A 144,179-nucleotide genomic window follows, 5' to 3' on the forward strand; every position below is an offset into this window, starting at 1 on the left:
GAGTATCTATCACACGCACATGTTTGCCATTTATCTCTGTTTCTGCTATCTCACAATCTCTGGTGACTGACTTTGAACTGGGTCTAGAGAAGAAGACTGGCTTTCCAAGGATGGTGTTTCCACTCGCACTCTTTCCAGTCCCAGACATTCCCAGAAGAACAAGGTTCACTTTGTTGCTGGTACGCTTTCCTGATTGATGTATAACAGCAGTTAAATGCATATAAGTTCAGAAAAGTCAACATACTTATGAACAATGAATTTGAACTCAATTGATATAAGTCTGAACAAGTCTGAAAGACACTGGTTTACCTGCCATTGCAATCTCAGTGCGTGGTGCTGGCAAAGGTGGAACAGGTTTATCTGTCATCCTAATGTTCAAACAAAGCCTTAATACCTTTGTTGTAGGAACATACCAACCCTTCCCTCACAAATACAATAAAAAAAAAAATACTACACTGTTATGTTATTTTTCATCCTTACTTTGTTTTGGCTGGCATCAGATTTCTGTTTTCAGCCAGTCTGTCGAGCTCACTGAAAACCTGTTCCATGGTGCAGGATCTGAACGGGTAATCTGTGCGTTTACAGTTCAGTGGGAGCAAAACGATAAACTCTTCTGTAGGTTTTTCAGTCTTATTGCTCAGATGTTCTATCTGCTTCTGAACATCGTCTGATGAAAAGCCATGTTCTACCACCAGCAAACACATGTCAGGATATCGATTAATACACAACAAGTCTTCTATGTCCTTAAATTCTGCATACAAGTCTGGCGTAAACATGACTTCATATATATCATTTACATAAATCTCAGTGTTTTTCAAAGCTTGTCTTTTATTTAGTTTGGATAAATCTTTTCCCAGGATGTTGGTTATTAGAGCTTTCTTCAAGATTTCATCTCTTCCCAGGATAACAATTACAATCTTCCTTTCTGTGAAAACAATAAGTCACATGGTTAATTTTCCCATTTGCTATGCATTTCTTTTCATTTCAGCAAAACAACTAAAAATACTATTAACAGAATATTTTCACCCACTAGAAGACATAGTCCTTCAGTCCTTCAGTCCAGTTTAGCAAAGTGAAGAAGACGAGCTGTGTGGCGTCTGCAAGCTGTGCCGATCTTTGTCTGTTTTAATAACCAGTTATGCAAATGCTGGAGGTGTGTCATGTGTGGAGCTATATATAATGTTTTTAACATTCAGTTGTGTCATCTTTGTGGTGGAGAATTCGCCAGAAAAATTTAACTTTCATCCACTAACACCCAAACCAGACAAACTGAAGAGGTCACGAGCAAAAATAAATTGTGAGATGTGCTTAAGTCTCATGTCCTGCTGATTATTCTAGTTGAATCCAAACCCTGCAGAGAATTTGGGAATAAAATGTAAAAGACTGAAGTGAATAAGGAATATAGGAAAGTTTATGAAATTATTAGAACAAAGAACCTTTTCATGAAATTGTACTGTTATGAAATGCACTAGTACAGTTATGAAAAGACTCAGTTTGCTTTGCTGTCTTCATTCCATCACACTACCTGTGTGACAATTGATGAAAAAAAAATGATGTTATCTCAAATATTTTAGTATATGACAGAATATTGTTTTTTTATTGTTTGAGGTTTAATGTTATGTTCTTTGTTTTATCCTGAGCCCATGCCTCCGTTGTGGTTTGCTATTCTTTCTCTTTCTTTTGCGTCTCTTACACTTGGCTTTGCGCGTGTGTGAGTGCTAGACTCACCTTTCCTGTAAGGCAGCATAATTAAGCACTCATGCGCTCATGCACCTCCTCTGTCTTCAGATTACTTAGGTACCTGGCCACTCTTTCATTCACCGTGTCACCTACCTTCTCCCTTTCCTCCAGGGAACACCACTCCACGATATATAAACCTAGCACTAAATGCATGGACATTTATCTTGTTGTGGTATAATAAATTGTTAGACCGCCACGACCAACTTCTATCATCCAATCCAATAAATGACACATAATAACATTCAGCAGCAGAATAAGCTGTTTAGCATTAGCAGAGAAAATTTAACAAGTTTTTCATAGGCACAACCCATATACTTAAACTGTTGTAATGTAATCTAAGGAGCTTGGAAAGAAAAGCGTCTGGACTTCTTTAAGTTGCTTGAAGACATTTCACCTCTCATTTGAGAAGCTTCTTCAGTTCTAAGGGTCAAATGGTGGAGAGTCCCAAATTTAGGCCCTGTGGGAGTATCGCACTGAGAGGGACAATGGACCCCCTAATGATCCTCTACCTAATCACATGAGCCAAGGTGTGAAAATAGGTCCTGAGGTCAGATGGCCAAGGGGGTGAGTGCCATTAAGGCATCTGGGAAGGGATCTCAGAACTGGATTATAGATGGCCGACAGTTGGTGTCGTAAACCACCGCCTCTGTTCAAAGATGGTCGCTCACAGTGGACGTAAATGGCTTCTTTCACTCCTCTTTCAAACCATCTGTCCTCTCTGTCCAAAATGTGAACGTTGGCATCCTCGAAAGAGTGACCTTTGTCCTTTAGATGCAGATGAACTGCTGAGTCTTGTCCCGTGGAGGTGGCTCTTCTATGTTGTGCCATGCGCTTGTGAAGTGGCTGTTTGGTTTCTCCGATGTAGAGGTCTGGGCATTCCTCGCTACACTGTACAGCATACACCACATTGTTAAGTTTGTGTTTTGGAGTTTCTCCATAATGTAACGTCTGCAAGCAACTTAAAGAAGTCCAGACGCTTTTCTGTCCAAGCTCCTTAGACTAAGATGACCTGGATGACTGAGAACCTTCACTGACAACCCACAAATGTATTTTCTTTACAAATGTGGCACCATTTGAAAGGAAATAAACCGGTGTTCCAACTTTATAACATTTCTTACAAAGAAGCAATAAAATTTTGTAAATAATACATGTTTGATGACAACATGGAAAAAACAGCTCTGTTAGGGTGCAGACCAACTTCTGGTAAAGCCCTCTATACTCGCAAAATAACTTAAGTCTCCTCATAGTAGCTACAGACTCACAGCCTGGCTACAGTGCTGAAGAGAAACCTGGGGTTGTTCTTATTTTCTTCAATCAGTGACGAATAGTAAGATGTTCTGGCTTTGCAGAGGGCTTTCTTATAAAGCAGCAAACTATTTCTCCAGGCTAAATGATGATCCTCTAAATTTGTGACACGCCATTTCCTCTCCAGCTTACGAGTTATCTGCTTTAGGCTACGTGTTTGAGAATTATACCATGGAGTCAGGTACTTCTGATTTGAGACCTTAGTTTTCTCAGGAGCTACAGTATCCAGAGTCGTACGTAGTGAGGAGGTAAAATTTTTAACAAGATAATGGACCTCTGTTGGAGTAATGTTCAGATAGCTGCTCTGCTCTGTGTTGGTACAGGGCATTGAAGATGATAACAGTGGGTGGATTATATTCTTAAACCTAGTTAAAGCGCTTTCAGAAAGACATCTACTTTGATAAAGTCTACTCCCCACTGCTGTGTAATCAATTATTGTAAATGTAAATGTAATTAAGAAATGATCAGAAAAAAAAGAGTGGTTTCAGAGAATACTGTCAGAACAAGATCTAGAGTGTGATTAAATGGTGGGTGGGTTCTTTTACAATTTAAAATAAGCAAATTGTGTCTTATAAACAATCAAATCCCCTCTTGAGGTTGTCATGTTTAGTATCCACATGAATGTTGAAATAATAATAATTATTTTATCCGAGCTGGGAACTAAATCTGATGAAGAGTCTGAGAAATCAGAGGGAAACTGAGTAAGGACTACTTGGATGACAAATAACAAATAAAACTACTTTCTGAGTTTTACAGCTGGGGTGGACAAGGTTAAGCATCAGGCTTTCAAATGAATTAAAACTCCATCTGGGTCTTTGGTTGATTAGTAAACTGGTAATACTGACAATTAGAATGGCTTAATTAATTTAAACTAACTAATCATCCTGCTGTAACCAGGTTTCTGTAAGACACAGTAAATTCATTTGTTGATCAATTATTAATCCATGCACAAACAGGGACTTAGAAGAGACAGACCTCGCAGTGGGAAGAAAAATAATTTTCACAACTGAGCTTGTTGCACAGGTGACATCCTATCCTGGTACCACACTGAGAACGACCCATTCCTTCACAATTGTCTGTAGAAGCAGTCTGCATGCGTAGGTTGTTGATTTTATACATCTGTGGCTAAAGAAGAGATTGGAACACCTGAATCCAACAATTTGGATGGCCGAGTAAACACCGTCAGCAATATAATGTACCTCCAGTTTACTGCCTTAGTGTACTCTTCATTGTTGTACTGTCTAATAAAGGTGAAGAAAATGGCCCCTCCCCCAAAAAATCTTTAAAAAAATCAAATTAATCGAATGCAGCAACTTAACCTTCTTTAATAAAGGATTTGATTGTTTTAGTCATTAATAAGATTGACAGAAACTCTGCTTTAAGATTCCCTAATTTCTAATCTGATCTAAGATCAGTTTTCACTGATAAGTAATTGGCTTCCTACATGTTTTACTTACTGTCAGAGTTCATTAATAGTTTAACCTTTAACTTAAAAAATGCAGGAGAGTTTCCAAGTTTTTTATAAATTCATAAAGTTTTATCAGTAAAAGCAAACATGCTATAAGAAATGCAACTAAATTGTGCCAGTAAGAATTAAATTGTTATGAATGATCGGAATAAGATGACCTGGGAAACAACGAAAGATGAATTGACCCTGATCTGGTCTGAATCCATGATCCGTGTTGTATCCATTCCATCAGACATGGTTTCCTGATTCATTACAGAGCCTGTGATTCCTTTGGACAGATTCAACTCTGGCTGATCCACCGAGACCAATTTTGATCATTTAAGTAGAAAATATGATTGATATTTTCATACCTATGAATTTGTCAGACACATGCTGTCTGTCTGAGCTACAGCGTTTAAGATATATAAATAAATGTATCCGTCCTGCTGCACTGACATCTGAACAGAATATCTTCTTGGTGCCTCCTGGGTGAGGTGTTCTGGGCTTGTCCTGCGCACCTCCAGCACAGGTGACCTTTGATGGTATTTATATTTATTCATGGTTCAGAACTACAACTTACTAAGTAGTACTAATGTAGTCTTTGTCTTGGTAGTAATGCAAGGGGTTTATTATTCAAAGTGTGAAACTTCTTGTAACTGTGTGTTTTTTTTAAGAGTTACACAAACTTGTTATTAATTATTATTATATTTTATACAGTTACAGGTCATTTGAATGAGGTAGTTTTTAAATGTCTTCTTCAGAAAATGCAAGTTGCCAAGGACAATTTAAATATAGTTTTCTGTGAAAAACAGTTGTTCTCATACTTTAAGCAACTATAAATCTTCTTCTTACCGTTTCCTTACTTATGCTGTGCTGCTCTGTCAATATTTCATAAACCTGTTGTGCAAGTACTGGAGGCGTGTCAGCTATGGAGCTATAAATATTGAGTTCAACACAAGCTTTTACATTCATATTTCTCACCTCCGCAGAGACAGTACTTCAATAAAATATGGCTGTATTTCCACAAGGTAAGCTCTACCTGTGTATAGTTAATATCCCAAACTGAGATTCTGAGATGTTGAGCTATTGATTTCTAACATCGTAAATAGTTCTGGGGAAATCTGTGTTGCAGGTCCTGACTTGAGGATTGTGCTGATTGGAAAAACTGGTGTGGGAAAAAGTGCTGTTGGAAACACCATCCTGGGAGAAAAACGTTTTGTTTCTTCTCCCAGTTCAGAGTCAGTGACTGAATCTTGTAAACAACATGTGAAGAAGTTTGGTAACAGAGTAGTTAGTGTGGTAGACACACCAGGCATTCTGGACACGGGAAAACCTGAAGAAACCATCAAAAAAGAAATTGTGAGATGTGTTGAAATCTCCTGTCCAGGTCCTCACGTGTTTCTTCTGGTCATTCAAGTCGGTCGATTCACCAAAGAAGAAAAAAACTCTGTGGAAGCCCTGCAGGAGCTGTTTGGTCCAAAGGCTAACAATCACATGATTGTGTTGTTCACCCGCGGTGGCGATCTTGGAGACATGACGATAGAGCAGTATGTACATAAAGGCAGTAAAGAGCTTAAAGAAATTACCAAAGGATGTGAAAATAGGTTCCACGTCTTTGAAAACACAAACAGGGGCAGAAAGCAAGTGCATGAGCTAATCGGCAAGATTGATCGCATGGTGGCAGAGAACACGCGCATGTACTACACAGATGAGATGTTTCAAGAGGTGGAGGCTGCACGGAAAATGGGAATGCGAGTCATTAAGTACAAGTTTATTGCTCCACTACAAAAGCGCATTTCAAATTTTCATTCCATTCTTGCAAGAGATTAAATCAATGTGATAAACTGTCTAAACACAATCAGCATAATGGAAACAAGACAGCCTGTGTACCCATATGTGAACATATGAAAATGTCTGACACACACTTTGTGTAGATAATTGTGTCCTTGGATGCTAATAGGGGTATAATAAAGTTTAATAATAACCATAATGCAAGTTTTGCATCTGATTCTAATTATTAGAGAAAGGTACTTGTATCTATTCTAAATGCAGCAGTCCTAAATCATTGTAGTTTATATGTGTAAACACAACTCTATTATTTATTGTAAAAATATGTATTTAAATCCATTTTTTCATCACAATGTTTCTTTAAAAAGTTTAGTGTTCTTTTTGTCTAGAAAATGAAAGTCAAATTAAATAAACATCTATACCTAACAGTCTAATTTGTTGTGTTTTTGTTATTATTAAAAAAGTAGATTCTGCACAGGGCAATATTATGTGTTCTCTTTAAAAAAGAATGATCTTTTCCATTGTTTATGCATTTAAATAATAAGTTACTCATGTTGAATTAAAACAAACCTGATCTATTATAAATCTCATAAACGTACATGTAATGTTACTGGTTTGTACAAAAACCCGTAGAATAAATCTTATTCTCTTGATGAGTGTAACAATAAGACGTTACTCTTTGGATTGCTGACTAAAGTATAAAATTATTTTTCTGTCTGACCTTATGCAACACATGATCAAAAAAGGAATGGTAGGGATGGGACACTCGACACTGACATTTCAACACAGTGTTACGCTTCTGAAGTGCAGATTTTTCTAAACACTGCTCTGAAGTGTGGTTAGAAACACCAAGGATGTGTGATCATAATTTAATTTAAGGTTTTAGTGCACTTGACCTGATTTATTCAACATTGTGCCCTCACTCAATCTACTCGATGGTCAGGGATTTTTTTCCTGCAATCAGAGTTCTGATCAGTGCAGGATGGCGAGCTGCCTGACCTCCGTTGCATTGCTGTAGGACCAATAAAATCCTTATGAATCAATAAATGAACTTAAACTCTGTACCTGTTTGGAACATGGCCTATCATAGGTCAAATGAACTGGACTGGAATTTGTCCAACTTCCTTCTTGACCAAATTGTTTGTTTATTATTATTATTATTATTATTATTATTATTATTATTATTATTATTAGTAGTAGTAGTAGTAGTAGTAGTTGTAGCAGTAGTAGTATTGTTGTTGTTATTATTGTGTTTTTAGCCCTAGCCCTTTACTGTGTTACATGTGGTGAGCCAGCCAGGTTTCTTTATGTGTGGGTAGTTTTGGGTCATACACGTAAATTCTTCTTTTTCTTTTGAAAAATCCAAAATATATTCTGTTCACATTCCGGCATAAATATATCACATGCCTATCACATGCCGATGAGGAAAAATTCCTGACTGCTTGTGTAGCTGGAGGAATGACGATCGTCTTCACCTCCTGCCAGTCAGTTTTTCACTGACCAGCAGGGGGCACGACCCTGTCAAAGTCAGACTGCACCGACTCTGAACTCAATCGCAATTCACAACAAATACAAAGTTTTGTTGTTGAACATGTGTCCTCCTCCAAGGATTGAGGCAGTTTCATCTTGACAGCCTAGGGATTGATGACTCTATTTACTTCGTAAAGTCCAATAAAGCTTGTGGCTAACTTTCAAGAGAGGGACCTGAGGGGAATATCTTTTGCAGTAAGCCATACCTTCTGACCTGGGGTATACACGGGAGCAGGTGTCCTTTGCTGGTCTGCATAGTGATGTTGCTGGTCCATCTCCTGTGATAATGCTTGTGTTTGGGTCCAGACATTCGGGCAGCGCCGGAGCTGATGCTGTACTGAGTACTGCAAGCTCTGTTTCATTCTCAGGGAACAGTGGTGGTTAGTAACCTGGGGATGCTTGGAAAGGGGAAAGACCAGTGGCAGATGAGGTAAGAAAAATATGTACGTACTCAACCCATGGAAGGCAAGTAGATCAGTTTGCTGGATTGTGAGTGGTGACACAGTGGAGGGTGGCTTCCAGCTCCTGATTGAGTATCTCCGTCTGACCTTTGGATTGAGAATGATAACCTGAACTGAGACAGGGTTTGGCTCCAAGAACTGAAAAGAATGCTTTCCATACGTTGGAGGTGAACTGTGGACCTCTGTCTGATACAATCACAATCAGAATGCTGTGCAGCCTGAAAACCTGTTCCACCAGAATCTTTGCAGTCTCAGAAGGAGTTTATCTAGGTCAATAAAGTGTGCTGCCTTAGATAACCTATCAACAACAGTCAGGACAGTGGATTTCTAGAAAGAAACAATTAACCAGTAACAAAGTCTACAGCAATATGGGACCATGTTCGGTGTGAGGTAATCGGAGGCTGAAGCAGGTCTGAAGGTCGCTGCATTTTAGTCTTTTTCCTGACAAAGATTGTACATGTGGCCACATTATCCCAAACATCCCTTTCTTAAGTCTCCCGCCAAAATAGTCTCTTAACTAAAGACATGGTCCTAACTCTCCCCAAGTGACAGGAAAACCTGGCAGTATGTCCAGTGCAGAACTGCTGAATGGGCAGCTGACGAACCGATGATTGGCTGGTCATGTGCCTGGATCTGAATCTGAAACAAAGACTTGACGATTGGCTTCCTCCTTATCCCAGGTAATATAACCGACCTTACCTTGGGCAGGAGTGTAGCGGTTTAAGTTGAATCCATGTTTCTGGTGAGCTGGTGTGACAAGGCATCTGGTTTGTTTAACTTCTATTTCCTATGTTCCAGGTTCCCACAATGCCAAAGATCAATGGTCTTGATGGACGTTAAGTTCTTATGTTGGGTCCAAATGATAAAAGGTTGCTCTGCCGATCCTAACAGAGGACACCATTCTTCAAGGAGGATAATTTCCTAGCCGTCCGGCCCTCAGAGACGGGATGAGCAAAAGTTTTCTTGAGCGCCTCAAAAAACGCATCATACAAACAAGACTGAAATGAACGAGAGAACAAAAACGCTTTTGCCCACTTCAACGCCCTGCATCTCAGCTCACCCATTAGGTAGGAAATCTTGGTGGCATTGTTGGAGAACAAGCATGAAGAATAGCTACGCATTGAAACAACCCCCCCACAGTGACTCTGGAGAAATGCCATTATAAAACATTACAGTCAAAATGAAAGCAGCCAATTTTACTATGAATCAGACATGTCTGACAAACAAAACCAATGTTGTCAAGATCTTGTTGTGTGGTCGAGGGGATGAGGACAAAAGTGCATGTAAGAAAAAACTGAGACATGAGACCCGGACTATCGAAATAAAACAGGAAACACACTGAGATGCAGACTAAGACACACAACTTGATGCAGGCAGACATGGCAGACAGGCATGACCAGTGTTGGTCAAGTTACTTGAAAAAAGTAGTCAGTAACTAATTACTGATTACTTCCCCAAAAAGTAATCCCATTACTTTACTGATTACTTATTTTTCAAAAGTAATTAGTTACTTTTAATAGATCTTTCAGCCCAACTCTACTTTCTGTCTAATCCATCATATAAAATGTAATCAAATCGAAAAAGTCTCTTTTTAAAATTTGTTTTATTAGTTTTAATCTTTGAACTTTATGCATCAAGCAAAAATTAAATTATATGTAACATTCTCTGACTGGAAGAAATTTGTTTAACATTTAAACCTATTTTATACACATTCCAGCACATAAAAAATAGGTTTTTGTGTTTACACTCACTCTTTCAAATAGATGCAAGTAAAACACAGCAGAAAAGAAATAAAATCAAAGACTCAGTGGTCCTGTTGCTCTATTTTCACCTGTATGGCAGGAGTGGGGCAGGTGGATGTTTGCCCTGGTGCAGGTGTGCCGCAGCGGTCAGTGGAAGAATCCGCGAGTTTGTCTGGGAATTTCCCATTACGTGGCAGCGTACTCGGTGCTTGCTCGGAAGTTACGGGGTTTTTTTGCTGTAAAAAGTTTTCTTCCCACGCAGTGAACAGCGGACGCTAATGTTTTGTCACTTTTTACGGATTCAAACTCAAAGTAAGGTCAGTACTTCCACGCTTTAAACGCTGCACGCTCATACTCTCTGCCAGACTCAATATATTATTCATTGTTGATCTGCACAAAGCTGTTGCCATGAACGTCGCACTCGCTTACATCATTGTCATGCGACACTCACAAAAAAAAATCATGGTTTTGAATAACGAAGAGGCCGCTAATAAAGCTACAACCACCAAATACCTTCAAGGCAAGTCCTGAGGAGTCAACTGAATGGCAAGAACAAGATCTGGGCTATCAATACCTATTACCCTGTACTGTAGCACTGTAAGCTAAGTGAACGGAAGTAGGCTGAATACTAGTGAGCGCTTAGTGAATACCTCAGCAACAGAAACCCAAGAAAGAAAGGAGCAAGAGGAGGAAGCATCATGGAAGGACATGCCCCTGCATGGTATATACCACTGGCAGATAGAGTGGCTGACATCCAGAAATCCTACCAGTGGATGAATAAAGCTGGATGGAAAGACAGCACAGAGGAAATAACCATGGCACCATAGGATTAAGCTCTAAGTACAAGATCCATAGAGGCAGGGGTCTACCACACCAGGCAAGATGCCAGGTGCAGGCTGTGTAAAGATAGCCTTGAGATAATCTGACACATAACAGCAGGGTGCAAGATACTAGCACGCAAGGCATACTTGTAATGCCATAAACAAGTTGCTGGCATAGTACACAAAAACATCTGGCCTGGAAGTCCCATGTTAAAAATGGGAAGGGTGGCCAAGAATGACTGAGGTAAGATCCTGTGGGACTTCCAGATACAGACAGACAAACTGGTGATGGCTAACCAACCAGACATAGTAGTGGTAGACAAGCAGAGGAAGATGGCAGTAGTACTAGATGAAGTTACACCAAACGACAGCAACGTCGGGAAGTACCAAGGGCTCAGAAAAGAACTGAGAGAAGAACTCGAGAAGACGTGGAGGTTGAAGGTAATAGTGGCTACAGAGGTAATCGGAGCACTCAGTGTAGTGACCCCGAAGCTGGGCAAGTGGCTCCAGTAGATCCCAGGAACAACATCTCTGTTCAGAAGAGTGCGGTCCTAGGAACAGCAAAGTTACTGTGCAAGACAAGGTCTCTGGAAGAGGACCCAAGCTGTATATATGCTACCAGTCAAAAGTTTAGACACATCTTCTCAATTGATGTCTTTTCTTCATTTTCACGACTATTTACATTGTAGATTCCTACTGAGGACATCAAAACTATGGGTGAAAATATATGGAATTATGTAGTAAACAGTGTGAAATTATTTAAATATATATTTTAGATTCTTCAAAATAGCCACCCTTTGCTTTGTTTACTGTTTTGCACTCTCTTGGTGTTCTCTCAATGAGCGTAATGAGGCAGTCACCTGAAATGCTTTTTAAACAAGGAGTTCCCAAACATGCTCAGCACTTGTTGGTCCTTTTGCCTTCACTATGCGGTCGATCTCATCCCAAATCCTCTTGATTGGGTTTAGGTCAGGTGACTGTGGAGGCCAGGCCATTTGGTCCGAGAACTCCATCTCCTCCTTTCTGGTGTTTCTTGGCCCAAACAAATCTCTTCTGCTTGTTGTTCCTTAGTAGCTATTTGACCATAAACGCCTGATTTATCCAGTCTCCTCTGAACAGTTGTTGTTGGCGTGGTTCTCATGTGAGCCAATTTCGTTTTAGTGCTGATGGTTTTTGTGACTGCGCTTGGGGATGCATTTAAAATTATAGCAATTTTCCAGACGTATTGACCTTCAGTTCTTAAAGTAATAATGGACTGTCGTTTCTATTTATTTAGGTGATTTAGGTTCTTGCCATAATATGATTCTAACAGTTATCAGATAGGGCTGCCAGCTGACTAGGGAACTGAGTGCTCAATATGCTCATTCATGTTTTGCAATTTTCAGTAGGGTCATGGTTTAAACACTGCTAACAAATCCACAGAACAGAAAAAGGACAGAACTCAAAAACAGTATGTCCTCAGTGCAGGTTGACATTCAGAAAAATCAAATGCCTCAGATTGGCTGGTTTGATTTGTTTTCTCTTTTTAGTTAGTGTCTGCTTCTTTAAACTGCAGCCAGGCGCTGCATCGTTTATGGGTGTCAGTCACATTTATGTGTTTTTGCAATGCACTTGCACTCTCCTCTTCACCGTTGTCTACCGTCTCAATCAGTGACTGAGGGGTAGTGATGTGAGGAGCAATCCTGAAATATCGATACTTCCAATACCAGTATTTCATGTTGCAGGATCAATTCCTGCTCAATTCCATTTTGTTTTTAATCATAAATATGACATACAGACAAAAGTAATAAAAAGTACTAAATAATTAAATATTAGCTATTAATTCTGTTGTCTTTCAAAAGGGAAACATCAAACTAAAATGTTTGTAAAGTCCATTTATTGAGTTTCTCCTCACAAGTGGGTGTGAAATATATTCAAAGTAAAACAAGCAAGCAAGCAAATAACTTCCACAACCAACTCTGAAGTGAAACAGAGGCATTAACACTAAATTTTGGAGCAAAGGAAAACATGAACATTCCTCAGTACTTGTTAGCCCATTAACACGGGTGAATTAAAACATTTTAGGTGTAACCCACAGGTGTTACATCACTGCCCAACTTTCTGCTATAATTGTTTGAGGCTCATGCCAGCATGTTTGTTCTTCTATAAGAAGCTGAAGACTCTCACGAGATATCTTATCAAGTGGTGATAGGAGATTAGGGTTGGGTCAACAGCTGAATTATCAGAGCAGATCTGACTAAGCAGGGTTTCTGTTTAGTAACAGGCTCATTACATTGAACAAAAATATATATATTCTTCTCAAATCAAAAGTGAAAGCTGTTGTGCAGTTTACTTCCTGCATAGTGATCTAGACACATTGGAGGTTTTCTGAATCTCTACAACATTAACTCACAATATCTGAATCAAATGATGAGTAAATCACAGTATAAAACAATAATTCCATGAAATATACGATGCACATAACAACATTTACAACATCTTTTGCCCTATTTTGCTTTCGTATTTGAATGGAGAAGGAGAACATGGACAATCTCAGCAGTCTCTCTATAATCTTTTATCTTTAGTATCTTTACTTCAGAACATTGAAAACAGCAAAGGGCTAGAGGTGGGGTATCCATTTCTATTTTTATAGAAAAAAGTCCTGTTAAGGTCCCTGAGTTTGTTCCCAATGTTTTGTGTTTTTTGGGATTTTTGAATCTTTGTTGTATTGTGTTCTGAGAAGTGAGTTATTTTTCTTGTTGACTAAGGAGCTTGGAAAGAAAAGCGTCTGGACTTCTTGAGTTGCTTGAAGACGTTTCACCTCTCATCCGAGAAGCTTTTTCAGTTCTAAGGGTCAAATGGTGGAGAGTCCCAGATTTAAACTTAGTGTAGTTTCCCCCCCAAAGGGGGACAAAGGACCCCCTGGTGATCCTCTAATCACATGAGCCAAGGTGTGAAAGCGGGTGTGGGTCCCAATCAACCAGAGTTTCGGGTGAGCTCATTGTGAAACCTGGCCCCACCCTATCATGTGATTTCCTGAGGTCAGATGGCCCAGGATGTGAGTGGGAGTTTGGGAAGGGATCTCAAAACTGGATTATAGATGGCAGACAGTTGGTGTCGTAAACCACCGCCTCTGTTCAAAGATGGTCGCTCACAGTGGACGTAAACGGCTTCTTTCACTTCTCTTTCAAACCATCTGTCCTCTCTGTCCAAAATGTGAACATTGGCATCCTCGAAAGAGTGACCTTTGACCTCAAGATGCAGATGAACTGCTGAGTCTTGTCCTGTGGAGGTGGCTCTTCTATGTTGTGCCATGCGCTTGTGAAGTGGCTGTTTGGTCTCTCCAATGTAGAGGTCTGGGCATTCCTCGCTGCACTGTACAGCATACACCACGTTGTTAAGTTTGTGTTTAGGAGTTTTGTCTTTCGGGTGAACCAGTTTCTGTCTGAGTGTGTTGCTGGGTCTGAAGTACACTGGGATGTCGTGTTTGGAGAAAACTTTCCTGAGTTTCTCTGATACACCGGCTACATAGGGGATGACAACGTTGTTGCGTCTGTCTTTCTTATCCTCCCTCGCTGGTGTCTGATCTTCTTTTCTGTGCCTCTTTGCTGACTTTATAAACGCCCAATTAGGATAACCGCATGTTTTAAGTGCTTCCTTTACGTGTGTGTGTTCCTTCTTTTTTCCCTCAGGCTTAGAGGGAACATGTTCTGCCCGGTGGTGTAGGGTCCTAATTACTCCAAGTTTGTGTTCCAGAGGGTGATGGGAGTCAAAGAGGAGGTACTGGTCCGTGTGTGTGGGCTTCCGGTAAACTTGAATGTTGAGGTTGCCATTCTCTTCAATGTGCACAGCGCAGTCCAGGAAAGGCAAGCAGTTGTCCTTTGTGTCTTCCCTGGTGAACTTGATGTTTTTATCCACAGCTTTAATGTGCGCAGTGAAGGATTCCACTTCTTGTGTTTTGATTTTGACCCAGGTGTTGTCTACATATCTGTACCAGTGGCTGGGTACTCTCCCTTTAAAAGAGCCAGTTCTTAGCCTTAGTTCTTCTTTGGATCTGCCTCCAAACTGTCAAAGGTAAATGTACTCACGTGAGCAGGATTTCTGAGATACTTATGCGAGCTGGAGGCCATCATTCGATGAAGCAACAGAATCACATTTTAGGCCTCATCTTCTCTTGAACATATCATAGTACTGTATCACCTAAATAGAGGATTGGTAAATTGTAAATGGACTGGCTCTTACATACTGCTTCTCTACTCCCATTGCACACTTCTAGTGCTTTATACAATTTACCTAATTCACCCAGTCATACAAGCACATTTTTCTGTGCTTTCTATCTAACATTCACAGATATTCATACTGTGATAGATGCACTGGAGAGAAACTTGGGGTAAGTAGAAGACGGGACTCGACCCACCACCCTCTACCTCCTGAGCTTACTCACTCAGCCCCATTGCTTACCTGTTGTTAATAGGATATTTAAGTAGTACTTAAAATACCTTACAATAGAAAGCACCTTAAGGCCACTGTTGTTGTGATGTGGTGCCATATAAATAAAATTGAATTGAATTGACTCTTAGACCATAGAACAATTAGACACTTTGTACTGAAAATCTTAGTTTTATTGAATTAGTTCCAGTTTACAAAGGTTAACAAGCTTTCATTGCCTCATTTGACAGAAGTCCAAGAAAAAATATCAAATCATTCTTCTCATCTGTATGTTAATTCAAATGAAATTTATTAAAGAAAACACCAAAGATTCACATTTGTAGCTGTAATAGATCATCTACCTCTTCAAGATACTGATTCGCTCAATGCTCAATTTTTTACATATATGTAAAAAAAAAATCATTTCCAAACACTTTAAGTTAAAAATTATTCTGGTCTTTGAGTATTGTGTTTAACACCGTCATTAGTTTTTCAACCTGATCAGAACCTGATTTGTTGTTCTCAAAGAGAACACACCTGTTTCCACACTTTTCAACCATTTTCTTCAGATCAGGTTGGCAAGAATGAAGAAAATCCTCCAAGCCCATTCCTGCCTGCTGCAAGTCGTTTCCTCGGGTGAACAGGATGATTGTTCGTCCTCTAACTTCCCTCCCAAAAACTTTTTCTAACTTTTCCATTATGTCTCTCTCACCATCTGTAAATCTGCTCACATGCATCACAAGTACAAACACACACGGTCCTGACTCACAGAGTTGTTTGCACCTTTGCACATGTTTGCCTCTAACTGATGGTGCAATGTCATCATCAAACATATCTGGGGTATCAATCACATTTACGTCTACACCATTAATCTCAGTTTGTGTAGCCTGGCACTTTGTGGTGACCGGCGTTGAACTGGGTCTAGAAACAAAGTGTTTCTGTCCAAGGATGGTGTTCCCACTGGCACTCTTTCCAGTCCCAGCCATTCCCAAAAGAACAAGGTTCACTGTGGTGCCAGTGTGTCGTCCTGCATAGATGTATACCAATAATAATGTAAGTGAAAAAACTAATTATGCTACATTAAAAAAAAGAATCAATTGAAAGTGAATGAATTAATTTAAGATTGAGTCTTGTCCAGTACTATTAAAACGAATGTGGTTACCATTAGTGAATCTTTATTGCATTATTTTTCATTTTTCAAGTACTCTTTGCTTCAGAAATCATATGAACAATGATGCTTGACTGAAAAACCCACTAGTATGTGCTTTATATAGCAGTTCAAAGAGATAGTGGTTTACCTGTCTTTGCCTCATCAGTGTGTCGTCCTGTTAAACATTGTAATACCACGCACTTCATCAGGAAGCTGGTTGTTGTGTCAGAAAAAGTTATAATTATATTAATATGCAAACATTTCAGAGTATCTCTATGAGGTACATTTACAAAATATTTCATAGCATATATGTACCCCATGAAAAGAGACTAGGCTACAAACTTGATTTACATGCTAAAGCTAAATCAAAAGTGCTCGACTTTTAGCTTTACCTGGTATTGTCTGCCGCCGGTTGTCTGTCTTTAGTATCGTTGCTTCTGTCTTGCCATTTGCTGAAAAAGCTTCCCATGATGCAGGATTTGAACGAATAACCTGCGGGTTCAAATGTCAATGCCAGCACAACTCTTCACTTTTGTTTAAGTATACTCATTTAACAAATTAGTATATCTCAGTTAAATAAATACATTTTTCTGATACTCTTAGACACTCTTGATTAGAAATTATTTTTTATTGCTACAAAGCAAATAAATGTACAAGCACAACTTACAGTGAGTGGAAGTTGTTCGGTCTGTTGAAGCATAACTCTGTGTGACACTGTCTAAAACCTGCAGATTGCTGACTGTATAATACTGGAGGAGGCGTGTCATCTGTTGAGCTATAAAAAGCAACATGTTTGTTGCAGTTTTAACATTCATCTCTCACCTGTGCAGTGACAACAGTGAAGAGGAAACATGGCTTCATTTCCAGCAGGTAAGACTTATTATTAATAATTGTTTTTTTTTAGCTTATTTTCCTAAAGTGCGAAAATTTCTCAGTTTCACTTTGGTTCTTGTTAAATTCTTGTGTATATGGGTTAAATCAAATGACTGAATTGTGTTTCAGGTCCCGATTTGAGGATTGTGATGATTGGAAAAACTGGTGTGGGTAAGAGTGCTGTTGGGAACACCATCCTGGGATGTGAGCGTTTCAGATCTTGTCCTTTGTCTGTATCAGTGACTGAGTTTTGTGAAAAAGGTGTGACACAGTGGGGTAACAGAGTAGTTAGTGTTGTAGACACACCAGGGATCCTGGACACCTCAAAATCAGATGAGTTCATCAAAAGTGAAATCGTTAAATGTGTTGAAGTCTCCTGTCCCGGTCCTCATGTGTTCCTGTTGGTCATCCAAATCGGCCGATTCACGAGAGAAGAGAAAAACTCAGTGGAAGCCCTGCAGGAGCTGTTTGGCCCCGAGGCAAACAAGTACATGATTGTGCTCTTCACCCGAGGTGGTGATCTTGGAGGCATATCCATAGAGCAGTATGTACGTGATGCTGAGCCAGGGCTAAAGCGCATCATCCAAAGCTGTGGAAAAAGGTACCACGTCTTTGACAACACCAGCAGCGACAGAAGGCAGGTGGTGGAGCTCATCAAGAAGATCGACAAAATGATGGTATTAAATAAGGGCACGCACTACACAGACGCCATGTATAAAGAGGTGGAGGAAGCACGCAAAAAGGGAGTAACACTGCAGCAGTACAAGTTCACTGAGCCATTGTGTAAACGTATCAAACTTTTTCGCATCATTCTTGGGAAAGATTAAACTATTGTAACTGTAATTAATCTATTCTAAACAAGACAGGTTTTTTTTACCTACATGAAATATACAGTTTGTTCATGATCACACACACAGTGTAGGATCAATATATGTTGATTTCCCATAAAGAAATAATAAAGTAAAATATTATTATGTGACTTTATCTTTTGACTTTGAAGAAGAAAGTATTTGAATGTGAAATAGTGAGCATATAATCATCGTTTTATAATAATCATAACATAAGCTGTGCTATTAAAGTATTTATTGTCTCTGTTGCATCTATTCTGATTTGTATATGGGCATCAAATCATGGTGGTTATGTATATATCATACATTTGGGAGATACAAGATAAATTTAGTCAATTAAATATTTTGTGTAAATTGGAGCTGTGAATTGTTTTCTGTTTTAAACAATGATGACTTCAGTTTCTATAACAGCGGCACTCTGCCTCTGTTTCACTCTTTTGTACCACCTTTAAAAGTCAGTCCAGCAACAGGCATTTGAAAGGCAAGCAAGACCAGGTACTTTTCTTTTAAGAAAGCTGATTAATGAAACTTTGAATTAACATGGCAAGACTCGGTCGAAAGACTGTGTTGCCTCCAGCTTATCCAACTCCCGAACTACGTAATTACAGTGTGGCAGAAGCCCAAAATACCAAAACGCGCACTAGAATTTCGCACTTCTATATTCTACCCTTTTAACATAACAGTATTTGGAAATTAACTGGAAATTACACACTTATCAACAAAAATCTATATTTCCTTTTTTAAACCAATTAAACTAGCCTTTAATTGGCTCTTACAGTTTCTAATGAGAAGTTTTACTTTGGGTCTATTCTATGGCTGTTTGTATTAAGAACATTATGAAAATTTACCTTAATCTGAATCTGATTTGACAATTATTCATTTAAAGCTTCAAGCTTAATAAAAACTAATAACCACTCCACTTTCATCAGTTATTTCTGATTCTAAGATGACAATGTCGGAATCAAATGTTCAGCTGCTTCATTCATTATTATGTTTTGCCTGTATGAATGACAGAATATTAGATGACTGGTATTGACAGGTTTCTAGGTTTCACCATCATGAATCATTTCTCCAAGACAATTCACTTTATAACCCTGCCCAAGTGCCCATACGCCTTGTAGATGGCTCAGCTAATGATGGACCATATCTTCTCACTGAGAAAAAGAATAAGAATAACTTTATTGATCCCAAAGCAAAATTCATGTCTGACATGGCACATCTGCTATTTGTATGAGAACTGAAAAACCTGACGACTGTGGCTGCAAATTATTTTTTGTATCTGTATTTTACAACTGATTTTAGTACTGATGTTTTTGTGTTCCATAATGATGTTATAAAGTTGGTGATGCAAGTTGTTCAGGACAGCTTCTAAGTCTTTAACATGCATCTTTCCACTACCTGCCCCAGCGTGTCCAGGTTGGCTCCAATTACAGAGAAAGCTTTCGTCACCACTTTGGCAATTCTCTTTGCATATTACTTTTACAAGGTCCCTATATTCAGATTCCTCTCCATTGATGATACACGCCACAATGGCATTGCCATTCAAGTATTTCTGGATGTGACAGGATAGTTACAGAATTGTATTTTATGTCTGCTGTATACAATGTGAAAAGGAATGGAGCCAGGACTGTCCCTTATGGAGCCCCCATGCTACTCTTTAATGTCCCAGAAACACATTTACCCAGCCTGACAAACTGTGACAACTTTCTGTCAAGTAATCTGTAATCCAGGAAACAATTTCTATTGCTGTGAGCTTGTTTTGAGTATATTTTGTTGAATGATATTGAAAGCGCTTGAAAAAAATCAAAGGACATAACTTTTTAGTTATGTAGAGCTGTCCTCTACATAATGTTTTTCAGTGTCACTCTGAGACAGAATATTTCTAATTTTTGAGATATTGCACAAATGGAAGACAGCAGTCTTACATATTTGTTTAATATGTGCGTTGATGGACATGTCCTGGTCAAAAATGACTCCAAGGTTCCTCACAGTGTTACTGGAGGCCAAGGTAATGCCATCCAGAGTAAGAATCTGGTTAGATACCATATTTCTAAGATTTTCAGGGCCGAGTACAATAACCTCAGTTTTATCTGAGTTAAGAAGCAGAAAGTTAGCGGCCATCCAGGTCTTTATGTCTTTAAGACATTCCTGCAGTTTAACTAATTGGTGTGTGTTACCTGGCTTCATGGACAGATAGAGCTGCGTGTCATCTGCATAGCAGTGAAAATGTATGCTATGTCTTCTAATGATACTGCCTAGGGGAAGCATGTATAATGTAAACAGAATTGGTCCTAGCACTGAACCCTGTGGAACACCATAATTGACCTTAGTGGGTGAAGAGGACTCTCCATTTACATGTACAAACTGGAGTCTATTAGATAGATATGATACAAACCACTGCAGTACAGTACCTATAATACCTACAGCATGTTCTAATCGCTCTAATAGGATATTATGATCAACAGTATCGAACGCAGCACTAAGTTCTAGCAGGACAAGCACAGAGATGAGTCCACTGTCAGAGGCCATAAGAAGATCATTTGTAACCTTCATTAAAGCTTTTTCTGTGCTGTGATGAGCTCTGAAACCTGACTGAAACTCTTCAAATAAGCCATTCCTCTGCAGATGATCTGTTAGCTGTTTGACAACTACTCTTTCAAGGATTTTTGATATGAAAGGAAGGTTGGAGATTGGCCTATAATTAGCTAAGACAGCTGTGTCTGGAGATGGCTTTTTAAGTTATAACCACTGCTAGCTTGAAAGCCTGTGATGCATAGACAAATAATAAAGATAGAGTGATCATATTTAAGATTGAAGCATTAATTAATAGTAGGACGTTTTAAAGCAGTCTTGTAGGAATGGGGTCTGAAACACATGTTGATTGGTTGGAGAACAATTACTGAAGTTAACTCAAAAAGATCAATTGGAGAAAAAGACTTAAAAAATATCAATGTTATTGAAAGTAGCTGTACATAATGTTATATCTGTGAGAAGTTCATGAGTAATTTCTTTTCTAATGGTTACAATTTTATTTGTAAAGAAATTCATTATTAGTTAACTTAAAGGAATGTTTGGCTCAACAGAGCTCTGAACTTTTGTCACTTAGGCTGCAGTTCTGAGGTACAACCTAGGGTTTTTCTGATATTGACATAATGCCAGTGGAGTCTCTTTGTGTTCAGACACATAAATAAAATTTATGATTTATGATTTTTGTTTTTGCTTCTTTCTTTCTCTCCAGCCTTCATTCAGTATTGCCCCTCACACCCACTGCCAGCCTTTCACCTTGGGGATGTAGCAAACATATAAAATATAAAACTTTTTATCTCCTCACCTTATGTGACTGGAGAAAGTCAAATAATTAAACCTTAGCAGATGATGTATTGAATGTTGTCTGGCCCCGGGCACCCTAAAGACGATGGATGTTATGGATGCCATAGAACAGAAGAACACAAACATTTGTAAGGGCACAAAAAATTCCAAGATTTGAATCAGTGACGTTCAGTAGAGATTTGAGTAACTTGCAGGGCATTTGTTTTCACGCACATTGTCTTCCACTGACAGAAAAGATAAGATAATGGCGATGAAATGGATTCCTTTCAGTCAGCAACAAAAATCAACATACGTGTTCAAAAAACCCATAAAAAGCCATCTGATAATAACAAACAAAACCAAAATCCTGTCTAACTTGTGCAAATGTTTTACTAAATTCAGACTATTGAATTCCTGAAATATTCATGTTTCTAATGTTGTCCATAGTTACTGTCACATGGCTACCTTCAGTTTGTTCAGTTTGGATGTACTGATAGAGAAGTAAAAAGTGAAATAAAGATTAAAAGACGAAGACTATTCGAAAGAGAGCAAGCCCAATCAACTATGACACACCACATTTTGGTACATAAAAAAGTATGAAAAGGCATGGAAGAAGGAGAGAAGGAAACTCCTGACATGACTTATATGCAGTCTAAGGGAAAATAAGACGGCCCAACATAAGAAAGCTGGCGTCCACATGTGGACATCACGTTTTGGGTTGTCTAGACCAAAATACTAAATTTTGCTCTACAAGGGCCTGATATCAGCTTATGAGGACATTATACTGTTCAAATAGCAAAAGAGAATTAGCAAAGAGAAACGGAAAATGCATGCCATGAAAGAGTTTGGGTTATTGGACCCAGTTCTTTTTATTCTTTTATTAGACAGAGAAGACGCAGAGTCAGAGTGGTCAATGTATTTATAATCATTTTATTCAATCATCTTCTGGAAGAGAGATGTGCACAGCACTAAGTCACCTGCAGATCTGAAGCATTAGAAGCCTATGACCTATATGATAGTCAGGTCCCTCCCGTGTTATTTTGGTACTCACGTCATACACAGTTTCGATCAAAACAACTTCTGTGCTACACTCTGCCCTTACCTGATATGTGTATGTTTGTGTTGCTGGTGGAGTGATTACGTGTGCTACCCTCTGCCTAGTTCCGCTTTTTCTGTCTATATTTATGTGTATATATATATATATATATATATATATATACACAAACATTTGTAAGGGCACAGAAAATTCCAAGACTTGAAACAGTGATGTTCAGTAAAGATTTGAATATCTCCAAGGCCATTGGCTTTCATGTGCATTGTCTTCCACTGACAGAAAAGATAAGATAATGCCAATGAAATGGATTCTTTTCAGTCACCAAAAATCGATATGTGCGTTCAGAAGAAAAAACAAATCTGATAACAACAAATGGAAACCAAAATCCAGTCTAACTTATCTAAATGTTTTTACTGAAGTCACGCTATTGAATTCCTGAAATATTCCTGTTTCTAATGTTGTCCATAGTAACTGTCACATGGCTACCTTCAGTTTGGATGTACAGAGAAGTAGAAACTGAAATAAAGATTAAAAGAAGAAGACTATCTGAAAAAGAGCAAGCAATCATGAAGTGTCATCTTTCACACTTTTTCATAAGTTAATGAGCCTTTGTATACATACTAAACAAGAAGCTTTGCTTTTCTATGTCCTCATCTTATGTGACTCGTAGAAGTCAAACAATTTAATTTTAGGAGATGTTGTGTTGAATCTTTTCTGTGCTTTGATGTTTCAGTAAATGACCTGCAAATGTAACTCGGAGTCTAATAGAAGTCACTTGGATGAGTGATGAAACCTTCCTGCCACTGAAAATGCTACACACAGATGAACAGAATCAACCTTTTGGGGTAACTCAATCTGGTGAAGCGAGTGGCAGTCAAGAAATGATATCGGTTTTTACCTTAGATTAATTTTAAATTGTAAAACAACCATGTCAAGCTGGAAAGACTTAAATGATATGCATTGTAAAGAAAAATAAGGTCCCTCAACATAACAAAGTTTAGCAAGAAATATCCCTAAGATTTAACTTGTTAAAAATAGACTTTTCAAAGAAAGAACTTCTCTTTGGGATCTACTTGACACAAAATGGACATATTTATGTATTTATTTTATTTCTTTATACCGTGCCAAATCACAACAGCAGTTGCCTCAGGATGCTTTATTTTGAAAGCTGAAGATCCTACAGTCATACAAAGCCAATTAAAGAGTAACGTATGTAATGATGACGGTGTTTATACTTTGAATGTTATTGCCAGCTCAACTTTTGTACTTTTCCCAGGTCATGTTGTCCCACCTTTCCTCCAAGTTATTTACATTTATCTGTTATCCTATGTGTGTGTGTGTGTAAGATAATGTGTATATGTTCAAATGAGATGAATTATTATGTATACTGTAGAACACAAGGAGACAAACATTTGTAAGTACACAGAGAATTCCACGATTTGAATCAGTGATGTTCAGTAGAGATTTGAGTGGCTTCACTCTGTTTTCATGCACGTTGTCTTTCATGACAGAAAATGTAGATAATACCAATGAAATATGTTCCTTTCAGTCACCGACAAAAATCGATATGTGTGTTCAGAAGAAAAACAAACGTGATAATAACAAACAAAACCAACATCCAGTCTGACTTGTCTAAATGTTTTACTGACGTCAGGCCATTGAATTCCTGAAATATTCCTGTTTCTAACGTTGTCCATAGTTGCGGTCACATGGCTACCTTCAGTTTGGATGCACTGATAAAGAAATAGAAAGTGAAATAAAGGTTAAAAGACGAAGGCTATTCAAAAGAGAACAAGCCTGATCAACTGTGACACACCACATTTTGGTGCATAAAAAAACAAAGTTTGAAAAGGCATGGGAGAAAGAGAGAAGGAAACTCCTGTGTCATGTTATGATTTATTGTTGAAGATGATTTTAATTTAATGAAGCATCATCTTTCACATTTTTTCATAATTATGTGACATGAGAAAAATGTGAAGCTGCGCAGTTTGATCAGTAAATAATAATAACATAGACATAGAGATCTTCATTTTGAAATGTAAAAGGACATAGGCAGGTATGAGAGACGTGACATAATTGGATTGTAAAGAAGGCAGCCCAAGGATTAGGCTGTGAGCAGCTGACATGTGCTTCTCCAATATTCACTGCTATTGTAGGTTTGTTCAGCTGAATTCAAAAATATATGTGCAGATTTTACACGAGGCCTTCTCATGGCAAACATTATACTCAATTACCAAAGTAAAAATCAGTAAATATCCAAGCAATATCATGGTAGCAAAAGTGGTTACAGTTTTATTTTATATATTACACAGAAATTTATGTAATTGCATATTAAGTGCCCACAAACAGGTGGGTAATAATGTGGAAATACACCTGGGTGATCAGAATCAGAACACAACACATACAGGAAATTTGGAATTGGGAAGTTTGTAATGAACTAGAAGCACTTATAGAAAATGCTTTAAAGAAGAATACATATGACTACATTAGATTCACAGCACAGTTTATATCTGGATTACAATTTATGACATGGTGAAAATATTTCAGGTAGTAAAGAAAGTGGTCATAAAACACATATTTAAAATGTCCGGTACATAAAAATAAGCTGCCATGCTCTCCTGCTTGTACACCACTCTCTTGTACTGCCTTCGTCACTGATTGACCTCTAACCATCCAAAGATCCAGCCTCTCTTGCAGCAAGTTATCACCAAGCACAGTCAAAGATTGGACAGCTTCTTAGTTAATGGTTTTTCTTTATTTTCATGAGTATTTAACCTAAGCTTTAATATTTTGGTGCTTTAATATTGTGTTCTGTTCTGACAAGATGGTTCATTGAAGTCTAATCACCAGATACACTGATTAATTTCTTTACATCAATAAATCATGTTCAATTCTTCCAAAGAGCTCTCTGTATTGAGCTGAAGCTTATGTGTACGTTTAGATAGAAAGATCTATAATCACACATTTTTGTGCTTTATTGGGTTGTTTTTTTTTTCCATCACTGCTAGTTTCATTACTTTAGTCATGTCATCTTCTTTGAGCCAGTCAGCGTAAACTCTGTGGTTGAAATGTGTGCTCTCCATTCATGCAGGCTCATTAGAGTCTAACGGACAAATACATTGTTCAGTTCTTCCAAATGATCTCTACTTGTTGAAAAATATTTTTTAATCACTGAATGTGCTCTCAGTGTTGTTGCTGATTTTCAAGGTGATTTTCAAACTGGATTCATTTAAAAAACGAAAGATTACTGCCCCTAATAAAGGAGACAATCAAAATCACTTCAGTTTTGATGCACATCAAACTTTGTTTGTCTGTGTTTGTCTGAAGAAGTATTATTGGCTTGATTTCTACATGAGTAAAAGCCACTCAGCAGCAGAGGTAGAATTGAATAAAGTATCATTGAAAATTTGATTTTTCAAGCTAATTGAAACTGAAATTCAGAACATTGTGAACAGTCTGACATTATGAATTTGTCAGATTGGATTCTCTTAGCTGCAAACTCGGTGCTTCATAGATGTTGATAATTCTGGTATCATAGTGTATCTAGATCTTATGCATAGACTGATCAAGGCATCTCACAGGAGTTGGTGAACAGACACATACGCTACAATCATCATAGTTAGACGAAAATACATTTCTGATGTGACATCTTAAGATTTGTGGGAGTGTGTCAAATGTAGCTCACTAAATAATAACTTTTATATATAAATGAAATCCCATTTGTCAGGTTAGACTGTGGAAACAGAACCCCAATGCAGACAGGCAGGTATTATTTTATTGAAGGAAAACCAAATTCCATAAAAATACAATGAAACACCATAGAAACGAAGGGACTAGAAAACATAAGGAACAGGGGACAAGAAGCAGGAGGCTACAAGGCTTCTTGGTTGGATGTAGGCTACGTTGGAATTGTAAAACAAGACAGAGAAAACTATTTATGAATCCAATATATGTCACTAAGAACCAGACTAATGCCCTAACCTATTTATTACCTGAGACAGGAAATGGCACACATTTTAGTGCTCTGATCTGATAGATGAAGTCATCATGTTTGCTTTTCTTCTGTCACCCTGATCACTTTGTCCATTAGCGTTTCCACTTGAGCTGAATCTGATCTGTGGTTCTCAAAGAGAACACACCTGTTGCCACACTTTTCAAGTATTTTCTTCAGATCAGGTTGACAGGTATGTAAAAAATCCTCCAACCCCAGTCCTGCCTGTTGTAGGTCGTCTCCTCGGGTGAACAGGATAATTGTTTGTTCTCCAGCTTCCCTCCCAAAAACTTTTTCTAACTTTTCCATAATGTCTCTCTCACCATCTGTAAATCTGCTCACATGCATCACAAGTACAAACACAAAGGGTTCTGACTCATAGAGCTGTTCGCACCTTTTCACATGTTTGTCCCTAACTGATGATTTCATGTCATCATCAAAGATGTCAGGAGTATCAATCACATGTAAGTGTACACCTTCTCTCTCAGTTTCTTCCATCTGGCACTTTTTGGTGACCGGCTTTGAACTGGGTCTAGAAACAAAGAGTTTCTGTCCAAGGATGGTGTTCCCACTGGCACTCTTTCCAGTCCCAGACATTCCCAGTAGAACAAGGTTCACTGTGGTGACAGCATGTCTCTCTGAATTGATTTAGAAAAACGATAATTTGAGAGAAACAGATTAAAGTTACATTAAAACAAACACTTACTTTCTTTAATTTTAGGCACATTATAAGCACAGTTCATACTTTTTGAGCTCTTCTTAGGGTCACTGTAGGGCTTTTCTTTATGTTTGCCACCTGAATAAAATAGACAAATGAGAGTTTTTGTATCAGTTTCTATGAAGCATAGTGGTTTGTTCAAATAAGCCACCACACAAATCATTTTAAAGCGAAAGTGCTGAGTGAGATTATGGTTTACCTCTCTTTGCTGTGTCAGTGTGAGTGTGTAGCCTAGCTGTGATTTGTGATTTATGGCCAAATCTGCAGTTTTGTAACAGTGAACATATTAACTTAGCAAGAAACTGTTTGCCATAGCATCTTCTATTAAAAGCAGATTTACATGAAGTTAACTGTAATTATAAATCAGCCACTCTCTACTGTCCACTTTCACCTTTACCTCTTGCCAGTTGCCTCTGATGGTCTGGATTTTGTCTGTTTAACACTTTTTTTCAGTTTGAAGGGCAGGCAGCTCATGGTGCAGGATTAGGAGTAATCTGTAGGTTCATATGTCAGTGGCAGCAGAATTCTGAACTCTTCACCTGCATTTATTTATATTTCATAATTTTCTTTGGGGTGAAAGAAACAGATAACTATTTGCACAAGATGCTATATCAGTTTTCAAGGCTTTGTCAAACACTTTAGCAGTGTAAACTGTAAAGTTACTAGTTCCCCTAGTGTTGTGCAGTAAAAATCTTGTATGTTGTCTGTGAAAACAAACATGAACTCGTCTGAGAAGGTTCTAACGGTGTGTTCACACCGAACGCGATAGAGGCGGCCAGAGCGTCAGGTTTACATGTAAAGTCAATGGAAAGAGCGCGATGACACGCGATTGCGCGTCCGGCGAAAATTCGGAGGCAGATTTGCGTCGCGAAAATGCCAAAACGCCTGAAACGCGCGTCAGTGTAGCGCGTGGGGCGCGTTTGACTCGCGAAAAAAACCACGCGCGTGAATTTTTGTGTTGCATTTTCTGCATACGCGTGTTTCGCCTCTACCGCTCGAGTTGGAAAATCTGAACTCCAGCGTCAAATCGCGCCGCGACAACCAATCAGGAGCCTGGTGACGTGGCTGTGACCTAGGTCAAAGGGGCAGATCCAGCCAAAGCCCTTCATTCTTCAATGGAGGGAAGGCTAATCAACGCCGTAGCAAACAACCCGGAGCTGTACGACACCAGCTGCTTTGTGTACCGAGACAGGAATATAAAGGACCGAGCTTGGAGGAAGAAATGTGAAGAGATCGGGCAACCTGGTAAGTTCATTCATTTCTCTTTTTACATTTTGCACTGACCCGAGGAAGCCGCACAAAAGCTAGCAAGCCACCGCTATTTTCCCACTGATGTACAAATACCGTTCTGCTTTTATGCATGTTGTCATATAGGAATATATTTTGTTTATTAATAAACAGCACACAGTGGTCCCGCTCAGGTGAAACATCTTTAAGAAACTTAGAGAAGTCCAGATGCTTTTCTATCCAAGCTCATTAGACACACATGAAATCATTTGTCTGTAATACTGTATCTCATGTTTAGGTAATCATTAAACATCTTTCATTATATCTAAATTGTATTCATTAACAATGGTTTTTTAACTAATACAAATAAAAGAAAAGTCTGCAAGTGAACTTACCGTGAGACATTCCCTTAGACAAGCAGCAAAACTGTGTGTGGTGTCTGAAGCTGAGCTGCACTGTGTTTCTATTATGTGGGGGTGTTATCCAACCAATGCAGGCATGTCAGAGGTGTATCTATAAATAACCAATGCAGTTAACAGAAGCTTTAACATTTATCTCTCTCATCTGTTCAGTGACAGCAGTCAAGATAAAAACAAAAAAAATTGCTACATTTCAATCAGGTAAGAATGATTTTTAATCTTCTCTTTCTGCATGATGTCTAATTATCTCGAGTATGAAAAATGTTGAAATACTTTCAGATTCATTGAGGTTTACATGCACAGATTACACACTGAAGTTGTGAATTGTGTTTCAGGTCCTGATTTGTGAATTGCGACAACTGGAAAAACTGGTGTGGGCAAGAGTGCTGTGGAAACACCTTCCTGGGAAAAGATGTAGATCTTGTCCGTCTTCATTATCAGTGACTGAGATATTGTAAAAACAAAAACAAAACTGTGACACAGTTTACTAAGTGTGGAAGACACCAAGGATTCTGGATACTGGAAAATGACAGTAATTAATCAACAAAGAAATTATTAAATGCATTTAAGTCTCCTGTATAGTTCCTCAGGTGTTCCTGTCGGTCATCCAAGTCGATCAAATCACCAGAGAAGACAAAAACTATGAAAGAGCTGTTTGGCCCAGAAGCAAATAAGCACATGATTGTTTCTGTTCACTTGTGGTGGTGAGCTTGGAGACCTGACCATACAGCTGTATGCCAGTGAAACTGAGTCAGGGCTTCAACATATCATTCAGAGTTCTGGCAACAGGTTCCACATCTGTGAAAAGATTGATTTAGCTCCACCAAGTGGAGGAGCTTGTTAAGAGATCGACTACATGCTGGCAGCAAACGGGAGCACACACTACACAGATGCCATGTTTAGAGAAGTGAAGGCAACATGCAGAACAGAATGGAAAGTATTAGTATAAATATATCAATATGAAGATCCATATTTTGTGACAGATTAAAATGACAGAAATAATAATAAGATATAATTCTCCTGAAACTTAAAATTAGTCAATTTGCTTTTTATACTTTGAAAGATAATATTAGTTAGACATAACAAAAGGAAAAAAAAATACTTCATCAACTTAAAACTAAGATTTAAAAGTACATCGCGAATTCCAAGAATGTTCAAAATGAAAACTAAAAGACTTTTAAATCACATGAGCCAAAATGTTGTTCACAACAGAACATAAATGTTTAAACTGTCCATAATGAGCTCACTTCAAATTTTATGCTTGCTACTGATCTCAAAATAGTTGGGACAGGGACATGTTTACCATGGTGTAGCATCTCTTCTTCTTTTGAAAACAGTTTGAAGACATCTGGGCATTGAGGTTATGAGTTTCTGGAGTTTTGGTGTTTGAATTCAGTCCCATTCTTGCCTGTTATAGGTTTCCATCTGCGCAAGAGTTTGTGGTCGTCTTTGATGTATTTTTCGTTTAATAATGCTTCAAATGTTCTCTATAGGTGAAAGATCTGGACGGCTGGCAGGTCATTTCAGAACTTGGACTCTTCTCTGACAAAACCATGCTGTTGCAACAGCTACGGTATGTGGTTTTGCACTGGGCTGTAAATACATTTAAAAAAATCTGCCTCATTCAGCTTCAACTTCAAGATCACACCATGAAATTCTGTCTGCTGCTGTCTCTTCAGATGGAACCAAAATCTCAGTTTCTTCTTTTTCTTTATTAGAAATATCAGGACATATTATATTTCATTGAATTATATTTACTTAATTTTATTCATAATGCAGGGACAAATAAAACACAGTTTGAGGACAAATATTTTGCATAAACACAAGGTATGTGGTGTGTTTGTATACATTAATGACATGCCAAAAATTCTCTTTCATTATTGGGTTCCTGCACTGAAATGGAAAAATCCATCTGTGACCTGTAATGTAATTGTTTACTAATGCCTTTATGTGCCGCTGTCGTGAGCACATGCAACTCAATGATTCAAGCATAATGCATATTTTATTTTGAGGGCCAGGTCTGGCAATGTTGGCACTATTTATGTTCCTATTTTCCCATTTTAGTTAGAAGACACAAATGCCATGTTGCAATACTATACTGCTGTGGTAGCCAATGTTTCAAACGCAGGTTTCAAAGGTTTGTGAGTGTACACTTTATCCAAAACCTAGTAACGGTTTACTCATCCTTGCCACTGGGTGGCTTTAGCTCAGGAGGTAGTGCAGGTCACCTGCTGATCGGAAGGTTAATGGTTTGATGCCTGGCTCCTCCAGTCTGCATGTCAAGTGTGTGAATGTAGGAAGCACTCAGTTAAAAGAAAATGTACGATTGGGTGAATGTGGCTTTGACTAATCTGGGAGAGTAGAAAAGCACTATATACAAATCAGTCTATTCACTGTCTGAACAGAGTTTTCGTCATGTTGCACTACTATGTTCTGGCACATGATGTTATTACATGGCTTGATTACGGTACACATTGTTCTGGGCCAGCAGTGTGTCTACAAATGGCCCGTGGCTGCACACCACTTACACATGGCCCACATACCCCAAAGAATGACTGCCCTCTGGTGGCCCAGGCCTGGTTTGCCAGAGGTGGCACACATGGGCCAACACAGGACCACTAGTGTGTATGCAACTGGCCTTGTGCTGGCCCATGTATGGGCCACCTCTGGCAAACCAGGTCCTGGACACCAGAGGGCAGTCATTCTTTGGGGTATGTGGGCCATGTGTACGCACATTGTGTGGGCCAGATCGGGGCCATACCATACCATTTTGCTATGTGGGACAGATGTGCTTGCAGTGTGTCACTCCCTCTATCAACACTTACGCTAAACATTTTCTGTAAAACGTTTTTCTATTTTAAAAAATCTTCAATCCATTTCCATGTCCTGTCATCGTTTTTTAGCCATGGGTAGCAATCAACCGTCCACCCCTGAGCATAAAATAATAAGCTCATGGTTGAAAATATAGAGATATTTATTGCAAAATAAAATCATATTGAATTATATTTTTCTGTCTTTTTTAGTGTGATTTCTGTTTCTGAACATCAATGTAGAGCTTATCCATCTCTGTTCCAGGCCTACCTTCACTATACGTTTAGGTGCGCCAAGTCTATCCATCATCCACTACCTGATCCAACTCAACACCAGGGGCTGATCAGTTGACAGCTCAGCCTGTCTTTTTACCCGAGTTTCGAGAACATGTGGCTGCAGATCTGATGATAAGATTACAAAATGGAACATTGATGTGAGGCCTAGAGTGCCACATGGGCTTATGGAGTCCATTAACCGTTCCTCCTAATCATGCCCCTCCAGGTCTCACTGTTGTTGCCCACATGAAAGTTGAAGCCTCCCAGGAGGATGGCAGCATCCCCAGGTGGAGGACCCACAAGCACGTGACCCAAAATACCTTCAGGAAGGTGTGGGGTCATCTCCCTTCCAGAGTGGTAAAGGGACAATGCTGGGAGTGATGATAGTGCCAGCGAGGAACCAGCCTGAGTTAGCAGTTGGTCCAACTGGCAGCGAAACACTGCTCCCTGCTCCATAGCTGCCAGCTTGGCCATTATTCTGCCCAGCACTTCAACTGGCCGGGCTGGTCATGGTTCTGCTATACCACAGATTGGGTTTCCGCACCACTGTGACAGACGAACGACCCACATACACTGCACTGCAAGCTGATAGGTGTTTATTGAAAGCATTTTTTTGGACTCAACTTACTCACTTACGTTCCAGCTGCCTTCCTCCAGTCCTGCAGTCCTGGCAATATCTTCTTTTTTTCTTTCTAAAGTCTTTTTATTAGACAGTGGTTTCAGTGCAATGTTTAATACGAAGTACTTCAGAATTTTCACATTCTGGTTCTCTCCTCAGGGCTGCTCAGAAACAATAGTCATGGGCCTTTCAAAGAAATCCAGAAAAAAGGAGACCACAGTTTATAAAATTGTTTTTTGACCCACAAACTAATTTTCTTTAAATCCATACAAGACATTATATTTTTTATCAATTACGCATGTGAGGGGGGAGAAGATTCTTTCCACTTAAGTGAAATAGCTCATCTGGCCAGCAGTAATGGAAAGCTTAGTGCTCTGAGTCTGGACTTGGGCAGCTTCAGATTCTGGGCCGCACCAAACATAGCACAGAGTGGCTCTGGTTTAATTTGATGCCGCAGGACTTCAGACTTGTATGGAAAACAGAGTTCCAAAAGTCGGTCAGTCAAGGACAGGACCAGTACACAGGTAATAATGTACCACCTTCTACAGATTAGGTCCACCTCTGGGTATATAGAATAGAATAGAATAGAAAAGAATAGAATAGAATAGAATAGAATAAATCTTTATTATCCCACAGATGAGAAATTTGGGTGTTAAGTGGAATATATATTATGAAAGGAAGACACAAAGTGGTCCTATATACATAGGCAACTGAAGTTCATATACACAGGTAACAATGCACAGAAATATGTATAGAAAAATTGTACGGAGATATGTATAAAATGTACAGTGAACAAATGAGCTGATGAGTAAGATGACGAAAAGAATGTTGAGCTGCATTATAGAGCTGCTGGTAAGAATGACTCGTGATAGCGCTCCTTCCTACACTGTGGGTGTAAAAGTCTACTCCTGAATGAGCTTCTCGGTGCTCGTACAGTCTCATGCAGGTGGTGGGAGGTGTTGTCCATGATGGATGCTGGGTTAGACAACATCCTCTGCTCCACAACCTGCTCGATGGACTTCAGCGGACAGTTCAGGACAGAGCTAGCCCTCTTGACCAGTTTGTTGAGTTTCACCCTGTCCCTCTCTGCCATTCCACCACTCCAGCAGACCACAGCATAAAAAATAGCAGACGCCACCACAGTTTGTCTCAAACTGAGTGTCAGTAAACAGTCACAGGCCTCAGTTTTTAATGTCCGTGATAGTGCCGGAGTCATTTCTTCACCAAGTATTTGTGATGATTTTTTTTTAGCATTTTTTAACGTTAAGGTTCTGTCCATTAGGGCCCTTGTCTCATCGACTGCTGCCTCAGATCCTAGTCTTTCTGTTATGTGCTCAGCTGTCTTGGAGCAGTTTAATCCTGTCTCCCTTAATGACTTGACTGTGGTAGTTTGTAACCTAACATCATCACACTGCCCCTCTGATTTTCTCCCCCCAAGCTTGCTTAAAAACACTTTTAATCCTGTTGGGCCTTTTATCCTGAGATTAATTAATACGTCCCTTGCTACAGGCTGCGTCCCATCATGCTTTAAACAAGCAATAGTTCAGCCTCTTCTAACAAAACCCAACCTCAACCCAACTGTTCTGCCTAATTACAGGCCAATCTCAAAGCTTCCTTTTCTGTCTAATGTTTTGGAGAAAGTCGTCTACTTACAGTTGTACAGCCCACCTTTATTTTAACAAGATCTCTGAAAAATTTCAATCTGGTTTTAAATCTTACCTAGCACTGAGACGGCACTTTTAAGGATTTTTAACAATATTCTTTTAACTCTGGACTCTGGCAGCCCTGCTGCCCTTTTATTGTTTGGCCTCTCAGCAGATTGTGACACTGTCGACCATGACATCCTGTTATCACGGCTAGAATTTCATGCTGGCCTAAAAGGATCTGCCCTCCAGTGGTTTTGGTCCTACTTGTCAGTAAGGGGTTTTTAAGTTAATATGGGCTCCCATACCTATATAATTGCACCTCTTAAATACGTTGTAGCGTCAGGTTCTATTTTGGGTCCTGCCCTGTTCGCACTCTATTTGTTGCCATTGCGTTCCATCTTTTCGCGTTACATTTCATTCCGCTGGTTTGCTGATGATTTGCAGATTTATCTGCCTTTAAAATCAGGGTCAGACCGTCCCCAGCTCTTATTACGCTGCCTTGATGACATCAAACAGTGGATGTCGTTAAAGTTTCCAAAGCTAAATGAAAACAAACCTGAAGTTGTCATTTTTGGCAACTTTGTCAATAATCACGTCAATAGCACTCTCTGCCCCCTTTCCTCCTATTGTAACTGTGAGAATCGTGTTCTTTGATTTCTCCAGTGCCTTCAACACTATTCTTCCCACGGTCCTGAAGGACAAGCTGGAGAACTCAGGAGTGGACCATCACCTCACTACCTGGATTTTGGACTACCTCACTGACCAACCACAGTATGTGAGGACTCAGGGCTGTGTGTCGGACAGGGTCGTCTGCAGTACGGGGGCCCCACAGGGAACGGTTCTGGCTCCGTTCCTCTTCACCATCTGCACTGCAGACTTCTCCCACAACTCCACCCAGTGCTTCCTGCAGAAGTTCTCTGATGACTCTGCCTCTGACTCGGCCTCATCACTGATGGGACCGACAGGGAGTACAGAGGACTGACACAAGGCTTTGTGGACTGGTGCCAGCTGAACTACCTCCAGATCAACACTAGTAAAACCAAGGAGCTGGTGGTAGACTTCCGCAAGCACAAACATCCTCCACTGCAACCACTGAACATCCAAGGTATGGACATTGAGACTGTGGACAGCTACAGGTACCTTGGTGTTCATCTCAACAATAAACTGGACTGGTCTCATAACTCAGACGCCCTCTACAGGAAAGGGCAGAGCAGGCTGTACCTGCTGCGGAGACTCAGGTCGTTTGGAGTGGAGGGAACCACACCTGAAGACCTTCTATGACTCTGTGGTGGCCTCAGCCATCTTTTATGGTGTGGTCTGCTGGGGCGGCAGCATCTCTGCTGGGGACAGGAAGAGACTGAACAGGCTGATTCGAAGGGCCAGCTCTGTTCTAGGATGCCCTCTGGACCCAGTGGAGGTGGTGAGTGACAGGAGAATGGTGGCTAAGCTGTCATCCCTGTTGGACAACATCTCCCACCCCATGCATGAGACTGTGACAGCACTGAGCAGCTCCTTCAGTGGGAGACTGCGGCACCCACGGTGTGGGACGGAGAGATTTCGCAGGTCTTTCCTCCCCACTGCTGTCAAACTCCACAACAAAGACTTTTGCAGCTGATCAAACACACACAAACCCACACATGTGCAACAAGACTGCTATAAGTGCAATTCTTTTTTCTGACAAAGTTGTACTTTTGGATTTTCTTACTCAGTTGTATATAGCATTTGTATTCTATTTTATTCTATTGTATATATTCTATTATATTTTATTCCATTCCAGTGTCTTCTAAGTTTTGCTACATAACTTTGCACTTTTGCTGTATTGCTGCAAATTTCCCACCTGTGGGACTAATAAAGGTCATCTTATCTTATCTTTTCTTATCTTATCTTAAAACACATGTAAAAAACCTCAGTGTCTACCGTGATAGTTCTTTTAAAATGAATAAGCAGGTGAGTGCAGTAGTCCAGTCCTGCTTCTTTCAGTTAAGACAGCCAGCTAAGGTAAAGCCATACCTCCCGGCTAACGTCTTTGAACGTGTTATTCACCTTTTCCTTACTTGCAGATTGGACTACAGCAATTCATTGTATTTTGGTCTCAACCAGGCCTCCATTCATTGTCTTCAGATGGTCCAAAATGCAGGTACTTGCCTGCTAACTGGTGCTAAACGGACATATAACCCCACTTTTAGCTTACCTACACTGGCTTCCTGTCTTCTACAGGATCCAATTTAAACTTTTACTTTGTGTCACTCAAGTCACTCAACACCCAAGTCCCCTCTTACCTGTCTGAGCTCCTTTCTGTTTATGCTCCAGGAAAAAACCATGTGGTCTAGCTCAAAGTTAATGCTGTCCATCCCACAGACTTTTCTCACATCTCTGCCTTCTCTGTGGCAGGTCCCAGACTTTGGAATAGTCTTCTCCTAAATATTAGATCTGCACAAACACTTGATGAATTTAAATCACTACTAAAGATACGTTTTTATGCCCTGGCTTTTGACACACTATGACCCAAGCATTCTGGTCTTATAGTTTTAGCTATTAATCTCATTCTTTTATTGTCCTGTCATTGTTTTGTATTGTTATTATTGTTTTACATTGATTCTTTTTAATGGCATTCTTATATTGTTAAGCACTTTGTGCAGCATCGTCTGTCTGGAAATGTGCTATATAAATAAATTTGACCTTGACCTTACACTGACGCTTGTGTAGATAAGTTTATAACACCTATAGATAATACAAATGGCTTGTAGTGATAAAGGTGTTTTCTTTCAGAAATGTTTGTTATGTCCTCCACTTGTTGTAGAACAAGAAAGCGAGAAGTTGCATTGAGATTTGACATAATTGTCATTGTTTTGGTCATAGTTTCACTTCATAAGATTAATTAAAAAAGATGTTTTATCCACTCTTGTGAGGACAGTCTTTAATGAATTAAAAGTCTCTGTTAACTGCTGAATGTGTTGGACCAGCGGTCCCCAACCTTTTTTGCAGCACAGAGGGGCCGCTGTGTTAGACAACCTCATTTAAAAGGGCACAGGAATAAAACTAAGTGCTGGTTTACACATTTGCCTAACAATTAAAAAAAAGATTGGTTCAGTCCTTTGAGTTGACACATATCCCTTTGGGTTTGTGTCAGGTACAACATGGTATCTGCCAAAATAAGCACGTGGAGCTACCTGCTGCAGTGACCCCCTGTAAATAGGAATCAGATGAAAGTAACTTTTACTGTATTAAAAGATTTAGAATGTGATTCAGAGGGAGAAAGGATTAGTTCATTAAGAGAGTGTGAGTTATGTGCATTCATAGTCATTGGGGCTGCTGGGGAACAGGAAGTAGGACCACTGCAGCTGTGTACTAAACTAGAGATCAAACTATAAACCACTAATTAGAAACAAATTGATGTAATGTATTTAATGCAGCAGCAGCCTGTGGAGTAATTACATTTGAATGGCAATGACAAAAACACTGAAGTGAGATTATTACATAATGATATTTCACCTTCATTTTCCAGAATAAAAGAAAACTTTAGTTTTTAATCTGAACATGTTACATGAACAGATACAAATAAACAATACAATTCAGTTCAAGCAGATTAGGGGCCTACTACAACTATAATAACACATCAAAACTTGTATTGCTGTTATTATTGGATTTAGGCTGACACCCAGACAACTGAACATCATCCACGTTAAAAAACGGAAGTTACATTGTCAGTACAGTGAAAATACATTTCACATAAATAATTTAGTGCTGAACGAGAATTAAAATGTTTAAAAACGAGTTCATTTCATGATGTTTGTAAATGTAGTTAAAATGAAGTACAGAGTACACGATTGTGTTTTGTTTATCTTTGTAAAACAAATGTGTTTATTGTGATACATTGAGAATGTGATATAGTCATTGGATTTAAGCAACATTTTGTTTATGTTTCGTCAAAGCTGTATTGAGAGATTAACACAGTCTCGAGCTCAGGAAGCTGTGGCCATGTATGGTAAATTGGACTGAAGTATAAGGCCATTTCTAAGCTGTTGTGAAGAATAAACCTTCCTGTTGTGAAACTGACATCAGCTCAACGTGTGTCCCTTTTTCTATTCTTTATCACAGCACCACAAGTTGTTGAACAGGAAACCAGTTGCCCCTCTGGTCATCGTCTTAGGGAGGCAACATTTTCATACATTGCGTCTCTATAATATAAGCCAACATTTTCTGCCACCATGCAATCGATTGAAATTGGAAGGCGGAGCATTCAGCTTTCAGGCCCTTCTTCTGTGCAACCAGTTTCCAGTTTGGGTTCCAAGACACACAATCTACTTTTTAGATTAGACTTAAAAATGTCCTTTTTGATTAAGTAAATTGTATCATTTAGTACAGTTTATTCAATGGCTCCCCACACCGTCTAGCACAGTGGTTCCCAAACTTTTTTGGGAACTCACACCCATATTTTGTTTGCAAACTCCATTGCAGTTTATTGCACACCTCAAACATTTAGTAAACAATTAATCAAATACAAGTAATCTGAAATAAATTACAGGTAGTAATAAAATGCACTACTAACTCTTTTACGCTACGTCCGCACCTACACTGGTATTTTTGAAAACGCAGGTGTTTCTATGCTTTTGGGCCTTTCATCTTTGCGTTTCGTAACAACTGAAAATAAAATAAAATAAAATAAAATAAAATGAAATAAATGTTGATCAAATGGATCAACTTGATGATCCACTTGGTAAAGTAAATCTGTTGGATATCTTTATTGGCCTTCAGAGAACAATTCTGATGGCTAAAGAACCAAACAGGACAGGCAAAAAAATAATAATGATAATTAAAAAAAAAATAGTGCTGCAACAACAAAAGTTTTTTATCCTGGCTTATTCATGATATGTCCAATAGATGGCGACACATCAACAATAATAGTGATGCTTGTTGAAACTGCACCTGGATACAGGTTTGGTTCCAGAAAAATATAACATAACAACATAAAATGAAATAAAATAAAATAAAATAAAATAATTAAATAAATTAACAAATAAATAAATGGATGAGAAATAAAACGACTAAAAGATATAACTGAGGGTTCATGACATCAAAGGATTCATTGAATAAGGCAGTTGGAGTATAAATCATGTTTAGAATGATTTTAAAATGCGTTTGGGTGCATTTTCTCATGCTGGAATAGATTGTTATTAATAATTACTTAATTACTTATTTGTTTGTGAAATATGCAGTACTTACATTGGGAAATTAAGTTAATTTTATATTTTCATTGTCTAATATAAGTTACCCATTCTATACACATTCTTTAAATTTAAATTTTTAACAGGTTTTCACCACATTACATTTTAAAATCCAGCATATGGATATTTATGTATTTATGGGACATAACAGGAGTCTTTTCGGAAGTTGGTTTCTTGGAAAATCTGCAGCTCAATCACTTCTACTTAATAACATAAATACCTGAGATGTTTTTACAGTGGACCAAACAAAAAACTAAGGATCTAACAATGATCTGTTTATCCAAAGAGACACCAGGTGCACATTAAGTTCGTTTTATTGAATTCAGCAATAATTTGTTGCTGTTACACTTTACAAAATGAGCTTGATTAATCTGACCAAGATTCAGAAACAACAATTACAAAAAACCCAACATAATTTTTAAATCCATCACTCTTTCATTTCACTCTTTCATTTGCTGATTTGTAGGAAAAAAGTAAAATAAAGCCTAAAAATGAAAATTATAAGATTTATGAGATTTATAAGATGGTCTACTGGTTTAATACATCAAATAATGTCATGGACAAACCTTTTTCAATTTGATTTAGTTCAACTCAGTTTTATATATACAGCTCCAAATCACAGCATCAGTTGCCTCAAGGCACTTTATATTTTCAGGTAGACCCTTGCATAATACATATAGAGGAAAACCCAGTTTTTTATAATTTTTTATATCTTTACACTGAAAATGATCTAAAACATGACATTATAATTTCTGCTGTTTTTCTAACACCATGATCACCGTGTCCAGCAGCTTTTCCACCTGAGCTGAACCCGATCTGTTATTCTCAAAGAGAACACACCTGTTGCCAAACTGTTGAATCATTTCCTTCAGATCAGGTTGGCAACTATGCAGAAAATCAGCCAGTGTTTTTCCAGCACGTTGCAAATCATCTCCTTTAGTGAACAGGATGACACTTTGTTCTTTAACATTCCTCCCAAAAGCTTTTTCCAGTTTTTTCAGTATGTTTCTTTCACCATCTGTAAATCTGCTTATATGCATCACAAGTACAAACACACAAGGGTGTGACTCACAGAGCTCTTTGCACCGCTTTAGATATTTGTTCTTAACTGATTCTTCAATGTCATCATCAAACATGTCTGGAGTATCTATCACACGCACATGTTTGCCATTTATCTCTGTTTCTGCTATCTCACAATCTCTGGTGACTGGCTGTGAACTGGGTCTAGAGAAGAAGACTGGCTTTCCAAGGATGGTGTTCCCACTGGCACTCTTTCCAGTCCCAGACATTCCCAGAAGAACAAGGTTCACTTTGTTGCTGATACGCTTTCCTGTATTGAATTGTTGTATTGTATTGATTCCTGTAATGAATTTCAGAAACATCAACATAGTTTTTGAACAATGAACTTTCAACTGATATCAGTCTGAACAAGTCTGAAAGACACTGTATAGATTGTGGTTTACCTGGCATTCCTGTCACAGTGCGTGGTGCTGACAAACGTGGAAGAGGTACAAATGGCTGTGACCTGACACTCTGTTCCTGTGGTTGTTTAATGGTTTTGATTGATTTTTCACTTATAGACTGTTTTCCTGGTTCAGTACACACATCCGCTGGCTTTCCAGCTGTCTGCGCACTCTCCCGTCTCTGGTCTCTGACCTCACTATAAAAAGGGAGAAACGTCATTACTTCACTCATGTCCACCTGATCCTCCAACCTTCCTGACACTGTCCCTTGAGTTCACTGCACCATCCTCCCCTGCAGCTGAGCCAGGGAACACACCTTCACCACAACAGGATTACATGTGCACCTAATGTTCAAATAATACCTGTGTTTTAGTAGCATATCAACCTTCCCCTACAAATACATGAAAAATACCATAAAGCATTATGTGATTTTTCATCCTTACTTTGTTTTGGTTAGCATCAGATTTCTGCCTTCAGCCAGTCTGTCAAGTTCACAGAAAACCTGTTCCATGGTGCAGGATATGAATGAGTAATCTGTGGGTTTATAACTCAGTGGAAGCAAAACCATAAACTCTTCTGTAGGTTTTTCAGTCTTATTGCTCAGATGTTCTATCTGCTTCCGAACATCGTCTGATGAAAAGCCATGTTCTACCACCAGCAAACACATGTCAGGATATCGATTAATACACAACAAGTCTTGTATGTCCTTAAATTCTGCATACAAGTCTGGCGTAAACATGACTTCATATATATCATTTACATAGATCTCAATTTTTTTCAAAGCGTGTCTTTTATTTAGTTTAGATAAATCTTTTCCCAGGATGTTGGTTATTAGAGCTTTCTTCAAGACTTCATCTCTTCCCAGGATAACAACTACAATCTTCCTTTCTGTGAAAACAATAAGTTACATGTTTAATTTTCCATTTGCTATGCATTTCTTTTCATTTCAGCAAAATAACTAAAAATACTATTAACAGAATATTTTCACCCACTAGAAGACATAGTCCTTCAGTCCTTCAGTCCAGTTTAGCAAAGTGAAGAAGACGAGCTGTGTGGCGTCTGCAAGCTGTGCCGATCTTTGTCTGTTTTAATAACCAGTTATGCAAATGATGGAGGTGTGTCATGTGTGGAGCTATATATAATGTTTTTAACATTCAGTTGTGTCATCTTTGTGGTGAAGAATTCGCCAGAAAAAAATTATTTTCATCCACTAACACCCAAACCAGACAAACTGAAGAGGTCATGAGCAAAAATCAATTGTGAGATGTGCTTAGGTCTCATGTCCTGCTGATTATTTAGACTAGTTGAATCCAAACCCTGCAGAGAATTTGGGAATAAAACTTAAAATGTAAAAGACTGAAGTGAATAAGGAATATAGGAAAGTTTACGAAATTATTAGAACAAAGAACCTTTTCATGATATTGTACTGTTATGAAATGCACTAGTACAGTTATGAAAGGACTCAGTTTGCTTTGCTCTCTTCATTTCATCACATTCACTGTGTGACAATTGATGAAAAAAAAAAATTCTATCCCAGATATTTTAGTATATACTAGAATATTCTTCTTTTAATTTGTTTGAGGTTTAATCTAATGTTCCTTGGTATAACCTGATCCCGCGCCTCCATTGCTGTCCTTTATCTTTCTCTTGCATCTCTTACGCTTGGGTTTGTGTGTGTGTTAATGTTAGGCTCACCTTTCCTGTAAGGCAGCATACTTAAGGACTCATGCGCTCATGCACTCCTCTGTCTTCAGATTACTTAGGTACCAGGCCACACTCTTTCGTTTGCTGTGTCACCTTCCTTGTCCCTCTCCTCCAGGGAACACCACTCCACGATACATCAACTTTGCACTAAATGCATAGACATTTATCCTCATCCTCTTGTGAGGAGGAGGAGGTGCCAGGCTGTTGTGGTGATGGTTAGTCAAATTTTTACAAAGTTTCCTGTTTGTTAAATGAATAAATTGTTAAACTGCCAACACAGACTTCAATCATCCAATCCAATAAATGACATATAACAAGATTCAATAGCAGAATAAGCTGTTCACATTGGCACAGACGATTTGACAAGTTTTTCTTAGGCATAACCCACATACTGTTCAACCCACAAATGTACTTTCTTTAACAATGCATGAACACATCAACATCATTCTAAGAAGGAAGTGTCAAATTTGAAAGATATTTCACAAATGGAAGACAGCAGTCCTAAATATTTGTTTAAAATGCGCACTGAAGGACATGTTTGGGTCAAAAATGTCTCCAAGGTTCCTCACAGTGTCACTAGAGGTCAAGGTAATGCCATCCAGAGTAAGAATCTGGTTAGATACCATATTTCTAGGATTTTAAGGGCCGAGTACAATAACCTCAGTTTGATCTGAATTCAAAGCAGAAAATTCGTCATCCAGGTCTTCATGTCTTAAAGACATTCCTGCAGTTTAACTAATTGGTGTGTGTTATCTGGCTTCATGGACAGATAAAGGTGGGTGTATGCTATGCCTTCTGATGATTCTGCCAACGGGAAGCATGTATAATGTAAACAGAATTGGTCCTAGCACTGAACCCTGTGGAACACCATAATTGTGTCACGGCTGCGAGGGCAGACGTGTGGAGGTAAGGACCCAAACACAGGCACTGACTTTAATGAAATGAGTGAGCTTTATTGTGGAGAACAACAAACGATGAAAGGCGAGGGTGGCGAGAACATAACTAAGAATTAACCAACAAACCTGAACACAAGGAGACAGAGAGCGGAGGTACATAAAGCACAGAGGAACACAGAGAGACTCGGGGAGAAAACACAGGGCTTATATACTCACAGGACAATCAAGGAATGGAAAACAGGAGGGAGACACAGCTGGGAGAAATTAGGCTGACGAGACAAGGGAGGAGTAAAACTGAACACACTGACATCACACAAGACCATGATCCTTCAAAGTAAAACAGGAAACAAAACACACTTTACTAAGACACGGACTAGACAAAGAGAGACAGACTTGACACTGACCAAAACCTACTAAAATAATAATAATAATCATAAACAAAACAGTATCACTGACTAATCAGAACATACATCATAATCTAGAAAAACACCAAAACATGAGAAACAGAAAAAGCTGGGTCAAATGACCCAGAACCATGACAAATTGACGTGAAAATGGAGTCTATTAGACAGATATGATACAAACCACTGCAGTGCAGTACCTGTAATACCTACAGCATGTTCTAATTGTGCTAATAGGATATTATGATCAACAGTATTGAACACTGCACTAAGGTCTAGCAGGACAAGCACAGAGATGAGTCCACTGTCAGAGGCCATAAGAAGATCATTTGTAACCTTCACTAAAGCTGTTTCTGTGCTGTGATGAGCTCTGAAACCTGACTGAAACTCTTCAAATAAGCCATTCCTCTGCAGATGATCTGTTAGCTGTTTGACAACTACTCTTTCAAGGATGTTTGAGAGATATGTTGAGAGATAGGTTGATCATAACTAAGATTGAAGCATTAACTAATGGTAGCACTCCTTTGAGCAGTCTTGTAATGGGATCTAAAAGACACGTTGATGATTAATCCATGCACAAACAGGGACTTAGAAGAGACGCACCTCGCAGTGGGAAGAAAAATAATTAGACAAATGAACAGGTTTATGTAGCCACCAAGTTCATGGTTTAGTTCCTGTCATTCCCTATTGTTTCCACTTTGTTATAATACCACTGCCAACAGTTGACAGTGGAATAGGAACGTGGAAATTTCAAGACTGGACTTGCACAGGTGGCATCCTATCCTGGTACCACTGTGAGAACGACCCATTCCTTCACAGTTGTTTGTAGAAGCAGTCTGCATGCATAAGTTGTTGATTTTATACATCTGTGGCTAAAGAAGAGATTGGAACACCTGAATCCAACAATTTGGATGGCCGAGTAAACACCGTCAGCAATATAATGTACCTCCAGTTCACTGCCTTTGTCTACTCTTCATTGTTGTACTGTCGAAAGAACAATCTTAAAAAAATCTAATTAATAGAATGTAGCAACCTAAGCTTCTTTAACAAAGAATTTTATTGTTTTTGCTATTAATTCGATTGACAGAAACTCTGCTTTAAGGTTCCCTAACTTAACCATTTCTAATCTGATCCAACATCAGTTTTCACTGATAAGTAACTGGTTTCCTACATGATTTACTTAGTTACTGTTAATAGTCAGAGTTCAGTAATAGTTTCACCTTTAGCTTAAAAAATGCAGGAGAGCTTCCAATTCTTTTTTAACGTAAAGTTTTTATCAGTAAAAGTGGACATGTTATAAGAAATACAACTAAATTGTGCCAGTAAGAATTAAATTGGGAAATTACAAAAGATGAATTGGATCTTGCCCTGTTCTGGTCTGAATCCATGATCCGTGTTGTATCTGTCCCATCAGACATGGTTTCCTGATTCATTACAGAGCCTGTGATTCCTTTGGACAGATTCAACTCTGGCTGACCCACCGAGACCAATTTTGATCATTTAAGTGTTAAATATGATTAATATTTTTATACCTATAAATTTGTCAGACACATGTTGTCTGTCTGAGCTACAGCGTTTAAGATATATAAATAAATGTATCCGTCCTGCTGCACTGACATCTGAACAGAATATCTTCTTGGTGCCTCCTGGGTGAGGTGTTCTGGGCTTGTCCTGCGCACCTCCAGCACAGGTGGCCTTTGATGGTATTTATATGTATTTATGGTTCAGAACTTCAACTTACTAAGTATTATTAATGTAGTCTTTGTCTTGGTAGTAATGAAAGGGGTTTATTATTCAAAGTGTGAAACACAATTTTTAAAAACTTTTACACAAACACACAAACATCTATAAAGTGTTTATATAGTTTTATACAAAAAAGTCATTAATAATTATTACTATTAATAAATATTATTATTATTATTTTAATTTTCCTCTTTAGAAAATGCAAGTTGCCAAGGACAACTGAAATATAGTTTTCTGTGAAAAACAGTTGTTCTCATACTTTAAGCAACTACAAATCTTTCTTCTCCTTACTGTTTCCTCACATATGCTGTGCTGCTCTGTCAATATTTCATAAACCTGTTGTGCAAGTACTGGAGGCGTGTCAGCTATGGAGCTATAAATATTGAGTTCAACAGAAACATTCACATTCATTGCTCTCACCTCTGCCGGGACAATACTTCAAATAAAATATGGCTTTATTTCCACAAGGTAAGCTCTACCTGTGTATAGTTAATATCCCAAACTGAGATTCTGAGATGCTGAGTTATTGATTTCTGACATGGTAAATAGTTTTGGTGCAATCTGTGTTTCAGGTCCTGACTTGAGGATTGTGCTGATTGGAAAAACTGGTGTGGGAAAAAGTGCTGTTGGAAACACCATCCTGGGAGAAAAATGTTTCTTTTCTTCTTCCAGTTCAGAGTCAGTGACTGTATTTTGTGAACAACATAAGATGAAGCTCGGTAACAGAGTAGTTAGTGTGGTAGACACACCAGGCATTTTGGACACGGGAAAATCCGCAGAAATCATCAAAAAAGAAATTGTGAGATGTGTTGAAATCTCCTGTCCAGGTCCTCACGTGTTTCTTCTGGTCATTCAAGTCGGTCGATTCACCAAAGAAGAAAAAAACTCTGTGGAAGCCCTGCAGGAGCTGTTTGGTCCACAGGCTAACCATTACATGATTGTGTTGTTCACCCGCGGTGGTGATCTTGGAGACATGACCATAGAAGAGTACGTAAATAAAGGCCACCAAGGTCTTAAAGACATTATCCTCAGATGTGGAAAAAGGTTCCATGTCTTTGATAACCTAAGCAGTGACAGAAAGCAAGTGGATGAGCTAATCGGCAAGATTGATCGCATGGTGGCAGAGAACAGGTGCACGTACTACACAGATGAGATGTTTCAAGAGGTGGAGGCTGCACGGAAAATGGGAATGCGAGTCGCTCAGTACAGGTTCCTTGCTCCATTGCACCAGAGCATTTTACGTTTTCATTCCATTCTTGCAAGAGATTAAATCAATGTGATAAACTGTCTAAACACAAGCAGCATACTGTTAACATGACAGCCTGTGTACCCATATGTGAACATATGAAATACATTAAAAATCTCTGATGCACACTTAGCCTAGATAATTGTTTAGCATTAATTTGCTTTAATTTATCAGAATAAATATAAAAAAACCCACATCTTTTAGTGCGTCCTTGGATGTCAATAGGGGTATATTCAAGTTTAATAATACAAGTTTTGGACCTGAGACTAATTGTTAGATAAAAGTACTTCTTGTATCCATTCTAAATGTAGTTTATATGTCCAAACTCAACTCTATTGTGTATTATATGTATATATATACATATATATATATATATATATACATATGTATTTAAAAAGTTGTTCAGTGTTCTTTTTGTCTAGAAAATGAAAGTCAAATTAAATAAACATCTATACCTAACAGTCTAATTTGTTGTGTTTTTGTTATTATTATAAAAGTAGATTCTGCACAGGTCAATTTTATGTGTTCTCTTTAAAAAAAAGTGATTTTTTCCATTGTTTATTTATTTCAATTATTAAGTTACTCATGTTGAGTTAAAACAAACCTGAGCTATTATATGTTTTCTACAAAAACTCGTAGAATAAATGTTATTCTCTTGATGAGTGTTAAGAAGTTACTCTTTGGATTGCTGACCAAAGTACAAAATTATTTTTCTGCCTGACCTTATGCAACACAAGATTGAAAAACAAATGGTATGGATGGGACACTCGATACTGACATTTCGACGCTGTGTCGCGCTTCTGTAGTGTAGATTTTTCTAAACACTGCTCTGAAGTGTGGTTAGAAACACCAGGGACAATGATCATGACGTTCTAAAGGTTTTAGTGCACTTAACCTCAGTTTTAACAGGTGGTGTATCTGCTGCCATTAGCCACTGGGAGGCACCAGGATTCCCATTTTTTTGACACTACTGCTTCTATTAATTACACATGCACTTGTAAAAGAAAATACCCCAACTCTAACTATTTTTTTTGTGGGTTTGGGAGACCAACATAGACAGTCCTATCACATAAGATAAGGTAAACCTTTATTAGTCCCATAGAGACTGGAATCCAAAGGGTAATTAAATAAATATGGTGTGACGGCCCACTCCACCCTGCCTTCCTTTTGTCCTGTTTGTGTGTTTTGTCTGCAGTCATTAGAGAGGTGGAGTTCCCATTTACAATAAATGAAACTGGCATCACCTGGGCCAGTGTGCCAGTGTTTTTTAAAAGCCTTCAGAGCTCAGTCGCTGGTGGGTGCTGTGTTGGACTTTGGTTGCCTTTGGCAATATAATGCATACACCATTCTTACGAACAAGCACTCCCCTAAACCACTGACTGTACTGACTACACACACCATGCTTGGTGTAAGGTTTCTTTTGTTTTTGTTTTTGTTTTATTTACATAAAATGAAATAGTTTTTGAACACCATTCCTATGCATCTCTGAGGTTTTGTCATGGCCGTGCGGACAGCTTTGTGATAATGGTCATATTTGAATGATTACTGTCATACAGATGAGAGAAAGCGTGAGACAGAGACTGCTGGAATTAACTCTATCAGCAGAGAGAGAGAGAGCGGTACACTCACTGTAAATTCATTAAAATATCTCATAAAAGCTGCCTCTGCATTCAATGACAAAGCAAAACAGAACAAGTTTTCAGGTCTGCCTCTGCCTCTACTCTACTTTTTTTTGACTTTCAACAGAAAATCAAGTGACTTTATCCTCACTCTAACCCTGAGTCACACACTGTCCTGCCATAAGGAATATATTCACACTGCCAAATGCATGTTTTTCTAGCTTTTATTAATTACAGGTGATGACAGAGGAATTTTTTCTTTCCCTTTTTTATTACCACTGATGTTTCTGGTGACAATATCTCAAAACAGCTGTGTAGTTAATACAGTAAACACAGCAGTCTTGTTAAAAGAGGGATAATTTTGCTGAATAACACTGTTATTCTTTACCAACACAGTTTTTCTGTGACAATCCCAATTTTTGTTTTCCCATGTAGTGGCTTCTTGAAGAGGTTATCAGGAACAGGTGGGCGATCAGCCCAGGTGTGTTCACCCAGAGGCAGGAACCTGTGATAAGTCATATCCATGAATATAAACACAAACAAATGAGTAAAAGAGACAAGAGAGGAGAGAGGAAAACGGAAAAAATCAAAACCTGGAGCAGACAGCCAAGAAGTACTGAGGGACTATAGGTTTGTCAGTTAGTCAGAGTAGTTTTTGGTAATAACATCAATAAATAAAAATAAATGTGGATTGTAGTGTTTCTTAGAGAACAGAATTCAGGTTTGCTTGCTTTTATTTCTTTTTGTTCCCTGTCTGTTCTCTCTCTCTCTGGGCTGATAGTCAGTTATTCAGAGAATTTTATTTCATTACATATAATGTATTTACATCAGTGTCATTCCAATCCAGAACCCCAATTTCTAAGTTTCTCATTGGCTTGACAGCATAGCTCTGTTGGATGAGGCCATCTACATTTCACCAAGGTTTAATTTAAAGGTCCGGCAGATGTTACTCAGGAGAAATTGCTATTCAGTCAAAGTCTTATTGTCTTGGAAAGAAAACTGTTCAGCCTTAGAGTGACAACCACTGGGCTAGAGAACCGAATAACAGCACCTGCCACACTGAAATAAATCACTGAGGTGCTTTTTAAACGGTTAACCTCTTAGCGTTTCATTTTATATTAGCTAATATGCTGGTAGGTAATGTGCTCTAAGCTAACTTTGCTCAATGCAATCTCATGTTTCTAAATAAAAATGCAAAAAAAGCAGTTACTCACATCATTTCATATAAGTATAATTTTTGCTGAAATTGTAACTCCATGAATGAAGCAAATTTGGAAAGAAAGTTTACAGTACCTACAAAGCAAAAAACACGTTCTCGTTGTTCCTGTTGTTTGATGATGCCTTCTCCATAAGCGGATGGATCCTGTTTGGATGGCCAGAAAGTGGGGCGGATCTGCTGACCTGAGGACGGATCTGTCCTGGAGTGTGTTGCTTTTTGGATAGTATCTAAGAGTTACTGGGGCTCAAACTCAAGACAAAATTGGAATTTGAGCCCAAGTCTTGTCAGGCAGTTATCAATATCATTTTAATTTCTATAGCACATTTAAAAGCAACAAAGTTGACCTGCTTGATAATTAGTTAAGAACTAGAGAAAACAATTACAAAAAACACAAATACAGATAAATAAGACATGAGATGAGGCAATGACAATATACTAACATAAAAACAAAACAAAATAAACAAAACAAACATAAAACAAGTCTGATGGCAATCAAACTGAACTTGAATTAAAAGCCAACATAAAAAAGTGAGTTTTAAGACTCAATTTGAAAGACTGAATGGACTCTGAAGTACAAATATCAACTGGCAAGTTATTCCAGAGTCTAGGCGCTGCATCTGTGAAAGCCCCATCTCCTCTATGCTTCAATCAAGACCTTCAATTTAGACCTAAAAGCATCTGTCTAGAGGATCTCAGTGCTCTTTTGCAGTTGTATGTGTTGAGGAGTTTGCTTAAATAACTGTGTGCTATACCATTTAAAACTTTGAAAGTAAGTAAAAGAATCTTAAAATTAATACAATAATAGACAGGGAGCTAGTGTAAATTTGCTTAAAGTGGACTGATCTGTTCATACATTCTAACACTTGTTAAAACCTTGCACCAAACGATGGTTTGGTGGAGAGATGAGTGTTGAAGACCGAAATAAAGTGAACTGCAGTAGTCCGGTCTAGAGGTGATGAAGGGATGAATAAGTTTTTCTAGGTCTTTAGGAGAAAGATAAGGTAATTTCACATTACTGATAAAAACCGTTTTTCACAACTGTGGACTTGCTTCTCCAAAAACATGAACTGAACTGAACGTTTAGGGAAAGAAAGTTCTGTATTAACCAGTCTTCAACATCATGTAAACAGTTAAGTAGAGGCTGCAGTGGAACAGAGACATCCAATTTCAAGGGAAAGTAAATTTATTGTCATCAGCATACCAGTGAAAGGGAATGGTGTATTTCCTCAAAATAGATCCCAAAGGCAGCATGTATAAAAGAACAGAGTGGGACCCAAAAATCAGACCCTTGTGGCACACCACAACAAATATGGGCAGAGGTAGAGGAGTATTTCCCAATAACAACAGAAAAGGACCTCTCTGACAGGTATGATTCAAACCATGATAAAACTATGTCTTTAATATCAACAAATTGTCTTGATAAAAGAATGTTATTGTCATGGCTCAGAGGCCCGTGAAGTGGAATGGACTCATGCGCAGAACCAAAAGACCGGAGGCTTGAAGTGAGTTGCAAAAACAAAACTTTTATTTACAAGAATTCCTAACTTAGATAATCAAGACAAAAACAAGATTTAATTTTGTCCACAAGCGTGGTGTCTGTGAAGTGCTGGGCAGGTGGAAACTATGGCAGACCAGGGGCACTGAAACAAAGGAGAGGATAATCAGAACAGTCCAAGGAGTTGTGAGAGTTTCCCAGTTTTATAAGCTGAGATGGCTTACTTGTTCACAGGTGGGGATAAGCTGGAGGTGGAGGTGAGGTGAGTATTGAGTCCTTTACGGGTGCACAGGGAGGCAGGCAGGTGTGAATGGCAGTTTGCATGAAAAGGATTAAGCAGCAGCTGACCAGAATCCAGAAGCGTGGCTATGGCAGGGTTTGGATGATGAGTCCAGGTGCGGACTAGGAGACAGGAAGAGAGAGGTAAGTAATGCACACTGAGAGATACACAGAAACATGAGGCTGTGAACTAACAGAGGTTAGCAGACAATCTGGCGAAGACTTATTGTGTGCACTGCTCCTAAATACTGCCAGAATAATTTCCCGCAGCTGAGGAACGGGGAGGGGCAAGGAGGGCAGAACAGAGGACCATGAAGCTGGATTAGAGGCAGTGATGCAGCGGAGGGTGGCTTCCAGTTCCTGGTTGAGCCTCTCAGTTTGTCCATTCGTTTGCGGGTGATAATCTGAGCTTGGGCAAGGTTTTGCTCTGAGAGCTGTACAAAACGTTTTCCACACCTGCGACGTGAACTGGAGATTGGTCACACACAATCTCGGTAGGTATTCCATGAAGTCTAAAAACACGGTCCGTTAAGACCCTGGCTGTCTCAGTGGCAGTGTGAAGTTTGTCCAATGCAATGAAGTGAGCCGCTTTGGAGAATCTGTCTGTACTCACTCACTTACAAACTGTACTCACTGTGAGTATAGTGGTTTTACCTGACGACACGGGGAGACCAGTGACAAAATCCAAGGAGATGTGAGACCAGGGGCGACGAGGAATCGAGAGGGGCTGTAAGTATCCGGCCGGGCGGCGTGGGTTTGATTTATTACGGGCGCAGATTGAGCATGCGGCCACATACTCCTTGACGACTTTATCTATTGAGTCCCAACAGAAATACCTTTTAATGAGAGAGCTGGTCCTCCCACCTCCTGGATGACAAGCAAATCTGCCTTTGTGAATCCAATCAATCACCTTAGATCGCGCCGCTGCTGGAACGAAACGCTGGTTCGGAGGACCTGTGCCAGGGTGCGGTTCCATCCCCAGTGCACGGCGGATGTCCTCCTCCACCTCCCAGGAGATGGCGCCGATTCTGATGCCTGCCGGTAAGATGGTGGGAGCGTCAGGTGGATTATTTGCCAGGTCAAACTGGCGGGACAGAGCATCCGGTTTGATGTTGCGGGATCCTGGTCGATAGGAAATAGAAAAGTCAAACCGATTGAAAAACAATGACCAGCGGGCTTGGCGTGAGTTAAGTCTTTTAGCAGTGCAAAGGTATATCAAGTTCTTGTGACCAGTCCAAACAATAAAGGGATGCTCAGCGCCCTCAAGAAAATGCCGCCGCTCCTCTAGCGCCAGTTTGACCGCGAGCAACTCCCAATCCCCAACGTCATAATTTCTCTCCGCTGGGGAGAAGCGGCGCGAAAAAAAAGGCGCAGGGTTGAAGCTTTCTGGCCGGGTCAGAGCGCTGGGACAACACCACCCCCACCCCAACATCTGATGCATCCACCTCAACTATGAACTGTTTACTGAGATCGGGATGGATTAACACTGGCAGACGTGAATAGTTCTCTCAGCTTAGAAAAGGGAGCATCAGCCTCCTGACTCCAGATTAAGGGAAGTTTAGAAGATGTAAGGCAGGTAAGGGGAGAGGCTTTTTGACTGTAATTTCTTATAAAGCTGTCACGGCTGGGGCAGCAGTCGTGTGGTGGAGTTAAATGAGGACCCAAGATGCAAGAAACGGCCAGATGCAGGTGAGCGTTTTATTTACAAAGGGTGAAATATATACAGAAATGAGGGTGGCGAGGACTGCACAAAGACACAAACCTAAACTGGGAAAAACTAGTAAACCTCGAACACGGGATGGAACAGAGAGAGACACGGAGAAATACCAACTGACGCAGAGAAACACAGACGACGCGACGAGGAGCACAAGCAGACACACACTATAAATACACACACCAGGCAATCAGGAATTGGCACACAGGAGGGGACGCAGCTGGAACTAATGGGCATAACGAGACACAGACCTACAAAGTAAAACAGGAAACACACAGATTGTTTTATAACACAAACTCGAAGACCCAAACAGAGCACAGAGGACATACACAGGTAGGGCTGATACAACACTCAAGCACTAAACACCAGAACCAAATCCTAAGAACTAATACCAAAATCAGAATAAACACAAAACACAAGGTAAAACCAAAAGGAAACGCAAAACGCTGGGTCAAACTGACCCAGGATCATGACAAAAGCGGCGATAGAAATTGGCAAAGCCCAGAAAACATAAGAGTTTTCGCGATGTTGGAACGGGCCACTTGACGACTGCTTTAACCTTAGCTAGGTCAGTCCTGGGTCACCTGTCCCCCTGCGAGGATGTAACCCAGGAACGACACGGAAGGAGAGTGGAATTCACATTTCTCAGCTTTGATTAATAATTTGTTTTCCAGCAGCCGCTGGAGCACAGCCTGGACATGTACTCTGTGTTCCTCAATATTCTTAGAGAAAATCAGGATGTCATCGAGATATACAAAGACAAAACCGTCCAAAAAATCCCTAACCACATCATTAACCAAGTTTTGAAAAAACTGCAGGTGCATTTGTGAGGCCGAATGGCATAACCAAATACTCAAAATGACCTAAGTGAGTGTTAAATGCCATTTTCCACTCATCTCCCTCTCGGATTCGGACAAGGTGATAAACATTTCGGAGGTCCAGTTTGGTGAAAATGGTGGCACTGTGAAGAGGCTCGAATGCAGAACTAATAAATGGTAATGGATATTTATTTTTAATGGTAATGTCATTGGGGGGTCGAAAGTCAATGCAAGGGTGGAGTGAACCGTCTTTCTTACCGACAAAAAAGGTGAAGTAGATGGTCTAATGAGCCCTGCTGCTAGAGATTCCTTGATATATTTCTCCATAGAAGCCCGTTCCGGACGTGACAGGTTGTAGAGCCGACTGGAAGGTAAGGTGGAACCAGGAGGTAAGTCTATGGCACAGTCGTAAGGGCGATGGGGTGGCACAGAACGTGCTTTATCTTTATTAAAGGCTTCCAGTAAATCTTGATATTCGGGAGGAATGGATGACAAATCTGTGGCCGAGTTCTCCTAATGTGAGGTTTCAGCGACCTCTGGTGGTGGTGCCGAACCGAGGCAGTTGGCATGGCAAAAGGGGCTATGCAGAGGAGAACCCCAGGCCCAGAGGCCGAGGGCCTCTGGGCCTGGGGCTCGATCACTCTGGCACAGCTGGCTGCCGGCGGAGCTCACGGGCACGTCACTGCAACCCCCTCTGGCTTCTGCTCCGCGGCTGCTGAGTGACCCCTTATCTGGGGCTTTCCTCAGCTCTTTCCGGGAGAGTGGCACAGTTGCCCCTCCGTTGGTCTTCCTTGGTCTTTGTGCTCTGAGGGCCTCTGGATGTCTGGAGTTTTGATCTCCTCCATACCTGCTTCATGCCCTGGGGGACGGGGCTATGGCTCTCCACACCCTCTAGCAGATCATTACATGAAGGAACCCTTTAAATACAAGCACGCTCATGCTCACAGGTGTACACACGGGTGCTCACAGACACAAACTACACCCTTTTTGGCTCCTACCTCAAAGCACACTCTGTGCTGTCGATCTTACGTGCTCCACAATAATATTCAATATTTAGTATTTACTGTTATATTCATTCAGATTACATAGGAACTGGGTATAGAAATATGTGGGACAAGTGCTTATCAGAAATTCATTCCTGCTCTGTTAACATCAATGGCTACATTACTCCAAGGCTCGACTACACAGAATTTATCCATCGACTTCCCCCATATGTGACAGATGTAAAATATCAGATAGCACACTGGCTTATGCTTTTTGGCATTGTCCCTGATTGACTAATTTCTCATCTTATCTAGAATATTTGATTAGTACTCTAAAGCTTATAGAATCTTCATCCCACCCAATCCAGAAATGTACGTTCCAGACTAATTCCTGCAACTACACAGGTGCCAGTTGATCTCAGAATGATGGTTGTGAAAAGACTTATTCTAAAGGAATGGAAGTCCGCTGTTCCTCCCTCCTTCAATGTCTGGCTCAACGACATGCTATCAGTCATACAAACTGAAAATATTCGATACCTAGAAACTTCTGAAGCAAATGTCTTGATGCATTCTCAATCATCCAGGAAAGTAAATCTCCAAAAGCTGATTCTGTTCATCTGGACGTAGCGTTTTGTGGGAGAAACGTTTCGTCACTCATCCAAGTGACTTCTTCAGACTGAAGAACGCTACGTCCACGTATGAACCACGTATGAAAGCCACAACCACCTGCAAGGCAAGTTCTGAAGAGTCAGCTGAATGGCAAGAACACAATCCAGGCTATCAATGGCTATCACCCCGCCAGTGATCAGGTACCCTGCTGGGATAATGAGCTGGCCAAATGAGAAAAAAAAGCCACTGACATTAAGCTCCTGACCATGCATAGAGGTCTTCACTCAAAATCCAGCACCCTGAGATTGTAAGCTGTGAATGTATGAAGTATGCTGAATACTAATGAGTGCTTGGTGAATACATCAGGCAACAGAAATCCAAGAAAGAACAAGAACAAGAGGAGGAAGCGTAATGGAAGGATATGCTCCTGCATGGTATATACCACCCGCAGACAGAGGAAGTGGCTTGCATCCAGAAATACTACCAGTGGATGGATAAAGCTGGATGGAAAGATAGCACATCAACAAGCTCTAAGTACAAGATACATAGATGCAGGGGTCTACCACACCAGGCAAGACCCCAGGTGCAGGCTGTGATGCCCCTGAGATAATCCAACACATAATAGCAGGGTGCAAGATGCTAGCAGGCAGGGAATACTTGGGACCCCATAACCAAGTTGCTGGGATACCATACAGGAACATCTGTTCCAGGAGCATCTGGCATGGAAGTCCTGAAGCGAAATTAGGACACGTCCCCCACGTGGTCGAGAATAATCAAGCCAAAATTCTGTGAGATACAGACAGACAAAGTAGTGATGGCTTACCAACCGGACATAGTAGTGGCAGACAAGCAGAGGAAGATGGTAGTAGTGATAGATGTAGCTATACCAAATGACAGCAACATCAGGAAGTACCAAGGGCTGAAAGAAGAGCTGAAAGAAGAACTCAAGAAGATGTGGAAGTTGAAGGTAACTGGTAACTGTGTTACTTGCATTCTATATTATGTGTGTTACTGCTGTGTATTTTTCTACATTTTTTCTTTCCCCCTGTAGAAAAAGTCACTCAGCTGCTGTTACAATAATCAGTGTGACTACGACTGTCTGGCTTCCTGGGAGCTGGAGAGCTGTGGTTGCTGTTTTGGAGTGTCTGCATGTCTGCCTCTTAGTGGCAGTGGGAGATTAGGATGGGTGCCTCCTAACAGCCTTTGGATGTGGGGCCTGGGGTGCTTGTGCTGGTGGGAGTGGTGGGGGTGGGTGAAGAGGGGGTGTCCTCCTACACCCTTTTCACGTGGCGAGACATTTGTATTTGTGCTCCATCCTTTTATTATATTTTCTCTATTTTTCCCTCCCTTCTCTTTTTTCTATTACATATAATGAAATAACTGAAATAACACAAATAACAATAAATAAATAAACAGAAAAATGAAACAAATAAACAAAAACAACCTATAGTGGATTCATAGAGCTCATCTTAAAAAAGCAGAATGAGTTTGGCACAACAGTGCTTTCACATCATAATTCTGCAAAAGCTGCCAAAGAGGAAAGTTGGAAGTCATTTCATAACAACCATATTAGTGAGTTAAATCTGTGTCTTATTAGGTGGAGGAGCACAATGAGTTTGTAGCACCAATTCCTTAGTTTGAGTTGTATTTCTGTCCTCATGGAGGTGGGTAAAAACACATAAACACAGCAATGTAGAACAAACATAACAAACCTGAAAAGAAATAACACAACAAAGGACAACGTGAACATCAACTGAACAGAACTTTTCGCTTTTCTCCATCAAAGCATTTCATTAACAAAAGTGTTTCTTTACAGACTGTCCTGAATATTTGTGGTTCATTGTTAGCCTCTCAACACAAGAGTGAAGGAAAACTTTTTGGGTGGATACCCACAGGTGTTCCAGGTATTTTCACAACACTATCCAACCTTTTGTTATATTTCTTTCAGTCTCATGGCAGCATGAGACGAGATGTTGGTGATAGGAGATCAGGGTTGAGTCAGCTGTAGAAAGATAGGAGCCGACCTGACTGAGATCAAATGCACACAATGAGTTGGTTGTTTGGTAACGTCTTCTGTCCAAACATTAAAATTATTTTCTAATGAAAAGTGAAAGCTGTGCCCCCCACGTTACTTCCTTTGGGACAGCTATGTTAAGCTCGAAAGACCTAAATTGTCCCTTGCAAACTGTGTTTTGAGTATTCTGATGCAGAGTGTAATAACAGTAATTTAGATTAGAAAAAAAAAACAGCAAAGATTCTTGTATATATGTTTTGAAGGAAGTTTTGAACTGAATTGAATTTGTTGCTTTCAAATATAACAGAAAAAACATGACTTTGATCATATGCGGTTCAAAAAAGGTGCGATATTGTCACCTGTTCTGCTTTAATTTATTCATGAATGATCTTTCTAAGTCATTAAACAAGTAGATTACTGGCTATATGATGGACGAGTTGATAATTTGATGTATGCTGACATTTTAGTTATTCAGTCCCGTTATAGTGCTGCCTCACAGCAGCTGTTCAGGGTCTCAAGCTACAGTTTGCAGTAAGATATTGAATTAAAAATAGTGTGACTGCTTTAGCTGAGGATGACTAGAACTTGTTTTTCTTTGTTTTATTTGGTGTTGATTATTTATTGTGTTAATTCATTACTGCAAGTGTTATTGTCCTTGTGCTTCGATTAATTTCACTTTTATATTCGAATATTTATAATATCTATTAAATTCTAATTACTTAGAATTTAAAAACAACTGTCTTGAGCAACCCATTGTGTACTTGGATTAAAGTAATAATTACATAATTGGTTATAAATGTGTTATTATTTTGGAAACATCACATTAAGATGAAGTCCCTTCATTGACTGAGAGATTCTCCTCACAAGAGTGGGTGAGATTTAAAGATCAGACCAGTGGTGGTCATGTCATCCATCAACTACAGAGGTTTCATGGATGGTTCCCCTAAGGTTCTCATGGCTGTGTGCAGGCAGGCAGGGAAAAGGAGCCAATATGCAGACTCGTGGAGGCAGAACTTTAACTTCAAGATCAAAACTAGGAGGGCTGGAAACTGAACTGGAAACAAAACACATCGGCCAGAATGAGAGTACGCTTAACAGAAGAAAACAAAGACAATAGGGACCGCGACAGAGGTAGTCTGATTAAAGTACTAAATAATTAAATATTAGCTATAGTTTTGTTATCTTTCAAAATAGGGGAAACATCAAACTGATATGTTAGTAAAGTCCCTTCACTGAATCAGAGATTCTGCGCACAAGAGTGGGTGAAACATATTCTAAGTTAAAAAAAACAAACAAACAAAACTTCCACAGCCAACTCTGAAGTGAAACAGTGGCAGTAACACATGTGCATCGGCTGAAATCAAACAATTAGTTTTGCTGATTAAAACATTCACACAGAACTTTGTGCTTTTCTCCCACATCTACTCTGGTTAACATATTAAATAATTAAATATTAGTTTTAGTTTTTATAAGTAAATATTAGTTATTTATTTAGTAATTACTAATATTAGTGTTTTTATTATTAGTTTTTTTTTATTAGTTATCTTTCAAAATACGGTGATTTTGATATGTTATTAATGTCTCTTTTTTTAAATCAGAGACTATCCTCACAAGATTTGGTGAAACATTTAAAGTAAAAACAACAAACAAAACCACCACCAACTCTGAATCAAAACAGTGGATTCTGGAACAAAGAACAACATGAGCATCGTCCGAATTCAAAAAGTTAGATTAAAACATTGACACAGAACTTTGTGCTTTTCTCCATCACAAGATTTGATTGACAAAATATTTCTTGACAGCAGACCTTCCTCAGTAGTTGTGGTTCATTGTTAGCTCATTAACACGAGTGAATGAAAACATTTAGGGTGTAACCCACAGGTGTTACAGGTATTTTCACATCACCTTCCAACTTTCTGTTATATTTGTTTCAGTCCCATGAGAACATGTTTTTTCTCTCTAAAAGCTAAAGACTCTGACAAGTTATTTTTATGATGTGGTGATAGGATAGCAGGGTTGGGTCAAATGTTAAACTATCAGAGCAGATCTGAATAAACAGAGATCACTGTCTAGTAACAGGGTCATTATGTCCAACAAAAACAAAGAAATTCTTCTCCAATGAAAAGCGAAAGCTGCTGTCCCAGATTCTTTTCTGCATAGTGATCTAACCAGGTCAGAGGTTTTCTGAATCTCTACAAGATTAACTCACATAATCTGAACTAAATGCTGAGTAAATTAAAATACAAAACAATAATTCACATGAAACATACAATGCGCATAAAATATTTACTAGATCTTTTGTAATATTAAACTTTCTTATTTGATTGTAGAAGGAGAACATGGCCAGTTTCAGCAGTGTCTCTGTAATCTTTTCATTTTTATATTTACCTCAATACGTCACTTTAAAAAGAGAAAAGGGCTAGAGGTATTAAACTCTGTGTTTTGGGTATTCTGATGCTGTTAAGGTCGCTGAGTCTGTTCCCAGTGTTTTGTGTGTGTGCGTGTGTTTTTTAAAAATATATGTTGTAATTTGTTTTGAGAAGTGAGTTATGTTTCTAGTTCTTAGTCTTTTGGTAATTTAGTCAGTTCCTTTTTGTGTGCAGGTTGTTGTCGTCTCACCCATGTGTATCCTTCCCAGTGTCACCAGTGTGTAGTCTATCATGTCTCCCTATGAATGTCAAGTTCAGTGTTGCTGTCTCTCTCTGACTGTCTCTGCAATTGTCACTGTTTCCATTCCTCAGTGTTTGTGATTTACTGTGTTTTGTGATAGTCATTGTTTTATGTGATTTGTGTTCAGTGTTGCTGTCTCTGTCTCGTTATGTCTACTTTACTCCAGCTGTGTTCCCATGTGTCTACACCCTCGTGTGTATATCTTGTTTCTGTCTCCCCTTGTGCTTTTTCAGAGTGTATTGTTCTTTTCCACAGTCTTTGTTTATCTGATTGATGAGTCATTAAAGGGCTCGCCTTCAATTAAACCTCCTGCTGCCGATGTGTCTGCAGTTGTGGGTCCTCCTTCACCACACCCTGACAGATGCAGTGTATACTGAAAGCTCAGTAGTGCTGTCATTTTCAGTTTTTGTGTGTGACCTGACAGCACTGATGTTGTTTTGAAGTTTGTTGAACTTCATTTGAAAATTTAGTTTGGTTTGGAAATTTGAGAATATGAAGATGTGATTCCAGAAATGTTTTTTCTTGAAAAGAGAAAACTACAGGCCAAGTTCTCTGGCTTGCATCAAAAATATTAGAACAAATTCTTCTGGATAGGCAGGACATGAAAACTACTGACAAAAATAAACAACAAAGATTTCTGCACATATATTCTGAATGACCTTGTTTCCATATCTGACAACGAAAATGTGACTTTGTTCATGCGAGTTTCAAAAAGGTGAGATATTGTCACCTTTTCTGTTTCAGTTTGTACATGGATGATTTTTCTAAGTCACAAGTAGAGTACTGGTTATATGATAGACGAGAGTCTTATTGATAATTTGATAGATGCTGACATTTCAGTTATTCGATTGCGTCATAGTGCTGGCTCATAACAGCTTCAGTTGAGGATTTTCTCTTCTTCTGTGTGGGAGATGAAGTGTTAAATTTTGTGAATGCAGGTGGATATTGAGGACATGTGATCTCTGTGGTGATGATGTTGAGAATGTGCAGAGCTTGTGTTGTAAGTACAGATATCCTTGCCTGTAATTTTACATCTGCTCAGATTATGTTAAAATAGCTGTTTTTAGAGACTACTGCACTCCATTATTTACTGCACACCTGTGGTGTATATTCAGTAAAGCAAAAAAATAAAACTTCAGGTTGCATGTCATGATGCATTCAAGATCTTGATCAAGCCGCCAAGGTGGAAAAGGACACGCCAAATGTTTGTGATTTGGCGTTCCTACCGTTCACTGTCTGCTGATAAGATTTTATCAGTGAATGGATTCAGATGGAGTCATAATGGCCTTGATTGGACCAACTTTAAGTGACACAAGACATTTCACCTGCTTCTGGAAATAGTGGAATAAAAGCTCATTTAATTGTTGTGTTTTGATTTATTTTGTGTTATTACAGAGGTGATGATGTTGTGGGTGTTATTGTCCTTATGTTTTTAGAATTTAGATTAAAATAAAAGCAGGTCTCTTAACATTTATAAATAACTGCATTAAACTTTCCCACATCTACTCTGATTAGCATACTAAATAATCAAATATTAGTTTTAGTTTTTATTAGTTATTAGTTATTTATTTAGTAAAATAAATAACTAACCACACACACACACACACACACACACACACACACACACACACACACACACACACACTCACACACACACACACACACACACACACACACACACACACACACACACACACACACACACACAACTCTGAATCAAAACAGTGGATTCTGGAACAAAGAACAACATGAGCATCATCTGAAATCAAAAAGTTAGTTTTGCTGAAAAAAAACATTCACATAGAACTTTGTGCTTTTCTCCATCACAACATTTGACTGACATAATATTTCTTGACAGCAGACTTCCTCAGTACTTGTGGTTCATTGTTAGCTCATTAACACGAGTGAATGAAAACATTTAGGGTGTAACCCACAGGTGTTACAGGTATTTTCACATCACTGTCCAACTTTCTGTTATATTTGTTTCAGTCTCGTGGCAGCATGTTTGTTTCTCTATAAGAAGCTAAAGACTCTCACGAGATTGTTTTATGATGTGGTGACAGGAGAGCAGGGCTGGGTCAACTGTTAAAATAGCAGAGCAGACCTGACTGAGGTCAATTGCACACAATAAGTTGGTTGTTTTTTAGCCTCTTGTGTCTAACAAAAACATTTAAATTCTTCTGTAATGAAAAGTGAATGAAATGAAAAGTGAAAGCTGTCTCAGTTTTCTTCCAGTGATCTAACCACTATCGAACTTTGTTATTATTTATTAATATTTATATTTATTCATATCTTAAAATGCTCAATTGAACAAAACCACAAAACTGGATAAACAAGAACATCGGCACTCACAGGTGCATATAAAAGACTTTAACTCTTACTGGAAAAGCAAATGGATGCTGACACATTTCAGCATGTGGCTTCCCTCCATGTTTCTGATACACATGTGAGAGTAACTCCTGAGAAAGCACCACCTTCACCTAGTTTATGGTGAACACAGGTGATGGCAATCATCAGTCTATCAACAATAATCAAAGTACATGATGCCTAGTTTTGTGCACTTAAATACATGCATCCAACAACAGCTGCACATAAATATATCTAAATGAAGAGAAAAGAAGGACAGAAAACAGGTAGACATGAAATAAAAAAAGTCAACAGCCAACACATATGGGAGACACCAGTGGCAAACAGTGTATCTTGGAGTATTAAATTATGAATTATTGACTTGTTTTTTGTTTTGTTTTAAATGATTATCCTTATGTGCTGCAGGGAACCAATAACTCTTGTTGCTATGTGTCTCCAACTACTGAACATTTAGATTTTTACTGTTTTGGAATACATGTTTAGCTTTTTGGAAATATGACATGCTGTATTTCATGTTTGGTATAATTCATATTCCTCTCTTTGAATGAGTTCCAGCAGTCAGTAACCACCTGCCTTCTATAGTGTTATTTTTGTGCCTCTATTCTGAGCGCATATAAAAAAATAAATAAATTGCAAGTGCAAATATACACACACTATAACAGCCCAGAATGTGGCTAAATCCAGTGGAGTGGTTTAGTTTAAACTATATAAAAACCAACAATGGTCTTAAAAAACTATATATTTAAAATAAAAAAATTAAACATGCTAAGCCAAAGTAGATATAGTTATATTCTGGACCGTGTTTCCAGAATGCAGTAGCTAGCAAGCTGATTGAAGACTGTAACAGCCAATCAGAGTTTTTGCATCCAGGTCTGTGATTGTGTGTGGCACTTATAACGGTACAAGAGTTGAGCATGCGTGGTGCAGAGATGTTGAGAGCGAGAGCGACACACTGAGAGCAGGTCCACAGATGTCTGTCAGCACACAGAGCAGAGATCTGGGCAAGAGCAAATGCCAACAACTGAGCATATATGTCATGGTCTGTGGAGACAGACCGTGCGGAGGTGTGTGTTGTGGACCCAGGTGTGAACACAGGTGAGGAGACGGGAGTGAACTTAAACTGAAAGCGAGCCTTTATTTGGGCCGATACAGAGGAAAGTAGACAAAACATAACAGGGGCCGAGACCGCAACTAACTAAAAACCTGAACTGGAAAAACACTTAACTTGGCCAGAAGGAAGGTACACAGACGACGCGACACAGACTGAATGAAACACAGAGACTAAATACCCACAGGGATGATCAGGGGAAGAGGAAACACAAGAGGAAGAACAGCTGACACACATGAACCTAATGACAGGACAGGGGCAGTGAAGCTAAATACAATGAACAAAGAACACCAGACTCTTTCAAAATAAAACAGGAAACATGGAGACATAGACATGACACGACCTTGACAACAAGAACCACACAGACATGAAACATGACAGGTAGACAGTACAGGGGGAGATGACAGAAACAACTACGAAACAAAGGACTAAACTGCAACCTAGAAATCAACTAGATGAGCTAAACTAGAACACAAATGAATACAAAGGATACATAAAAACTCAAACACTGGGTCACATGACCCAGTACCATGACAGTATATGGATAATAGCAAACACTCAAATACATTTCTTGCATGCAGCAATGAATTTTGTTCGCTCAAAATAATTTTCTTCTCAACATGCAACATTTGCACTTGCAGCATTTTTTGGCGTGCGCTTAGAATACAGGCACAAAAATAATGCCATAGTCTTCAATGCTCAATAAATGTCTTGTACACCTGATAAAAAATGTCTGACTATAGGGGACAGCTTGTAATAACTTCTAATGCTACTCTTGTGATCAGAAAGCCTAGTTCCTGCTCACTGTGTATGATGATTGCTCTTCGGTCTCCTTTAGTAATAATGACACTTAAAATAATAGTATTGTTTTAATAAATGAACTTGATACATTAATAAATATAGCATATTCTATAACTCTGGAGGCCAGGATCACTGAACTGGAGATCCAGCACTGTACCCTTGAAAAACTCATAGCTAGCTAGGTTCCTGTAATCAGTGTATCAAAGGTAGCGTAGTCCCCTGGGAGGTTGTGCCGAGAAGCTAGAAAAGCAGGATTGCTGGGTGACAGTAGGAGGGGGCGTTTTTTTCCCACTCTGCGACACACCGAGTGGGGAATTTGAGGTCACAAAAATGAATATTGAATAGGTGTGTAACTTTGCCAAAACAATGTTGGAGTTTTCTCTGGTTCCCTCCCCAATCAGACCAGGAGTGACATGTTTAGCTACATGTTCTCACCGCTCTTCTTCTTAAATATCTGGCTGTCAGAGTGGTGTCCTAAAAAGACTTTAAAGACAGTTGGGACACTTTCTGTTAGGAGAGAATGCATCCATTACACTTTAGATGGACCAGCTGTCATTACAAGAAATGCGTCCAATTTTATTACAACTCTCCAAACATGACTATCCAGACATGAGAACTGTTTGGACTGAATGTACACATGTACTTTTGTTTTACTGTAATTGCTTTGGAAAACACGATTAAGAAGGTGGTTAAGGTTAGGCATACGGTTATGGTTGATTGGGATTAAGGTTATGATTAGGGCTGTAATACACGGCTGGAACGTGTGTTACCACCGGGAGCGTCAATCTATTGTATTCCATCCACAACCTGCCATGTCTCATACTGAAAGCGGGAACGCAGAAGGTTACCTTTTGCGTTACTGAGGAAGACCTCGGGACGTAACAAATCATCAGTATATTACACGGTCAGAATGAGACCAAAGAACAACGAGACACTTTGTTTCTTAGTTTATTGAAGTAGTTTGTTCCAGTTTACAAAGGTTAATAAGCGTTCAGTACCTCATTTAGCAGAAATTCATAATAAACCATAAAAGATCATTTATCTTGTCTCGTTTGTCTGTTAATTCTTATCTAGTCTATTAAAGAAAAAAACAAAAAATCTGTCTTGCATCATCTACCTCTTCATGATACTCACTCACTCAACGGTCTATCTTTCCGTAAAAGAAAAAAACTATTTCCGAGCACTTTAAGTTATACATTATTCTGGTCTTTGAGTATTGTGTTTACCACCGTCATTAGTTTTTCAACCTGATCAGAACCTGATTTGTTGTTCTCAAAGAGAACACACCTGTTTCCACACTTTTCAACCATTTTCTTCAGATCAGGTTGGCAAGAATGAAGAAAATCCTCCAAGCCCATTCCTGCCTGCTGCAAGTCGTTTCCTCGGGTGAACAGGATGATTGTTCGTCCTCTAACTTCTCTCCCAAAAGCTTTTTCTAACTTTTCCATTATGTCTCTCTCACCATCTGTAAATCTGCTCACATGCATCACAAGTACAAACACACACGGTCCTGACTCACAGAGTTGTTTGCACCTTTTCACATGTTTGCCTCTAACTGATGGAGCAATGTCATCATCAAAGATATCTGGAGTATCAATCACATTTACGTCTACACCATTGATCTCAGTTTGTACATTCTGGCAATTTGTGGTGACCGGCGTTGAACTGGGTCTAGAAACAAAGTGTTTCTGTCCAAGGATGGTGTTCCCACTGGCACTCTTTCCAGTCCCAGCCATTCCCAAAAGAACAAGGTTCACTGTGGTGCCAGTGTGTCTTCCTGCATAGATGTATACCAATAACAATGTAAGGGAAAGTGAAAAAAGAATGTGGTTAAAATGAGTGAATATTTGTTGCAGTGTTTTTCATTAAGTGCTTTTTGCTTCAACCATCATGTGAAAAACGCTGCTTGACCCAATAACCCGTTAGTATGTTCTTTATATAGTACTTAAAAGTGATTGTGGTTTACCTGTCTTTGTCTCATCAGTGTGTGGTCTTGATATACATTGTAATCCACGGTCCCAACTACAAGTTAGTAATAGAAGAAATACAAATTAATCAATAAGCTGCTTGTTGTTTCATAAATAATTATTACTATAAAAGTTTGCAAACATTTCAGAGTTTTTTCTGTTAACTACATTTATAAAATATTTCATAGCATATATGTATGCCATGTAAAGACACTATGTTCATAATGTAATTTACATGCTAAAGCTAAATCAAAAGTGCTCGACTTTAGCTTTACCTCAGTGCCGCCGGTTGTCTGTCTTTAGTCTCGTTGCTTCTGAATATGCTGAAAAAGCTTCCCATGATGCAGGATTTGAACGAATAACCTGTGGGTCCAAATGTCAATGCCAGCACAACTCTGAACTCTTCCTTTTTTGTTTAAGTAACTCATTTAACAATTTAGTATATCTCAGTTGTTTTCAGATGATTCACATAAATCTTAAATCTAAAGTTAACAAAGGTCTCTTAAGAGATTTATTGTGACAAACGTAAGAATAACCTTTCTTTGATACTCTTTGAGAAATCAGAGACCTTTTTTCTAATTATTTAGATTTTTTTTTATTGCTACAAAGCAAATAAATGTACAAGCACAACTTACAGTGAGTGGAAGTTGTTCAGTCTGTTGAAGCTTAACTCTGTGTGACACTGTCTAAAGTCTGCAGATTGCTGTTCTCTGGCTGTATAATACTGGAGGAGGCGTGTCATCTGTTGAGCTATAAAAAGCAACTTGTTGCAGAGCAGTTTTAACATTCATCTTTCACCTGTGCAGTGACAACAGTGAAAAAAATGGCTTTAATTCCAGCAGGTAAGACTTATTATTAATAATTGTTTTTTTTTTAACTTATTTTCCTAAAGTGTAAAAACTTCTCAGTTTCACTTCGGTTCTTGTTACCCCCTTGTGTACATGTGTTAAATCAAATGACTGAAATGTGTTTCAGGTCCTGATTTGAGGATTGTGATGATTGGAAAAACTGGTGTGGGCAAGAGTGCTGTTGGGAACACCATCCTGGGATGTGAGCATTTCAGATCTTGTCCTTTATCTGCATCAGTGACTGAGTTCTGTCAAAAAGCTTGGACACAGTGGGGGAAGAGATTAGTTAGTGTTGTAGACACACCAGGGATCCTGGACACTTCAAAATCAGATGAGTTCATCAAAAGAGAAATTGTGAAATGTGTTGAAATCTCCTCTCCTGGTCCTCATGTGTTCCTGTTGGTCATTCAAATCGGCCGATTCACGAGAGAAGAGAAAAACTCAGTGGAAGCCCTGCAGGAGCTGTTTGGCCCCGAGGCAAACAAGTACATGATTGTGCTCTTCACCCGAGGTGGTGATCTTGGAGGCATATCCATAGAGCAGTATGTACGTGACGCTGAGCCAGGGCTTAAACGCATCATCCAAAGCTGTGGAAACAGGTACCACGTCTTTGACAACATCAGCAGCGACAGAAAGCAGGTGGTGGAGTTGGTCAAGAAGATCGACAAAATGATGGAAGTAAATAGAAACACGCACTACACAGACGCCATGTATAAAGAGGTAGAGGAAGCACGCAAAAAGGGAGTAACACTGCAGCAGTATAGGTTCACTGAGTCTTTATGTAAACGTATCAAACTTTTTCGCATCATTCTTGGGAAAGATTAAACTGTTGTAACTTTTGTTTACCCACATGAAATATACAATCTTGTCATGATGGCAGACAGAGTGTAGATAGCTGTGTAAGATCAATATACGTTGATTTCCCATAAAGAAATAACACAATAAAATATTGTTCATTATGTGAGTTTATCTTTTGATGTTAAAGAAGAAAGTATTTATAAGTGAAATAATGATCATGTAAGCTGTCTATTAAAGCATTTATTTCCTCTGTTGCATCTATTCTGATTTGTATATGTGCACGAAATTATGGTGGTTATGTCTGCGTTTAATTGTACATTGTTTTAATCTTTTGAACAATTTAGGGGACAATAGTTAAATTTAGTCAAGTAAATATTTTATATAAATGGGAATTGTGGATTGTTTTGTCTTTTAAAGAATGTGGACTTCAGTTTATAAGGAGTTTTTATGTTGGGTCTGTTCTGCTCTGGCTGTTTGTATTAAAACACATTATGAAAATTTCCCTTTAGGCTCATTATTGTTTGACAATTATTCGTGTAAAGCTTCTAGCCTAAAAAAAGCTAATAATCACACCACTTTCATCAGTTATTTGTCATTCTAAGATGACAACATCAGAGCCAAATGTTCCACCACTTCATTTATTACTATTTTTTGCCTGTGTGAATGAGAGAAAATTAGATGACATGTATCAACAGGTTTCTAGGTGTACATCTATTTACATAAAGATTATTGGTTCTCACTTATTATGATTTAACTGGTTTGATATTAATCATAGTGACTTACAATTATATATATTACCTTTTTCTTTTACTGTTCTACTGACATATTTAGTTAATTTCCTTTAAATTATTTTGACTATTTAGTTGATTTGCTTTATTACTTCAGGTTTGACTTCAGATTTCCAAGTCTATCCTTACAAGATTGGGAAAACATGTTTAAAGACATATTAAAAGAACATGTAAATAATATTTAAACACTTCTGTTGTGAAACAGCAGACTCAAACACTTAAATACTGAGCCATGTTTTGCAGAAAGACAGACGCATCAGCTGAACAACAACAGCTTTAATACCTTTAATACATTCAACCATCTTTAATATTTCTGGTTATCAGCATAAGCAGGTGAAAATATTCTCTATAGGAACAGGTATTACCGGTATTTCAACATCACTATGCAACTTCCTGTCATGACAGCAGAGGTGTTTCCTCTGAGAATCCTGGCTCTGCCAGAGTTTAAGAGTTGGACGGACAAGGTTACATTTATTTAGGATTATTTCTAATCTGCACAGGATTCAAAGTGTGAGGGTTCCCCAGTCCGCCCTGTGCTCTGTCAGCGCCTCTCTCCCTCTCTCTGTCGTTCTTTGTTTGTTTTGGTGTCTACTTCATAGGCAGGGCTAATTCCAGCTCCCTACAAATCACTCCCTTGAGTGATCGCTACCACTTCTTCGCGGTCACTCCTCACTGGATCGTTGACCTACCTCGTTAGTTAAGCCCCAGCCCCTCGGGTATTTACTGCTTACCATGTTTCCCTGTGTGATGGTGTTCTCCGGTGTTCCATCCTAGGTGTTTGGTGAAAGTGTGTCCACAGGTTTATATTGTGATGTGGATGTGTGGACCAGGAGGGGGCCTGATTTCCTAATCAGGCCCCCTCCTGTTAGGTGTACATTCCCCTAAGTCTTGTGTTTGGTGTTAGGAAATTTAAATAAACCTGTTGAACTTTTGGAAATGTCCCGCTTCCGAATCTTGCTAGCTTGCATTGGATGTGACAGAACAACCCAGCCACACATCAAGGACTCAGGCTCTGACCCTGTATGCCTCTCCACCCAGGAGGCGCAGCTCAGCAGGCACGAACAATTATTCTGCCTCTTCTCTGGCAAACAGGACTCCATGGTTCTAAAAATTGCAGGTATGCTCAAGCAATCTCTAACTTCATCTAATGCCAACATTTCACCTCAACAGCTACCAGCAGAACCCTGACCATCCTGCACTGAGAGAGGCCCGTGCCAACTCCTGAAGTGGGTCGATGCTTTTTTGAGATCAAACTTTGAGGTCAATGAACAGGTTCGATGGTGCTGCTCAGTCGTCAATGTTCGATGACTGAGCAGGTGAAAAACAGTCTTTAAAATCTGGAGAGCTGGAAATAATAGGCTCAGAAATGATAACAGTCTGGGATTGAGACTCCACAGAAACCTTAACAGTCTCTGTGCACAAAGTCTCATGAGTCTTTGGGAGCAGCTTACTAAACTCAGCATTCATTAGGACCGGAAATCCAGCAAACTCAGGAGGTGCCAAAACATAATATTCTCTCCCGGAGTTAGCTGACTGGACAGCATGAGCAACAGTCTCAGCATTTGAACAGGAAAAGTGCTCTCGTGATTCACCACTGTGTGCTGCTCTGTAATCTTGGGAACGGGCTGTGAAGAAGAGTGGTGGCGGCGAGGGTGCCGTTTCCTCCTGGATGAAGGAATTGGAAATGGTGGAAAAATGGAGACCTGCTTCTCATCCTCTGATCACATAGCCGTCAGGAAGGAGGCCGGCGAATGGGCAGGTGAACGAGGTCCCAGCGGGTGTGTGGAGGGAGAGGAATTTCGTGACACCGGCACAGAGACTCTGTCCTGTTGTAGCGACCGCTGATTAAGCTGCTTCTGTTGCGTCGGCGTGGAGAGAGAGAGAGAGAAACCAAGTAAAATTGCCCTGACGTGCTCCCCCCACGCAGCTATGGTCCTGAACAGAATGGTGTTTGTGTCAAATTGCTGAAGCTGGGGGTTGGTTTTCACCATTGCTTCCACCGCGCTCAGTCCCTCAGACATAACCCGCAAGCTATCAGACTGGGGGATGCCGTCCAGCAATTTAACCAACCTCTCCATCTCAGCATCAAACTCCGAAGCGGAGCAGTCTGCAGAGTCTATCTTCTGGTCGTGACCTTCTGTCATGTGTTATGTGCAGGCAGGAATGGAGGAACCAAAGTGCAGACACTCGGAGGCAAAACGTGAACTCAAAATAGCTTTATTGCTGAACATAAAATAACTAAGTGAAAATATCAATAAACTAAACAGGCAGGCTGGCAAACGGAACACACAGTGTGGGATGAGCGCAAACATGAGGGTAGATCACAGCACAGACAAAGGAAAACACAGGAAATTAAATATACAGAGGGAGTAATCAGGGAATGGGAGACAGGAGGGAAACATATCTGGCACAAATCAGGGCTAACAAGACAAGGGAAGCAAATCCAGATACATTAACATGAGACACAGAATTTCAAAGTAAAACAGGAAACATAACACAGAGATGCGGACTTGACAAGGGGATAGAGCTGACAGTGGAGACGGAATAACCAAAGAGACAGAAACCAGAAGACAGAATTCTAAGAAACCAAAAGAGTAGAAAGGATAAACAATGGCAAAATCAAAGTTCAATAATAATGTAAAACTCACTTGTTCTTACATAGGTGCACTTATTCTTTGCTACGGTACTTTACTGTTCCAATGAAACAAGAAGATCTCTTTTTAAAGTACATTTTTGTCCATCTTGTGGTCTCATTTGCCATATTCTCTTAATATCTTAGAGCTATTTCCAGGGGGAAGAATGTTAGATACAGTTTTTAAATCAGGTTGTGATCTTAAAGTCAATCTCACAGCACTGATTTTAGAGCAATGTGCACCAGTTGTAATGTCAATTAGAATTCCAAACTGTCCTTTCTCCAGTATTGGTTGTGGTAAAATATAAGTTGTTCTTTTGTGTGATTGCACACTGCCCATCACAGCGCAGCTTAGTAAACTGTACAGCAGAAGTTTCAATTCACTTTTATCTATATATCACCAAATTACAACAACAGTCAGCTGGTATTGAGACTGTTAGTCACACACGGTGGACAGAAAGCAATTTTTGAATTTAGAAAAAATAAAATGACTCAATTAACATTTATGGTTTTATTTATTATTGCACCTTTTTTCCAGTCTTCTTACAACTATGACAAAGTGTGAATGGACTGTATGGGGGACCGTACCTTAACTGTTAAGCTCACCATTTTAACATGATGTGTACATTACTTCGATAATATAAGCATGGCAAGAAGTTTATGACTTATCTTATATAACATCTGTTTTTCTTTTCTCAAAGAAAAGACAGAAAACTTCACAATATGTTCTTTTCGTTATATATGTTATGTTTGTCTTTTTTATATCTAAATAATGTTGAAGCATTTGGATTGCTCAAATAAAAATATTTGATCTCCTATGTGTTTTTGTCATGTTGTTCAAAATTCAGATGATGACAAAACAGGAAGCCAGAAAGCAACCATATTTTTCTCAAGTTTAACTCAACTTAATATTATTTGTATGGCCGTATTTCAACAACAGTCTGCTACTTAATGTTTCTATATGTATTGTGCATTTCATAGGAAGTATTGTTTCATGATTTGGTTTACTCTGCATTTGGTTCAGATGATGTGAGTTAAAGTTGTAGACATTCAGAAAAACTCTACTACGGTTAGATGACTATAAAGGAAGTTGTCACGGTTCTGGGTCTTTTGGACCCAGCATTTTGAGTTCTTGTATTTTTATATTATGGTTTATGTTCTAAGTCCTTGGTTTTACTGTTTTGATTATTGTCATTTCCCAAGGTTTCAGTTATGGTTGTCAAGGGTTTAGTTCTTATGTTTTGTGAGATGCTTCCTTATGTTCCATGTTGTGTTTACTGTGTCTTTCTGTCCCATGTTTCAGGGCCCTATGTTTTGTCTCCCCAGTCTGTTAAGTTTACATGTCTTGAGTTCAGTCAGTGTGTTTCCTGTTTTACTTTGAAGAGGTCCTGTGTTCCTGTGTTTAGCCTTAGGGCGTTTCTCAATATGCGTACTTGTGCGTACTTGCGTTCTCGTGTACTCGTGATACGTCATCAGTCGGAGACCAAGTACTGTTCCAATTCGAAGTACGCATCAAGCCGAGAACGCGAAAAAGTCCCGGATGTGTTCTCGCTCCGCCCGTTTTATCGAGCATGCATCGGTGGTGACTTGTGTGGACTTGGTACAGCTAAATATCCCAGAATGCATTTCGTCCAAAACTCAAACGCGGCAATAGCGGACGAGCGGGGCTAAAAACTTTTAAATATTACTCTTTCTGGGTCACAAAATAAACTTTTAAGTTATTTTCAAGCGGGAATGTAGCTGTGTAAACTTCAAATATCTGCTCGATTTATGAAGATATCATATATTTCCAAACGCCCTCCGACGCTTTCGGAGATGTCTGTGACCCGCCAGCTCCATAGCAGACAGCGAGGTTGAGGATTATTAGAGCCGGCGAGAACAGCGGACTCCCGGCACATCGTTTTCAACCCCCCCCCGCCCGCGGTCTTCTCACTACTCAGGTTAAAGAAACCCCAGCAGCTGTCTATAGTTTTGAGTGTCCACTACAATAAAAATAAAAGCGTTCTAACATCTCACCTGCTTGTTTTTATTAAGGTATGTACACGTATGTACATGTACACTATTTTTATTAATAGAGGTTTCACTACTGAGGTTAAAAATGATATATAAGTCACTTAGATCACTTCTAAATGTTAATGTTTGGTTTATTTCAGTGTTTTATTTGTTCCTGAGTAAACCGGTTTGGCTGTGATTAAAGTTAAGCTTCATAACATGTTACTCACAGTTAAATTAAGAGGGGACGGCAGTAAAAACTCCGGACCTGTGACATCATCACGTACGCTGGTGTTCCAATTGTACAAATCGCGAGTCCGTGCTCGCGTTCTCGGCGAGTCCGTACTCCCGTGCGTTCTTGGCCAGTACGTACTCGCCAAGAACGCGAGTACGTACTCGCGTACTTGAGAATTGAGAAACGGCCTTAGACTCCCCTTGTGATGTCATTATGTTCATGTGTATCAGCTATTTCCCCGTGTGTTCCCACTTCCCTCATTATCCTCCTGTGTGTATTTAGTCCGTGTGTTTTCAGTCATTCCTTGTCTGGTTGTCTGCTCCACATCGTGTCTTCAGGTATCTGTGTCAGTTCGCCATGTTTAAGGTTTAGTTCACCCAGTTTAGGTTATTGTTTAGTTTCACTCATGCCCTTTGTTTGTATTTATTTTGCCAGCCTTAATAAACTGCTCGTTTTCTGTTAATCCACGTCACGTTTCACATTCTCTTTTTGGTCTGCATTCGAGTCCTTTTTTGCAACACATACAGTCTGCCTCAGCCAGGCTGTGACAGAAGTAACCTGGGACAACAACTTTCACTTTTCATTAGAAAAGCATTTCTTTGTTTTTGTTGGACATAATAAGCCTGTTACTATTCAGATCGGCTCTGTTATTTTAACAGTTGACCCACCCTGCTCTCCTATCACCATATGAGAAAATTATCTGGTGAGAGTCTTCTTAGAGAGAAACAAACATGCTGGCATGAGATTGAAACAAATATAACAGAAAGTTGGACAGTGATGTGAAAATACCTGTAACACCTGTGGGTTACACCCAAAATGTTTTCATTCACTCGTGTTAATGAGCTAACAATGAACCACAAGTACTGCTGTCAAGAAATATTTTTGTCAGTCAAATGTTCAGTCAAACCAATGTTGTGATGGAGAAAAGCACAAAGTTCTGTGTGAATGTTTTAATCAGCAAAACTAATTGTTTGATTTCAGCCGATGCACATGTGTTACTGCCACTGTTTCACTTCAGAGTTGGCTGTGGAAGTTTTGTTTGTTTGTTTTTTTTAACTTAGAATATGTTTCACCCACTCTTGTGCGCAAAATCTCTGATTCAGTGAAGGGACTTTACTAACATATCAGTTTGATGTTTCCCCTATTTTGAAAGATAACAAAACTATAGCTAATATTTAATTATTTAGTACTTTAATCAGACTACCTCTGTCGCGGTCCCTATTGTCTTTGTTTTCTTCTGTTAAGCGTACTCTCATTCTGGCCGATGTGTTTTGTTTCCAGTTCAGTTTCCAGCCCTCCTAGTTTTGATCTTGAAGTTAAAGTTCTGCCTCCACGAGTCTGCATATTGGCTCCTTTTCCCTGCCTGCCTGCACACAGCCATGAGAACCTTAGGGGAACCATCCATGAAACCTCTGTAGTTGATGGATGACATGACCACCACTGGTCTGATCTTTAAATCTCACCCACTCTTGTGAGGAGAATCTCTCAGTCAATGAAGGGACTTCATCTTAATGTGATGTTTCCAAAATAATAACACATTTATAACCAATTATGTAATTATTACTTTAATCCAAGTACACAATGGGTTGTTCAAGACAGTTGTTTTTAAATTCTAAGAAATTAGAATTTAATAGATATTATAAATATTCGAATATAAAAGTGAAATTAATCGAAGCACAAGGACAATAACACTTGCAGTAATGAATTAACACAATAAATAATCAACACCAAATAAAACAAAGAAAAACAAGTTCTAGTCATCCTCAGCTAAAGCAGTCACACTATTTTTAATTCAATATCTTACTGCAAACTGTAGCTTGAGACCCTGAACAGCTGCTGTGAGGCAGCACTATAACGGGACTGAATAACTAAAATGTCAGCATACATCAAATTATCAACTCGTCCATCATATAGCCAGTAATCTACTTGTTTAATGACTGAGAAAGATCATTCATGAATAAATTAAAGCAGAACAGGTGACAATATCGCACCTTTTTTGAACCGCATATGATCAAAGTCATGTTTTTTCTGTTATATTTGAAAGCAACAAATTCAATTCAGTTCAAAACTTCCTTCAAAACAGATATACAAGAATCTTTGCTGTTTTTTTTTTCTAATCTAAATTACTGTTATTACACTCTGCATCAGAATACTCAAAACACAGTTTGCAAGGGACAATTTAGGTCTTTCGAGCTTAACATAGCTGTCCCAAAGGAAGTAACGTGGGGGGCACAGCTTTCACTTTTCATTAGAAAATAATTTTAATGTTTGGACAGAAGACGTTACCAAACAACGAACTCATTGTGTGCATTTGATCTCAGTCAGGTCGGCTCCTATCTTTCTACAGCTGACTCAACCCTGATCTCCTATCACCAACATCTCGTCTCATGCTGCCATGAGACTGAAAGAAATATAACAAAAGGTTGGATAGTGTTGTGAAAATACCTGGAACACCTGTGGGTATCCACCCAAAAAGTTTTCCTTCACTCTTGTGTTGAGAGGCTAACAATGAACCACAAATATTCAGGACGGTCTGTAAAGAAACACTTTTGTTAATGAAATGCTTTGATGGAGAAAAGCGAAAAGTTCTGTTCAGTTGATGTTCACGTTGTCCTTTGTTGTGTTATTTCTTTTCAGGTTTGTTATGTTTGTTCTACATTGCTGTGTTTATGTGTTTTTACCCACCTCCATGAGGACAGAAATACAACTCAAACTAAGGAATTGGTGCTACAAACTCATTGTGCTCCTCCACCTAATAAGACACAGATTTAACTCACTAATATGGTTGTTATGAAATGACTTCCAACTTTCCTCTTTGGCAGCTTTTGCAGAATTATGATGTGAAAGCACTGTTGTGCCAAACTCATTCTGCTTTTTCAAGATGAGCTCTATGAATCCACTATAGGTTGTTTTTGTTTATTTGTTTCATTTTTCTGTTTATTTATTTATTGTTATTTGTGTTATTTCAGTTATTTCATTATATGTAATAGAAAAAAGAGAAGGGGGAAAAATAGGAGAAAATATAATAAAAGGACGGAGCACAAATACAAATGTATCGCCACGTGAAAAGGGTGTAGGAGGACACCACCTCTTCACCCACCCCCACCACTCCCACCAGCACAAGCACCCCAGGCCCCACATCCAAAGGCTGTTAGGAAGCACCCATCCTAATCCCCCACTGCCACCAAGAGGCAGACATGCAGACACTCCAAAACAGCAACCACAGCTCTCCAGCTCCCAGGAAGCCAGACAGTCGTAGTCACACTGATTATATAAAGCGCCTTGAGGCGACTTTTGTTGTGATTTGGCGCTATATAAATAAAATTGAATTGAATTGAATTGAATTGAATTATTGTAACACCTGAGTGACTTTTTCTACAGGGGGAAAGAAAAAATGTAGAAAAATACACAGCAGTAACACACATAATATAGAATGCAAGTGACACATCTGCTGCAAGTAAATAAAATAAATAAATAATAATCAACAGTGTGAAAGTGCAGCACTATACAGTACCTTAGGTTTAAAGGTGACAAATAAATGAATGAACTTGATACATTTTAGCTGACATTTTTCTTTTTATTCTTTAAGTCAACAGTTTCTTCTGACGAGAGGCCGTGCTGTCATTATTGCCCCAGGTTAAGAAGTGTGATATTCTGATGTTATTATAGTCTAAAACTATTTTCTCTGACATAGAAATAAACCTAAACAGCGTGTTCTCCCTGAAGATTCATAGATTTGGTTTTCCTTGTCTTCTGATTGGAGTTATTTTTGTAACTCCAATCAGAAGTCAAATAAAACCGCTTTTAGTTTACCTCTCTTGTTTCTTCAGTCCACCTCTGCCTGCCACACAGCTGGCATTCACATCCAGCAACACTGTGAAGAATCTTGGAGTCATTATTGACCACAATATGTTCGTTCTTCAGTTCACATATGAGATGTTGCTCTATTTGAACAATATCTCTAATATTAGAAACATCCTGAAAAACTAGTTTATCCAGCTAAGCCCCAAATGGCTTTCTGAGCTTCCTGCTTGAAAATGACATGTTCAAAATGAATGGAGTGTTTCTCTGCAATTACAAACTCTGTGTAAACAATCCTGAAATCAAAATAAAGATTTCATCAGTGGTGTAAAGATTTCAGCAGATGTTACTGTGTCAAAGTTACTGAGGCTAGAACACAGAAAAACTAAGTAGATTTTTTTCATCGCCTAATATATTTATTTATTTATTCATTTAGCATATAACCCTTTTAAAAACATGCTTCAGTTCACCTTTTAATCAGGAAATTCTGTAACCAACACATAAACATCATCTGTGCAAAGATTTATGTTTCTAAAGTCAAACAGTCAAATTCCAGCACATTTAATAAATAAATATTCAGGCATTGTCCAGCCATGTACAATTTCAGCACACATTGGGCACCATATATGAGTTGCATTTTTTAGGTATTAAACAGCAGAAATTATTTAATTTCATTAACATGTCTAAAAAAGCTTTGAATATAAGAATTAGCCACAGCAGGCCCTTTCTGCCCTGCGCACAGAGCCTTTATAAGGCCTCTGGAGCTTTAAACTCTGAGGGGCTGTAACTTTGGCTTCTTTTGGCTGATTTGCATGAGTGACACCTCTTTTTAATCATTTGAGCCAATATAATCACAGTTTATAAGGCTGTGGAAACCAGCAGTCGGCTAAGACTGAAGAAGTCACTTAGATGAGTGATTAAACATTTCTCCCACTGAAAACACTACGTCCAGATGAACAGAATCAACTTTTTGGAGCTATACTATATTGTTCTTTCTTTTTGATTTTTTTTTTTTTATATTTAAAGATTTTTTGCCGATATTTGACTTTTGTTTTTGTTGGTTTGGGAGCAGATACAGGGGTTAGGACCAACAGCAGCTGCTGTGCTGTTAGAAAAATTCAGGAAGAATCTCATTTTAAGTCCTCTTAGTACAAGTCAAGTCAAGTAAAGCAAAACATCTTTTACATTATAAATCACTCCTTGTACTTTAGTGTTCACTTTCAATATCGAGTACTGTGTGGTAATACATAGAAAACTTTGCTTCAACCATTAAGTACAGTTCAGAAAAAAGGAATCAGGAGCATTAATCCAGTTTCATTTAGAGACGACACTAACATTTTACATGGGAAGTAAAACATCTTGAAGTTTATGGACCTCTTATAATATAAAACTACATGAATTATGTATAAAGCCAGATATAATATGTTACCAGGACATGTACAGAGGATGTTTTTGATAGAGAGGGAAAGTTAAAGCTGAAGACTGTTAATGCACAAACAATAGTTAAAAAAATTATCTTATTTGTGGAGTAAAACTTTTGAACAGTTTTACAGTGAACCTACATAAATGTTCAGGAATTATTCAGTCTAAAAACATTTTGGAAACTCCTTTTGGAAGCATATGTTAATGACTTCCAGGATTCCAGGGGACCATGGGATTAGGGGGAAACGGGATCTCCTCACTTGCTCAGCTCCACTCGCTCCTCACAGCGAATTCCTTCCTCGCACACACATCCAAGCCAAACAGCCAACAATATAAAAACTAAAACTGATATTTACTTAAAATTTTTGAGGCAACACTTTTACACTTAAAAATATTGAGTAGATTGGAAACCAGTCAAATCTGTTCAATATACTTGATCAATTGAATAACTAAAGCTTAAACATATAAAGTTGAAATGAATAATAGTAGTTGTTACACAAACATGAAGAAATTGAGTAAATAACACTGACATGGTTGGTCATTGTAACTGAAATATAGATGGTCAGTAAATCCAAAATCTTTTTCCATTTACCTAATATGACCATCACCAGTAGGCCACCGAGACTGTCGGTGCTGGGGCTCGAACCAGCAACCTTCTGATTACAAGACGAACTGCCAACTCTTGAGCCACGATCGCCCCCTAACATTCAATTATGAATGTTATTGTATTTAACTGGTAGTCTAAGTCTAAAAAACCAAACAAACTAATATGCAGTTGTGTGTTTCATAATACATGTGTGAAAAATGACCACATGTTAAACATTTTTCCAAATGAAAATTTAATTTTCATAAACATGGCAATAACTCAAAATAAACAAACACTAAAAAGACAGGAGCTTTTTCCCTTTTAGCTCAAAGCCTTACATACTTGAAGGATAAATGGCAAACCAGGAGAGCAAACACAAAAGCTCAGAGTATTTAAAAAACAAAATGAAAAAAACAATGAAAAAGGCTCATGGTACTCATTTACACTACGTTATCATGTTTTACTTACACTTTTCAGTTGTAGTTGCTGACAATAAATAATATTGATTTGAATAATTAATGATTTTAGTACAAGATACTGATGGGTATAGATACCTATTTCTCAAATATTTTGATTCAATTTTAAACAAAAATATTAAGTACATGCAAAGAAGGTATTCTGTGAACCACATACTGAATTCAGAGCTCTTTTGAGCCAACCATCCCTTTAATGCTAACTAGTAATGACTTCATGAACTTCTTCACAAATAAAATTCTTATCATTAGAGAAAAAATTACCAATAATCATCCCACAGATGTAATATTATCTACAGCTACTTTTAGTACCATTGATGTTAAGTTAGACTCTTTTTCTCCCATCGATCTTTCTGAGTTAACTTCAATAATTAATTCCTCCAAACCATCAACGTGTCTTTTAGACCCCATTCCTACAAAACTGCTCAAAGAAGTCCTGCCATTAATTAATGCTTCAATCTTAAATATGATCAACCTATCTCTAATAATCAGCTGTGTACCACAGGCCTTCAAGCTGGCTGTAGTTAAACCTTTACTCAAAAAGCATCTCTAGACCCAGCAGTCTTAGCTAATTATAGGCCAATCTCCAACCTTCCTTTCATATCAAAAATCCTTGAAAGAGTAGTTGTCAAACAGCTAACAGATCATCTGCAGAGGAATGGCTTATTTGAAGAGTTTCAGTCAGGTTTCAGAGCTCATCACAGCACAGAAACAGCTTTAGTGAAGGTTACAAATGATCTTCTTATGGCCTCTGACAGTGGACTCATCTCTGTGCTTGTCCTGCTAGACCTTAGTGCAGCGTTTGATACTGTTGACCAAAATATCCCATTAGAGCGATTAGAACATGCTGTAGGTATTACAGGTACTGTGCTGCAGTGGTTTGTATCATATCTATCTAATAGACTCCAATTTGTTCAAGTAAATGGAGAGTCCTCTTCACCCACTAAGGTCAATTATGGTGTTCCACAGGGTTCAGTGCTAGGACCAATTCTATTTACATTATACATGCTTCCCCTAGGCAGCATCATTAGAAGACATAGCATAAATTTTCACTGCTATGCAGATGACACGCAGCTCTATCTATCCATGAAGCCAGGTAACACACACCAATTAGTTAAACTGCAGGACTGTCTTAAAGACATAAACATCTGGATGGCCGCTAACTTTCTGCTTCTTCATTCAGATCAAACTGAGGTTATTGTACTCGGCCCTGAAAATCTTAGAAATATGGTATCTAACCAGATTCTTCCTCTGGATGGGATTACCTTGGCCTCCAGTAACACTGTGAGGAACCTTGGAGTCATTTTTGACCAGGACATGTCCTTCAACGCACATATTAAACAAATATGTAAGACTGCTTTCTTCCATTTGCGCAGCATCTCTAAAATTAGAAATATCCTGTCTCAGAGTGACGCTGAAAAACTAGTTCATGCATTTATTACTTCCAGGCTGGACTACTGTAATTCATTATTATCAGGATGTCCTAAAAACTCGCTGAAAAGTCTTCAGTTAATCCAAAATGCTGCAGCAAGAGTACTGACAGGGACTAGAAAGAGAGAGCATATTTCTCCTGTTTTGGCTTCCCTTCATTGGCTTCCTGTTAAATCCAGAATTGAATTCAAAATCCTGCTCCTCACATACAAGGTCTTAAATAATCAGGCCCCATCTTATCTTAATGACCTTGTAGTACCATATCACCCTATTAGAGCACTTCGTTCTCGCTCTGCAGGCCTACTTGTTGTCCCTAGGGTATTTAAAAGTAGAATGGGAGGCAGAGCCTTCAGTTTTCAGGCCCCTCTTCTGTGGAACCAGCTTCCAGTTTGGATTCGGGAGACAGACACTATCTCTACTTTTAAGATTAGGCTTAAAACTTTCCTTTTTGCTAAAGCATATAGTTAGGGCTGGACCAGGTGACCCTGAATCCTCCCTTAGTTATGCTGCAATAGACGTAGGCTGCCAGGGATTCCCATGATGCATTGGGTTTTTCCTTTCCAGTCAACTTTCTCACTCACTATGTGTTAATAGACCTCTCTGCATCGAATCATATCTGTTATTAATCTCTGTCTCTCTTCCACAGCATGTCTTTCATCCTGTTTTCCTTCTTTCACCCCAACCGGTCGCAGCAGATGGCCCCACCCCTCCCTGAGCCTGGTTCTGCCGGAGGTTTCTTCCTGTTAAAAGGGAGTTTTTCCTTCCCACTGTCGCCAAAGTGCTTGCTCATAGGGGGTCATATGATTGTTGGGTTTTTCTCTGTACCTATGAAGCGCCTCGAGGCGACTTTTGTTGTGATTTGGCGCTATATAAATAAAATTGAATTGAATTGAATTGAATTGAAATTGAATTGAATTTGTTGTCTGAGATATATGTACCTTAGTTTAACAAAAACACATACGTTAACATTTTAGACATTTATTTCAACTTATCAAACTCAAATAATTACTAAAATGATATTCATAGATTTTATCAGGCTCATCTAACTTATATTCATAGTGATATTTACTAAGCCTCTGAATTATTTTTTAGAGTGAATACACACGCTCAGGGGTCCAGGGATCAGGATATAAAACTGGTCCGGGGAATCTATACACAGAAACTAATGTTACTTCAAGGCAATCACAAAGATAAACAGATATTTGTTGAGCCATGCTTTTATTAATGTAAGATACTCAAAATTCCAGCAACGAGTAGCTCAGTGCCCTTGCCTTATGAAGAGGCCAGCAAACAAAGTGATGAATCACAGGTGATTAACTGCAGGTGCGTGGGCCAAAGGTGGGAGCTCAACATGAGGTTCGCTCAGTGTGACAGGAGCAAGAGTGAGCAAGAGAGAGAGAGAGACAAACCAAAACAAAAACATTTGTTGCCAAGCTGGGCACACGGACCATGACACATACTTCTTCCTACACCATTTCTAACTTGATAAGAAAGTGGTTATTTTATGTCTCTTTTTTGCGCACATGTATGTGTACATTTACATGCAGGTATTTTTCTGTATCTTCATATGTATACCCTGGTTTGTTTGTTTTCTATCTCCAAAATAAAAGGTTATCGTCATCATCATCCACATAATAAAACTCTTACCTGTGCAGTTCACACTGCATTTATAACACCATAGCTGACACACCTCCAGTAGTTGCACAACAGGTTCATATATTACAAAGACAGAGCGACACAGTCTGCACACATCCACACAGCCTTTGCCTGCACCAAAAAGAAGCATGTCGTACAGTAAGTTTATACTGTAATAGTTTGTTTTATTTGTGTCCATAATATAAGCTTAGTCCTGGCAAAAAGGAAGCTTATTGGATTATCTTGGAAATATTTGTTCAAATAAAGTGTTTACATTTCATGTATAGTGTTGCATAACAAAATAAAACTGTGATTCACTATTTTCACAGCCAAGATTTCAGTTTTCATCTTTGGAAACACAGAGTCTTTGAAGAAAGCTCTAATAACCAACATCTTGGGGAAAGATTTGTCTGTGCTACCCACGAGAAAGATTCTGAAAACCACTGAGATATATGAGAATTACACATATGAGATCACATGTACACCTGACTTTGACATATTCTGTGATGACATACAGGAACTATTTTCTAAGAATTCCCACAGTGACATGTGTTTGTTGGTGGTAGAGGATGGGTTTTCACCAGAAAATGTGGGAAAGCAAATAGAAGATTTGAGCAAGAAAACTGGAAAACCAAGAGAAGAGTTCACAGTCGTGCTGCCACTGACACATGAACCCTCAGATTACTGTTTCAAATCCTGCACCATCCAGCAGCTTTTCAGTGAACTGGACAAACTGGCTAAACACAGACGACCTGAGTCAACAGATAACAGGTAAAACTGAAAGTAGAGACTGACTGATTGTCAGAGTTAACTTCATGGAAACCAGATTTAAAGCACATTCTTTTTAACTGTTTACAATGTTGCCCTGAAATATTTTGGAAATGTATTTTATAAGGAGAGTCTGACTTGTTTACTCAATTGTAGCAGCGGCCATGGATTACAAACTATGTCAAACATGCCAAAAACAGGTAAACCCCATCTTTCACAGTATCAGTATCTTACTAATATATTAAAGGTGAAGTGTTCAGTGAAGGTGGATTGTTTAACTGAAGTAGTAAGTTTTATATGACCTTTTAATTCAGGTGGCAGTCATGGCAAAGATTCCTTCACTGACCCCAAGAAGTGTTTAAAAAGTAAGACCAGTGCTTTTCTGATGTGTTTGAACTTACAGAAAGCAAAATATTGCAAGAAAATTCTACTGATGCTAGCCAAGTTATTGTGATTAAATGCAGCTTCACATTTATTTATTTATTGTATAGCATAACAACTGATTTGTCTCAAATCATTATTGCTATACATCAATACAGGAAAACACACAGGTACCACAGTAAACCTTGTTCTACTGGGAATGGCTGGAACTGGAAAGAGTGCAAGTGGAAACACCATCCTCGGAAAGAAGAGCTTCATGTCTAAACCCAGTTCAAAGCCGGTCACCACAGAATTCCAGGTGGCAGAAACTGAGATGAATGACTTACGTGTACGTGTGATTGATAGCCCAGACATCTTTGATGATGACATTGAAGCATCAGTTTGGGACAAACATGTAAAAAAGTGTAAACAGCTCTGTGGGTCAGAACCCTGCGTGTATGTACTCGTGATGCATGTGAGCAGATTTACAGATTGTGAGAGAGACATTATGGAAAAGTTAGAAAAAGCTTTTGGGAGAGAAGTTAAAGAAAAAACAGTCATTCTGTTCACACGGGGAGACGACCTGCAGCAGGCAAAAATGAGCTTGAAGGATTTCCTGAATTCCTGCCAACCTGGTCTGAGGGAAATAGTTGAAAAGTGTGGAAACAGGTGTGTTCTCTTTGAGAACAGCAGGTCAAGTTCACAGGAAGTTGAAAAGCTGATTGACACGGTGATCGGGCTGTTAGAATAACAGACAATATAACCTCAGGTGTCAGATAAGAGCAATAAAGCAGATGTTTTCTGTAACAATGCAAATGGGTTAGAATATAAAATGATATTTAAGGCCTCCAACTGGTAGACAATACAGGCAGAGATGTATGGTTAAAATATGTTCATTTTAAATTGTTTTACTGAATTGGTCAAATAAAAAAAGCTTTCTGCTTTGTGAGGATCTGTAAAATGTAACAAATTAACAAATTCATACAAAAAATGGACAAATTAATGTTGAATGCCTCTTGATGCATGCTCAATCATCCAGATAAGGAAATCTGAAAAAGTTGATTCTGTTTATCTGGACGTAGCGTTTTCAGTGGGAGAAATGTTTCGTCACTCATCCAAGTGACTTCTTCAGTCTCAGCCGACTGCAGGTTTCCCCAACCTTATAAACAGTACGTGCACCCCGTGCACGTTGGTGTAAGCTTTATCCAGGCAGTTCTCTCCTCTTGTTGGGAAGTTCACGTGCTGATGGAATTTGGGGAGAACTGTCTTGAGATTCTTGTGGTTGAAGTCGCTACGACAAAGAAACCTTCCGGGTGCGCAGTCTGGAGCTTGTTGATAGCTTGAGACTGTTCTGCTAGTGCCAAGTTAGCATTAGCATTTGGTGGAAGATATACTGCTATTACAAGTAGCAAGGAAAACTCTCTCCGGAGGTAGAAAGGGCGACACTCCACAATTAAAAAGTCCACCTGGGGTGAGCGGTGGCGACTCACCTCAGCTAAGTTCATGCACGATAGTTTGTTGATGTAGATGCACAAACCACCACCCCGGCTCTTACCAGATAAGGAGCCTTTCTGTCGGCTTGATAGCATGCTAGCCCGGTTAGCTGGATAGCTGAGTCAGCAATGTCCACATTCAGCCATGTTTCCGTGAGGATGTAAACACAACAATTCTTAAATTCACTCTGGGTCGAGTGCTGGAGCCACAGATAATCTATTTTACTGTCCAGGGATCGAACGTTAGAGAGCAGGATGGATGGGAGTGCTGGTTGGAAAGGGTTAGCCTTTAGCCTAGTGCTAGCACCGGCACGCTTTACTCGCTTTTTTTTTAGGTGTGCAGCGCTTGCGTTTCGGCCAGCTGTGCCTCGCTGCCTCGGTGGGGGGTGGGGTGGGGGGATGGAGTTATTATATAGATTAGTAGTGTTAGCTTGCTGCGTTATATAGAACAATAGTATTGTCTTGCTGCATTATAGTATGAGATTATTATCTTAGGGTCAGGCCTTCGTGTAAGGACAGGCTTCTGTGTAGCTGTAGGAGAAAAAGTAGTCAAACAGAGAGCAGCATTTAAAGGAAATGGTACAGAACAAACAGTGCTAACGGCTGTCTAACACATCTAACACACCTGGATAAGTATAGACAAAGATATAGATCAGCGTAGATTAGAAAGTAGAACTAAGTAGTGAAGCTTAAGTTGCATAGAGAGTTCGTGTAAAAGTCACCCACACATAGAGAAAATGAAGGCATGTGCAGGGAAATAGAAATAGAAGTTGGGGCAGATAACCATACAAGGAGCTGTTTGTATTGAAATTGTGCATGAAGAATGGGGCAACAACACAGAGTACTAAGAAAACAGGATAGGCAAATGCTGAATGAGGAACTCTGAAAGAAGTATAAATGCAACGGATCCAGGGACTGCCCCTCGGATCTGCTTAGGCTGTTATGCTGTGCATGTCTCCCATGTACATGGTGAAATAAAGAATTGTTGAATTGAATTGTTCTGTCTCGAGTCGTTTTTTGTACCAGGTCAGAATCAAAGGATCGGGGAGGGAATCTGAAAATCCCATCAGGGGTTAACAAACCCAGACTCCAGAGTTTCTCTGTTGGCAGATAAGTCGTGGAAATTGTGCTATTTTTCCTCATTCTGAGCAGGAATTGTCTATTGTAGGTGGTACGCATCGTACCCCAGTCGCGAAACAAAACCAAACTAAAACAGTAACAATATAAACACTGAATTTTGCTGCAGCACAATCAGCCGCTGCATGCTTGTGGCGCTGCTATACCACTGAGTGATATAGCAGTGGGTCATGCTCACCATCCAGATTTCGGCAAAGTTGACCAAACAAATGTGAGTTTTGGATGTCACAAATTAACTGCAGTGATAGCTGTGTTCAAAACAGAGTGATGATCTGGTTTCATGTGCCACATCTGCGGCCTTTTATCGCTGCTGTGCCATATGTACAAATAGTTACAGTTTACCCAGCTCAGTGTTGATTCAGTCATAAAAGCATCTACAAGTCTTAATATTTCTTCACCAGTTATCCTGCCCGATACCTCGTTGTAGAAAAGAAAATCCTCCAAAATGTCTCCTTTCCAGGGATAGCGCATCAAAGCTATCAGCTGAGCTGCACTGAAAATGTCTGTCAATTTGTCCAGCTGAATAGAAAATTTCTCACACGAATGCAGTCTATCCAGTTACTGTTCTTGAATGTCAACTGATAATTCTTTTATTCTCCTCCTAATTGCATCATTTGAAAGTGGTACAGCTTTCAACTTATTAGTTGCATCTGTGCCAAGTAGACCTTCACACATGTCCACTGCAGCTGGAAGCACAAAGTCTAGTCCAGTTAACTTTGACTTCTTACTTTTTGTGACGAGCTGAGCCAGATACGAAGGGCTCTGAGCTCTTTCTGAAGTTGTTGTCAGGTTCACCATTCGTTTTTTCTGATGCAGGTAATCTTGACCCCAAAAAATCTTTTAAAGTTTTATCTTTAAACTCCGAGTGCTTTGTGATGAGATACTTCATTGCTTCATTTGCTAACACTTGAAAACGCACAACACATTTTGGTCTTCCATCATCATTCTCGATAAAGCCAAACTCAAAGGTAACTGTGGTCTAATTTTAACTGATTTGACTTTTGCATTACTTGATGAAGTGACAGACTTAAATACATTGTGCTAATTAGCTCAAACCGGATGATGCACATGTATTTATGTGCCGCTACATGCCGTATGGTTTTTACCAGTTCGTTACACTTCCGTTCGACTTGTTCGGAGCCCCCGCCACTTTTCAGTGTCTCATGGACAGGGTACTGCGGCCGCACGTTGCATATGCTGCCGCCTATCTGGATGACGTAATCATCTATAGTGACATGTTGGCGGAGCATGTGCGGCGGGTGGCTGCAGTGCTGGAGTCTCTGAGGCAGGAAGGGCTCACGGCCAACCCGAAGAAGTGTGTGGTTGGACAGAGGGAGGTACAGTATTTGTGGTACCACTTGGGGTGCGGGCAGGTGCGTCCTCAAGTGGAGAATACGGCAGCGATTGCATTCTGCCCGTGCCCTAAGCCAAAAAAGGAGTTGAGGCGGTTTCTGGGGCTGGCTGGCTACTACCGGCGGTTCGTGCCTGGGTTCGCGGACCTGACCAGCCTATTAACCGAACTCACCCGGAAGGGTGCCCCGTATCTGGTCCAGTGGACGGAGCAGTACCAGGCAGTGTTTGTGTAGGTGAAACGGGCTCTCTGTGGAGAGCCGCTGCTGTTCACACCTTACTTCTCCCTCCCTTTTTATCTGCAGACGAATGCTTCGAACAGAGGGATGAGGGCCGTTTTGTCCCAGCAGGTAGGGGGAGTTGACCGGTCGGTCGACTATATCAACCGCAAGCTAACAGACCAAGAGTCACAGTACAGTACCGTGGAGAAAGAGTGCCTGGCAATTCGGTGGGCGGTCGACTCCCTTCGCTACTACCTCCTGGGAGGTCCATTCACCCTCTGCATGAAGGATGCCAAAGCCCAGATCACTCGGTGGTATCTGGCTTTGCTGCCTTATAAGTTCAAAGTGATCCATAGGCCGGGCGCGCAGATGGTCGTGGCTGAGTAGGTTCAGCTGGATAGGCCCCAGCCTCAATCGGGTGGTGGGGATGTGTGGAAAGGGTGTGGTCTCTGGCCGGCTGCAGAGGAGGGGTGAACAGGTGTGCTGGGGAAGACTGATTGACTGGTGACTCTTTTTACGTTCACAGTAACTGTCGGGGCGAGAGGAGCGGATGTGACAGCGGAGTGCGAGTGTCTGTTTCCCATGTGTTGTGCTGAAACCACAGTAAATAGTGTGATTACATAAAAGTGCTGTCACCACGACAGTGGACTTGTTGTGTACGTGTGTTGGGGTCCGACTTTACACTCATTATAACCAGAATATAAAAAGTTCGCTTGTTGCAGGTACTGGAAAAAGGTGGTTGGGACAGTTCTTATACTTTGGGAAACCTTCTGGAATAATCTCATTTAAAATTTCCAGATTACTTAGGTACCTGGCCACTCTCTTTCATTCACTGTTACCTTCCTTCTCCCTCTCCTCCAGGTAACACCACTCAACAATATATAAATGTAGCACTAAATACATGGACATTTATGCTAGTGAGGATGAGGACAAGGTGCCAGGCTGTTGTGGTGATGGTTAGTGAACATTCCCCAAAGTTCCCTATTTGTTAAATGAATAAATTGTTAAACTGCCAACACAGACTTCGATCATCCAATTTAATAAATGACACCTAACAAGATTCAATAGAAGAATAAGCTGTTTGGCATTGGCACAGAAGGTTTGACAAGTTTTTCATAGGCACAACCCACATTCTTAAACTGTTCAACCCACAAATGTCTTTTCTTTACAAATGTGGCACCATGCAGACATAGAGGACTGCTACAGCGGATAGCAGAGGTGGCTGATATCCAGAAATCCTACCAGTGGCTGGACAAAGCCGGATTGAAAGACAGCACAGAGGCACTAATCATGGCAGCACAGGAACGAGCTCTGAGGAAAAGATCCATAGAGGCTGGGGTCTACCACACCAGGCAAGAGCCCAGGTGCAGGCTGTGTAAAGATGCCCCTGAGACAATCCAGCACATAACTGTAGAGAGTTCTCCTGCCTGTAGCTCTGGCTCTCTGTCTAGCGTATTGCCCACATGTTGCGGGTTTATGTGGCCAGCAGAGGCCCGCTCAGTGAGCTGACACTCCATGGCTGCCCACAGTTGTCTTGTTCCCGAGTTCACTCTTGCTGCTCCCCTGTCTGCAAACAGCGTGGAGCGGCTGCTGGGCGCTGGGGATGGACCTTGGGTTCACATCCCTGTCTTGGCCCTCTACTTCAGTGGCTGTGCTGCTGCAGGGTGTTCCCCTGGCATCTTGCCCGCATGCTGCATGGTTAAGCGGCCAGCAGGGGTGCACTCGGTGAGCTGTAACTTTCTGGCGGTGCAGAGTAACTGCTTGGCCCTGGTGACAGACCTTTGGGTCGCGTCCCTACCTCGGCCCATTACCTTCAGTGGCTACGCTGCTGCAGGTTGTGTTCCCCTGGTGTACAGCCCATGCTTCGCCGGTTTACTCGCCAGTCGGTCCTTGCTGTGTCTGATACGTCAGTCGGCGAGTGAGTGTTCTCAAGCCTGCAGTGCCGGCTTCCTGTCTGGAGCATCACGGTGGGCCATGTTCCTGGCTGTGCACGAGTGTCTTGTTCTCGAGTTCACTCTTGCTGCTCCGCTGTCTGTGGACAGCGCATGGTGGCTGCTTGACCCTGGGGAGGAACTTCGTGTTGAGTCCCACTTGGCCTTCAGCGGGCTCGGCCGCCAGTCCCCCTGTGTTCCCCTGACGAGTGAGAGTTCTCCAGTCTTGCCCGTGTGTTGTGGGTTTATGTGACCAGTGGGGTGCCCAATCGGCAGCTCGGTGAGCTACGCTTCTCCTCTGCTCCGAGGATTCCGGATTTGGGCCCTGAGGATCTCGGGTCCCAGCTGAAGGCCTTTTGAAGATGCAGCACCCGCACTCAGGACGTGTCCTCCCTTCGACCGCCCCCGTGCTTTCTGGTATTCCGTCGGGCTAGGCTGCCACCCACCTCCGCTGTCTGCAGCGCAGTGCAGGGTGGCCTGGTCAGGTCTGGGGCTGGACCTTCGGGTTGCTGGCGAGGCCATGACCGGGGTGGTCTGTGTATATATGTACAAGTTGGTACCTTCACTCTGGGTTCTGTTGTCCTGTCTCCTCGCAGGGTGTCTCACAGAGTTACCCCGTACATATGGAATATGTAACGGACTGGAGAAACAGTCTCGATATAATAGAAAACATATGGTTACATTGTAACCGTCTGTTCTCTGAGTGAGAGACTATCTCTCCACCCTCAGGCTGCTCGGAGATGCGTTTCGATCAAACTATCACCTTTGCATAGCTGTTTTAAGCGTAAGCTGTGGGGTGTGGCTGGGCTAGCAGGAGTGTGTTAAAGAAGTATTCACACACCATGACCAAGAAGGGGGGGGGGGGGGTCATACCCCGTTACATATGGACTATGTAATGGAGTGGAGCCGTACGATATCTCACAGCTTCTGATGCTGCAGGTTTCGTCGCTCTCAAACCAAAATTCACTGAACCAGAAGTAAAAGAAGATCAAAACTATGGTTCACATTTGATAAACATTGTCATTAATTCCCTCTTACTTTTGCTGTTTTGCTTCCACCATGATAAAAAGCGCACTTCCTGCAGCTCTCCATCTCACTCAAACAAGTTCTTTAAGAACAGTTTCCCATCTAAAAATCAGTTTTTTGCATTATTCGCTTGCTTATTAAGCATGAGTCTATGTTGTTCTGGGCTGTCAGCCACATTCTTTTTTCTTTTTTTTCAAAAATGACCTCTGATAAGAAAGCCACATTTCTGCTGTTTAATATTGAGGAAATTTAAACTTTTTAATTATGCCAAATAGCCAAATTGCTCTAATAAAACCTCTGTAACTTTGCTCTGCTTCACTTCAGCAACATCAGGTAATGTTGATATTTTAATATGAGGATATTCTTTTAAAATTTCGATAGAACAGTAGCAGAATAATGTCCTCGTACGTGGATATCAGGCCCCTGTAGAGCAAAACTGAGTATTTTGGTCAAAGTAACCCAAAATGTGATGTCCACATATGTGGACGCCAGGTCCTAGGAGGTTAAATCCATTTTGGAAAGAGAAGCATTTTTTGAAAAATGTATTGATAGCAATGTGGAATATTGTTACACAGTAAAAAAACAACTACACATGAAATAATTACACCAAAAAGATGTTTTGGTTTTTCTTTTATTTAAAAAGGGTTTATTTTAGTTTAGTTCAGTTTAGTTGATTTAGTTAGTTTATTTTATTGCAACCTGTAATTTCTTGCAGTTTACTTTTATTTTTAAATAGGGCTTGGGGCGGCGGCGGGGGCGGGGGATTTAGAAAAAAGTTTAAGTAAAAAAAAAACTTTTCCAAGCACTTTAAGTTATACATTATTATGGTCTTTGAGTATTGTGTTTATCACCTTCATTAGTTTTTCAACCTGATCAGAATCTGATTTGTTGTTCTCAAAGAGAACACACCTGTTTCCACACTTTTCAACCATTTTCTTCAGATCAGGTTGGCAAGAATGAAGAAAATCCTCCAAGCCCATTCCTGCCTGCTGCAAGTCGTTTCCTCGGGTGAACAGGATGATTGTTCGTCCTCTAACTTCCCTCCCAAAAGCTTTTTCTAACTTTTCCATTATGTCTCTCTCACCATCTGTAAATCTGCTCACATGCATCACAAGTACAAACACACATGGTCCTGACTGACAGAGTTGTTTGCACCTTTTCACATGTTTGCCCCTAACTGATGGAGCAATGTCATCATCAAAGATACCTGGGGTATCAATCACATTTACGTCTACACCATTGATCTCAGTTTGTACATTCTGGCAATTTGTGGTGACCGGCGTTGAACTGGGTCTAGAAATGAAGTGTTTCTGTTCAAGGATGGTGTTCCCACTGGCACTCTTTCCAGTCCCAGCCATTCCCAAAAGAACAAGGTTCACTGTGGTGCCAGTGTGACGTCCTGCATAGATGTATACCAATAATAATGTAAGTGAAAAAACTAATTATGCTACATTAAAAAAAGGAATCAATGTAATCTTGTACAGTACTATTAAAATACAAAATAATGCGGTTATCATTAGTGAATCTTTATTGCTGTGTTTTTCATTAAGTGCTCTTTGTTTCAGAAATCATCTAAACAATGACTTGAATAACCCACTAATATGTGCTTTATATAGTACTTAAAAGCGATTGTGGTTTACCTGTCTTTGCCTCATTAGTGTGCGGTCTTGTTATACATTGTGATCCACGGTCCCAACTATATAGAATAAATACAACTTCATCAGGAAGGTGGCTGTTGTTTCATAAAAAATTATTACTATAATATTATGCAAACATTTCAGAGTATCTCTATAAGCTACATTTATAAACTATTTCATAGCATATATGTACCCCATGTAAAGACACTATGCTCACAATTTAATTTACATGCTAAAGCTAAATCAAAAGTGCTCGACTTTAGCTTAACCTCAGTGCCACCGGTTGTCTGTCTTTAGTCTTGTTGCTTCTGAATATGCTGATAAAGCTTCCCATGATGCAGGATTTGAACGAATAACCTGTGGGTTCAAATGTCAATGCCAACTCAGTTGTTTTCAGATGATTCACATAAACCTTAAATCTACTTTTAACAAAGGTCTCTTAAGAGATTTATCATCACAAATGTAAAAATAACTTTTGTCTGAAATCAGAAAAATCAGAATCATTTTCTCTAAATACTGATTTGAAATTGTTTTTTATTGCTACAAAGCAAATAAATGTAGAAGCACAACTTACAGTGAGTGGAAGTTGTTCGGTCTGTTGAAGCATAACTCTGTGTGACACTGTCTAAAGTCTGCAGATTGCTGTTCTCTGGCTGTATAATACTGGAGGAGGCGTGTCATCTGTTGAGCTATAAAAAGCAACTTGTTGCGTAGCAGTTTTAGCATTCATCTTTCACCTGTGCAGTGATAACAGTGAAGAGAAAACATGGCTTTAGTTCCAGCAGGTAAGACTTATTATTAATCATTGTGTGTTTAATTACTTTCCTTTGAAAAATGTCAAAATTTCTCAGTTTCACTTTGGTTCTTGTAAAACTTCTTGTAAATTGTGTATATGGGTTAAATCAAAGTAGTGAATTGTGTTTCAGGTCCTGATTTGAGGATTGTGACGATTGGAAAAACTGGTGTGGGCAAGAGTGCTGTTGGGAACACCATCCTGGGATATGAGCGTTTCAGATCTTGTCCTTTATCTGTATCAGTGACTGAGTTCTGTCAAAAAGCTTGGGTACAGTGGGGGAAGAGAGTAGTTAGTGTTGTAGACACACCAGGGATCCTGGACACTTCAAAATCAGATGAGTTCATCAAAAGTGAAATCGTCAAATGTGTTGAAGTCTCCTGTCCCGGTCCTCATGTGTTCCTGTTGGTCATCCAAATCGGCCGATTCACGAGAGAAGAGAAAAACTCAGTGGAAGCCCTGCAGGAGCTGTTTGGCCCCGAGGCAAACAAGTACATGATTGTGCTCTTCACCCGAGGTGGTGATCTTGGAAGCGTAACCATAGAGCAGTATGTACGTGACGCTGAGCCAGGGCTAAAGCGCATCATCCAAAGCTGTGGAAACAGGTACCACGTCTTTGACAACACCAGCAGAGACAGAAAGCAGTTGGTGGAGCTCATCAAGAAGATCGACAAAATGGTTTCAGTAAATAAGGGCACGCACTACACAGACGCCATGTTTCAAGAGGTGGAGGAAGCACGCAAAAAGGGAATGACACTGCAGCAGTATAGGTTCACTGAGTCATTGTGTAAACGTATCAAACTTTTTCGCATCATTCTTGGGAAAGATTAAACTATTGTGGTTAACTGTAATTATTCTATTCTAAATAGGACAGCTTTTTTTTTACCTACATGAAATATACAATCTGTTCATGATGGCACACAGAGTGTAGATAGTTTATGTTGATTTCCCATGAAAAAAATAATAAAATAAAATGTTATTGATTAAGTGAATTTGTCTTTTAAATTTGAAGAATAAAGTATGTGAAAGTGAAATAATAATCATATAATCATCATTGTTATATAATAATCATAATATAAGCGGTGCTATTATAAGTATTGATTGTCTGTGTTGTATCTATTCTGATTTGTATGTGAGCATCATATCATGGTGATTATGTCTGAGCTGAAGTTTACAGTGTTTAAATTAAGTTGTAAATTTGGGAGACACAAGATAAATTTAGTCAAATATTTTATGGAACTGTGAATTGTTTTCTGATTTAAAGAATGGGGACTTCGGTTTCTAATGAGAAGTCTTTATTTTGGGTCTTTTCTGCTTGTTTGTATTAAAACATAACAAAAAATTCCCTTTAGGCTCATTATTGTTTGGCAGTTATTCTTGTAAAGCTTTTGGCCTAATAAGAATTAGTAATCACAACACTTTCATCTGTTATTTGTGATCCTAAGATGACAGTGTCAGAACTAAATGTTCAACCTCTTCATTCATTATTATTTTTGCCTGTTTGAATGAGAGAATATTAGATGACATGTATCAACAGGTTTCTAGGTATCCATCTGTGTACATAAAAATCACTCTAATATACTGCTTCCCAATCATTAGGATCAAGCTTTTTTTAAATATTAATCGTAATGGCTTAATATTATTCATATTACTCTTTTCTTTTACTCTTCTACTGATAGTTTCTCAAACATTTACTGAACTTTCTTTAAGTTATTTTGGCTATTTAATTGATTTGCTTTATTACTTTTTCTTCGGATTTCAAAGTCTGCAATCACAGGACTGGGAAAACATATTTAAAGACATATTAAAAGAACATGTAAATAATATTTAAACACTTCTGTAGTAAAAATAGCAGACTCAAACACTTAACTACTGAACCATGTTTTGAAGAAAATGCAAAACATCAGCTGAAATGCAATAGCTTTAATACATTTAATCTTTAATCATCTTTAATATTTCTGGTTATCACGATAATGAGGTGAAAACATTCTCTGTAGAAACCCACCCAAGGTGTTACAAGTATTTCAACGTGTTCCCTCTAAGAATCATCACTCTGGCAAGACATTCCTTTTATTTCTTTAAGAGTTGGATGCACAACTTAAAATTTATTTATGATTATCTCTAGTCTACACAGGGTACAAAGTGTAATGGTCCCTAAGTCCTTTGTGTACTCTCTCAGTGCCTCTCTCTGTCTCTCTCTGTCATTCTTTGTTTGTTTTGGTGTCTACATCATGGCCCAGACTCATTCCAGCTCCCTGCCCAGCACACCTGAGGATCATTGCCCACCTGTTACTAATGAATGATTGCTACCACTTCTTGGCAGTCGCTGTCGGTCATTCCTTGGTGGATTGTTGACCTGCCTCGTTAGCAAAGCCCTAATTCTTGTCTCAAGAATTAGAAACAAGAATTAGAAACAGGAGAGACAATGGCCCCGCTCCAACACCGGGGCCATTGTCTCTCCTGCAGTCCAACACACCTGTAGCTGATTCTGGGTAATCAGATTGAGGATTTAAGCTCCACATTGACTCTCCTTCACTGCCAGTTTTTCAACTACCTCAACTCACCTGGACTCTCCATGTCACTTACCTTAAGCTCCAGCTTCTCTCGGACAATCTCTCCAATCTGCACTGTAAAATATAACTTGTTGTTTCAACTTAAAAATATGAGGTAAAGGGCTGCCTTAAAATTTTAAGTTAAGTCAAGAAATAGAGTTTGTTCTTATAACACAACCAATTGTTATCTCAATGAAAAATCACATGTTGTCTAAACTTTCATCTTAGTTTAGTTGACTGAGATTTATTAGTCAGTTCAACTCCTTTAATTGTCATCTTTACTTGGGAAAACCCTTTCAGCTAAATTAAAATAATCTATTGTTTAAACTCTTGTCCTAGTTCAGTTGACTTGGGTTTTTTAGTTAATTCAAATACTTTAGTAGTTCTTTTAACTTAGGAATCTATTTTAGCTTAACTAACATAATCTGTTAGCTAAGTTGATTTAAGTTTATTAATTAACTGAGCTCCTTAAGGTAGCTGAGTGAACTTGTAAATCAGTTTCATTTTAATTATCAGAGTTGATTGACTGGATGTAAAGAAAAATGTGTATTAAACATCTTAAGTTTTGTTTTGTTTTTTTTTGGCTTTCTAACATCCATTTCAGCAAAACTACCTGTTAGGTTTATCTTAGATCTCAGGTTTAAATATCTACATTCCTTTAAATTAATTTTCTGTTGTTTACAGAAAAAAAATAAAACCCCACAGATTCCATTAAAGTCTATCTGATCATTTCATACAGAAAGTTTGTTTTAAGAACATGACAAGACAATTACTCATGAGCACCCAACATTCACCATTTATTGTGCCATCTTAGTCATCTGAGAAACAGAAAAATCAGTGACGTAGCTCATCAGGCTCACAATCCATCAAAACTCAAAGGCTGCTCCCTGTGAAACAATAAATTTGAACTTGGTCTTGAGCCCAGTTTGGGTGAAGATGAAATTCTGACCAATACTCTAGGAGCAGTAGTGATTCTTGTGAAGTAACAACATAAAGTCTGCATTAATGTAATGTATCAACGGGACACTTGCTATTTTAGAAAAGTTATTCTTTACATTTACAAAATTTTTAAACTTCATTGTGCTCAGTCACACCTGTTAGCATAAAACTTGAAATATTAAAATAGTACAAAACCTTTGATAAGTGACAGTAAAGATCAGTTTATAACAACTAAGACATCAAACTCTTGTATTTGTCTTCGTTTACAATTGCAACAAATTCCACAGAACCAATATCTCTGAAAATGACTGCATGCTTCTGAAACATTTGATAATATGGATATTTCAGAAACATTAGTTTGAGTCTGCTCAATTGCAAAACAAAGGAAAAACTACTGACTTGCATGAGATAAGCATCTGCAAAGTCCAGCATTATATTGTTGTTCACATAAGTTTCTTAAACCATGAACAAATGAGTAATTGTCTAATCTGGAATGTAAAGTGTAGTCATTTAGTGACATACAAAAGTGAGAATGAGAACTTGCAAGAATAAAAAAACAAACAGTAAAATAAAAACTGTCCTTAACACTAAGGATCATACAATTACAGTTCTGCATGGCTTTCTGCAAGAGTCTGTTTCTTAGACCATGCACTAGTGAGATGCACTGCCTTCCACCAATGTTCATTAGGATGTTCTGAATGACTTCAAAGATGTCCTTAAGTTCCTTTGGATAGTGTATGTTGAGGGCAAAAAGAAGGCCCATCAGCATGGAAATGGCACTTGAGACATCCCTCAGATTAGACAGGATTACTGCCGCCTCAAGGACAACCAACACATCGATGTCTTCTTCTTTCACCATCGCAATGCCAACTTTCATCCTCTTAGAAAACGTGTCTTCAATACCTGTCGGCTATAAAAGGGTTCAAAGACAAAAAAAAAAAAAAAATTACACAATTACAATTACACAATATCCCGTGTGCTTAACAATTCATGTCTTTCCAAAGAAGAGCCATACTGATGCTTTGGATGATGGTGATTGGCTTTGGGTAACACTTATTAGTTGTTAAAGTTTTTTCAGAATGAGATATGCACCCCCATGTTACAAATCCATTTCTTGCTTTAAACAAAGACCATGTTCATAAATAACTGAGCATGTCTTCAATTGCAGAATTCAAACAAAATTTTCAATTTAAATGGTAAATGGCCTGTATTTGTATAGTGCTTTACTAGTCCCCTAAGGACTCCAAAGTGCTTTACACATTCAGTCATTCACACACATGGGTGGATGACTGAATCGTGACTCAAGAGTTGACAGTTCGTCTTATAATTGGAAGGTTGCCGGTTCGAGCCCCGGCTCCGACAGTTTCAGTCGTTGTGTCCTTGGGCAAGACACTTCACCTGTTGCCTACTGGTGGTGGTCAGAGGGCCCGGTGGTGCCAGTGTCCGGCAGCCTCGCCTCTGTCAGTGCGCCCCAGGGTGGCTGTGGCTACAATGTAGCTTGCCATCACCAGTGTGTGAATTTAAATCTACTTATGCTAAATATTGGCTGTGCTCTAAACCAAATCTGGCTGAGAATACATGAAATGTGCAAACTGCAGCTACACTACAGGATCAGATTATGGCTCCATAGACAATGCTTCTTTAATCAGTTTATTGATTAAAGTTTATTTTTTCCCCCTATATTAACAGCATGAAAAAAGAGCATATAGACATGGCTGAACAGGTTGCATAATTGGCACTGAATATCAACATCCACCTTTACCCAGCTGCCCAATGACTCTCGGCCAGTAACCTTTAATTGCTTACCCAGTCTACACAGTCTCTTTTCCAGGGTCCAGGACATTTCACCAAAGTATTGCCCCCCACAGCTGTAGCAGCCACTGCAGCCCCTTAAATATCCTAATATCTCTGCCATTACAATATACAATGTGAGAAATCAAACGTAAAGCTGAAGTGAACAGTACAGCAGCGAAATGTCAAAGACCCTGGTGAAGACATGAATAAACACAAGACACTAATAATATCAATGCTAGCTTGCCAGTTAGTTTCTCTGAAACCCAGACCAAATCCAGTGTCAAAGATCTTGTAATAATACATTTGGTGAGGAAAAAGTACACATGTACTTTTTAATTTAAAATCCACTGTGGTGCTGTCATTATTAAATTTACTAAAAGAAACAATGCTAACCTTCACAGTCTTGAAAGTGTGTGAGGGATCTTCCTTTAGAAAATGAGGTCCTCTGTCCTCTTCCTTTGTGTAGGGCTCTGGTCAAAGAAGTCAAAAAGAAAACAAAAACACTTTTTAAACAGTGTTTATGAAGCATGTAGACAGCTCCAAATTCACAGCTTTTTGATGCATAATTCCATCAATATATGATTATCACTGGAGATTTTGAATCAGGCTTATCAGGACATTCAAGTAGAATATGATATCCAACCTACCACCAATATACATAGATTCTGTAAAAGTTACCACACTAAATGTCCAGTTGTGAAATATGATGACAGACTTTACTTATCAGCTTTCTTTCAATGAGTTCATCAGTTGAACTGGATAACCTAAAACTTAAACAAAGGATTAGATTTCGCAGTTGAACACTTACATCATCTCCGAAGCATCTTATGAGCCTAGTTAGCCTTTCTATGCCGCTCTTGATTTTGTACAGCTCCACGAACCTCTCCATAATGGTCAAGCACAGCAAAAAGGAACCCTTTCAGGTCAACAAATGTAAGACGGGCAAATTCTGCTTCAACCTGAGCAATAGAAGAAGAGGGGTGGAGAGTACAGGCAGAATTAAAAAAAGATTCTTTGAGACCCAAATTTAAGCAAACAGTCATCTGAGGCCCATTAGAGAAAACACAAACACACAAAAGCAAACAAACAAAAAGATGCACTTTACCTGCCGTTCAGCAAACAAGGAAGTTCAGAGAACAATAAGCTCTGTCTTGAAATCTTTTAAAGTAGAATGATTGTGAAAATGACTTATGTGATGTAAAACTTTAGTAAACGTGCGATTAAAAGAACACTGAGTAAAAGGACAAGTAACAGTTTCCTTATTCCTCAGATGTTTACCTTGATGAGCAATACTGTTTTAGTCCAACTGCCTCATTAAAGTTACACAACAGGCTTTTTACATTAAAGCCAGCAAGTCCATTACATACTCCCTTTTTAGATCTGAAATACTGTGCAGATTCTGTGTATATGTAGTGGACAGCAATTTACCCCAAAGAGCGCAAAGTTTGCAAGTCCACCTCATTTAAATGACAAAGTCAAATGTGATCATCTAGACCTGTGAAAATAAATTAATGACAAACTTGCAGTTATGGATGTTATTACAACCACAAGAACCTAAACAGTCTGCTCCATTGCTTTTGTTAATGAATCATTTGTTGGTAGCACGTCTGAATATTTAGTTTATGCCATCTGCATGTGATCATCAATAGTGCCATATTACTTCTTAAGAAGTACCCTGACACTACAATCTTTATATCATTTGTTCTACAGAGCTATTAAATTACAATATAATCTGAGGTGTTTCCAGTATGACAAAATGCACAAATTGTAACTTACCATTTGACTCCACTGACAAAAATAAATCCCCAGCATCAAGTTTGGCTTCACAGACCTAAAATAAGTAAAATAAAAATATATGTTATAATTATATTGTTTTCGCCATTTATTCATGTTTGCTAATTTTCTGACATATAAACAATGTTAGTTTTGTTACAATACAGAGAATGCAGTTTAATTAAAAAGTAAATTATGCAACAAAAAAAAAAACTTCTGCAGTATACCATGCCAAAAATCAGTGTCTCTGATGCCAATTATTTTATCACTACAGCTCGTTTAGTATGGAAACTCACACAATCTAGTCATACTGATCACAAGAGTTCAAAAATAAGTCAAAATAGTGAACTGTTGTTAAGCATAAAGCATTTCAGGGTAACAAATAACTGCACAATATAATTAAAGCAAAAAATAAGCACACTGGAGGACTATCTGATAAAAACTAATATAATGCTGGTTTGTAGACCATATTTTGTCTCTGTCCTCAGTGCACTCTTGCAGCTTAGCATGCAGCAGTTAATAACACCTTAAGTGATTACATAGGGATAAACAGATGACAACAAGCATCCGAGTCCTGCCAAAAAGGTCTTTTTGAACCCAGCCAGTTATTGGAAATATTGCCAAAATGAACTTCCACCAAAATACAACAGCCTGTGAACTTGAAAGGAATTTACAAGTACAGAGACAATATGAAATAAGCTTTATTAATTAGCTGAGTTAGCTTGCTAATATCGCAACAGTGGTTGAGTGCACAACCTTAAAGCTAGCGGCACAATACTTGTGATTTGCTCAGCGCCACATTAAACCCATAAAAAAGGCCATGTGTCAGTTTATTAGGTCAAGTTTGGTCATGACACACAAGCTGGACCTTGTCGGCTAAAGTTACATTAGCTAAAGCAAACATTTCGGTAAAAGAGAAAAACACACGTCATGCCATAAATTCAAAACATGTTCCAACTTTTGTAGCTCTCTTTCCTTATAGTTATAACCAATGTTACTCACCTTGAAAGCATATTCCAAAGAAGACGATTAGAAAACGTCCAAGTAAAGTGAGCATGTCGTTAACCGCCAATTCCCCATGATGCACCTCGGTAGCAGTCACGTGAGGCAGTTTTGAATCCTGCTGTGCTCAACTTACCCGCATTGTCAAGTTCACATAAGTTTCTGATTTAGCTGGACATGAGTTTTCAAGTTAGCTTTTTTTGGTGTAATTGGGACGTTTTTAACTTGTAATTCTATGTTATAACAACAACTTCAGTCATCTATCGTCAAACTGATATAGAATAATATGTTGAAATAACAAACAGCTAGAATTACATTTTACAGTGTGGAAACCTCTTGGATCCTTACCTGTCTGCCCTCCAGCCATCTCTCACTCTCTCGGACACAGCGGAACTCAGGTCAGCCAGCTCATACCATTAACTTACCTGGATACTCACCGCTTGTCCCTCAAAGCCAAACTCTACTCCAGCTAAGTAATCAAAATACCATTTACACTCACCATGTCCAAGCAGCCCTGTCCGCTCCACCATCCTAACACTGTTTTCCTCTTCTCTCAGTTCACCCCTCAGACCGGTCTGCCATGCTCCAGGTGCTCCTGTTCAGCCCTTTTCCCCCTTCTAGACCCACGACCTCATCACCGCGCCACTGACGCCACGCTTTAGCACATTCTATATCTCACTGTGCTTAAATGTTCCCTCTAAGCCTAAAGGGAAAAAGAGGGAACACACACATGTGGTTATTTTAATTGGGCTTTCATCAAGTCAGCAAAGAGTCACAGAAAAGAAGATCAGTCAACAACTGGGGAGGATCAGAAAGACAAACGCAACAATATTGTCATCCCCTATGTAGCTGGTTTATCAAAAAAACTCAAGAGAGTCTTCTCCAATTATGATATCCCAGTGGGTTCATCCCAAAGACAAAACTCCTAAACACAAACTAAACAACAAAGTGTATGCTGTACAGTGTAGCAAGGAATGTTCAGGCCTTTACATTGGAGAGACCAAACAGGCACTTCATAAACACATGGCACAACATAGAAGAGCCACCTCGATGGGACAAGACCCGGCTGTCCACCTGCATCTAAAGGCCAAAGGTCACAGTTTTGAGATCCCTTCCCAGATGCCTTAACACCCACTCACATCCTGGGCCTTTTGACCTCAGGAAATCACATGATAGGGTGGGGCTAGGTCTCACAATGGGTTCACCCGAAACCTTGGCTGGTCGTTTTCATACCTTGGCTCATGTGATTAGGTAAAGGACCAATAGGAGGTCCATTTCCCTCTGGGACTCTCCACCATTTGACCATAGACCTGAAGAAACATCTCGGGTGAGAGGTGAAATGTCTTCAAGCAACTTAAAGAATTCCAGACACTTTTCTTTCCAAGCTCCTTAGACTACAATGAACTGGATGACTGAGAACCTTCACAGACAATAAGAGACAGAGCCTTGAGTTTTCAGGCCCCTCTTCTATGGAACCAGCTTCCAGTTTTGATTCAGTAGACAGACACCATCTCTGCTTTAAGATTAGGCTTAAAACTTTCCTTTTTGCTAAAGCATATAGTTGCGGCTGGATCAAATGACCCTGAATCCTCCCAGAGTTATTCTGCAATAGGTGTAGTCTGCTGAGGGACTCCCAAAATCTTTTTCAGTCACATTTTTCACTGACTGTGTGTTAATACACCTTTCTGCATACACCCCAACTAGTCGTGGCAGATGACTGCCTCTCACTGAGGCTCGTTCAGCTGGAGGTGTCATCCTGTTAAAAGGGAGTTTTTTGTTCCCAAAAGGCATTGAGGCAACTTGTTTGTGGTTTGGCACTGTATAAATAAATGTGGATTGAATCGAAACAATATAAGCTTAAATTCAGCTGTTTATGAGAATCCTGTGGGACAATATGGAAGGCAAGGGGGAGACAAAGCACAAATTAAATTTCCCAGTGAAGTTAAACAAACAAAGTCTGTGGTCAGATTTGTGGTTGTGTTGTGCACAACCACAAATCTGCGAACTAAAATCCAAATTGCATCCTCTACCTCTAGTCCTCTCTTCTCTACTTTTCTCTTTTTAAAGTGATGCATTCAAGTATGAGTAAAGACAAAAGATTCTTGAAAAGCTGCTGAGACTGTTCATTTTCTCCTACTACAAGTTAAATAGGACAACATATCAAGTAAATGTTTCTATATGCATTGTGTATTACATAGGAATTGTTGTTTCATGATGTAGTTTACTCAACATTTTGTGACGTTCCTGGGTTGATGACCCAGTCTTTTGAGTTTTGTACCTGTATTGTTTTATCGTAGTGGTTTGACTACAAGTGTTTTGGTTTCTGTCTTTGTATTTGGAGCTCCCTCTGTTCTGTGTCTAGTTTGTCTCTGAGCCTGTCATGTGCTTCCTGTTTTATTTTGATAGTCCCAGTCCTGTGTGCAGAGAATCTAGTTTTGCTTTCCCTTGTCTTGTTATGTTTGATTACACCCAGCTGTGCTCTCCTCCTGTGTCTTATTCCCTCGTAATCCCTCACTGTATTTAAGCCCTGTGTTTCTTGCTTTGTCAGTGTTGCCTCATACCCTTGCACCGTTGTTTGTTGTTTGTTTTCCTTCCGTGTTCCTGAGGAAATTCTAGTTCCAAGTTCTGGTTTGTTTTCCTAGTTCATGTATTATTAGATTCTAGTGTCCAGCCTAGGTTTTAGTTTTCTGCTTTGGATTTTGTTTCTAGTATGATTTTCGCTACAGCGCAAAAAAGCTGCTTCCTTTTGTTCACTCCTTGGTTTTTGAGTCTTGCACTTGGGTCCTTTATCCTGCCTACCACACAGCACACTGTAACACATTTGGCTCAGATAACGGGAGTTAATGTTGTAGAGCTTCAAAAACCTCTACTATGGTTAGATCGCTATGCAGAAAATAAACAGGGAAAACACCTTGACTTTTGATCAAAAAATAATTTCTTTGTTTTTGTTGAAAATAAAAAAAGCCTGTTACTAAATGGCTTAGTCACATGTGTTCTGATATTTAAACATTTGACTCAGCCCTGCTCTCCTATCACCACATCATAAAAATATCTCGTGAGTCTTCACGTTACTTAGATCGAAACAAACATGCCTGCATGAGACTCAAACAAATATAACAGAAAGTTGGACAGTGATGTGAAAATACCTGTAACATCTGTGGGTTACACCCAAAATGTTTTCATTCACTTGTGTTAATGAGCTAACAATGAACCACGTGTACCGAGGAAGGTTTGTTATGAAGAAATATTTTTGTCAGTCAAATGTTGTGATGGAGAAAAGCACAAAGTTTTATGTGAATGTTTTAATCAGCAAAACTAATTGTTTGATTCCAGCCGATGTTCATGTTGTCCTTTGTTCCAGAATTCAGTACTGCCACTGTTTCAGTTCAGTTTTGTGGGTTTTTTCTTTTACTTTAAACATGTTTCACCCACTTCTGTGAGGAGAATCTCTGATTCAACGAAAGGACTTTGCTACCTCACAGAAAATGTCAATGAATCCACATTTTTGTACAGATTTGGCTTTTTAAAGGCATGTGGTCCTAAACTTGATCAGATGTAAGATAGCCTGTTTCAGTTTAAGCATTTTTTTCAATAAATTGCACGCTCAAATGTTTTGTCTCACTCACATTTCTTCTTATTGCTCTACTTGAAACCTTGCAAAACTGTGCAAAATATGAGTTTCCCCCAGTTTTTAAGTGGTCTTAAACTTTTGAACGGGACTTGTGTCACTTTAAGTTGATCCATCCATCCATCCATCCATCTTTTTCTTCCCAGACCTCCCTCTCGCAAGCCACCTCCTCCAGCTTATCCGGGGGAACACCAAGGCGTTCCCAGGCCAGCCGAGAGGTATAATCTCTCCAGCGTGTCCTGGGTCTGCCCCGGGGCCGCCTCCCGGTGGGACATGCCCGGAAAAACATCGCCCTGGAGGCGGCCAGGGGGCATCCTTGTCAAATGCCCGAACCACCTTAACTGGCTCCTTTCGATGTGGAGAAGCAGCAGCTCTACTCTGAGCCCCTCCCGAATGGCCAAACGTTTCACCCTATCTCTAAGGGCCAGCCACCCTTCAGAGGAAGCCCATTTCTGCCGTTTGTATTCGCAATCTCTTTCTTTCGGTCACTACCCACAGCTCGTGACCATAGGTGAGGGTAGGGGTGTAGATCGACCGGTAAATTGAGAGCTTTGCTTTTGCACTCAGCTCTCTCTTCACCAGAACAGACCGGTACAGCGTCCGCATCACTGCAGCTGCTGCACCAATCCATCTGTCAATCTCCCGCTCCCTTCTCCCATCACTCGTGAACAAGACCCCTCAGAATATATGTGCAGATATCTTTGTTTTTTATTTTTGTCAGTAGTTTTCATGTAATGTTAAAGACTATCGAGAAAGATTTGTTTTAATACCTTTGTCATGAAGTTGGTCTGTAGTTTTCTCTTTTCAGGAAAAAACATTTCTTGAAATACTTCATCATCATTTTCTCAAATTTCCAAACCAAACCAATTTTCAAATGAATTTCAAAAAACTTCAAAACAACATCAGTGCTGTCAGGTAGCACACAATAACTGAAAATGACAACACTACTGAGCATTCATTATAGACTGCATCTGCCAGGGTGTGGTGAAGGAGGACCCACACTGCAGACACAGAGGCAGCAGGAGGTTTAACTGAAGGCGAGCCCTTTAATGACTCATCAAGAAACTAGACATGGGCAGATATACAAAACTAAAAGTGAAACTAAACATAAGCAGATAAACAAAGACAATACACGCCCCCCTTTATATCATTGAACTTCTTCAACCTTACTCTCCACCCGGATCCTTAGATCCTTAGTAGTCTTCTGACTATTCCACAAACCTGTTTGATAACAAAGGGGGATCGTGCGTTTCAAACCGTAGCTTCAACATTGTGGAACAGTTTATCCCCCCCACCACACACCATCAACTCTGTGGCTTTTTTAAGAAAAACAGCTTAAAACACATCTGTTTAGATCGGCATTTGGGTAATGCTCATGTGTATGATGTTTTTTTTTTGGTTTGATATGGTTTTTTTTATTCCCATGTAAAGCACTTTGTAATAGCTTCCTGTCTTAAAAAGTGCTGTACAAACTAAAATTAGAAATGCCCCCCTGGAAAAGCTAACAAAAGGTTTGACAGTCTTGTGAAAATACCTGTAACACCTGTGAGTTACAGCCAAAATGATTTCTTTCACTTTTGTGTTGAGAAGCTAACAATGAACCACAAATATTCAGGACGGTCTGTGAAGAAACACTTTTGTTAATAAAATGCTTTGATGGAGAAAAGCACAAAGTTCTGTTCAGTTGATGTTCACGTTGTCCTTTGTTGTGTTATTTCTTTTCAGGTTTGTTATGTTTGTTCGTCATTGTTACTCAAAGTAAGGAAGTGGTGCAACTAACTAGTTGTGCTCCTCCATCTAATAAGACACAGATTTAACTGACTAATATGGTTGTTTTTAAATGACTTCCAACTTTAAAAATAAAAAAATTATTTTCCTGTTTGGCAGCTTTTCCACAATTATGATGTGAAAGCACTGTTTTAACAAACACATTCTGCTTTTTCAAAATGAGCTTTCTAAATCCACTATAGGTTGCTCTTGTTTATGTGTTTCATTTATCTGTTTATTTAATCAGTTTTAATAAATAGTGTCATTTCAGTTATTACATTATATGTAATAAGGTATATTATTGTATGTTAAGCTGACAGGCAAGGTTAAAAAAGAGGAGAGAGAGAAAATATAATAAAATTTTCAAGCACAAATAAATAGAATATAAATACAATACCCCTCTAGCTGTTTGCTCTTTTCAAAGTGATGTATTGAAGTAATGATAGAAATGAAAGGATTACAGAGACACTGCTGAGACTGCCCACGTTCTTCTTCTACATTCAAATAAGAAAGTTCAATAGTTCAAAAGATGTAGTAAATATTTTATCTGCATTGTGTATTTCATGTGAAATATTGTTTTATACACTAATTTAGTCAGCATTTGGTTCATATAATGGGAGTTAATGTTGTAGAGATTCAGAAAACCTGCTAATCCAGTTAGATCAGTATGCAGGAAGTAATCTAGGACAACAACTTTCACTTTTCATTAGAGAAGAATTATATGATATGTGTTTTTATTGGACCTGATGAGCCTGTTACTAAACAGCCATCTCCGATTATTCAGAACTGCTCTGATATTTTAACATTCGACCCAACCCTGCTCTCCTACTACCAGATAACAAAATATCGTGAGAGTCTACAGCTTCTTAGACAAAAGAAACATGCTGCTATGAGACTGAAACAATTATAACATAAGGTTAGACAGTAATGTGAAAATACCTGTAACACCTGTGGGTATCCACCCAAAATGTTTTCATTCAGTCTTGTGTTAATAAGCTAACAATGAACTGCAAATATTCAGGAAGGTCTTTTGTAAAGAAACACTTTTGTTAATCAAATGTTGTGATGGAGAAAAGCACAATGTTTGTGTGAATATTTGATTCAACAGAACTTTAATTGTTTGATCTCAGTTGATGTTCATGTTGTCCTTTGTTTCACTTTTCTGTGTTTCTAAGACAATTTTTCTCTTCGGGTTTGTTAAAGCCTTGTTGTGTGTTTATGTGTTTTTACCCACCCTTGTGTGGACAGAAGTAAAACTCAAACTAAGGAATTGGTGCTACAAACTCATTGTGCTCCTCCACCTAATAAGACACAGATTTAACTCACTAATATGGTTGTCATTAAGTGACTTCCAACTTTCCTCTTTGGCAGCTTTTGCAGAATTATGATGTGAAAGCACTGTTGTGCCAAACTCATTCTGCTTTTTCAAGATGAGCTCTATGAATCCACTATAGGTTGCTTTTGTTTATTTGTTTCATTTATCTGTTTATTTATTTATTTTTACTTGTATTATTTCAGTTATTACATTATATGTAATAAAAAAAAGAGAAGGGGGAGAAAATATAATAAAAGGATGGAGCACAAATACAAATGTATCGCTGTATGAAACAGGGGTGTAGGAGGACACTCCCTCTTCACCCACCTCCACCACTCCCACCAGCACAAGCACCCCAGGCCCCACATCCAAAGGCTGTTAGGAAGCACCCATCCTAATCTCCCCTGCCACCAAGAGGCAGACATGCAGACACTCCAAAACAGCAACCACAGCTCTCCAGCTCCCAGGAAGCCAGACAGTCGTAGTCACACTTATTATTGTAACAGCAGCTGAGTGACTTTTTCTACAGGGGGAAAGAAAAAATGTAGAAAAATACACAGCAGTAACACACATAATATAGAATGCAAGTAACACATCTGCTGCAAGTAAATAAAATAAATAAATAATAATCAACAGTGTGAAAGGGCAGCACTATACAGTACCTTAGGTTTAAGGGTGATACATAAATGTGTTTGTGGTTTAAACATTCTGGACAATAAGATTGGAAAAGAGCTACTGTATTAAAGTCTAGACTATATGAAGGCAGGAAGAAAAGGTGGCAAAAGTTCCAACCCTGTGAGTTAACAGACTTACCAAGATTGCAACTGTGGGACATTCTGATGAGTTATAATTGAGTATTTAATGAATTACTGTTTAAATTTGGAATTTGTAACCCCACAGTGTCGTCCAGGAATCGAGAAACAGCAATAAAATGGCATCTAGACTTCTGGATGGTTACATTTCAGGCGTTCCGACCCTGTGAAGTTTTTTTTTATTCTTCAAGTCAACAGTTTCTTCTCAGGAGAGGCCATGCTCTCATAACTGCCCCAAATTAAGTGTTTTATTGTGATGTTTTTATATTCCGTAACTGATCCCTGGCATAGAAAAAAGACACTGTTTAGTTTATTTAGGCCCTTGAATGATGCATAGATTTGTTTTTTCTTGTCTTCTGACTGTTCTTGAAACAAGAACTGATGATATGGTCCAATTTGATCATCAGAGATGGAGAATCAATCACACGTACATGTATGCCATTTATCTCTGTTTCTGCCATGTGGCAATCTGTGGTAACTGACTTTGAGTCGGATCTAGAGAAGAAGATTTTCTTTCCAATGATGGTCAACTTGCTTTTCCTGTCCCAGACATTCCCGGAAAAACAAGGTTTACTACACCGCTGATGCGCTGATGATGTACAACAACAATTAAATGCCTGCAAGTTCAGAATCATCAACACAATTTTGAAAAATGAAGATAAATTTGATCATGACACACTGTATAGATTGTGGTTTACCTGACATTGTCATTTAATTAAGTGGTATTGGCAAAAGTGGAAGAGGATTACCTGTGCACCTAATGCTGACAAAACAAAGCCATACGTTTGTTTTAGTAGCATATCAACCCTTACCCCACAAGTACAATTACGAAAAATACTATAAAACATTGTTATTTTTCATCCTTACTTTGTTTTGGTTAGTGTCAAGAGATTTATTCTAAAGACACTTCTTCAGCTAAGAGTCTAAGAGGACAAACACACACAGACGCTGCAGCATTTACTTGTATACAAGGGCGATCACAGAACGCTCACACCAGAGTGGGGGCCCTGTGATGCGCGCTCTGTTCTTGCACTTGTGTTTATTTATACACAAGAAAAATGAATACATTTGACGTGAGCATGTGCGTATGTGATTGTGTGTGTGTGTGTGTGTGTGTGTGCGAGGTCAAAACTGCTTGTTTGACTTCTTACTATCGCTGTGAGAAGACTCAGATACAAATATCAGAACACGTTTTATGAAGAACAATCAGTCCTGAACAATGAAAAGAACAATCAGTTCTAAGCAAGGAAATGATCATCATGCAGCATTCTATCACAGGCAAACTTATATCATTAAAAGCTTATACTGACTAAAAAATACAATTTTCTATTGACATTCCCTCCTGTTGTCAGTATAACCTTTAAGTGAGATATCAGTATGTAACATCTTGTTGCACATTTTCTGTCACATCATCATTAATCACACAAAGTCTTCACATTCCAACAGGTCGGGGTCATCATCATCATCATTTGTCACGGCTATGTATGCAGCTACAGTGGAAACGATTATGTGGTTAATCATGAGTTTTAGACATGGCAGGATACATGTTACAAAAACACAAAATAAAAGTAAAAATACTCCAACTCCGATGAGTAGTCTCTTTAGCACCTGTAGCCAGGAGCCAGTGTAAAGCCAAGAAAACCAGTCACTTGTATTACTCACATAGTCCTGATTTTGGGCCTGCTGGATCTGTCTCAAGGTGTTCAGGGCATCAGTCATGTTTGATGAGTGTACATTGTCTGGTATGTAAGTGCAGCAGGTGTTGTTGAAGAGGACGCAAAGACCCCCTTTCTCTGCTAGTATAATGTCCAAAGCTACTTGATGTTGCATCACTGCGATCCGTAATGCTTTGATTTCCTGATTCTGCTGTTCGTTGATCTTGCACGAAGCGTTCAAGAAGAGTCCAAAGCGGTAGTCTAGAGTTTCGATCCTCAGCATGTTTTTTCCGGGTCCCACCCAGGGGAACAATGTGTGGAGTACTTTCTGTCCGGTAGTCCACAGTTTGAATTCCTCGGGTACGTTGCTTCCCCATATCGGGTCATGTGGTTGAAGTTTAGGGAACGTTGATCTTCTTTTCCGGCGTGCTGTAGAAGTGGTGTTTACTGCGGTCATCCTGAAAGTGTGGTCTGACAGGAATATAGGAGCACATGTTCTTGTCCAGCCTGGGGGCAGTATGAAATATGCCCGTTGTCCACATAGCCAGGCCATTCCTTGCACCCAGTACGTGCCATTAGAAGGTCCACTCATATTCACAGGGGCGCCCTCTCCGTGGCCTGCAGTTTGGACACAGTTTGTCGTGTTTCCAACAGGTGTGTTACCTTTCTCTTGTTGATAACACATGGAGTGGTTCTTCCCTGGGAGTTGGTCCAGAAACACTGGGAAGTGGATGGAAGTATTCCGGTTTGTCACGTTGAAATCGATCCAGAAGAGTTGATCACATGTTCCATTACTAAGTCCAACAGCATGTGGGATTGTGTCGTTGGTGATGATTCGGCTGTGTTGGAATCCAATGCCAGTGAAGCTAGCTGCACACTTTGCTTGAGTGTTGTTCATATATTCAGATAAGATAACATAAGATAACCTTTATTAGTCCCACACGTGGGAAATTTGTTTCACCATATAGTGTGGGGTGTGTCGATGTGCTGGGCATATGAGAACAGACATAACAGTCTGTATTTGCCGATTCCGCCTTGGTCCTGTCGTGGATATAACGGTACCAGGCATTATTCATCCACGGGTGGATGTGGTCTTGCGTCATGTCTCTTAGGTGGGAGTTGTCGTGCATCCATCTTTTCTGCGTTTACATGTGGACGAGGAATACAGAGTTCATCATGCAATGTCAAAGGTATGTGCCTTTTTTCACGTCACACTGTGCGCCACGTTATTGTTTACATGAGATGAATTGCAGAATGGGAGACAAAATACTGTTAATCTGACTCTGCAGGTTTTACACGCTTACATATACAGGCAGCTACTGTCCCTGCATTTAGAAAGGCAGAGGCGTCACGGTGTAATTATTTTACATGTAGTTGGTTTTTTTTCCTGTGTAGTAATGTTCAACATTGCTATCAATACATTTTTCAAAAAATCCCTCTGCAAAATGGGTTCAAAAACATAAACAACTGTAGGATACTGTTTGTCCGTGATTTGAACAGCCCAGCGCTGCTCCCGACAAGGGAAAACCAATTCTGCAGGGGAGACCTACCTCAGCACTTGTGCAGGTGAAACCAAAGGGAAGGTATGCTTCACCATATTTTCTAGTCTTTGGCTTAGAATGAAGTTGGTTTGGAAACATATTCAGCGATGCTTCATCTCCTGCTTTGCGTTTGTGTGGGCGCCCCGTGCTAGCAGTGTCCAAGCGTTGTTTTTTTTTTTTGTTTTTTTTTTCCCCCTTTTCATGCCGCGCCCCCCCTGCAATGGCTCTGCGCCCCCCCTAGGGGGCGGGCCCCACACTTTGGGAACGTCTGCTATAGTGTAAGCTGTTCTTCATTGCATGTATGTGTGTTAGTACACTTGCATGTAAGGCCTGTGGGCCTGTCTCACCCAAAAGGGCATTTTCTTAACAGCTGCCTTTCTCTCATGTGTGTTAAGAAAGGCAAATGTGCTTGTAGCAGCTGTGAGATTATTATGCTGTCATATATTACATTATACCTGTAATTAAAATGAGTGAATCATGATACTGCTGTAGGCCACATCATACTTCTTGTGTAATCAGTATGTAGGTTTAGTTTGCATCATACTTCTGAGTTAAAAGAATGTGAAAATCATTAGATTTATTAGATAGGTTTGTATTATCCTATACTGCTGACTTACTGTGAGTGAGTTACACTGTTTCATGACATTTCATACTGAGTTATGAAGAGAATATTGTGTTCAGAGAGCCTTGCTTTTCTGATAGTAGAGAGAAACAGAGCACATTCCACGGGAGCGTCACTCCCACCTTTGCTGGAAGCAGAAAAACAGGGAGCCAAGGTCATAACTCAGGCTCACTGACAGTTAGAAAGAATGTAAAAATGCTTAGTTTGTGGCTGTGGCACATTTTGTATGGCTTCTTTTCTTTTGTTTAGTAGTTTTCTGCCTTCACCTGAGGGTGTGCCCTAAGTATGTGACTTCAGCTCTCCATAATTAGAGTTCATTTAAAGATAAATAAGATGATTTCATTTATTGCTCGCAGATCATGCACTAGAGGGTATTTTGCAGTATTAGCTTTCTTCACCACTTAAACAAAACATCACTCTTTGTTTTATTATTATTATTATTATTATTATTATTATTTTAAATTCTCCTTTCTCAAAAACAGAAAATGAAATTGTAGTTGTTCTTGGCTGAGAAACACAAAACCCCTTCTTTTTTTTCTCTTTTTTTTCCCAAGACAAGAAACTAAGTTTTAACTTTTCTGCCTTATCACCTAAAACAAAGCAGACAACCCAGCTCTCAGCTGGCTCTGAACTTACCATCATCAAGGTCGCATGGTGAGAGCTACTTCAGAAGTTACAGTACTCCTCACTCAAGCAACACGTCAAAAAAACAAAAAAACAAAACTCAGCACACTTCACAGAGAACAACAACAAGACACAACTGAAGATGTTGTTCTTGTTTGTTCTCCTTGAATTTTAGAATAAACTTATTACATCTGCATTAGTAAATCATATGCCTAATCATTATGTGCCACTGTGATCCACAAGTGCGATCACAGATTTATTCATTTTCCAAACCAACAAAACAAAAACAAGTTGCTGACGGCATGAACGCTTTACACACATAAGTCAGGATGCAAAAAAGGCTGCTGCCAAAGACAAATCAGGAAAAAAAAACTGAGCTCACAGACAGTTGCATGTTTGAGCTTTAATAGCTGTTTCCCTCCCTCTGATGTGTTCTTATGTAGCTCCTGCTGTAAAAAATGTGTAACCTGCTCATTAGCTCAGTAGTGTCCTCATATTTAATTTGGCTTCTCAACTGTGTAGCTTTAGCTGTTATATACAGGGTTTAGCTTGTTAGTTGTTAGTATAGGTGTGCTCTATATTTCAGCAATGTCTCATCTAGGATGACAGGTTTTCAAGCAGGTCAAGTGCCTCTATGCACTTAATTAGTTTTTCTTTATTTTCTTCATCTCATATGTCATTGTACTGAATTTGAGCAACCTTAAGCTTGATGCAGACTACTTTTAACAATTATCCACCTCACATCATAACTGACTAAGTTGCCTCTTCATATTAATATTATTTCATTATTAATGTTATTATGGTTTAGATCCGTCAGTCCTTGGCAATTTTAGACCAATCTCTAAGCTGCCTTTTCTGTCTAAGGTTCTTGAGAAGATTGTCCTCCACCAATTATCCTCATTCCTAGACACCCATAATATTCTGGACAAATATCAGTCTGGTTTCAGGGCCTTCCACAGCACAGAGTCTGCTCTACTGAAGGTGTTCAATGATGTGCTTCTAGCTGCTGATTCTGGAAAAAGTACAGTTTTAATCCTTTTAGATCTGAGCGCAGCATTTGACACTGTCGACCACACAATCCTATTAAACCGTCTAAAGACATGTGTCGGCATTCAAGGCTCTGCTCTAAAATGGTTTGCCTCTTACCTAGAGAGCAGAACATATTCTGTGATGCTGGGTAACAAATACTCTTCCCCAGCTACACTCACTTGTGGAATACCTAAGGGCTCTATTCTGGGCCCAGTCTTATTCTCCTTATACATGCTCCCATTAGGCTCCATTTTTCAGAAACACCAGATCTCTTACCACTCTTATGCAGACGATACACAGTTCTACCTCTCTCTAAAACCAGGTGCTGATAGTACGCTGCAGAAAGTCTCAGAGTGTCTTAGCGACATACATTGCTGGATGTCTCTGAACCTTCTCAAACTAAATCATAACAAAACCGATATTATAATCTTCGGTAAGCAGGACTCTATTAGTCTCATAAGAAACAATTTGGGCCCATTATCAGCTAATGTACATCCCCATGTAAAAAATCTTGGTTTCATTTTTGATTCCACTCTCAAGCTGGACAAGAAAATATATTCAGTTGTCGTAGCAGTTTTTGCCAACTCAGGAGCATTTCTAAACTCAAAAATATCCTGTCATCTAAAGACCTGGAAACTGTTATCCATGCTTTCATATAGTCACGTCTTGACTATTGTAACTCTCTCTATTTAGGCATTTGTCACTCAAGCCTGTCACGCCTGCAACTTGTCCAAAATGCAGCCGCAAGGCTCCTGACGGGTACTAGAAAGAGAGAGAATATTACTCCAGTACTCACATCTCTACATTGGCTACCAGTTAAACATAGAATCGATTTTAAGGTTTTACTATTTGTCTTTAAAGCTCTCCATGGTTTGGCTCCAGGTTACATTTCAGATCTTCTTAGCCTGCACTTACCCACTCGATCTCTGCGCTCCTCCAGTCAGATGGTTTTATCAGTCCCACGCTCCCAGCTCAAATCTAGAGGTGACAGGGCTTTCTCCATTGCCGCCCCGAGACTCTGGAATAGTCTTCCCCCCTTCATAAAATTCTCTTCGTCCTTGGAAGTCTTTAAATCGAATCTCAAGACCTACCTATTTTCCAAGGCTTTCGGATCTCTTTGATATCCTTTTTATTCTGTCTATTTGGTCTCTTATTTTATTGGATGGTGTTGTATGTGTATATACGGTATGTTCACAGTTTTTGTATATGTATGTGCATATTTGCATGTACATTATATGCTATATACTCTTACATGTCTTACAATTCTTTTTTAAAATGTTTTCTTTCTATTTTAATTCTTTTATTATATTATTCCTCTGTTCAGCACTTTGGCCGACACTTGATGTCTTTTAAATGTGCTATATAAATAAAGATGACTTGACTTGACTTGACATTATCTCTTTATATAACAGCAATAGTATATTACAATATTTATTTATATTTTATTTTGTATCCACCAAGGGCTGCGGGTGAGCTGCAGTTTCACCCTTTCCCAAGCTGGAGACATTTTCCTTTTCACACACTTTCCTTGGCTGAACAATGACACAACCTTAATATACCTTATGCATCTCTCTATTTCATTTAATATGTGTTTGTGTGAATCATGTATTTTCTTTCATTCTATTCATTCTGGGCATGGTCTTCATCCCAACTATGCTTCATTGTTAATACCAGTTTACAGGTTGTTATCCTTGCTATTATCAGTTTAAATACATTACAGTTAAGCTCTAATTTAATTTAGCCTTTCGTTTATTTTACTTTATTCCTCTTGTATTTATATGTATTCAGTTGGGTCTGTTTCCAGCCCTTTTTAAACTTCTACTTAAATCTCTAATTTTTTACTTGGTGAGGGATTATTATGTTCTTTCTAATCTGAACTGCTCTCTTCACCTGAGCTGCTATCCTGCTCTGAGTCACTGTCTTCTATGTTTGTTAATGAACATTTCTCATCAGGTGTTAATTTTGCTTGTTTATTCTCCATTTTTAAAGATTTTGCTGGGCCTTCACTGGCACGCTTGACTTCAGAGTGGTTTACTGATACGGCCTTCGACTTGACCCTAGAGGTCAAGCGGTATCAGTTTTATGAGACAAAGCTCAACCGTTCTCCTTTGTCACCAGTACGTGAGCCTCAAGCAAGGAACAAAATAAAATAGAAGTATTTCAGCAGCGTATTGTGCTGTAAAATCAACTTACTTCCAGACACATACACACATAGACATTTCCGCGCTTTTACAATTTGTTACAAAGTAATTACGGCTACCTCTAAAACCTAAGTCTAATTCGGTTCATTTTGGCGAATCCTAACCTATTTTATTTTTCTATTTTGTTTGTTATTCGGTTCATTACGGCGATTCCTAACCAAAATAGTGTTTCTCTCACCCTCAGACGTCTCACGGGTGGTTCGGATCGTCAGACTGAATCCCAGCGCCGTGGACCAGACCATAAACACCGGCCTGGACCCGAATTTAACATCCCAGGTCTTTTCGCCTTCGTCTAAGAGGGCTGTGCACAGACTTTGGTGCTGGCTTCCCACGGCATCAGGAATCAGTGCTAGATCCTGGAACAGAGTCACAGATAACAGTTCTGATGTTTCTGCCCCGGCTACGAAGGACCAAAATAAATGTCAAGAGATTTATTCTAAATGACACTTCTTCAGCTGAGAGTCTAAGAGTGAAGACAAACACACTGCAGTCTTTACTTGCAAGGGCGGGTCACAGAGCGCTCACATCAGAGTGGGGGCCCTGTGAAGTGCGCGCTCTGTTCTTGCACTTGTCTTTATTTATACACAAGAGAAATGAATACATTCGTTCAGTGACGTGAGCATGTGCATATGTGATTGTGTGTGTGTGTGTGTGAGGTCAGAACTGCTTGTTCAACTTCTTACTGTCGCTGTGGGAAGACTAAGATACAAATATCAGAACACGTTTTATGAAGAACAATCAGTCCAAAACAATGAAAAGTACAATCAGTTCTAAGCAAGGAAATGATCATCATGCAGCAGTCTATCACAAGTAAACTTATATCATTAAAAGCTTATACTGACTACTCAGTACAATTTTCCCTTAACAATTGGTCAAATAAAAAACTCCTTTGACACTTTGTGAGGATCTGTAACGAACATACATCGTATGTCTTGGTTCTGGTATTTTTAATCACACATTGTCACTGAGACCGACTCTGAGATACTTCTGCTTTGTCTCAACAACTTGGGCCAGAGCAGAACATGTATTAGTGCACCGGAAGCTATGAGGTAGACCTATCAGAAGTAGAACAAAGCCTAACATTGTTTTTAATTGTTTAAGGTCTATGAAATACAGGGCTCGTACGGGTGCTTGAAATCCTTGAAAATGCTTGAATTCTAATGTCGTCTTTTCAAGGTTTGAAAAGTGCTTGAATTTCAGATGTGGTGCTTAAAAGTGCTTGAAAATGTAACTGTATTTCATTCACAATAAATAGCTATCTGATTTAATTGTTTTCTTATCAGATAGAGAAATAAAATGAGAAGCAAAAGCAAAATTTCCCCGCCTGGGCTGCCTTGCGTCTGTTTCAATATGTGACCCCGCCCCTCCCTCAGACAGTCGGGGATGAGTGCGCTAACATACCTGTAGGTTGCTGTTTTAATGAGTGTTTGATGGAAAACAACAATGGCGGAGTTTGCGTTCTCCAGTCGCATGATAGGTGAGTCCTAGTAAATAATTTTCCAGTACGCGTACGTTACACATGCTATTTTTTTTTAAATTATGATTATTATTTTGCTAGCTATCAAACTCGCTGGAGAAATGATTGAAATGCACTGAGTGTGATGCAGTATGGCAGCGCTATTACGGAATATGCTGTGAACTTAGCTAACATTACTTAGCAGTAATATGAGTTAATTTACTCAAGTGAAAGCTTTAAAAATTAGCCGATACATAACTAGCTAACTTAAGGCTTTCTGATTAACCCTCTGGGGTCGACGGACCCTGAGTCTCCATTTCAACTTGGGTCGAACGTGCGGACTTCAAACTATATACCAGTTTTTAAATTGTGTTGATAGGTCACGTAAAACCGATGTTTTTTTTTTTTTGGGGGGGGGCATTCTGAATAAAACAGTGGCGTTTACTCTGGGAAGAAACGGTAAAAACGACGTTTTTTATGGAGAGCGCTAGCAAACACGCTTTGCTTGTGAGTGAAAAAAGAAAAAACACACTCCTTTCCTATTGGTGGAAAAATGTACCATGTCGACCAATCAAAAAATGATACAGCAAAATGTGGTATTTGGTTGTTGGGAAGAGAGGGAAGAGAAAGAGAGCGAGTGAGCGAAAAAGAGAGAGAGACTTTTGATACGTGAGAGATTTGTGATGTTTATCATGTTTGGAGTCTCAAGTTAGTGTGTTGTCTTGTGTAGTTAGTGTGTAGTGTAGTCGTTTTGTTTTGTTTTGTGTGTCAGTTCTACTAGTGAATGTCACAGTTGCTGCAAAAAAGCCACCAAAGGCAGATTGCAGTGTAAACGCTGAGTGACACACCTGCTGTCAGACCTGCAGGTTTATCCCTGTGCTGTTCTCATCTGTGTTATAGTGAACACAAACTATTTTTTGGAGTTGCATAAATAATTTGTGTGCCTTCTTATTTGATGCAGCACACCTGATTGTTCTGTAAATAGTTTTGAATGGTTATATAAAAAACGTCTGAGCCTTGGCTGCATTTTTAGGTAAATAGTACCATGTAACTTTGTTGTTTGAAAAACTTGTTCATATTTTTTAAAAATGTCCAATTTCTATTTGCATTTCAAGTTATGAAAAAAGCGTATGAACCCTGGAAATATGAGACAAAAAATTCTTGTTAAGAAATCTTTTACTGAGAAAATGAAACATTTGAAAAGTGCAAAAACAATGTCAAGTTTCGGGGACACCAGAGACCTTAACCTTATCTGAGTCATCCCAGACACTGACTGAATGACACACTGTGTGTGATTGTGTCCAGGGGCTTCTTTTGTATGTCTGAAGAAAAAATGTAGGTAACAAATATAACCCCAAGATCACAAAAATAAAATATAAGGAAATATAAAATAAGCCAACTGTTTGACATCACTGCACTGATTGATGTTATTTATTGTGGCATTATTATTATTATGTTGACATTAAAGTTGTGTTTCATGTGTAGAGCTATAAATATGCAACATGTTGAACCGATGCTTTTGAGGATTGTGATGACTGGAAAAAATGGTGCATGAGGTTGCTTTGCCAACCCATCAACATCTGTGAAAACAGGTTCCACGTCTTTGACAACATTAGCAGCAACAGAAAACAGTTGGTCGGGCTAGGAATGGTGGCATCAAATAGAGCAGGGGTGGGCAACTCCAGGCCTCGAGGGCCGGTGTCCTGCATGTTTTAGATGTGTCATTAATCCAACACAGCTGATTCAAATGACTAAATTACCTCCTCAACATGTCTTGAAGTTCTCCAGAGGCCTGGTAATGAACTAATCATTTGATTCAGGTGTGCTGACCCAGGGTGAGATCAAAAACCTGCAGGACACCGGCCCTCGAGGCCTGGAGATGCCCACCCCTGAAATAAAGGCATGCACTATACAGACACCATTTATAAAGAGGTGGAGTAAGCATGCAAAAGGGAACAACACTACAGCAGTATAGGTTCACTGAGTTGCTGGTTCAGTGTATCAACATTTTTCACATCATTGTTAGGAGAGATTAAACTATTAACAATTAAACTAACTAATCAATCTACTCTTAACAGGACAGCTTTCCAACACATTAGAAAACATTACATCTCTTCATGATCCCACACACAGCATGGATAACTGTGTATAGGATCACATTATCTCGATATCGCAATCATCATCAAAATGTTGTCATATTTTCATGAAACAGGGAGCTTTCACATGGAGATGGTTGCATTCCCCTCTCCAAACCCCCCAAAGAAAACCATAACCATACTGTCCAAGGACACATTTCTAAACTCATTCTACACATCTTAAGCAGTTTTGATTGGTTGTCCAGAATATATCTGTCCCGTTTTTATTCATAATGTTTGTCCTCGTACATTACTTTTTATTTAGTTATTAGTTAGTTATTTAGTTATTAGTCAACAAAATGAACAGTGCTGTCTAGCCAATTGATACAAGTCCTTTCTGGCTTCCTTAGTATCCAGTCTTAAATATAACTCACTATAAGCTTTTTCCTCTCTCTTTGCAGTACACATTGCCTCAAAGTACTCCTATTTTTTTGTTTTTTTTATCTCCCAGACTATCCCACTTTTTTTGTTTAATTTCTTCCTTTGAATACGACAATACAATATTTTTTATTGGATTGTACATAAGATTTATTTTAAGATCTTTTTATCTTTATATTGTTTTAGTGTAACACTGAAAACCATGGGAGAGCTGCAACTTCAAATTCCTGTGTATGATCTTTACATACTGTAATACTTGTTCTGATGTAAAGTCTCTTTGGAGACTAGCGATGTTACGTGTGATACTGAAGCCCGAGCAAAGGCAACATGTCCAAATGAAGCTTCTGTCAAGGCCCATATCATTCTTCAGGATCACGTAACCAAAGATAAACTAGGCCCCTTTTCTCTCAAACAACTTGACTGCAAGTGATTCAAGTTGTTGAAAAGATGCAGGAATTACAAGTGTAAAGTGTCGTTTTTATTATTAAATCAGTTGTTGCAAAGATATCAAGTATAGTCAGAATGAGGTCTGAGAGTGTGTTTCCAAAGAAGGCCTTTAAAACAGGTACATAGAATGTCTGCAGTTACTTGCTGAAATGTTTACTCCAGCATTCTCAAGAAAGTTTAAATCAGAGCTCACTTTTTCTAAAGATTCATAGAGAGATTTCCTATTTCACACTCCCAGGTGTAAATTTCTTTGTACTGATAATTAAGGTTTAAAAAAAAAAGGCAAATAAGAGTCACATATAAAAGAAACTGCTAAATATAAGACAAGTGTCCACATAGTTCTCTTTTGGCCATCTCCAGTGTTTTCTTGTGGGCTTAACAAATAAACAAAACAAAACAAAAAACCCAATGAATACTAACATATTAATGTGAAATGTAAGTAATCATTTACATTCTCCATTTGTAAAACTAAGTATCCTGTACACCAAATAATATGTGCATTATAGCCTGCATCTATCCCATACTACCTCCCATATTACCATATTATCCTGTTAATTGAGCTGAAACAGCATGTTTGCTTTCACTGCTTGCAATCTAGCTCAAGGCCAACAGATGGGGATACACACTAAGGTTTTCCAGATTTATAAAAGTGCAATCAGCTTTCTGACTTGGACTGTAAACGAGGGGTTCTCAAACTTTAAAAGGGGGTGAAATTTTCCAAGAACCCCCTTATAATCCTCATGCTGATACTCCTAGATGCTGCATATATAAATATAAAGTAGAAACTAGAAATTAAAAAATGATTGAACACTTTTAAACTTAGGGCAAATTTATTTAAGATATATTTTAATTAACATAGACCCCTATGAGAAGAACACCTAGGGAACAGTTCATCCTCCCTGGGATAGGGTTGCCGGGGCCTGCCCTGGAGCCAGGCCCGGGGATCGTGCCTGAGGGTTAGTGTCTGGTGGTCGGGCCTTAGTCCATGGGGCCTGGCCGGGCACAGCCTGAAAAAAGGGGCATGGGCTGATGGGTCTGTCTGGCACAGACCCACCGCTGGAACGAGACAATTCTACAACAGCAAAAACAAGACTTAAGTCACCAAAGTTACTCGTGCACGAGGGAGAGAACTGGGTCAAGCGCCATTCCTTCCGCTCGAACCCCAGTCGCTCTTGTCTGCTCCCTCGTAGCACTGCTCTTTATTGAGGATACAAGAATATGCATAAGTTCAATAACATATGACGTCTTACATAGGTATACATGTGAACAAAGAGTACCTTGTCTGTGTGTCGTGTAGGTATGTGTGTGTGTGTGGTTCATTACCAGAGCACTGACCCTGCTCAGGCAGCGACAGTTGGGTGTAGTCCTCAGGTGGCTTCTTAGCCTCCAGGGATCCAGAGTCAGCTGAGGGCAGAAACTCAGCCTCTGGGGAAGGCCCGGAGCAAGTTACACTGTAAAAAAAAAACTGTCAAATTTACGGTAAAATACCGGCAGCTGTGGTTGCCAGGAATATACCGTGAAAAAAATGTTGAATCTGTAAAAGACAATACGGTATACTGGTTTTGTAACCCTAAATTTTAAGGTAGACAACGTATTATTTTACCAAAATCATGATAGAAAAAACCAAATATATTTGTCAATTATACAGAAATTTAATGTAGAAAAGGCAACTTTCCATAGCTTTTTACGGATATTTGCAGTAAAAAAAAAAGTTATAATACAATAATATTTACAGTAATTTGTTGTTAATTTAACAGTAATAGGATAGACCCTATTATTGTAAATAACTGTAAAAATAACAGAAATATGTTAAACCTTATTAAAACCTTTGACAGTAAAAAACACAGTGAAATTGTATAACAAATTACAGCATTTTATTTTGACCAGATACATTTTATGGTAAATTCCTGGCAACCACAGCTGCCGGTATTTTACCGCTAAAAATACAGTACAATATGAGGAACATAAATGGTTTACCGTACATTTTACATTTGCAACCGCTAAATATAGAAAAACCTAAAGATGCTCATATATAACCAAGGTAGTGAATATTACTGATAAACAATGAGAAAATATGACATACCATTTGAAAACAGACTAAACATATCATTTTCTCTATTCCTACAAAACAGCATAGATCTTGAGAATACAGCATGTGTCCATATATATGGCTGGTAATCCATGGAGGAATGAATAAACATGAAACAAAATATTACCTGCCCCTGACCTATCAACAGTAATGAGTCACTGGGTCCTGCCTTGGTGAAGGAAAGGACTCAGTGGAGTTTCTAATGCGCATGGTGTCGAAGATACAAGCTCTGCAGGAGTACTTCAATGTCCATCAGGAGTTCACTTTGGACTGGCAGGATCCCCTCTGCAGCAAAAAATGGACAAAGTTTGATCAGTGCTTGAGCAAAATGCACAGAAATGAACAAAACGTGCTGCCAAAAACAGATCTAATGATAAATGATTTCTTAAGTGTAAAATATACAGTTCTTAAAGGATAGCTATTGTCAAAATGCAACCTGGGCTGTTTTTTTTTTACTGTAAATGAGACAAACATATATCTAAAAGCATAATTACGACAAACAAGCCGTTTTTGAGATTGACCGTGATTTTGTTTTGTGGTCAACAGCCAGTGAATGGGAATACTAGGGGGCCGGGGCCTAAATTTGAGCGCATCAAAATCGATACAGTAAAAAAAAAAACAGCCCAGGTTGCGTTTTGGCAATAGTTATCCTTTAAATCTACTCAGGGCTCTAGACTAACTTTTTGACATGGGCGCACCGGTACGCCTAACTTTAAAAATTTAGGCGTACCGGCACAAAAGTTAGGCGCACTCAAATTTTTGAACCGCATCGCTTATCACTGCAGTTTTACATGTGCACTTTCTTTGGGGGGAAGTCCATACAGACAATATTCATTTCTAAATTATTAACTAACAATCTTGTGCTTAAAGTGCTTTGTCAATATTGTAGAAAATGTTAAACTTAATCATCATCTTGGCCTGACGACCTGTTTGCTGCTGCCTGCTGCTGAAAGGCAGTGGGGAGAGGGGACACTTGGGCAGTGCATTTATTGCAGCATCTAATGTGTTTTCTGGATACACTGTGCTTTTTCAGCATTCAAAGATTGATGGCACCGTGTCAGAGCTGGCTATGAATTTCAGACGGATCAGGCCTTAACTTAACAAAAAAGTTATCAATAGTTCTTTTCATCTTTTCTTATTACCCACAGCTACATCCACTTCTGTCGGGCCTAGGCTGCTCACTAGGGCTGGGTATCATCACTGATTTCTATAATCCATTCGATTCCGGTTCTCAAAGTCCCGATTCGATTCAGTTTAGCCTCAGACAGTCAGAAATATTATAATTCTGATCATTTATCAGTACTGATACATGTGAGACTTCATCAGAATTGTGAACATCACAGCAGATGCCTTTGTGTCAAAGTAACAGAATAAAACACAGAAAAACATGAAGGAGATTTTCCTGGTCTGGTTTTTTATAGCAGATAACCTTAAAAATATTCTGCAATTTTGCATAATTTTAAGAAGTTTAAATTTCTTCAGTATTGAACAACAGAAATTAGGCTTTCTTGTCCGAGGTCATTTAAGTGAAAAAAGAAAAAGACCGCGCTGTAAACAACGGTAGACTGGTGGGTAGTAAGCGAATGAATAATGCAGAAAACAGATTTGAGACGGGAAACTGTTCTTGAAGTACAGAGAGAGAGAGAGAGAGCTGTGCATGAAGTGTGATTTTTATCGTGGTGGAAGCAAAACAGCAAAAGTCAGAGGGAATTCATGACGACATTGATCAAATATGAAGCGTAGTTTGCTGCTTCTTTTGCTGCTGGCTCAGCGAATTTTGGTTGGAGAGAGACAAAACCTGCAGCTCAGAATCAGCGCAAAAAGACGGAAACAGCGCGGACCCGACGCATCAGAATCGCTAAGCTCCGACAGCGTGTCCGTGTTCGGGCCGTGGGGTGAGAAAGCCGAGAAAGACAAAGCTGATTCTGATGCGTCGGGTCCGCGCTGTGTTTACGTCTTTGTGTGGAATCCGTTAATGAATTGATATCGCTTTATTCAAGCTACTCACCTCTCTCTTCCACCTGCACTTTCAACTGGACCACGGCCAATCAGAGAGGTCTCGCGCCTGACTATCTCTGATTGGTTTAGTCCGCGATAGGGCATATGTGTGTCTGTTGTTGACCACATGGAGAGTTGCAGGGATTTCTTTTTTTTTTGTTACTTGAAAATATTTTTTTTTAGTCGCACCACTGAAAAATTTGGTCGCACTCTAGAGCCCTGCTACTTATGTAAAAGTGATACATAGACAACGCAGCCCTAATCACAATCATAATTTGTTGGAAAACGTATTTAAGTTTCCTATTGATTTATCATAGAACTTGAAGTTAATGGCTGAATGCATGGTGATGAGACCTATCATTCAATCTACATTTTATAGCGTATGAAACTGCTCACCTGGACATGAACCTGAGCTCGGCTGATTAAGATTAGTGTCTCCTGTCCATCTTTCTTTAGCAAAACTTGAATAATACCACTGCTTACCTCTTATTGAATCTTTGGGTGCAGACTTAATTGAAGAGCCTCGTATAAACAGGCAGGGTGTGATGTTTAGGGAAACCAAAGAATACAGGTGCCATCATTTCTGCCAGAAGACTCATGGGGTGCAACGAAGCTTTCATTGTGGACTGGCTAGATACCTTCTGCATTCAGAAAGAAAACAAGAAGGGCATACACCATAAACAATAATAACTGACAAAAATAATGAGACAAGAAATTAAAGTAACAAAATAAGTGCAAATCAAGTTTCCCTGTGTTGCAGTGTAGCTGAATGTTTTTCAACAATTTGATTTACGGTAAAACACATACCAAATATTTCCAGCCAAGGTTTGTTTCAATCTTCAGCATGTTTTTCCTGCCATTGTCTTGAAACTGTTTCATCTGTCCCTCTCATTTGATGCTGTTTACAAAAACAAAACAGCAATATTGTAAAGGGAAAAAGGAAAATGAATTTAATGGAAAAAAAAGAAAAAAAGATTATGACCTGAAATCTCACCATTTCCTGAGAGTCACAGGTCCTTTGAGTATCCTTATGGTTTCTGCTCAAATTCAGTGTCTGAAAAGGGCAGGAACAAAACAAACTTTTTTAATCATAATAAAGACAAAATAACATTTAGAGACAGACAAAGAAATGTGTAAAATATTTACATTTATATTTAAATATTTACACCGAAAGAAACAACGTGGCTCATTCCGATGCAGTTTACAATGAAGCACGTAGCCCCTTGATGACTGAACTACCTTACCACAGAAATTACAGGTTAACATAACTCCATGTACTTTGGTAATTCCTCCCTAGCAAATTAAGCACGCCAAACACAGAAACTAATCCAGAGCAATGCTTCCCTCGCGACAGTAATGCTAACTCAACTCACAAATGCTAACTAAATTCACAAATGCTAACTAAATTCACAACCTCACTCATAAAAAACGAACTGCTAAAATTATCTATAAACGCTGGGCTGGTGGATTTTTATAACAGCGATAACTTGAAGTTGCATGTACTCACCTCACCTCGAACTAATTGTAAGCTGCCAGGATGTCTACAAATTCCGAAGATGCTGTGGTCCAAGCAGCAATAAATGGCGCTAATATACGAGTTCAAAACTGTGTCCGTTAGCCAACTTGAGTTTCCTGCATGAAAAAAAGAGCGGTTGGCACACAGCTCAGCAGCGCGCCGCGCTATTGGTCATTTTCAGGTGACGTCATCCCGCAATGTAATGTCGCTCTTTGTTTCTTTAGGAGGAGGTTCGAATTTGATCAGAAGTCACGTCTGCAGACCGCTGCAGCCACGTCTTGCCTTGCTTCCCCTTTTTTTGGTGAAATGGTTCGCTCATACTGCACAATGTTGCTACCAGAATTTTTTTTTCTGTACACAGTTTACCAGCAGTTTAGCTACCAATCAACAGCGATCACACAAACTCAAAATTTAAGGCGGACCCACTTAAGGTGGTCTGATAATATGGCGTGAAACACAACAACATCAAGTTGTTTTAAAATAATAATTAAAAAAGATTATTGAAATCAATTTTATTCACAACCATGAACTTTATTTTTAACATCTTCTTTTGCTGTTGATTTTTTTAATCAGAAGGTTAACAATGATATACTGCAGGCCTAACTTTTAATCTGTATATCAGTATCTGAATTTTAAAATAAAAAAAAATACTATCAATTTTATTGTCTTTCACTGCTGATATTTGCTCCTTTTTTTTTTTAATGGTATTTACTGGTTGTATTATTACAGTGGACCCTATTTTTTTTAACATCTTGCTTCTGTGAAAATGAATGTTTTTGTTTGCTTAAAAATCTACAGCTTTATACTGTGAATTCCAATGTGCACAACCCCAAAAGATGTAGTTTTACTCAAATAATACCGTAAAATCTAAGTTTTTCAGACATTTTCAACATTACAATATTTAATTGTAAAATGTATGCATGTTTATTTGTTTTCACAGACAATATTTATAATTTCAACATTTTATTACAGTAAAAAACAAAGTTTTATCCAGTCTCACAATTAACGGTTATTCAATCTATTTAATACAGTAAAAGGAAGTTTTTGGTTTTACGCTCCATTACCGTTGGAATTTGACGGTGTTTTGCTGTATATTTTACTGACTTTTTTTACAGTGTACAGTCTCTAAACAGGCCAGCTTTTGAGAAACCAGAGTAGTTTTAACATGTTTGTCTGTCTGCTTAAAATAGGTGCTAGGAAAACAGTCCAAAATGCAAGGGCGTAGATTTGGCATGGACAGAAGGGACATGTCCCCACCAATATCCAGCCATTATTGAATTGTCCCCACCAATAATTTGATCTCTTTGAGTAAAGAAAAACAAACCCGATAGAAAGAAAAAAAATTATCTGTCACCATTCACCTAGCAATGCAGAAAGAGTTAAATTACGTTCTCTACTGGAGTCCTATGTCATGTGACAAATATGGCCAATGTGATTGGCTGTGCCTTTCAGGCAGCTCTGTTTAGTTTTAGCAGCGGCAAGCCTGCGCTGCAAGGACCTGCAAGGAGGAGAGGAGGACGGCAGCAGAAAGGAAGAACCTGGATATAAGAAAGTATTTTTCAAAGAAACCTGTAAGTCACTTAAAGCCAAGTTCACTCATAAAATGTGTCCATCTTAATAACGTTACAGGCTATGCTAGGCTTGTAAATTGTATCTAACCATGAATAATTTGTTTTAGAAACTAACTGCACAACAGGCAGCACTATTAGTTATCTCAGTCTCAGAGCAGCATTTCTAATTTTGATTGAAACTGTCAGAGAAAACGGCAGCCTCGAGCAAGCCAGGATATTAATTTACAGAGGCTGTTAAAATTATATGTCTAACATTAAAATGTTGGTGACACAATAATTTCATCCTAATGGTACTGACATTTTCATAGAGTTCATTTTTGAGACAAAAATATCATGAGGTAGTCATGACTTTGCAAATATTCCACCTTGTAGTGCAGTTTGCACAAATTGCTTTAAAAATGCACTCACCCTACAAACATTACTGATGAGTCAGGATCTGCACAAATTGACAGAAACACTGAAGCAGCTACACATTTTATTCTTATTGTCATGTATGTCCTATTTGTCAGGTGATAGAGAGTAACAGTGATACAAGATCACAGGTGAAATTGGATGATGACTTGTTGGTTCATGACTGTATTTGAAGCACATGTGTGACTGCATGTATTTGGAATGTCTCACTGTTATTTATCAGGTGACAGAGGCAGCTCTGCCATGTTGTAGCTCGGACAGAGGTGAAGAGGCGAGGTCACAGGTGACTGACTGATGATGTGGTGCTATAGATTAACGAGAGGAGCAGGCATGTGTTTGGCTCCTTCACATAGTGGACATTGAGTTGTTGTGTGGGACACCAGTGGTCCATGTCTGTTGCTGTAACAGTAGTTCATGTTTAGAATAAAACATCCCAGCTCACTGATTTGATCGGGGCAATAGTGTGCCTAAAATGTTGCATAATGTTGCTGAGAGATCTTTTACTTTGTGGTAATCTTAGATGAGTAGTTTTATGGGCAAAACCCACCAGGTCATTCAGTGTCCCCTTAGTGCTAATGTATAAGAGATGTTGGTGTAGTAGAACTGAAGTTAAGTAATTATGCAAATGTACAGTTTATAAGATTTGGGGAAACCTGCAGTCAGCTGAGACTGAAGAAGTCACTTGGATGAGTGACGAAACGTTTCTCCCACAAAACGCTACCTCCAGATGAACAGAATCAACTTTTGGAAAATTAATTACCTGGATGATTGAGCATGCATCAAGACGATATAACTGAAGTAATGTTGTTAAGTCCTTAAAGTCATATTCTTTTATAGTCATGACCGTATTTGAAACTATTTTTATTTTTGTATGATACCTGATTTATATGAAATATGGCTGAAGTAAACTAAAGTCTAAAATACTTAGTCATTTGTTTAATAGTAATTTAACATTATAAAATTCACACATAAAACTATGAATTGTAATTTTAAATGGTTCAAAAGCATGTACAATAGCATATGTAGGCAAGTATATTTCTCCTTTTTTTTATCAAGAAGCAAAGACAAAAAGGAAAAATAAAAAAAAAGGAAACAGGTCAGGGTTCGGTGGTTGAATCCTCCGTCCCCACCAATGCCAAAACCAAATCTACGCCCTTGCCAAAATGGGTGGCACAGACACAGCCTCCCGTACAGAGGGAGCAGGTGAAGATGCAGGTTGCATAGGGAGCACAGGAGTGAACTGAGTGGATGATGAGGCAAGTAGTTGGACAGATAACTGTGCTGCTGGTGAGGCTAATGGACCAAACCCTAAGAAGAAACTAGAAAGTTATAACAATAAACTCAAAACGCTGGGTCAGCGACCCAGGACCATGACACCTCCATTGCCTTACCAGACTCCTCTATTTCATATTGGAACTAAGAATAATCAGCAGGCTTGTAACGTAAAATTAAATGATTATTTCATGTTGTACAAAGTTGTGTCACTTTCTAACTCTGCATGTGTGTACTTGCATCGTTACCTCATTCTGGTGAGAGTCAGACCTCTGTCTGCAGCCAGTTTGTCTAGTTCACTGAAAACCTAATGAACAGTGCAGGATTTTTCTTTTCTTTTTTTTTTCTTTTTTTTTGCCTGTCCCGTTTGATTCTTTAGCCATCAGAATCATTGTCTGAAGGCCAAGAAAGATGTCCAACTGATTTTACCTTTGCCAACTTTACCGAGTGGATCATCACAACCTTGTCACAAATTTAGAAGATCATCATTTAGCCTGGAGAAATAGTTTGTTGCTTTATAAGAAAGCCCTCCGCAAACTAGTGATGTGCGATACCACAGATTTCCTTTCCGATCCAATACCAAGTAAAATTCAGGGTGGTATCGACGATACTGATCTGATACCGATACTTTGTACAAAACGTATTTTATTTATTGTATCTTTTATTGTATCTCAAATTATAGCGTCATAATGATTACAGGACATCAGATTACTTGTTCTTATCGCTTAATAATGCAGAATTCATCATATAGAAATAAAAAAAAAACTGAAGTTGTGCGCTATTTGAACACCTTGCCTGCCTGCAGCACTAAAGGACTCCGTGAGAGACGTCTGTCTCGCCCTAGCAGCACCTGTCCCTCTCCTCCTCTTCAGTTCGCCTCAACATACGCTCGTCATGTTCTGTGATATGATTTACTCCGAGGTGTTTGACAAATTTGTGGTGTTGCCACAACACCTCACTTTCTTGCCACATTAATCGCAAACCACATCTCGGCTGTTTCTGGATGTAAAATACGTCCACACATATATCCAATTACGCTCAGCCATTGTTGTGAGTGCGCACGCCAGGGGCTGCGACACATTTATACAGCCATATTTTGCACATGACTATGAAAGACGGAAGAGGAAGTAGTTCCTTCCAATGTAGACAATTCGAATGATATAGTTTCTTTCGACTCTGTTCCTGTTAATGATAAACTACAAATTTACCCTAAATTTCTAAAATATCGCTATTTTAATGTGAGAATTGATTCTAGAACATAAATGACTGGTATCAGAGGAATCGATATTTCAGTATCGATCAGCACATCACTAACTAACAGATCCTAGCTATCCTATTTTATCCCATTTTCTGAAAATAGTCTGCATACTGTGAATTCAACACATGCATATGATAAAACAGGGAGTATTAAAAAGACAAAAGAAAAGAAGGAATAGAAATGAAAGTAACATTTCAATTCTCTATACTACAAATATAACTAAATTCAATAAAAATCGAGTTGTTTCGTTTATCTAGTGCTCTGTGTTTTGATTCAAAGTCCTTACACACACAACACAGACATTACATGGGGATACAAGTCGGAGATCGGTAGCGTTACAGAAAAAAACACTGAAATGTACACTACAATGGGAAAGTACAAGAGAAAAAAAAGAGACCTTGATAGGTTTGTAACTTGAACCTATTCGCTGGAACGTTGAAGACAATTTAATTACACAGCAAGCAAGACACGAAGTAGGCAACGTTCTTTATGTTTCTGTGCACGGGGAGGCCTGTCTGGAGCCAAGTGTCGTTCCACCCACTTGACCTCCGTCAGACTCTCAGCCAGGTTTCCCATAGCACTGCTTTTATTGTGGTTACATGAATATGCATAGGGTCATTAACATATAACATCATACATAGGTATACATGTGAACAAAGAATACCTTGTCTGCGTGTGTGTGTGTGTGTGTGTGTGTGGGGTCAAAGCATGACCCTATAAATGACTTCCCTAAACCTGCTGGCCTGGAAGTCCAGCAGTTCATCTAAACAAAAGGCACTTAGCCTAAAACTAACATAGACACGTTTATCCTACCATAAAACAATAAGACAAGGTACAACCTCTCCCATGCTCCCAGAGTGCTCTGGAATGCACACAAAGTTTGCAGACTATTAAGGATCAAACCTCTACCAATCTACAACTAATTATAAAACTCTAAGCATATATAAGTAGATATTTCTAAGCATAAATGACAATCAACAATACAAAAATCTAACAGACCTCTACTCATGCTGTGCTCCCATGGTAGGACAGCATGAGAACAGGAAGCAAAAAAACTCCTCTGCACAAAAAGCACATAAATGTCCACAGCACAACATTATGAAACACGTGACAAGCCACAGGGTTGGGTGGGGGGTGAGGAGTAATCCGAAGCAAACACAGCAGCCGCCCTGCCCAGTGCTACCATTCCAGCGCGGGCTCAGACCCGCCGTGTTCCCCAGCAGGAAACAAGCATCGAAGGCGTTTGGAAGGGAGGGGGGATGAGTGTGTGCATATCAGTGTGTATGTATGTGTGTGCGTGTCCAGAGTTCAGCTGAGACAGTGTCCTTCGCCCTGCCAGGCGAAGTAAACAGTCTTCCAGCCAACCCAGGTGGCCTTGCATAGAATGGGAGGAACAGTCAAAACACAGTCGTTATCAGGGTGTTTTTGTTCGGCTCCAGCCTTGAGCCCACAGCTGGCGCCGAAGGGATAGCCGAGTTATGATGGTGGTTTTCTTTTATGCGAACAGCTCATGAGAATTTCAAAGCCGTTCTCTGACACTCCGACACCGACACTGGTCTCTCCATTTCCCGTTGGTCTCTTTTCCCTTCAAAAGAGAACTGTTTCTGTCACGGTACTGGGTCAGTGACTCTGTGGGAATTGTGTAGTATGTTGCCCCGTTTCCTGCCACCATGTCATCAATCTTCTTGACCAGCTCCACCACCTGGGTTCTGTCACTCCTGGTGTTTTCAAAGGCGTGGTACCTGTTTCCACAGCTTTGGATGATGCGCTTTAGCCCTGGCTCACCGTCACGTACATACTGCTGTATGGTCATGCCTCCAAGATCACCACCACAGGTGAAGAGCACAATCATGTACTTGTTTGCCTCTGGACCAAACAGCTGCTGCAGGGCTTCCACTGAGTTTTTCTCTTCTCTTGTGAATCGGCCAATTTTGAGAACCAACAGGAACACATGAGGACCAGGAGAGGAGAGGTTGACACATCTCTCAATTTCTCTTTTGATGAAATCATCTGATTTTGCAGTGTCCAGGATCCCTGGTGTGTCTACAACACTAACTACTCTGTTACCCCACTGTGTCACAGCTTTTTCACAGCTCTCAGTCACCGACACAGATAAAGGGCAAGATCTAAAATGTCTGTCTCCCAGGATGGTGTTTCCAGAAGCACTCTTGCCCACACCAGTTTTTCCAATCATCACAATCCTCAAATCAGGACCTGCAACACAATTTACAGCTTGTGTTAAAACTGCCCCCCCAAAAATTGATTCTGTTCATCTGGATCTATTTTCAATGGGAGAAGCAATTCATCACTAATCTAAGTGACTTTTTCAGTCTTGGATGAGTGAGCATGTATCAATATGAGTGCATACTGACACTTTTCGTACGAGAATTCATTAAATATCAAGTGGAAATGAAGATGTTGTTTACCTTTACTGTTTTCAATGCAGAGGTGAATAAGAGGAATGTTAAAGATTCTGTTCAACACACCACCACACTATTGCACGAACAACAAGTGGCAGAACTGTTGATTCAAGCCAGGACTGATCGATGCTTTAACATTTTTATGCAAGATTCTGACCCTACCATCTTAATGTCACAACAGAAATCTAGACTCATTAAACCAGGAAACAGTTTTCCAGTCTTCCATTGCTTATTTATTGTTTTATTTTGCTAAAACTGAGCAGTCTCAAGCTCTTAGTAAAGTTGCTGATGACAAAAATATGGAACATTGTAAAAAACCACAAACTTGATCATACATCACCTTATGTTACATGGCCTTATTTACAACATCAAAGTTGTAGCCAAAGTTGTTTGCACTGTCATTGTATTTTTTTTAAAGACAATTTAAATAATAAACATTTTATCACACACACCTAAATACCTGATGTGTGTTTTTAGGGATCACAAAAGAAAACTAGAACATAGACAGACTACCAAAAGAAGATATAATAATGATACAAACAATCCTACTAGTATTAAAAAGAGACAAACTGAGACACAAGTGATCCTTATAGCAGAAAAAAATCATAAGCTCCCAAAACGCAAAACACTGGGTCAAAGAACCAGAACCATAACAGGTGTGTGTTTTATAGAGATGATTACTAACTACTTTACTTACCTGCATCACGGTCCTGGACCATGTGACCCATTGTTTTGAGTTTCATTGTACACTGCTCAAAATAAATAAATAAAGGGAACACTTAAACAACATAATGTAACTCCACGTCAATCACACTTCTGTGTAATCAAAGTGTCCACTTAGGAGCAATACTAACTGACAATGAATTTCACATGCTGTTGTGAAAATTGAATAGACAACAAGTGGAAATTATAGGCAATTCACAAGACATGCCCAATAAAGGAGTGGTTCTGCAGGTGGTGACCACAGACCACTTCCCAGTACCTATGCTTTCTGACTGATGTTTTGGTCACTTTTAAATGCTGGCGGTCATTTCAGTCAAGCGTATGACCGAGTAGGTTCACACTGAGCACATGTCACAGATGTGACAGAGTTTGGAGAAGTCATGGAGAATGTTCTGCTGCCTGCAACATCCTCCAGCATGACCGGTTTGACAGTGGGTCAGTAATGGTGTGAGGTGGCATTTCTTTGGGGGGGCGTACAGCCCTCCATGTGCTCGCCAGAGGTAGCCTGACTGAGATTAGGTACCGAGATGAGATCCTCAGACCCCTTGTGAGACCATATGCTGGTGTGGTTGACCCTGGGTTCCTCCCTCCTAATGCAAGACAATGCTAGACCTCATGTGGCTGGAGTGTGTCATCAGTTCCTGCAACGCAAAGGCATGGATGCTATGGACTGGCCTGCACATTCCCCAGACCTGAATCCAATTGAGCACATCTGGGACATCATGTCTCGCTCCATCCACCAACGCCACGTTGCACAACAGATTGCCCAGGAGTAGCAGATGCTTTAGTCCAGGTCTGGAAGGAGATCCCTCAGGAGACCATCCGACCCCCCTAATCAGGAGCATGCTCAGGCATTGTAGGGAGGTCATACAGGCACATGAAGGCCACACACACTACTGAGCCTTGTTTTGACTTGTTTTAAGGACATTACATCAAATTTGGATCAGCCTGTAGTGTGTTTTTTCCACTTTAATTTTGAGTGTTACTCCAAATCCATATGTCCGTGGTTTACTAAATTTGATTTCCATTGATAAATTTGCGTGATTTTTTTGTGAGCACATTTAATTATCTAAAGAACAAAGTATTTAATAAGAATAGTTCATTTATTCAGATCTGGGATGTCTTATTTTTGTGTCCCCTTTTTTTTGAGCAGTGTATTATTGTTATCCAGACCCATATCTGACGAATCACTCCCAAATGGATTTTTTTTCTGCTCCTTGGCAGATGTTCCTTCATTTCTAATAAAGTTCTTTATATTTTGTACCATTCTTTCTTGCAATACTGAACCTTCTACTAACTTGTTGCCCAGTTTTCCTATACATATATGATCTTTGAAATGCTGCATAACTGCAGCAGCCTCAGCCTTACAACACATTGAGTTGTCACTCTTCTAAACTCTCGGTCTTGATGAGCATCTTTATCTGGAAGACAAGAAGAAAATAGAATGTAGATAGCCAAACAAATAAAATATTTTTCTTGGAGCAAGCTGTTAGGGTTAGCTAATCCTAATGGCTGCCTCAAAACTTTCCTTCAAATAATTGTTTATTTTTCTTTAACTTAATTCTATCATGAAAATTCTAAAACTGTTACATAATTTGTTCAGTTCATTACTCATTTGTTGTTGAGATATAACATTTCATTTAAGACTTCGATTTTCTTACCTGATGCTGGTCAAAAACAGACGTTATAGTATATTTCATGAGAGTCTTAAACTTAAGGACTGAGTGTGCTTATGAGAAATTTATGGAAGCCCGTTTCCACCACTAAAAAAAACAACAAAAAAAACAAGTATCCATAACTCGAAATTTCAAATTATTTTCTTGAAATTTTGACTTATTAACTCGAAATTTGGAGAAACATAACTCAAAATTTCGAGTTACTTTTCTCATAATTTCAAGTTAATGACTCGAAACTTCGAGTTAGCTCTGCCAATCAGTAATCTACATGAATGAGGTCACTTTCTTGTTACCCGGAAGCATATGGCGCAAAGTAATGTGCACTCAAAACCAGATCGCAACAAATTGGCGCTTTCGCGAGTACGTTTGCTGATAGTAACGCCATGTGATTCAGCAAATAACACAAGGATTTCATCATTTTTGAAGCCACACTGAAAATACTCAGCAATCTGTGCATTCATGACTGGATGTAATACCGGTAGCTTAGCTGTAGCATTTGTACCTCAGGGCTTCAGCTTCCGGGTAACAAGGAAATGACGTGATTCACGTAGATTACTGATTGGCAGTGCTAACTCGAAATTTCGAGTTCCTTTTCTCAAAATTTTGAGTTAATAACTCGAAATTTCAAGAAAATAAGTCGAAAAAAGGATGGAGGTGGCTGTGGTGAACAAATACTTCAAGAAAAGGGAGGAACATAGGGTAACAAAGGAGTCAAGGAAGGTGCACACATATGAGACTGAAAGGTGTCGGAGACAACTGTAGCTAGGCAGCATTGGATGGTAATCTGTAGAATGAGTTTGGAAATCAAAAACAGGAAGTGGATCAATAAGGAAGCAAAGTAGATGTCCTGTCCCCTCTGCTGTTTGGCATACACCTGAACCCCCTCAGTTAGATCACTGACAAGACTGGCTATAGATTGAATGGAGTAATTTTTAGCCACTTCCTCTACATGGATGACATCAAGCTCTATGCAAGGAGGGAACAAGACCTCGAGTCACTGACACATGCCACAAGGATCTTGAGCAATGACATCGGAATGTCATTCGGATTGATTAGCCTGCTGGGATAATAAGCTGGTCAAATGAGGCGATAGAAGCTACTGACATCAAGAAGAGGAAGCTCCTGAACATGCATGGATGGTTTCACCTGGAGACTGTATGCCAAGAATTGGTGACTGTCAGACCCAGTGACCAGGATGAGACAAGAAACATCCAGGAATACATCAGGAAGATGGCCACAACCGAGTGTGTTTAATTAATTGCTCAGGCAGCAGAGGAGGAGCAAGTAGAAGAACAATCATAGAAGGACAGGCCACTGCACACCATTTACCACCAGCAGATAGAAGAATTGGCTAACATCCAGAAATCCTACTAGTGGCTTGACTGAAAGATAGCACAGAGGCACTAATAATGGTAGTACAGGAACAAGCTCTGAGCACAAGCTCCATAGAGCCTGATCTCTAGAATACAAGGGAAGATCCCAGGTGCAGGCTGTGTAAAGATGCCCCTGAGACAATCCAGCACATAACAGCAGGGTGCAAGATGCTTGCAGGCAGGGCATACATGGAACACCAAAACCAAGTCACCGTCATAGTATATTGAAACATCTGTGTTGAGTATGACCTGGTTGTCCCAAGTTCAAAATGGGAAAAATCCCAGTGTTGCTGCCTCTTTCTGTTGTTACTGTTTTTATGTTAATGGTTAATGGTTATTTGTTTAATGGTTAAAATAAAGCCTGATTATGTGTTAAATACTTGTGCCTGGCATTCTTTTCATTCCAACCCGGATCCATTTGTTACACTGATTTTTAGTTGTGTGGCGAAGGTATTGCGTCTTGGTTGCTATTGGTGGCCCTTGAGTGGGAGGGATCTCCATGAGATTGCATCATTTTACAGGATCAGCGTCTCCACTGGTCTGCGTAAAGCGGAGCTGAGGGCCGCTCTGGTGTCTGGGCTGGTGGAGAAGGGGGTGGTTGTGATGCAAGAACCCCCAAACATACCCGGTCTGGCTGAGCAAAGTGTAGTATCTCATGTTCCAAGCCAGTGTCTACACCTGTGGCCCAGGGGCTGTCAGAGGGCAGGCTGTTAATGGTAGCTCATTTTGATCCGCTCTCCGTGGAGTTATCAGGGGGTTCAAAGCAGGATGCTAGGCTCCGTGTACGCCTGGCTCATCTTCAGCTGGAAAAGGAGGAACATGAGAGAGAGCTCGAGCTGAAAAGGAAGTTAGAGCTTAGATGTTTGGAGGCGGAGCTGGCCAGAGCTATGGAGGTCGAGCTGAAGAAGGTGGAGGCAGAGACAACGGTTAAGCTGCGACAGTTGGAACTCCAGCAGGCCTCCTCCCCTCCCGTGGTGGTCTCTCTGTGACAGACAGGGGTGCCGTTTGATGTAGGCAAAAATAGTCATTTGGTCGCTATGTTTCGTGACGCTGAGGTGGATGTGTATTTTTAGTTGTTTGAGCGGATAGCGACAGCCTTGCATTGGCCGCCGGATGCGTGGGCCATCCTGCTGAAGTGCAAGCTGGTGGGCAAGGCTCAAGTTTGTTCCTCGTTGTCCGCTGAATGCAGTTTGGATTATTAGAAACTCAAAGGTGCTATCCTGTTGGCCTACAAACTAGTCCCCGAGGCTTATAGGTAGCGATTTCGGGGGTTAAAAAAGGTGCAGGGTCAATCCTACCTGGATTTCGTGAGGGAAGAGTGTCCTTTTTGACCAGTGGTGTATGGCCTGTAAAGCTGCAGACCTAGTTTCATTACGGGAGTTAACTCTCTTTGAGAAATGTAAAAACTGCAGCTCCAAGTGGATGGGAGTGTATCTTAACGAACAAAAAGGCTCCACGTTGCAGCAGGCCACGACACTGGCTGACAAGTTCGCACTCGTTCATAAAGCCAGTTTCATTAAGCATGAGCAATGCGACGCCCTAGCGAAGGCTAGCAGTGCCTCAACTTAGCAAGACCCGAGGGGAGAGATATTTGAGCCTCGTCCAGACCAGAAATGTTTTTACTGTTTTAAAGCTGGGTATTTAATAGTGAACTGCGAGGCCTACAGGCGAAGGCAGCCAGAAGTAAACGAAAAGATGGGGCTGATTAAAATCGTACCCTTTTTGATAGACCCCCTAGCCCTGAGACTCCTGATGAATGTTTTAAACCCTTCATTTTTAAAGGAGCGGTGTCACTCTCTGGTGAGCCTAAAGATGAGCTTATCATGACTATCTTACGCGACACAGTCTCCCACCCCCCCGATGACCTGCGTGTACTTTCTGAGGGACAACAGTGTGGGCGGTTATTTAGCTGAGGCAACGGCCTATTTGTCTTATCTTTCCCCTTCTCAGTGTGGAGATGTGCTTGGCCTGCTGCACTCTTACCCTTCTCTCTTTGTGCCCTTGCGTACTAGTGTCTGTGAACATGACATAAACATTGGTGACGCAACCCCAATCAAACAGCATGCGTACTGCTGCCACATGGAAAAGCGCGAGGTGATGAAGAAGCAAGAGAATTACTTAGTAGAGAATGGTTTGGCATGACCCAGCCATAGCCCTTGGAGCTCCTCATGTTTGCTTACGCCCAAGTCTGATGGCAGGTAAGGTAAACGGAGTGACCATCTCTGATTCTTTTTCACTTCCTTGTATGGAGGATTGCATTGACAATGTAGGTCCCGCCAAATACATTTCCAAACTGGACCTTCTTAAAGGGTATTGGCAGGTGCCTTTGACCCCCAGGGCCTCCGAACTTTCCGCATTCGTCACGCCTGATGATTTCATGCAGTACACGGTGATGGCCAAAGCAAAAGTCACGTACCTGGGAAAGCAGGTGGGTTTCGGGCAGGTTCGCCCGGTGGAAGCGAAAGTCAAGGCTGTCCTAAGCTACCCGGCCCCAAACACTAGGTGGGAGTTAAAGCGATTCCTGAGCATGACTGGATACTATCGCTGTTTTTGTAAGAACTTTGCAGATGTTGTGGCCCTTTGACTAAGCTATGTAGCCCAAAAATCCCTTTCGAGTAGTCAGTGGAATGCCAGCATGCATTTGAGTCTGCAAAATCCCTCCTTTGCAGCGCCCTGGTCTCGGCAGCTCCCAACTTCTCTCAGCCGTTCAAACTGGAAGTTGACACCAGTGCCACCGGAGCTGGTGTGGTGCTATTACAGGACGACGCAGAGAGTGTATGTCACCCAGTCTGCTACTATTATGTAAAGTTCAAACGTCAGCTAAACTATTCAACCATAGAAAAAGAACCCCGAGGGCTGCTGTAAACGGTGTTTACAGATCACAATCCCCTTACGTTTCTCCATTGTATGTACAACTACAGGGGTGTTGTCCTCACCCTCTCTGCCTCCTTCTTTCTTGTCCCTCCCACTTGTTGTTCTCTGCCCCTGCCTTCTCCTGTAGGATGCAGCTAATGCTCATCTACCCTTGTTTATCACCAATTACCTTCCAGAAGTGATATAAGCTGGAGGAGAGCAGCGTGGCATGTGGGAGAGGCTTCTGTTGGATTTCCTCCATGTGTGTGTGTGATTTATTGTTAAAGCAATGTTGCTGCCTCTTCCTGTTGTTACTGTTTATATGGTTATTGGTTCAATGGTTACAAGAAAGAACGATTAGGTGTTAAGTACCTCTGCCTGGTGTCCTTTTCATTCCAACCTGGATCCCGTATCCATTTGTTCCTGGGGTTCACTGCTAGGAACACACGTCTGACATCGTGTTCCGTTACAGTGAGTGGAGCGGTGCAGGAACCAGTTGAGGATGAGGATGGGAACAGGGCTGAAACAGATAAGTGCTGCTGTAGTAGTGTACAAAGCAGGTGAAGAAGCAGTTTATTTCCTCTGTAAGCTGCACACTCAGGTTTTCTGTTTTCATAGTGCAGCAGGATTGGCTGGCGAGAACAGGAGGGAGAGGTGGTCGGACTGTATGACTCTATATGCATGATTAATGTTGGAGCAAACATGATCTAGCGTGTTCTCTCCCTGGTGGGGCATTTCACATGCTGATAGAACTTTGGGAGTACAGTCTTCATGTCAGCCTTATTAAAGTCACCTATAATTATGTGAACACCGTCAGGGTGGGCCCGCTGCTGTTCGTTAATGGTGTTCAGCAGGATAGAGAGCGCCGCGTTTACATTGGCATCGGGTGGAATGTATACAGTCGTGATGATCACTACTGTTAGCTGTCTCGATAGAAAAAAAGGCTGGCATCTTAGGCTACGTTCACACTGCAGGTCTTAATTCTCAATTCTGATTTTTTGATGAAATCCGATTTTTTTGTCTGCTTGTTCACACTACAAATAAAATGCGACAGCAAATGCGCTCTAGTTTGAACCCTCAAAGCGGCCCGCATGCGCAAAAGAAGATGTCACACACAACGCGCTCTGTTTAGACCCAGATCAAACAATATTGTTTGACTGATGGCCTTAATATGAAGACTTCGGACTTTACGTTTCCCAATCTTTGCTTTACGTTATTTTGTTATTTACATAATAATGTAGATGACCTAATAATTATCCTTATTGCTGTTTTAGAGGAGCGGTGCTTCAAAGGATAGTTGCAGATTTCTGTCAGAATCTGCAGAAAATACAGTACAAATAAAATGTTCACGTTTCTCTAACGTTGTCTTCCCAGCAGTTTCACTGACATCTACACCGGATGGCCAGGAAGCGTTCGCGATGTCTTCTCGGGCGCTTCTCGGGCGCTGATAATTGGCGTCTGTCTTGTGTCAGTGACGTAAAAGACGGATTTAATGCGACATGAACATTCAAACAGCAGTCGCTTTCGAAAACATCAGATATGTATCGGATTCAGTACCACATATGAAAGTGACTCAGATCGGATTTGAAAATATCGGATTTGTGCCGTTCACACTGTCATACCGTGATCGGATATGGGTCGCATAGGGTCAAAAAAATCGGATTTGATGCGCTTTCGCCTGCACTGTGAACGTAACCTTACTGACATGTAATTAATGTTTGGGGAGTAGTAACTGTTTATAATTGTCCAGTTGTTGCAACAGCTTTAATGCATGTAGATACAGAGTGGGTTGTCAGTTTTCATCTGTAGCCAATAAAGCACAAAAGAAAATAAACTGACAGTAGCTGGCAAAAGCATAATATACCACCTTGATTTATAAAAGCACTTTAAAATAAAAGTCCATCTATAAATAGTATAAACAGAAAATAAAATGAAACATAGAGAATTAGAAGAAATAGAGTCAGCCTCTTAAAAGGTCAATTAAGAGATTTAAAAACCAATAAAATGACTTTAAAACAGATCCTAAAATATACAGGTAGCGTAGCCAGTGGAGTGAAATTAAAATGGGAGTAAAGTGCTGAAACTTTTTGTTCCAGTTAAAAGATGTGCTTTTCATAACCTGCAGATGCCTAATGGACACATCACTAACCCCACAATAAAGTGCGTTACAGTAATCCAGCCTAGATGTAATAAAGGCATGTATTACTGTCTCAAAAACCTGACTTGATAAAATAGGCGCTATTTTGGCTAACTGCCTCAAATAGAAAAAAAAAAGCTAGATTTTAAAACAGCTCTGAGCTGGCATTCAAGTTTAGGATCTGCCTCCATTTTTGCATCCAGCAATGTTGCGTTCAAGAACAAAACTGTACAGCTGTTCAGAAAACCATAATGGTCAAATATTCCTTTAAAGTCGCTGGATAATTTTGATGATACAAAATGAGCAGCATTAATAAAAAAGCTGTTTGATTTTTTTTTATAGCTTTGCTGAAGTGAATCAATTTCTGAGCTGTATTAAATACACAATGACCATGGCATTTTCTCTTAGTGAAGGCATACTGAGAGAAAATAAAAATTGTGGAAATGACTAAAGAGTGTTAAGAAATAAATCAAATATCTGCATAATTTAAGGGATACATTTAAGTCAAGCATTTCCACCATTCACAGTTGGGTAAAAAAACAAAAAGAAAGAGCATACAGTTATGCAAAGAAATATTTGTCTCCCTTCTTGATTTGAGTTTTTAAATAAATCCAAACCTACATACAGGCTTCACATGTCTCAGTTAAGGTCAGAGTTCATGAATCCACCATAGAAAAGAGGGCAAAAATGGCCTGCATGGCACAGTTCTAAGACAAAAACCACTGCTGAGCAAAAGAAACATGATGGCTTGTGTTAGTTTTGCCAGAAAACATCTTCTTTTGAGAAAATACTCTGTGGACTGACGAGACAAAGGTTTAACATTTTGAAAACTTTGTATCCTGTTACAGCTGGCATAAAAGTAACACAGCATTACAGAACAGGCGCATCATACCAACAGTAAAATATGGTGGTTAAGACTTGCTGTGGTAAATGGAAACATGATTTCTGCTTTCTACCAAAATATCCTGAAGGAGAATATCTGGCCATCTGTTTGTGACCTCAAGCTGAAGCACGGTTCTGTAGCAGACCAAAGATCCAAAATGCACCAGCAAATCCACCTCTAAATGACTTGAGAAAAACATTTTGGTAAATGGACTGGTTTTTATATACCGTATTTTTCGGACCATAAGGCGCACCGGATTATAAGGCGCACTGTCGACGAACGGGTCTGTTTTCATACATAAAGTGCACCGGATTATAAGGTGCATTAAGCGAAACAAAAAAGTCAGATAAGTTACACTTTACTCAACTCACTCTTCTTGCTTCCTCCACTTCCAAACCATGGATTAATTAATGTTGAAACCTCTTGCAGCTGCTCTATTCTCATGTTTTT

At 39.5% G+C, this 144,179-nt stretch overlaps 13 protein-coding genes and 2 long non-coding RNA genes across 15 annotated transcripts in view; 6 read left to right on the top strand and 9 right to left on the bottom strand.

Annotated features, from left to right (window-relative positions):
* The window catches only part of LOC134635047 (GTPase IMAP family member 7-like), a 765-nt gene extending 398 nt beyond the window's left edge, over nucleotides 1-367 (bottom strand). Inside the window, exons 1-2 of the mRNA XM_063484562.1 lie at nucleotides 310-367; nucleotides 1-189 (exon numbers count right to left, since the gene is read on the bottom strand). The exon at nucleotides 1-189 is cut by the window's left edge and continues 398 nt beyond it. Of these exons, the coding sequence (XP_063340632.1) occupies nucleotides 1-189; nucleotides 310-367 (247 nt within the window). The remainder of the gene's footprint in view (nucleotides 190-309) is intronic.
* Nucleotides 368-5,501: 5,134 nt separating this feature from the next.
* LOC134635048 (GTPase IMAP family member 7-like) lies at nucleotides 5,502-6,322 on the top strand. The gene is made up of 2 exons (XM_063484564.1): nucleotides 5,502-5,520; nucleotides 5,625-6,322. Exons 1-2 carry the CDS (start codon nucleotides 5,502-5,504, stop codon nucleotides 6,320-6,322), a joined length of 717 nt encoding a protein of 238 aa, XP_063340634.1.
* Nucleotides 6,323-15,681: 9,359 nt separating this feature from the next.
* LOC134635049 (uncharacterized) lies at nucleotides 15,682-17,244 on the bottom strand. The gene is made up of 2 exons (XM_063484565.1): nucleotides 17,214-17,244; nucleotides 15,682-16,268 (listed from the first exon to the last, which is right to left on the bottom strand). The coding sequence occupies exons 1-2, from the start codon at nucleotides 17,242-17,244 to the stop codon at nucleotides 15,682-15,684; spliced, it is 618 nt and encodes a 205-aa protein (XP_063340635.1).
* LOC134635050 (GTPase IMAP family member 7-like) lies at nucleotides 17,243-18,091 on the top strand. The gene is made up of 2 exons (XM_063484566.1): nucleotides 17,243-17,261; nucleotides 17,394-18,091. The coding sequence occupies exons 1-2, from the start codon at nucleotides 17,243-17,245 to the stop codon at nucleotides 18,089-18,091; spliced, it is 717 nt and encodes a 238-aa protein (XP_063340636.1).
* Nucleotides 18,092-26,520: 8,429 nt separating this feature from the next.
* On the bottom strand, nucleotides 26,521-32,390 carry LOC134635051 (GTPase IMAP family member 7-like). The gene is made up of 3 exons (XM_065471699.1): nucleotides 32,150-32,390; nucleotides 27,212-27,262; nucleotides 26,521-27,104 (listed from the first exon to the last, which is right to left on the bottom strand). The coding sequence occupies exons 1-3, from the start codon at nucleotides 32,388-32,390 to the stop codon at nucleotides 26,521-26,523; spliced, it is 876 nt and encodes a 291-aa protein (XP_065327771.1).
* Nucleotides 32,391-40,149: 7,759 nt separating this feature from the next.
* LOC134635053 (GTPase IMAP family member 8-like) lies at nucleotides 40,150-40,876 on the bottom strand. The gene is made up of 2 exons (XM_063484568.1): nucleotides 40,870-40,876; nucleotides 40,150-40,766 (listed from the first exon to the last, which is right to left on the bottom strand). The coding sequence occupies exons 1-2, from the start codon at nucleotides 40,874-40,876 to the stop codon at nucleotides 40,150-40,152; spliced, it is 624 nt and encodes a 207-aa protein (XP_063340638.1).
* A 5,186-nt stretch (nucleotides 40,877-46,062) lies between these two features.
* Nucleotides 46,063-46,883, top strand: LOC134635054 (GTPase IMAP family member 4-like). Its single transcript, XM_063484569.1, has 2 exons — nucleotides 46,063-46,081; nucleotides 46,186-46,883. Exons 1-2 carry the CDS (start codon nucleotides 46,063-46,065, stop codon nucleotides 46,881-46,883), a joined length of 717 nt encoding a protein of 238 aa, XP_063340639.1.
* Nucleotides 46,884-65,745: 18,862 nt separating this feature from the next.
* On the bottom strand, nucleotides 65,746-66,862 carry LOC134635056 (uncharacterized). The gene is made up of 3 exons (XM_063484570.1): nucleotides 66,798-66,862; nucleotides 66,522-66,577; nucleotides 65,746-66,332 (listed from the first exon to the last, which is right to left on the bottom strand). The coding sequence occupies exons 1-3, from the start codon at nucleotides 66,860-66,862 to the stop codon at nucleotides 65,746-65,748; spliced, it is 708 nt and encodes a 235-aa protein (XP_063340640.1).
* A 483-nt stretch (nucleotides 66,863-67,345) lies between these two features.
* LOC134635057 (GTPase IMAP family member 7-like) lies at nucleotides 67,346-68,195 on the top strand. The gene is made up of 2 exons (XM_063484571.1): nucleotides 67,346-67,364; nucleotides 67,498-68,195. Exons 1-2 carry the CDS (start codon nucleotides 67,346-67,348, stop codon nucleotides 68,193-68,195), a joined length of 717 nt encoding a protein of 238 aa, XP_063340641.1.
* A 15,923-nt stretch (nucleotides 68,196-84,118) lies between these two features.
* On the top strand, nucleotides 84,119-85,042 carry LOC134635058 (GTPase IMAP family member 8-like). The gene is made up of 3 exons (XM_063484572.1): nucleotides 84,119-84,131; nucleotides 84,246-84,296; nucleotides 84,471-85,042. Exons 1-3 carry the CDS (start codon nucleotides 84,119-84,121, stop codon nucleotides 85,040-85,042), a joined length of 636 nt encoding a protein of 211 aa, XP_063340642.1.
* A 7,219-nt stretch (nucleotides 85,043-92,261) lies between these two features.
* LOC134635059 (uncharacterized) lies at nucleotides 92,262-93,854 on the bottom strand. Its single transcript, XM_063484574.1, has 2 exons — nucleotides 93,824-93,854; nucleotides 92,262-92,848 (listed from the first exon to the last, which is right to left on the bottom strand). The coding sequence occupies exons 1-2, from the start codon at nucleotides 93,852-93,854 to the stop codon at nucleotides 92,262-92,264; spliced, it is 618 nt and encodes a 205-aa protein (XP_063340644.1).
* Nucleotides 93,853-94,710, top strand: LOC134635060 (GTPase IMAP family member 7-like). Its single transcript, XM_063484575.1, has 2 exons — nucleotides 93,853-93,871; nucleotides 94,013-94,710. The coding sequence occupies exons 1-2, from the start codon at nucleotides 93,853-93,855 to the stop codon at nucleotides 94,708-94,710; spliced, it is 717 nt and encodes a 238-aa protein (XP_063340645.1).
* Nucleotides 94,711-97,911: 3,201 nt separating this feature from the next.
* On the bottom strand, nucleotides 97,912-100,232 carry LOC134635024 (uncharacterized). Its single transcript, XR_010094926.1, has 3 exons — nucleotides 99,973-100,232; nucleotides 99,558-99,634; nucleotides 97,912-98,280 (listed from the first exon to the last, which is right to left on the bottom strand). It is a non-coding gene; the product is annotated as an uncharacterized LOC134635024 (long non-coding RNA).
* A 25,727-nt stretch (nucleotides 100,233-125,959) lies between these two features.
* LOC134634835 (uncharacterized) lies at nucleotides 125,960-127,593 on the bottom strand. The gene is made up of 4 exons (XR_010094889.1): nucleotides 127,144-127,593; nucleotides 126,631-126,690; nucleotides 126,444-126,534; nucleotides 125,960-126,277 (listed from the first exon to the last, which is right to left on the bottom strand). It is a non-coding gene; the product is annotated as an uncharacterized LOC134634835 (long non-coding RNA).
* A 5,590-nt stretch (nucleotides 127,594-133,183) lies between these two features.
* Nucleotides 133,184-134,812, bottom strand: LOC134635061 (GTPase IMAP family member 7-like). Its single transcript, XM_063484576.1, has 2 exons — nucleotides 134,782-134,812; nucleotides 133,184-133,878 (listed from the first exon to the last, which is right to left on the bottom strand). The coding sequence occupies exons 1-2, from the start codon at nucleotides 134,810-134,812 to the stop codon at nucleotides 133,184-133,186; spliced, it is 726 nt and encodes a 241-aa protein (XP_063340646.1).
* Between the last annotated feature and the right edge of the window lie 9,367 nt (nucleotides 134,813-144,179).

Source organism: Pelmatolapia mariae, linkage group LG9, assembly GCF_036321145.2.
Source record: "Pelmatolapia mariae isolate MD_Pm_ZW linkage group LG9, Pm_UMD_F_2, whole genome shotgun sequence".
NCBI classification, from domain to species: domain Eukaryota; kingdom Metazoa; phylum Chordata; class Actinopteri; order Cichliformes; family Cichlidae; genus Pelmatolapia; species Pelmatolapia mariae.

What these genes read in the sequence shown, in the direction of transcription:
- LOC134635049 (XM_063484565.1), bottom strand. Translation starts at nt 17,244, where the DNA reads ATGTTTCCTCTTCACTGTTGTCACTGCACAG. An exon ending in TCACTGTTGTCACTGCACAG is followed by an intron (nt 16,269 to 17,213) that starts GTGAGAGATGAA and finishes ACATCTATGCAG; the next exon opens with GACGACACACTGGCACCACA.
- LOC134635051 (XM_065471699.1), bottom strand. Translation starts at nt 32,390, where the DNA reads ATGGCCAAGCTGGCAGCTATGGAGCAGGGAGCAGTGTTTCGCTGCCAG. An exon ending in CTTTCATGTGGGCAACAACA is followed by an intron (nt 27,263 to 32,149) that starts GTGAGACCTGGA and finishes TATTTTATTCAG; the next exon opens with GTGGCAAACATAAAGAAAAG. An exon ending in CCCTAAGAAGAGCTCAAAAA is followed by an intron (nt 27,105 to 27,211) that starts GTATGAACTGTG and finishes AAATCAATTCAG; the next exon opens with AGAGACATGCTGTCACCACA.
- LOC134635056 (XM_063484570.1), bottom strand. Translation starts at nt 66,862, where the DNA reads ATGGGAAGCTTTTTCAGCATATTCAGAAGCAACGAGACTAAAGACAGA. An exon ending in AGACAACCGGCGGCACTGAG is followed by an intron (nt 66,578 to 66,797) that starts GTAAAGCTAAAG and finishes ACTAACTTGTAG; the next exon opens with TTGGGACCGTGGATTACAAT. An exon ending in CACTGATGAGACAAAGACAG is followed by an intron (nt 66,333 to 66,521) that starts GTAAACCACAAT and finishes ACATCTATGCAG; the next exon opens with GAAGACACACTGGCACCACA.
- LOC134635058 (XM_063484572.1), top strand. An exon ending in CCCCAAGAAGTGTTTAAAAA is followed by an intron (nt 84,297 to 84,470) that starts GTAAGACCAGTG and finishes ACATCAATACAG; the next exon opens with GAAAACACACAGGTACCACA.
- LOC134635059 (XM_063484574.1), bottom strand. Translation starts at nt 93,854, where the DNA reads ATGTTTTCTCTTCACTGTTATCACTGCACAG. An exon ending in TCACTGTTATCACTGCACAG is followed by an intron (nt 92,849 to 93,823) that starts GTGAAAGATGAA and finishes ACATCTATGCAG; the next exon opens with GACGTCACACTGGCACCACA.
- LOC134635061 (XM_063484576.1), bottom strand. Translation starts at nt 134,812, where the DNA reads ATGGGTCACATGGTCCAGGACCGTGATGCAG. An exon ending in GGTCCAGGACCGTGATGCAG is followed by an intron (nt 133,879 to 134,781) that starts GTAAGTAAAGTA and finishes ATTGTGTTGCAG; the next exon opens with GTCCTGATTTGAGGATTGTG.